The sequence below is a fragment of the Halichoerus grypus genome, chromosome 4 (genome assembly GCF_964656455.1).
Source record: "Halichoerus grypus chromosome 4, mHalGry1.hap1.1, whole genome shotgun sequence".
Taxonomy (NCBI): domain Eukaryota; kingdom Metazoa; phylum Chordata; class Mammalia; order Carnivora; family Phocidae; genus Halichoerus; species Halichoerus grypus.
Window position 1 is genome coordinate 148,083,059 of NC_135715.1, and position 122,328 is coordinate 148,205,386.

Below are 122,328 nucleotides of genomic sequence, written 5' to 3' on the forward strand. Positions count from 1 at the left end.
GCTCACAACCCTGAGATTATGACCTGACCCGAAACCAACAGTCAGAGGCTTAACCAACTGAACCACCCAGACGCCCCTAACTATTAATCTTTAAAAATGAATGACACATCCAATTGTAAACAGTATAAAACTCTGGACCCAGATATAATCCTTCACTTTTCCACTTACAGACAAATGGCTCTTAGACAAATGCATTAATTGCTTTTCAGTTCCATAGTAGACAAACCAGGAATTACAATACCTGCCTTGCAGAGTTATGAATTAAGAGGGAATGAACAAATATGAAATAAATAATTAAAAAAGAGTTTGGCAAATGGAATTTTGATAAATAGCAATTATTAATTTAATAAGGTATCTAGCGAAATATGTAATACATAGTAGCTGTTTAAAAACATAATCCTGAAACTATGTTAATCAAAATGTCTTCCATTTCTTAGTATCCTACTAGACATTATAAATATCTTAACTAATTTAATTCATACAAAAGTAGTCCTGAAAGTTGTCATTTTTGCCTTCTTGCTGAGGAGCAAAAGAAACAAAGACATAGCAATTTAAGCAACTTGGCTAAGGTAGAAAATGACAGAACTTGCATTGGCACATTGGCCTTTATAACTCAGAATCCTATGAAATTAAACATTATATGACCCAGCCTGATTCTCCTTTAAAACTTATCCTCACTATTTCCTCCATCTTCTGATTTTATTATTTTTCTTTATGTTTTTCATTTCCCAAAAATTGTTACTAGGCATTCAGAAAAGCAGTTGATTTTCTGAAACTCCTTAAGTATGTGCTTGCTCCCAAGATCAGTCACTTGGGAGCCTCAGCTTACAATTTGACATAGGGCTACTAGTAATATAAAATCCCTCTAGGGGTATCAATAATTTTTATTAGATTTATTAAAATTGTATATCTCTATCAGTTGAAAATATTTTCACCAAGACCAAAATTTTCTCCCTTCCTGATAGACACATTGAGTTCTCTGTTTAATGTAAGGCAATGACTCTAAAAAGCTGATGTCATGAACAAGAAAATGGGAAATAGGGAATTACAATTACAGCAGCAGTTAGTAGTGTAAGTTTCAGTGCTATGCCATTTTTTTTTTACTTTTGTCATGATAGAGAACAATATCAAATTAATCAAGTGATTGGCTGTTATCATTTACTACTTAATAAGTGTTCTTTCTTTCTTGTACTTGAAAAGATTAGAGATGATAATGCTTCTACTAACACTTTCTCAGCTGCTTCTTCTCTGAACTAGAATAAATCTTGGAATGTCTTAAGAGATCTTGGGTACTTATGAAAGCTTTTGCTTATTTTGATAAAAAAAGAAACTAAGATATCTTTTTCTTTTATGGGTTAGCATCTGTATTTCTTTTTTTTTTTTCATTTTTTATTGTTATGTTAATCACCATACATTACATCATTAGTTTTTGATGCAGTGTTCCTTGATTCATTGTTTGTGTATAACACCCAGTGCTCCATGCAGAACGTGCCTTCCCCAATACCCATCACCAGGCTAACCCATCCTCCCACCCCCTCCCCTCTAGAACCCTCAGTTTGTTTTTCAGAGTCCATCGTCTCTCATGGTTTGCCCACCCCTCTGATTTCCCCCCCTTCATTCTTCCCCTCCTGCTATCTTCTTCTTTTTTTTTTTTTCTTAACATATATTGCATTATTTGTTTCAGAGGTACAGATGTGTGATTCAACAGTCTTGCACAATTCACAGCGCTCACAATAGCACATACCCTCCCCAGTGTCTATCACTCAGCCACCCCATCCCTCCCACGCCCCACCACTCCAGCAACCCTCAGTTTGTTTCCTGAGATTAAGAATTCCTCATATCAATGAGGTCATATGATACATGTCTTTCTCTGATTGACTTATTTCGCTCAGCATAACACCCTCCAGTTCCATCCACATCGTTGCAAATGGCAAGATCTCATTCCTTTTGATGGCTGCATAATATTCCATTGTATATATATACACCACATCTTCTTTATCCATTCATCTGTTGATGGACATCTTGGCTCTTTCCACAGTTTGGCTATTGTGGACATTGCTGCTATAAACATCGGGGTGCACATACCCCTTCGGATCACTACATTTGTATCTTTGGGGTAAATGCCCAGTAGTGCAATTGCTGGGTCGTATGGTAGCTCTATTTTCAACTTTTTGAGGAACCTCCATACTGTTTTCCAGAGTGGTTGTACCAGCTTGCATTCCCACCAGCAGTGTAGGAGGGTTCCCCTTTCTCCGCATCCCCGCCAACATCTGTCGTTTCCTGACTTGTTAACTTTAGCCATTCTGACTGGTGTGAGGTTCTATCTCATTGAGGTTTTGATTTGGATTTCCCTGATGCCAAGCGATGTTGAGCACTTTTTCATGTGCTGTTGGCCATTTGGATGTCTTCTTTGGAAAAATGTCTGTTCATGTCTTCTGCCCATTTCTTGATTGGATTATTTGTTCTTTGCATGTTGAGTTTGATAAGTTCTTTATAGATTTTGGATACTAGCCCTTTATCTGATATGTCATTGGCAAATATCTTCTCCCATTCTGTCGGTTGTCTTTTGGTTTTGTTGACTGTTTCTTTTGCTGTGCAAAAGCTTTTTATCTTGATGAAGTCCAAATAGTTCATTTTTGCCCTTGCTTTCCCTTGCCTTTGGTGATGTTTCTAGGAAGAAGTTGCTGCGGCTGAGGTCGAAGAGGTTGCTGCCTGTGTTCTCCTTTAGGATTTTGATGGACTCCTGTCTCACATTGAGGTCTTTCAACCATTTTGAGTGTATTTTTGTGTGTGGTGTAAGGAAATGGTCCAGTTTCATTCTTCTGCATGTGGCTGTCCAATTTTCCCAACACCATTTGTTGAAGAGACCGTCCTTTTTCCATTGGACATTCTTTCCTGCTTTGTCAAAGATTAGTTGACCATAGAGTTGAGGGTCCATTTCTAGGCTCTCTATTCTGTTCCACTGACCTATGTGTCTGTTTTTGTACCAGTACTGTACTGTCTTGATGATGACAGCTTTGTAATAGAGCTGGAAGTCTGGAATTGTGATGCCGCCAGCTTTGCTTTTCTTTTTCAACATTCCTCTGGCTATTCGGGGTCTTTTCTGGTTCCATACAAATTTTAGGATTATTTGTTCCATTTCTTTGAAAAAAGTGGATGGTATTTTGATGGGGATTGCATTGAATGTGTAGATTGCTCTAGGTAGCATTGACATCTTCACAATATTTGTTCTTCTAATCCATGAGCATGGACTGTTTTTCCATTTCTTTGTGTCTTCCTCAATTTCTTTCATGAGTATTTTATAGTTTTCTGAGTACAGATCCTTTGCCTCTTTGGTTAGGTTTATTCCTAGGTATCTTATGGTTTTGGGTGCAATTGTCAATGGGATCAACTCCTTAATTTCTCTTTCTTCTGTCTTGTTGTTGGTGTATAGGAATGCCACTGATATCTGTGCATTGATTTTATATCCTGCCACTTTACTGAATTCCTGTATGAGTTCTAGCAGTTTTGGGGTAGAGTCTTTTGGGTTTTCCACGTAAAGTATCATATCATCTGCAAAGAGTGAGAGTTTGACTTCTTTGCTGATTCAGATGCCTTTTATTTCTTTTTGTTGTCTGATTGCTGTGGCTAGGACTTCTAATACTATGTTGAATAGCAGTGGTGATAGTGGACATCCCTTCCGCGTTCCTGACCTTAGGGGGAAAGCTCTCAGTTTTTCCCCATTGAGAATGATATTTGCTATGGGTTTTTCATAGATGGCTTTTATGATCTTGAGGTATGTACCCTTTATCCCTATACTCTGAAGAGTTTCGATCAAGAAAGGATGCTGTAGTTTGTCAAATGCTTTTTCTGCATCTATTGAGAGGATCATATGATTCCTGTTCTTTCTTTTGTTAATGTATTGTATCACGTTGATTGATTTGCGGATGTTGAACCAACCTTGCAGCCCAGGGATAAATCCCACTTGGTCATAGTGAATAATCCTTTTAATGTACTGTTGGATCCTATTGGCTAGTATTTTGGTGAGAATTTTTGCATCCATGTTCATCAAGGATATTGGCCTGTACTTCTCCTTTTTGATGGGGTCTTTGTCTGGTTTTGGGATCAAGGTAATGCTGGCCTCATAAAATGAGTTTGGAAGTTTTCCTTCCATTTCTATTTTTTGGAACAGTTTCAGAAGAATAAGTATTAATTCTTCTTTAAATGTTTGGTAGAATTCCCCAGGGAAGCCATCTGGCCCTGGGCTTCTGTTTGTTGGGAGATTTTTGATGACTGCTTCAATTTCCTTAGTGGGTATAGGTCTGTTCAGGTTTTCTATTTCTTCCTGGTTCAGTTTTGGTAGTTGATACATCTCTAGGATTGCATCCATTTCTTCCAGGTTATCTAATTTGCTGGCATAGAGTTGCTCATAATATGTTCTATAATTGTTTGTATTTCTTTGGTGTTGGTTGTGATCTCTCCTCTTTCATTCATGATTTTGTTGATTTGGGTCATTTCTCTTTTCTTTTTGATAAGTCTGGCCAGGGGTTTATCAATCTTGTTAATTCTTTCAAAGAACCAGCTCCTAGTTTCGTTGATCTGTTCTACTGTTCTTTTGGTTTCTATTTCATTGATTTCTGCTCTGATCTTTATTAGTTCTTTTCTCCTGCTGCGTTTAGGCTTTATTTGCTGTTCTTTCTCCAACTCCTTTAGGTGTAGGGTTAGGTTGTGTACTTGAGACCTTTCTTGTTTCTTGAGAAAGGCTTGTATTGCTATATACTTTCCTCTTAGGACTGCCTTTGCTGCATCCCAAAGATTTTGAATAGTTGTGTTTTCATTTTCATTTGTTTCCATGAATTTTTTTAATGCTTCTTTAATTTCTTGGTTGACCCATTCATTCTTTAGTAGGATGCTCTTTAGCCTCCATGTATTTGAGTTCTTTCCAACTTTCCTCTTGTGATTGAGTTCTAGTTTCAAAGCATTGTGGTCTGAAAATATGCAGGGAATAATCCCAATCTTTTGGTATTGGTTGAGACCTTATTTGTGACCTAGGATGTGATTATTCTGGAGAATGTTCCATGGGCACTGGAGAAGAATGTGTATTCCATTGCTTTGGGATGGAATGTTCTGAATATGTCTGTGAAGTCCATTTGGTCCAGTGTGTCATTCAAAGTCTTTATTTCCTTGTTGATCTTTTGCTTAGATGATCTGTCCATTTCAGTGAGGGCGGTGTTAAAGTCCCCCACTATTATTGTATTGTTGTCGATGTGTTTCTTTGCTTTTGTTATTAATTGGCTTATATAATTGGCTGCTCCCATGTTAGGGGCATAGATATTTACAATTGTTAGATCTTCTTGTTGGATAGACCCTTTAAGTATGATATAGTGTCCTTCCTCATCTCTTATTATAGTCTTTGGTTTAAAATCTAATTTGTCTGATACAAGGATTGCCACCCCAGCTTTCTTTTGGAGTTCATTAGCATGGTAAATGGTTTTCCACCCCCTCACTTTCAAACTGGGGGTGTCTTTGGGTCTAAAATGAGTCTCTTGCAGATAGCATATCGATGGGTCTTGTTTTTTAATCCAGTCTGATAGCCTGTGACTTTTGATTGGGGCATTTAGCCCATTTACATTCAGGGTAACTATTGAAAGATAGGAATTTAGCACCATTGTATTGCCTGTAAGGTGACTGTTACTGTATATTGTCTGTGTTCCTTTCTGGTCTATGTTGCTTTTAGGCTCTCTCTTTGCTTAGAGGACCCCTTTCAATATTTCTTGTAGGGCTGGTTTCGTGTTTGCAAATTCCTTTAGTTTTTGTTTGTACTGGAAGCTTTTTATCTCTCCTTCTATTTTCAATGACAGCCTAGCTGGATCTAGTATTCTTGGCTGCATATTTTTCTCATTTAGTGCTCTGAATATATCATGACAGTCCTTTCTGGCCTGCCAGGTCTCTGTGGATAGGTCTGTTGCCAATCTAATGTTTCTACCATTGTAGGTTAAATATCTCTTCTCCCGAGCTGCTTTCAGGATTTTCTCTTTGTCTCTGAGACTCGTAAGTTTTACTATTAGATGTCAGGCTGTTGACCTATTTTTATTGATTTTGAGAGGGGTTCTCTGTGCCTCCTGGATTTTGATGCCTGTTTCCTTCCCCAAATTAGGGAAGTTCTCTGCTATAATTTGCTCCAATATACCTTCTGCCCCTCTCTCTCTTTCTTCTTCTTCTGGGATCCCAATTATTCTAATATTGTTTTGTCTTATGGTATCACTTATCTCTCAAATTCTGCCCTCATGATCCAGTAGTGGTTTATCTCTCTTTTTCTCAGCTTCTTTATTTTCCATCATTTGGTCTTCTATATCACTGATTCTCTCTTCTGCCTCATTTATCCTAGCAGTTAGTGCCCCCATAGCATCTGTATTTCACTCATTCTCCTTGCTGCCTCTTTTGTCAGTAAAAAAAAAAAAAATAATAATAATATTTAACAGTGAAATGATCCAGGCCTTATCCTTTAGAAATCTAAGTGCGTTTTTACTTGGGATTCTCAAATTCTAAATGCCTGCAGCCAAATTTGGGTGACTTATTTAAATTTACTAAGCCTGTTTGGCTGCTTATTTTCCCACATATTTAGCAATGTAGCTCCACTGTAAGGCCTAGCAGCTGCCCACCATATTATTTGAGTGTACACATTTCCTTTTACCTAAGAAACATTAATGCTGGTCCACCATACTTTTTGTCATTTGGGCTCCCTCTGTGCTCAAAATTACCTCTTCAAAATTACCTAAGCTTAAATGGAATGGTTGTATAAGCAAGGAACTTGTATATACTGACTGGGTTCAGGAGAATGGGATGATGTTAGAATTCTGAGCTGGACATCAATTTCTAGAACATAGTGAGTAGAGAATACCACGTAGGTTGATTCACAGTTACATTACCTTTTTTCCTTTCAACTGTTGTCTGTGCATCTCTTTCTTCCTTCTGCTAGGAAGGGTTGCTAAATGTATAATCTAATCCATTAACACAAATATAACTCAGGAGCTAATGTTAATTAAAAATGCACAGTCACAAGGAGGAGAGGCTGTGAAACAAGAGAGTTTATCACCACACAATCTTTTTAATGCTTTTGACTGAGAAGAAATACACATGCTCAAGAGAAAATGAAAGGTTCCAGAGGCAACTATTCTAATTTGGAGCAAGACTAACTGAATTATAAATGCAAAATCAACCTTCAGAATTTAAATCAATTGTAGATGGAAAGATCCCTTCACTATTCATCAGTTCATATTAACATCTACACAATTGATTTGAAAATGTCCTATCTTGGACAGGTTTCTGAAAAGTGACCTGAGGAGGAATAAGAGAAATAGAATGAGTTTTTTACTGTTACAATGAATCATTCATCACATGCATGGTGCACTATGAAACTTAGAGACACTAAGTTTTAAGGAATGTACATTTGAGAATATCAAAACTAGACACATTTACTCTGGTTTGGTTTCTTGAATACATCATCCTGACTACTTGCAGATTTCTTTCCTAAAGGTAAAAATGTGTTCATCTTTGCTAATGATGTTGATTTTTCTATTGATTTATATCATTATTGTTATGAGTGGGGACCAACTGTTTAAGGTATAAATCTTCATACAGTGGATTTGCTATGCTCTGATAGCAAAAAGTCATTTGAGCATTTCTTTTTAATGTGTATGAATTTCAAGTTCTTCTGAACTATTATTTGCCAACATCTATCTGATTTTTTAAAACAATTCTAGGCTTTGATTTTAAGAGCTGCCCATTCTTTCTTCCAAGCAATGCTGTTGCAGTCATTTACAAAGCGTGGTCCCTGAACCAGTTGCATCAACTTCACTTGGGAACCTATTCTAAATGCAAGTTCTCAGGTCCCCCCCAGAATGGCTGAATCAGAAACTCTGGGGCTGGGCCTCAGTCATTAGCATTTTAACAAGCTCTACGGGGAATTCTGATGCATGCTTAGCTTTGAGAACCACTGCTCTTCTAAACTACAGCTTGTCACTACCTTGTGTATAATTCACCCCTTTGGCAGTAATGGTGAAGCTTATGGATCTTTTTGTCAGAATGATATTTTTAAATATCCAAAACAAAATACATAGATTACTAAGGAAATAGGTTATATTGAAATTCCATTATCCAAATATTAAAAACAAATTTGTGACACAATAATACATGCACTTCTTTACTAACACATTTAACTAACAAGATTCATGAGTGAGTCTAATAACTATCATAGTTTTAAAATATTGGTGATCAGGGGCGCTTGAGTGGCTCAGCCGTTAAGCGTCTGCCTTCGGCTCAGGTCATGATCCCAGGGTCCTGGGATCGAGCCCCACATCGGGCTCCCTGCTCGGTGGGAAGCCTGCTTCTCCCTCTCCCACTCCCCCTGCTTGTGTTCCCTCTCTCGCTGTGTCTCTCTCTGTCAAATAAATAAATAAAATCTTTAAAAAAAAATAAAATAAAATAAAATAAAAAAATAAAAAATAAAATATTGGTGATCAAAAAAGTTATTTCCAGATATCTGCAACAATCATGATATGGTATAACTATATCTATGATTTATATTGGTGACAAAGTCATAGATATTGCTGATACTATTGCAGTTTATTCCTATATTCATAATTGAAGGAGATACTGCATTTCAGCCAGCAGTTAATGAAAATACAAATATAAGTTTTCTATGCATCTAAATTCATGGGTTCCCTTGGATTCTATCCACAATCCCCTAGGAGAAAAGAAGTCTTGCACGATGGGTGATTTGCAGCCTGCCTAAAAAAAATGCTCATCTCGTCAAATGATAAATATGATACATTTTAAAACAACATAGGAGACAGGATGTGAATCAAATGTGTTCTGAAAGCCATAGAATAAATTGTTCTCCCCCTCGTGGTCTAACACCTGTGACAGTGAAAGCATAGCTGATCTAATAGTTTACTGGAAATTACCAACAGTGTTACATATTTTCCTGCTTAATCATACAAAACCTTTGTATTCATTATAATTTTAATTTTTTCCCACATGTTCTTTGCAGATCTTTACCTGTCACTGTATGTATTAATTGACACCTCCTGCGATTCCTTAGAACCTCTTAGAAACAGTGAATTTTCAACTCTTGGTGTTGTCATTGCTAGCCCCATTTGAGGAAATGGATAATCAAAGAGCACATAAACAAGTCAAGGTCATGGACACAATTCGGGGCCCTGACTTCCACTGAGTTCCACGTTTCTGGTTCTGGATTCTGGCCTGGCTGCAGAGGGGCAGGGAGCCAATGGGACCTGGCCTGGCCACCATTTGAGATAGCCGAGTGGTGGTATCAGTTGAATAAAAAGAACAAAAAGGGATTCTTTCTATTCCAGCCGTTGATGACAGACTACTCAAACAGGAAATAATCAGAGCATAAAAGGATAAATCTACTTTCATCATGAGACAGAGGAGACAATAGGCTGTCAGGAAAGGAACATGCCCCTATTTTGCAGATGGGACATCGTACAATAGGACTTCTTGCCAATTCTTTATTTCAGAAGCCATTATTTTAAAGTCTTGTCTTTGCATTTCAGCTCATTTTATTTGACAGATTCTTCCCCCCACACCCTGATTATTAAAGGACATTTAAAAGGTCTTCTGAAGGGCTTTCTTATAATGTATTTTCTTCTGTGTTGTTTCTTGTTGATTTGAATAGTTTGATACTATTTCTAGTATCAAATACTGACACTGATTTCTAGTCTTAACTTTATAATTTGGAAACAGAGTGACATTAACACAAATTTTTGAAGGCTCAGTTTTATTAATTATCTGAGGATTACATTTGCCCTACTGATTCAAATACAGTTTTTAATAGATGAATGAAAAAGAATGAATATTTATTGAGTGCCTGCCATGTGCCAAGCCCTCACAGTATAGAAGAAATGATGTCATACAGGGAAGGGGGTAACACATCCAGTTGGGCAGGTGGAGGAAAGGAAAAGAAAGAGAAAAGAAACATCTGCAGATGTTATAGCTATTCAGGAAGCCAGAGGCTGGCAGGGAGAAGGCACAGAACAGAGGACAGTATAGGAAGAACCCATGAGCATCTGAGTGAGGTAGAAGTGTCTGCAAAAAATCAGTAGTAGCAGGAACCAACCAAAGTATTTTGGTTATGTAGAGTGCTGAGTTTTCTTCTTCAGCTTTTGCTATGGGTATAGAAATGTCTGTAGGCAGCTGCAGATGGAAAATTTAAGAAAGATGGACGACAGGACAAATCTGTCTAATGTGGAACAAAACGAACTGCATTTTTAAAGGAGAAAGAGGGGGGACACCAGTGTTTTCTGTTAGTTGCTATTTATCATACATAAGGTCTACATTTGGAGAGTTGAATAAAAGCAGCGAGGAGAAAAAGTGACAGAGCTTCTGTGCAGGAGGGAGTGAGAGGATCCTTTCAGTAAGGGGCTTCTCTCCAGAGAAAGAACAACTGGCCCACAGCTCTGACGCTTAATTCAGGGTTTGGGAATGCAGTCGATATTTATTATGTTAATGCCAGGAAAAAAATAATTAAAGTGATCTGTAGAACAACAGTGAAGCTGCTTTCAAAAATGTGTCAGTGGAAGAAGCTTATGACTTCCAAAGGAATCCTATTGCAATTCCACTTAGCAAGTCAAAGATAAAGATTGTTAGTTCCTTTCAGGAGTGGCCCATGCTTGACAGGACCATGAGGCATAATATTTGATTGATAGAGTTATTAAAATAGCACTAGTAAAACTAACTGTTTTCATGGTTATTGCCAAGAATTATTGAATTGTGACTGATTGAAAATAGCAGATAAGTGTGAGGTTTAGTACACATAATAAAAGCGTGAACTAGATCTCTGGGAAAAACGAAAATGGTCTTAACCATTTAATAAGTATGTTTCAGTGGGGGTCAGGGAAGGTTTAGAGTAGAAGTGAATTAGGGAACATATAATTCATTATCCAAACCAAGAAATGTTTATCTAAGAAAATTGCTCAGGCTCTTCCCTAATATCTGTGGAGCCTGAGGCAAGAGTACAAATTGAAGCCCATATACTTGACATATCTCAAGTATTTAAAGGAAGCCAGAAAAATATTAAGTAGCTTTCTCTTCTATTTTGACAAACAAATATTGAAAACACTCAAGATTAGTTTCAAATTTAGATTTCTCAGAAATCTTAGAGCTTTGTGCAGGGACATGTTGGTATTGGGTGAACTGGTCCCTGGCCTCAGAAAACCCTTTCTGTCCATCCTCAGCTTCTCCTTGCACTGGTGGGGCCTCCCATACAGATCTAAGTGCACCCTTCAGCCTGCATATCTGAATCTATCCACTTCTCCGTATAAACAACGATCCCACAGCTACTCCTTGAGACTAGGGGTGGACACAGAAGAGGCAAGGTCCATCATCAGAAAGGGAAATACAGCCAAAAGACTTGTATAGTTCCTGGGTATGAGCATAAGCCATTATATGCAAAATCTTCTTATGTTTATGCTTGTGTGCTTATACTTGTAACTTGAAACAGACAATTGGCCAATTGGCATCCCCACTCCTTTCCCAGGCAAAAATTAATGAGGAGCATCCTCCTCCTTTTTTCTACAGACTTCTATACTTACCAGGTGATCATTTCAACACATTTACTCTTTTAAAGCCAAGACAGCAGCCATACCAGTCATGTGACTTGTTAATAAGCTCATTTCTTATACCTGGTATTCCAGGGATGGCATGTTTTTCAAGAAGAGAAAGTGAGAAAAGGAAAGAATGAATGATTCCCTGGGTGATAATGTCATTTCACTCCCTATTTGGATTACCATCTTTGGCTCTGTCTCCAGCAAAATATTCTAAAAAGTGGTCTACACACTTCTCCCCCATTCTGTCTGTCCTTTTTTCATGTGCTACTACCACTGTTTTAACTGTTAGGTTGCAAAATATGTCAAGGCTTATCTCCTCTCCTTGTTTAGAGCTTTCATGACTATGAAATTTAGAATCATCATGTCTGGTTTCAAAATAATTATCTACCATTATGTTTATTTGGATCATAGGTACTATACAATTTATTTAGGGGCAAATTGACATCTTTATGGTGATCTTCCTATTCAAGAACATCAGGTGTCTTTCCATGATCTGATTGATGTCTTCTGTTGCGATTGTTCATAGTGTTGAAATGTATTTCACTCATTTCTTATTTAATTTATTCCTATATATTTTACCTTTTCTTGATGTTGCTATAAATTTGCTCTTTTTTACCCCACTGCAGCCCCTACCTGGTTGTTAAAGGTATATATGGGACATATTGATCTGTATACATTTACTCTGTGGATTGCGAGATTTCTGAATTCTCCTACTGCTTAGGTTAGCATTTCAGGTGTGTCCATATCTATCATCTGTATATATAAGAACATATGTACCAATATTTATTGTACTTACTGCATATGCATCATATTGTTCTCTCATTGTATCGGCAAAATATATGTTAGAGTCATTAAAGTGTCCTTTCTAGTGCTTTCTAGTATGTTCTTCAGGGTTATCTCTACCTTTCATTATTTTGAGCTATTTTATAGATATATTAGTTGCAGAAAACTGATCATGATGTACATTATTCTTGATCATAGAAATACACATTAGTTATTCAATAGGATGCAACTGATTATTGCCCTATGAGTAGACCATTTATTTATAAATTCATTTCAGCATTTCTTATATTCTTCTATATGTGTGATATTTTACATTCTTCCATGAATTGTTGTAACATCTTGTCCCCCTGTTAATGAATGAACTAAACAAATTCTTTGACATGTTTTCATTTTATATTTGTGAGTCATGATTATGTTCTTTTTTAAAAAATTATCTTTAAATAGTTCCTTTCCTTCTTTTTCTTTCTGCTATTCAAAACAAAACTACACAATGGAATATAATGGAAAGAGGAGAGAAATCCCTGTACATTTTCCTATTTCTGGGCATCCTTTCCCTTCTTTCAGCCTAGGAAGGAATTTTGGTATATTGCTGTTTATTTGGAGTTTTCTAGCTTGAAAAACAAATTCATAATCTTTTTTCAAATTCATAATTTTAAAAAAAATTGGTTTTGGGGATGTTTTACTGGTTTATTGAAGATTTTAAAGAGAGTAGTAGAGATAGAGTTATTGATTTTCAGTATTCCACTGACCACTGTAAACAATTATGTTTATAAATTATTCAGCACTTCAGTACATGAGTGAAAATCAACTTTAACTCACATCTTTAATATTTTCATACAACCAAAAAATAGAGATATACATTAAGTAGACATAACATGACTTATTTTAATTGATCAGAATATCTTGTTTATGACTTACAGGTAAAAGAAATGGTGGTTTCTCTTAGCCAATTAAAACCAAAAGAAAATTAAAATAAATTCACATTTAAAAAAATTATAAGCAATTAATTACAGCACTACACCTACCACTAATTCTATGTACACTGGATTACATTTGAGCAAACACCAAATTCCAGAATTGGTGTTTTACAAATAAATGCACTGGAAAATAACTTTAGAAAACTCAAAAAGGACAGATTAGAATTTTTTTTAATTAAAATGTAACTTTCACAAGTACTCACAGAAAAATAGCAGATCTCCATTTTGAAAGTTAGAAATTCCCCCAATTAGTTTTCAGTAGATACCAAAAAAGTTTCCTTTTAAAAACTATTGATTTTATCTTTTCTTCATAAGTAAGACATAAAGGAGACCTTAATTAACACTTCAGCTTTAGAGAAGTCTAATATTTAAAAACATTACTCATAAAAAAATATGGGTACAAAACTAACACTAAGTAATTATTGGATTCTTTCACCTGAAGATTGTGCAATAGATGATTCTTGGCCAGAAGGGAAATCTGATCTGAACTTAATATGATAAAAGCACAATAAAAAATAATGGAAAATTACAGTATAATTTTAATAGAATGCTCATGGAGAGTTTGACATTTTCTACTGTCATTTATGGTTGAGACTTGACAGTTTGTCTGGAGGAATGAAGAAATATGTGAATAGTGTCAAACAAAGGATTTGAATCTGTGTCTTTGAATAATAAGTAGCTAAAAAGTGAGTTTATTTAAAGGAATTTTTGTAAAATTTAAACAGTAGCAAATCCAGAACAGCCTGCATTCCTTCTTAAGATAGCTTGCTATAAAATCCATAAATTTGAAACTAACAGTAAAACCTTTGCATGTATACAGATAAACTATAAATCTATTGACCAGACTATTTAATATGTTAATTCTTACTAATTTAGATAATTTTCCTGGACAATTTCAAATGACTTCTGAACTCCCAATCTACTGACAGCTTAAGAAAGAAGCTATGATTACTAAGTCATTAGTTTAATCCATTTTAAACAAATTAACACACTAGGAAAACACGTACACATAGTGATTTCTCCTCCTCAAATTGACTTTTACTAATTGAAGGCATTTTCGTTTTTCAGAAATTTGAGTGGAAAATAACATTAGGGAAACTGAATCCCATTTAAGTGTCACTTTAATTCATTAGTAAGGCTTTCTTCCATCTTAATTGAATTACTCCCTAAACATTCTGACAATTCTTCTTCACTGATATATTCAAGTCTTTCACTGATTTTTAGTATTGCATTATCATAGTAGCTCTATTAAAGCATTTTATATGAGATATATATGTATATATATATAGTATTCTTCTAGTTTTTTTTTTAATAGTCTGGAACATTTCCAAAGCCATATATATTTATACAGTAAGAGTCAGAAAAGTAATATTTTTACTGGTGTAAAAACCATAAGAATGGCAGACTGACATTTATTACTGTAGGAATCCTTTAAAATTTCTGGATTAGAATGAAAGTTCATCGTCAAAATAAAAGGAGAAATATGTCAAACATACGTATTACTAAGTTATGAAAGAATCACCTAAGCTAATGTAATAAAACAGTGGCCTTGAGTTTTTTTTAATAAATATTTTATATCATTTCATAGATATTTCTGTTCTCTTGGTTCTCAAACAAACTTCTGATGCTGGCATCTGGTTGTCTTTAAAATATTTACCAAATATAGAATTCCAGACTCTATTTTATTATAAAATCAGCCCAGACACAGTATCAGATATTAACAAGCATACATTGTTACATTATGTATTTGTTTTTTAAAAAAACCTATCTAGATTATATGCATTTGATTTGAGACTATAAAATAGATAAGAGTATTTACAAGCTTATTTTCACAACAATTTTTTTTACAAACTTCCAAGAAAATAAGAAATCCTTCACTGATTTCCTTCATGTAAAATAATTGTGAATTTGTCTACACAGTAGAAACGGAAGGGCCAAAGTTTCTATTTACAGATACAGGGAAACTGATTCCCTCCCACTTGTGTAGTAAGATAGGAAAGTAGCTGACAAGGTGTGATATCAACCAAGATGTCTCCCTAATGATAGCAAAGTAGGATTGCATGTCCTACATACTGTTCATCAAATTTCAAAAACAGATATAATATTGGATATGACTATGATGTATCAGCCAAAGAGTAGACAATAGCAGTTCTGCTCAGTCACTTTTCTTGGAAAATAATTACTTCTTTATCCAGTCCATTTGAAAGGGTAAATACAAAAAGGGCTAGAAGATTTACTGGGTTAAAAAAAAAAAAAATCAACTGCACCAATGAATATGGGATAAAAATTTTAAAAACAAACAAATGAAAAGCTAATTTTCCCTCTGAGTCTGGAGGTCTTACCTAGCTCTCTTTAGTCAGTAAGAGTAGAATTGTGCCCAGTGTGTATATGAACTTTTACAGTCTTACTCATTTGTGAATTCATGCAGTGGTGTCCTAGAGCTGGTACATGCCAGCCTGTAAGAGTTGATTGTACTGACACTTTCCCAATTTCACATTCAGCAATGTCAAATTGGTAGCCTAAAATCAGCCATGGTGGGAATACACCGCAGAAACTGGAAAACATTACAAATCAGTGTTTTTTTTTTCTCCCAAAGAGCTAGTTATTAAACATTTAACAACACACTACTGAATTGATGTGAAGGTTTTCTTTGTGGCATTCAAGAAATTCATTGAATATTGAAGTCTTCTGGTTGTAAAGCCATAGATCAAAGTCCTTTAGTTAGGAGTGGCACAAAATAGTTAAGCAGTACTCCCTCAATTATCAATCATATAACTTTTCTGGTTTTAAGACAACATTTTCAATATCATGGATGCTTTTTCCATTTAAGTGTTCACTAGGACAGTCATGACTATAACCTGTACCATCGCTGATTGTTGACACTGTGTAAGATGCGCTTCGAAGGGCATCTGTATGGGAAAAGCTGTTTCCAAATTGGATTTTATATTGATTCCAATTTCTTTTTAGAATTGCTTGAACCTGTCAATCAAAAAGAAACAGAAAGGACAAGAACAATTCATTATCTGAAATAAAGATATTGTATTTAAAAGTACAATAAAATAATTTATGTAAAACTTAAAAAAAAGCATTGATGTTAATTAGTGAATAATACTGCTTTATTTTCTTAAAAGAATTAAATTGGGAACATTAAGAAATTTATATTTAGGAAATTCATTGCATTACTCTTTACTCTTAGATCCCATTAATATTTTATGCCTTATCTTTGAAGCTTTAATAATGCATATGAATGTATTATTGTCAAATAAGTAGTTAACCCAGACCCCCATTTGCAAGCTTGCATGTGTAACATTTAGTTTTATATCAGTATCTTAATAATAGAATGAGAAGACAATTAGTGAGAGTACAAAAGGAGAGAGAAAAGAGGTAAAAGAAAAAGAAGTTAGGGATACAAGGACTATAAATATTCATCATCATCATTAACAGCAGCAACTACTTTTTACTGAGTGATTATCATGTGCCAGGTATTGTGCTACATTCTGGAAAAAAGTTAGGGTTTTTGTCCTCCTGAACCTTACTACCCAGAGGGAAGAAAGTGTTGAACAGGTAATTACAAATGGGATAAGCCTGTGAAAAAGTTTAGGGATGTCACCACTCCACTTCTTTGTGTTTGGATCCCCCTCTGACTGGGTGAATTTGATATTTAATGACTTCCTTCTTCTCTAGGGCTAGAGATCAGGACCGGTAGGCCATATATAGTGACTTTGGTTTTAACTGAACATGAGACACTAAGGGGATTTTATTCATATTGATTCAGTAAGTGGAAATGAGAATATTCAAATACATCTCCCACTTGGTAACCTGGATATTTCCAGGTGTCTGATGATTGGGCAGACCAGTGTGGGGCTATCTCCTACTTTACGAGTGTATTAGCCACATGCCTGTGACATAAGTTAGGTCTGTCCAAGACATGTCTAGCTTTGAATTGTCTTCCCCAAGCTCTCAACTGCTCTTTGACATTTTGATTGCTTCCTCAGGGGCAATCTGAGCATCACTAAAAGCAATTTTCCAATAATCCATGTACTAGAAATATACTCATGCAATAATTGTCTACCTTGCTACTAATTATATAGAATTCCTCAACTCTTCATTCACTGTATTCATGTGTAAAAATTAATATTAAATATTAAATATAAATATTAAAATAGGGCTGGTTTATTTAAGTCTACATTCTTTTGTCTAATAGATCTAGAAAACTTCTCCAAATTATGAACAATCTATTACTAATAGGTATTCCCAGGAGCTCTTTTAATGAGAGGACTCTGTGGGATACTTCAAAGTCCTTTTAGAGTCTCCTGTACTCTGTCACTTAAAATGAACACAAAGTTTTACTGTCTCACTTTATATTTTAACATGTAGAAAAATGGAAGACACAAATACAAAGTCAATGGGTTTCTTTAGTTAGAATTCAAAATGAGTTATTAGAATTTCAAGTATTAATTATGTAATTAGAAATGCAATAAATGTGTTTTAAATGTATTTTTATGAAATTCAGAACTTCAGGACTTTCAAGTTTATATATATATATACACACACATATATATAAACTGTATCTGAAGGGAATAATTTATATTCTTTTAAATTTTCTTTGAAATAAAAGCATTTATAGGACAATAAATACATTTATCTTGCAAAAAAGTATATACTACTGCTTCCCTCTTGATTTAGTAATGTCTTTCTTAATTCTCCAAATAGCATGTTTAAATTAAAGTAATTTAAAATAATGTCTGCATATGTAATATCTTCATGAGCATAAGCAAATAACAAATGGAATGGCTTTAGAGTGTGCTTTTTAAATAAATATTCAAAGATTTACAACAAAAATGACTTTTGGCCAATTATCTAGATATTTCTGATGGGAATTGTTTTTGATCCTGATTTTCTGCTAAATTCATTTCTCTTCACTTTGTTACTAAATGATGGACTGACTGAATACATTTACTATATAGTTTCTGTTTGAAAGAAAATAGAATGTAACTTTATACAAAAGATTCTACATAAATGTTGGGAAGCAGATGACAAGAAGTATCTTAGCTGTGAATGTAATAATTATGTTCTTGAAAATGAAAGCTTAAATTCAATTCCAACAGTCAAAATGACTTTTGAAATATCTGACTGCTCTTGAAATATCTGCTTTGATTACAATCATCACCCTATTTCTTCCTTACAACCAAATCATCAGAAAAACCATGGAAGTTCAATTTCCTGAACTATGGGGACTTACTGAAGTTAAAAATGAACCTAATTAAAGATCCATTGGCCTTGTAGGCATCTGTTTGTTTATATTATTCTCTATAAGGATTTGTTTTTCATCTGCTTCCTCTAATACATATCATACTGTTCAACAGAACATTAAAGTGGCCACTCTTAATACACCTTTAATGAGAAAACTGTAATGGGGAAAGATAACAAGGAAAATTGCAATTGGAAGGGAAGATAGCCTGATGTTATTAAAGATATGAAAATGTAAATGTTATACAAATAGTAAGGCCAACTGTTTTTACAATGTAACATTACAACTTTATATGCCCATTAGCACTTGATAAGGAATCAATTCTATATTCCTTAACCTAAATTAGTTAAAAAATAGTTAATAGAGCTTCATATAAAAATGCTACCTAGTTCTCATTATAAAATATAGGTTTGGTTATTCTCAATAAATCTTTTTGTTCGCTTTATAAAAGTATCTCTCTCAAGTGTTGTTAGATTTACCCCTGAGGCTAGGGAGGGCACTTCTAATAACTAAATCTCTAGTTTATGCTAACAGTCCATATTTGGCTGAGTGGGCTAGAGATGAGATGAATGTGTCCTGAGCACTTGTCATGCCACAATTATTTAACTAGTGAGAAATGCAAATAGGAATATTTTGGCTTAAAAAATAAACAAAATGTGAGAGTAAAAAAAAAAAAAAAGTAGAGACTATGCTAAAGGGAAGCTACTTGACCTCCTGTGGAAAGCAAGAAGGGAACGTAAGCCTGAGAAAATGATTTTAAGAACTACATGACATAGTTGGAACCACACAAAATGAATCTGGCAGTTGTGCCTTCATGTTATGAGAGTGGGAAAAACTAAGAGGCAAAGAGACAAAAAAGGAGGGATTATAGTATTTCTTAAGATGAGAAATGAGTCATCCACAAATAGGGATTGTATCTTGAGAGATGAAGAAAAGGGGACACATATTGGAGATGTTGTAAAGAACCAAAGGATTTGGCAACAACTAGGCTCAAAAGATTTTGTATTATTGTAATTTTTTACTGCCCAAATTTTCTCAATTTTAGGACATGGCAGAAGATCAAGGTCTGGGTCTCTTTTGGTTACACAGAGAGTGCAATCGGAGTATTAGGCATTAGTTTAGATATTCCCTGGGCAACCCTTCCAAATAAAAAGTCCAATTTGAGATTGACTCCAGTATGACTAATGCTCCCATTTGTGCATGTATTTTTGAAAATGAACGAGTTGACAGATCTAGTAAGGAATCTGTAATGTACTGGTAATCTACTAAGGGTGGGGCATGGTGCTAAAAGCTTTAGATTCCTAGCTTACACTAATCTTTGTGAGACTTGTGTAAGGAACTTGCTTTTATTTCCTTTTAATAAAAGTAGACACTGAGACTCTAGGAGGCTCAGAATATTGCCCGAAGTATTACATCCAGGAACAAAGTGGCATCTTTGGGGTAAAAACACATTGCTGTATCTGTGCTTTTATTCTACATTGCTTCCTATCACAAAATATTTTACTAGTGATTATGATTAATACATTTAGAAATTACCTTTTATTAAAATGAAATCTGTTTCTGCAAGTGGAGAGGTATATTGTTCATATTGTATGCCTGTTCTTTGGCATGTTGTCCATTTCTCTCTCATCTATTTTAATTGTAAAATCCTATATAGGCAGCAAATAGGATTGTCTAATTCAGCTCATGCAATCATAAATTTATAGAAGTACATAATAAATGCTATTTGGATTTTATTATCAAAACAAATGATTTATCTATTCTTCCTCATTGCATTTTACATCTGTACTTCTCATTGACTTCAGAAAAAGTCACTGTCGTCCACTGTATAACAGAAAAATCATGGAAGCACCACTTAAAGATACGAAATATAGCCTACTATGTTTGACAGTTCTACACTCCATTATAAATAATAAATAAATGAAATAAAAATTTTAAAAAATCAATTTAATAAAATCAAACCTGAAATTTCATCATGTGCTAAGAGAAAGAAGGAAACGATTATTAAGCAAAGGAGAGCAATATTTTATAGTTTTTCATGACATGTACATGATTTCCAATGTTGACTTATTTTTTAGGAATAGTTCTCATAATGTTACACCTACTGGTCCGTATGTTTCCCACCTGAAGCTTTGTGATAAGCTTCACAGTTACCAAGTATTTGAGTCTCACTCAGTTGCTGTCTGGATTTCTAAACTTTGTTGAATTTTACAAAATCCTCCAAAAGGTTAAAATTTGTCAAATAGATTAAAAACAGATAAAGAGCTAAATCCGTATAGCTCAAACCACTGAGCTATAACACTATTCATATGCATAAGAACCTTGGTACCAGTTTCTAAAACACCTGAAGCTTTCTTATTCGGAAAGCCTTGGATAAAAATCTTGAAATATCCAAGAGCACATTGCCATGTTACAAATTACAGCATTCTGTTCTCCTCAGTTTTCTAACTTACTGCATGCCCTCCCTGTATAACTGAGAGTTTAATTCTTTAAAATCTTTTTGTAACCACCATAAAACTGTTTTTCAAACCACATTGTGAGCCAGGCAAAACAAAAAACAGAGAAAGGGGGAAAATGAAAATGAGTCAATTCTATTTCCTATTAGAGTGTATGTTTTATGAGGTTAAGGATTCCTAGCATTGTACCTATGACAAAGGCCAGACTTACTAGGATTAGTGCAAAAGGTAGGTCAAAGGCTACATGACTAAAAGTCACTGATGGACTATTTTAAAGTGAGGCTGGATTTGCCCTACTCTTGAACTCCAGTATGACCCAAGCTTTTGGGAAGAAGAGTTGCATCCATGAAAAGAGATTCGTTTTTTTCCTGATCAAAATGGAATTTGAAGTAGTTGTTCCTAGGGAATGTATAATTGTCTTTATTTTTAAGAAAAAGATATATTGCAAATATGAAATGATAAAAGGAATAAAAATAATCACCATACCTCTCCATTAAAGAAACAGAAAATTGTAGAAACCAAAAGACCCTGTAAAAGAAAAACAGAATTTTCTGATTCCAAATGGAAAAGATACATTATTTGTAACCAACTTGCGACATACATAGTCAAAACTAAACCAAAGCTATATGCAATTTAATACCAAACTTCACAAGGTGCCTTCCTGATTCAAGAACACCATACCTGATAGTGCATAAGGATGTGCATAATGTAGTCATATATCTCCTCTGCAATCCTTCCTTCAGGTCGCCACGGAATCAGCACAAATTCAATGCCAAGTAATGGCACCAGGATAAGTGTAGCTCTCACAGCTTTCATGTAGAGATTGGATTCTGCTTGGTGAGTAACTTTTAACTTGGTAATGAGAACACGTACAATATTTAATAGAAAAAAAAGATTCACCTAAAAAAATAAAATGGCATATTGAAAACTGTTTAATATTTAATATTAAGAAGCATTACTGAATATTAAGAAGCATTACAAATCTTTGATTTTATAAGTCATAGATAATTTTTAATGTACAAGAATATGTTCTACTGCAGAGAATATATGCCTAATATATTAATTTGTATTTCTAGAGTTGTGATTTATTAATTTAACAAGCGCATCAATGTTAGTGGACTTAGTTTTAGAAAAATAGAATTATGGTGGAATTATTGTGGAACACATTCAGTTAAGGAATATCTGAATGTTTTTCTCAGCTCATTTTCTTATGCAGTTTTTTTGAATTTTGCGATGGTCCAAAAACAAAGTCTTTTGAACATTTTCAGCTCAAACAAAGGAAAGAATTGTTTATAACAAATGCTAATTTTTTTAAGTGTCTCCTCTTTATCACTGTCCATACTAGTACTTTCCAAATACATATTATACCATAATAACCATTTTCATCTTTTTGGTTTCTCTTTCCTGTGTTTCCTTTTCTAACAGTAATCCTCACAACTCCTGAGATAGTACTGTAAGCTTCTTTATCATTCTAAGGAAGCTGATCACACACTAAAACCAGCTGATGTTCAACCTAGATCACCCTAGAGTTAAAACAATTTTGGCATCCCACAGGGCCGTCTGTTAATTACTTTCTGTAATTACATATTTACTGTGTGTTAAAAACTTTTCCCAAGAGAAATCATTCTTTTTGAAAGGGAGCTATAAAACTTCAAAAATTTAGTGTGGATAAGTAAGTCACTCAGGAAACAGAGTTCTGCTTTAATATATCTCTCTCGCTCTCTCTCTCACTTTGAATACCACTTTCTTATCTTCATCCAAGTCGATATCTTTTGTGCTTGTCTATTTTTTCTGTGCCCATATTTTGCGCCTTCCATAAGATTATGGATATTAACTCCAGAAGAGCCCCTTAGGGCTCTTATGTCATTACACTATATTCTCTTTACTTTTTCTTCACCCTGACTTCTAGCATCTGTGCTTTAATAATCTAAAGCTTTTAAACTACATCCTGATAAGTAATTTATATCTGCTTACCTTAATAAATTGGAATAATAATGATAGCCCCTCATTTAATATAGAAAACAATGAACAAATAACATACATATGCTGATTTAAGACATGTGTTATGAAAATAACTGGGCATAAAAATAGGCCACTACTATTCTTAGAGAATCTAATGGGACATATGCTCCGAAGTTCACCACAATACCGATGGAAACACATCTATGAAAAGTAACATGGTTACAGACACAGGAATGTCTCTGCTAAAGACAAAAGCAGAATAAGCCATTTCAACAGGTGTAAGAATGAAACATGACAAATCAACACATCAGCTGTTTTTCCACCCATCCTATTATGTTCCCTTCCTAAGCACTCATGGCTATTGTAAAGTTTTGGCTAAATGGAAATTACTACCAGCCCATGAAAGAAAATATAATAATGCCCTTTTATCTGCTTATAAATTTAGAATATAAAATATTTTATAATCCTTACATGCAAAAATCGTAAATTATAAAATCAGTAGAAATGTTGCAATTTAGATGCTCATTATATGAAAATCTCTAAATGCAAAGTGCTTTTCCAAAATGGCAAATCTGATTTAAAATGTGAAACTAGAAACTAGAAAGTCATCCTACTTTATTTTCTGCAAATACTTCCATTTATTTTGAATAGGAATTGAATAAGAATTTTAAATTTCAGATGACCTATATCTGAATCTCATCTATCTTTGAGCAAAACTAGTTAAGGGGAAGAAAAGAAATCTGTTTTTATTCCAATACTCATAAAGATCATGTAACTGGTAGGCACAACAGGACATTTTCATATCATGATCCCACACTCGGGTCATGAAAGGAAGCAGTGTACCTCAGCACAGTGAGGGCAGGAGGATTCCTAGAAGCCATTCCCAGACTAGAACAGCCCGCAATCACTTAACTATACACTGAACTGACTTAAAAATCTCTCACTAAACACAAATTAAATGTATCCTCTCTCAACTTCCCTTTGGCAAGATCTCAAAAGTGCTGTAGCCACTCAAATACCATCCTGCTCAAGAGGAAATGTGACAGGGGAAGTCTGAGTGGAAATAAACTGATTGAGGTTGAAATATTTTATTTATAAAAGTTGTACTTAAGCATGTGACCATATAAACAATTGCTAAGGCCCCTCCCAAGACCTTGGAATCGGCCAGAACCAGTGAGGAGCCCTAGAACTCAAACAAAGACAGAACAATTTATCGTGTTAGAAAAATAGGCTCCTGCTCTTTTTTCAGCCAAGAAAATGGAAAATGTTTTAGGCAAATAATGTGGATTTTCACTTTCTTTCTTTTAGAGTAGCTTTATGGGTTATATTTCTATGTGATATTCTACCCTTAACTGCACCATCTACTCTTCCCTCCCAAAATTGACGTGGAGGGGCTTTTCAAGGATTGTGTTAGTTGCAATTACATTTTTTATTTGCTAGGTGCTTTTACTTAATTTCCTGAACCTCTCTGATTTAAGCATTTGAATTATCCCTCTGAAGAATCAGTCAGATCTCTTGTAATAAAATTTTGCCTTATATTTGTTCTGTAAGCTCCTAGGTGGCCCAAAAAACATATCTTATTTCTTTGAACACTCCTCAGAACAAAATCATGGTATCATGTAGAAATTACAAGAAAGTTTTTAGAGCGTTTTTTGGGAGAGCTTATTGTATTCTAGGCACTGTGCTGACAAGATGCATCTCATTTAATCCTTGCAATACCTTATGAGGTATCTATTATTATTCCCTAATCACAGAAGAGACAACAAAAGTACTGAGAGGTTAAATACAACAAAACAAAACACCCCCCCGGAAAAACAGAACTTGCCCTGATACACACAGCCAGATGTGGTAGAACTAGATTTCAATGTTGGCTCTAAGATTACAAAGCTAGGACATCTCAAGGTGTAACTTAAGTCCGGTGTATCACGCATGACCCTAGTACGTGCAGGGCAGAAAGGAAGGAAATGCTTCTGCCTATGAAATTCTCACTAGAGTCTACATTAAGCTATATTAAACTTTCCATAATCGCTGTAATAACTTCCATGGGTTAATTTTTGAGCTTATGTGGTCAGGCACAAATCAGAAGTTTGACACTTGCTACATGCTTTATACATGCCAGGTTAAGTCCTTTATAGGTGTTAACTCATTGGACTCCTTGTTTAAAAGATTAAAAATCACTATTATTATATTCTTTATCTTACCAATGAGGCACTTGAAATGTAGAGTGATTAGTTTAATTGCCTAAGGTCATACAGCAAGTAAAAGGTGGAAGAAGTGTTCAAGCCCAGGCCTTCAGCCTCCAGAAGTTTCTCTTAATTGTGACATGCTTTTGAGAATGGCTCAAACAATATTCTAACATGATCGTATGCTAAACTGCAATTAGCAAATATAGTAAAATAATAGAAGAATCCTTGTCTAAAAAAAGAATTTGAAAACAAGGATTAGGAAGCTCTGAATTTTGACCGAGAAACGTAGCCCCCTTTATCTTTTTCTGTATAATTGAATATCACCTGTAATTATAATCTCAGACATTAATCGCATTCTAGTGTCTAATGCTCTATGAAAACAACCCTGTTAATGTGGATGAATTTATTTCCCCATTGAAACAATGTAATAAAAGCACTGAATGTGACTTCTGTTTCCCTGTAACCACACTTAAAAATGTCCAATTGGTGTATTTGTGTTAAGTGATGATCCTTATGACAGTAAAACAACAGTTTAACCAATACTCTCTTTTTCCAAATTAAAGTCTTTTCTTTATTGGAATATTACTCTTATTACCAACATAGGTGTGTAGTTTTCCCCATTTGCCGTTCCCTCTCACTAGATCTATCCTCTGCTCTTCTCTGTTCTGCTCTGCGTCCCAGGAAACTCTGAGGCACCTTGAAGGACTGCATCCTTGCCCAGGCTTCTTGCTCTCTGCCGTTTGCTGCATTTGGCCAAAAGGAAGAACCAAGTAATCAGGGCATAGGAAGAGAGAAGTTTGAGTATTTCTTCCTCATTCTTCTTCCCTGCCAGGCTGTGGTTTGGGCAGTGGCTGTGTTCCTCTACTCAGGGCCATGCCTCCCAGCACTGGCCCAAATCCTGAAACACTGTTCTGTCCCCTCTTTAGGTCTAAAGCCATTAACAGTTTCCCGCTGCAGGTTCCTGGTGCCTGGCCATTCCTTATGAATTAGCTCCTTTTCTCTTCCTGCAAATACCTCAAATTAACACCTTTATTAAACTCTCTTCAGTTAAACACTGTGAACATGTCATTTATGTACACCAGGATCCTGAAAGATACCATAGGCCGGATGATTCAGGAAATAAAGTTGAAATATGAACAATGATGAAACAAGGAAAATTTTCATTACGTACCAGTAAAGCAGCACAAATTGGACCATGGATAATGTAGAGGAGATGGGTATCAGAACTGATCCAGCAGCTTGGGGAAAAAAACAGCAAAATTATGTTGGATATTTTCATTTATGTAGTTCCAATAGAAATCAGAAAGAGAGATGATCTTACTTGTCATTGTAATATAAGCTTCTTGCCACAGCATGTATACAAGCAGGGATCAGTGGAAATCCTGCAAATATCAAACAAAAAGAAAATTAACAGGCAACTTTCTCTGTAGATGGAATTCCTAAAATGTGGTCATAAAATATGAAACTCAGAGGTACCCTGGGAGCAAAAATAACTGGTCACTATATGTTTAATGAGTAAATATTTTCTGTATAGTCAAGCAATAAATATGGTAAATATTAGGTATTTATATGTCCAGGTTTGTGTGTCTGTGTGAAGTCATTTTGAATCAGTGGACTTCAGAGCCTAAGTCCATAAATGTGCTGCCTAAGCCCCAAGGCTTAGAAGAATTCATATATATTTTCTATGATATGGAATCAGCCAATATTTATTTAGTAGGATGTGGGAAGAAGTTGAGACTGATCAAGTGAAGAAAAAGAGAGGAAGAGAGAGATGGTTTATATATTAGATATTTTGCATGTTTTTAGCATTCTAAATGAGATCTTTCCAACGTGAAATGAAGACATGTTTTATAAAGGTAACCTATACTAAATATACTGAATATACTAAAGAGTGTGTGTGTATGTGTGTGTGTGTGTGTACATACCTTTATATATCTGTATCTATTGTCTGACTAGATAGATAGGTAGATTGATATATGATAGATAAGTATAATTTCGGTTATGTTTCTAGAAACTAGTCCAATTGAACTCATTTTCAGAATTTTATATTTTGAATTATTCTAGTTGTTTTTAAAAATACACTAGAGGCACAAATCAAGAAACAGACTCTTAGTTACAGAGAACAAACTGATGATGACTAGAGGGGGAGGTGGATGGGGGATGGGTGAAATAGGTGATGGGGACTAAGGAGTGCAGTGCTGTGATGAGCACAGGGTGGTGTACGGAAGTGCTGAATTACTATATTGTACACCTGAAACTAATATAATACTGTATGTTAACTAACTGGAATTAAAATTAAAACTGAAAAAAACAGAAAAAAAGAAAAGGAAATATGCTAGAAGTGTATCATTATTTGCACTGTGAATAATACCATGTCAGGAGATTGTGTGGAAAAAAATAGATCTTTTGTGTGCCTTTATTCAATTACTGGCCCCTCTATTCTTAAGATAAAATGATATTTTTTTAAAAACAAACTTTTTTTGAGTGGAATTTCAAAGCTGGCTAAGCCCAATGCCCTCATTTTGCACAAAGGAAAAGGAGATTCGAACAATATGAAGACTAGTTCCCTAATTCATGATTCTAATTCTGTCGTGTTAACCACTGCATACTTAGCCAAGATACACACTGAAATATTAAATAGAAAAAAACCCAACCACATTGTATTATTGACCTGTGACTACTGAAAACCATGAGTCAGTGGTTCTTGTTTAAATATTTCAATTTACAGCAATAAGCAAAGGTTGATCACCTGCTGTTGTTTGAGAATGATTAATAGTAAGTATATTTTTATTACAAAGGAGCTCTGCATCCTCTAAGAGCTTTCCTAAAAGGTGAGTCAGCAGACACGTGTAATGGCACTTACCCCAGCCAAGAAAATAATACCATATCAAATGTTGCTTTTCCGCAAACACAGCCACCACAATGAGTGTGTGTAGGTAAATGCCTTCACAAAGCATCCAAAAGTAGTTACAGCCCATCAGGTAAAGATGAATGAACTGAGACACTTTACAACTAACCTGTGAGAAAAAAAAAGAAAGTCATCAATATTTAGTTGTTTATGAATTCAATAGTCTAGTTTAGGTTAGTTATATAGAGACCTGGAATTTTCTCTCCTCTACACAAAATCTTATATACTGATGATTCAGATTTGTAAAATGCCAGTCTTCATCCTGATCTAATGGTGCCTATAAAGTTTTTAAGCACTGACTCTAAAGATTTATAATGGTATACCTTCCAGGAAATGTGTAAATTCCAAATTTATTACAGTTAGTGGATGTGTTTTTTCCAGATACATTTTTTCATGAAAAGTGGCCAAAATTGAAAGTCTTGCATATTACTGCTACCAATGCAATTACTTAGTAAATAATAATCTAATGGGCCCATATTTTATATGGGGTTGAGGATTTCATGTAAGTAAAAAGAAGAAAAAGTTATGGTTTCCTTCCTCTTTTTCTGAGATCCCCACTTTCTCTTCTCTATTCTTAAAGAGATCAGAAAAGGAAGGTTCAAATACAGGGTAAAGTAAACATGAAGGAGTAAGAGATATATTTTGCTCCCTTAGAAAGGAGAATAAATTTAAAACTCTCCCAGAAATATATGGCCATTTACTCTCCACAGCTCCCAATTTCTAGTCTGGTCAATAAATATTTAGTGGCAATTATCATTATTTTTGAAATAAATTTTTTTTCACTAAAAAGAAAATTGGAAGGGAGATACACTAGAAAATAGATATTGGGGTTCTCATAGAACAGTAATGATGACATGTGCATATTAGTTAGCTTAAAATATTTTCAATATGTTATTTTATTTAATCTTTAATTCTGTGTGACATAATTTATCACTAGTCACATATTTTACAGATAGAAAACTGAGTACTGGAGAAGTTAAGTAATTTGCTAATATTCATACAACATCAATCTAAGCTATACCCTGAACACAAGTCTTGTAATTCCAATTTTGTTTTCATGATTATACACAATGCCTTCTGCCCGTAGGACATTTATAAAACCTATTCTTCCATTAAATACATTGGCAGAATGCATAACATTAAACTTTAAAATAAAGTATCTTGATGTCAAACATCACGTTATATTAACAAAGTCTTCTCAAGGGTAAAGTGAGTTAGTTAACTATATTTATATAGAAATAACAGACTTCAGCTTCAAATTTTTATCTGGTATAGTTTTTAGACGTGCATATCCAATTGGACTTCTTACTCCTGATTTCACTTAAAAAACTCATCTATAAGCCACTATGATAAAAAGAACTTAAAACATGCTTCAGGAAAGCATTTTTATGAAGGGCATTGCTGATATAAACAAACAATAAATTTTCCAAGAATATATTAAAAATATATTACAGCCTGCAATTTGTACATTAAACACAATATCCTTATATCTAAATGTAAGCTTTAGAATCTCTTGCTCTGTAGCTTCATGATGAAACTTCTCATCTCTTTGCTCTAGAGAAAGTCACTCTAAAGTGGTAGGCCATTGGCCAGTTTTTTTATGTTGCTAAATCTATCCCAGTGTGTTTCCTCACCTAGTGACATTAGAGTGGAACATACACAAGATTAAGCAATCCGGATACACATGTGCAAACAATGCAGGGAATTTTAGGATTTTGGAAATTACCCTAAAACACACACGTAAAACACATAGGAGAGTGTTGTTTATTGGCCCACTGAGTGAAAATTCCTTCCCTTCCGTGATTTCTACTGAAATCTAGTTACTAATCTATCTAGTTACTACTAGATAACTTAATCTTTAAAAAACCACTTTATGTACACCATATATATATATATATATACCCCTCCACAAATCCATATCCAAAACTGTAGTATGGATACTATAAACATTATGAAAGCAGATAATTTTAAATACTTGAAAATATGCTTTTATTTATGCAGATACTTTAAATATAGCTCACATATGCATATAATTTGCATAAAATATATACACTTATATAAGTAAATTTTAGTTTGTGTTTTAAAATATGGCTTTTATATTATGACAGTCTCTGCGCTTATTTTTATGTAGCTTTTGATACTCATCCTAAAAATTGTGCTTCCAGAAACAGACCCCAAAATACAGAGAACAAACTATGTATGGTTACCAGGGATGGAGGGTAGAGGAGCGAGAGATGGGCAAATTGGGTAAAGGGGAGTGGGAGATACAGACTTCCAGTTATGGAATGAATAAGTCATGGGAATGAAAGGTACAGCATAAGAAAATATAGTCAATGGTATTATAATAGGGATGTATGGTGATGGATAGTAGCTACACTCGTGGTAAGCATAGCATATAGAGTTGTCGAATCACTATGTTGTACATCTGAAACTAATGTAACATTTTGTGTCACCTACACTTCAGTAAAAAAAACTTAAAAGAGAAACAAATTGTGCTTCCAAAGGGATTATAAGGAAACAACTTATAAATATTTGCTGAGATACTGAGGACCTGGTAGAGTCCTTTAAAAAAAAAAAAGTCTCATGTTAAGAAACTTTAACATTACATAGGGGATGTACAATTCATTTTCCCCGGTTTAATTAACTATTTAAAGTCACCTGATCCCAAATATATAATTTAATTAAAATTTTTCTGTTTTCATGCCTTGTGTTTCTAACTACATCTGTAGTTAGTTGCTTTGATTGATTTTTTAAATTTGATTGAGTAAATGTCACATGGTCATAAACCCTTAAGTCCCACCAGCAGGAGGACTCTAGCCATAAAATGAGGTGAAGATATGTATAACATATATAAATAATTGAAGCAAAGACATGTATTCCTCCTTTATAACTTGGGAAAGATTGAGATGTATTTACCTTTATAGATTGGAATATAGATACATATACTCTCTAGATGCCAGACCTTAAAATATATATATGAGTATTTATACACATTTACATATATCAGGACCCCCCACCCCCTACCTCCCACCACCACCTTTCACTCACATTTCTTTCCCTCTAACCTCTTGAACCTAAGGGCACAACCTCATTTTACTTACAGGATTTGTGGCCACTAAAGCCTGGTTGTTGGCCACTGCAGTGAGATGAATGATTGTTACAATAGAGTTACAAACAAAAGAGAAAAATAGATTTTTGTGCAAGGTAATCCTTTGGCAACTTAGGCTCCTAAAAGGCAAGAGAAACCAAATATTTTATTTTTATTAATAATCATTCAAATAAGATACATTCACAATTCATAATAGCTGCTTCAAATCTGGAAGAATTATTTTTTCTCCCCAAGATTGACTCATGATAAAATCTTAATTAGGGAAAACCTATAATTCCTTAAAAGAGAGCAAGTGAGTTGCTTCAGGACAGGTAGACATTCGTAGGAATAGAAATTTGCCCATACAAGGCTTCTAAATAAATTTCTTCTGTGAATGTCTCAACATGAGTAATATTTTAATTTATTTTGAAAATGTAGAAACTGAGATTCAGTGAAGTTAATTGATCAAAAAATCCTACAGCTAATTAATTTTGAAAACTTTAGATTTGTCTGTCAGAATCTTACACAGATAATGCTCTTTTCATTATACCACAAAGGTTGTTCTGTTTATATAGCCTGTTTATGATTGTCTATGGTTGTTCTATTTATAGAGCCTCTGTGTGGTAGTGATTATGCAGACCAACCATGAGAAAGATAACATTGTATTCAGAATAGATAAATTTATAAAAATATAGACTTAGCAACCAATGATGTTTGTTTGTTCAGCTTTACTGAATTTTCTTTCTAATTGGCCCAGCCATATGTAAGGTATAAAAATATTACCACTTGTGACTGGAGGTCCTCCTATATAAAACAAAATTAAAGAACTGGCTCATATAGAAATAATTATATATTTTTTATATAAATATATATTATATATAATATATATTCATATAGAAATAAATTTTAGGAAAAGTCATTATTAATGACAAGTAACGCCATTCCTCGGATTGAATCCACATCTACTCTACCAGATTGTCTGCATATGACTCTATGCTCAAAGACCAACTCAAGTTCTACCTCTTTCATGAAGCATTTATTTGAACACTTATGGGCAAAGTTTTAAACTAATAGAAAGGAATCCATTTCAAACTGAATACTTAATATCAAAACAAAACACGTATGTAGGGAGACAGGAATGATTTCATTACAGAGACTTAAAAGTTCATTTTGTATTTTTACAAAATTATGCAATTAATATGGGTAACCTAGATAACCCACCCTATTTAACACAAACTAATGACTTCTACTTTGGGAACTTCAAGGAGATTTTAACTTAATTTTATCACTGTATCACCTTATCCTAAATAAACCATGTGCCCAAGATATTATAGTTAGGCTGGGATGCCAAGGTTTTCTATATTTAAAAATGCAAAGTTTAAGCTATATTGTCTCTGAAATTTCTTCCAGCTATAGATCTGTGATTTTATATATAGCTTTAGTATTTTAAAGGGTCTAGAAGTGAATTCAGTCCAAACCAGTATTTACTGATTTTTCAATACATGCCTTCCACAGAAGTGGGTGCTATGAGGGAAACGATGAAAGACTTCATGACTGAGATGGCTCTGGGGCAATCAACTGAGCATAAGACAGTCGTATACGACAAGTATGTGAAGTGCAGCTGGAGTCCTTCAAAATAGGAACAGCTCTGAGAGCTGCTCATATTTTCGTATTAGAGAGTCTTTGATTTGACTTTGCAGTGTATGAGAGGTGTGAGAGGCAGGGATCAAACAAAGTTAATGAATGTGAGAAGAGGTTCAGTAAAGAATATTCTTTTCAGATCATTTGTATCATGAATGGTTTGTTTTTTTATAATTGGTCACTCTTCACATTATGAACATATAAAATTCGTCTATGTGGTCTTAGTTTTAAATGCCTTCCTTGAGCTTACTCTGTGTCTGTGGAGTGCCAACTATTGTCTAGGGGAAAACTGCCAACCCATGCAAATATGTACTTTTTTCATAACAGTATTTGAATAACTCAGCTACCACCATGGGAAAAATAAAATAAAAAATGTTTTCCTTAGCTGGGATATTTTGCCCTTTTCTGCTGAACACACTTATATTTAGGTTCATTGGTTAAGACATAATATATAAACAATAATATTTCATAGTTTTAAAATTATGACCAAAACACTGGGAGAGTTTGCTCAAACAGCAAATAAGAAATGTTTGTAAAGAGTAAATTGGAATGAAGGAAAACAAACACTGAATAAGGCTTTTAAAAATAGCAATTCATGATAGAAGAGCCTAAAGATGAGCTAAGGAATGCAAAATGAGTAGCATTTATATTATGACTATTGGTGTTTGTAATATTCACATGTGCAAAGATTAAAAATAAGTAAAATGAAATGCTAACTGTAGTTAGTTGAAAACAATTTTAATTTTCTTTGTGTGCACTTAAACTTCCTTTTCTCCTCTATGATAGTGTATATTTCTGTTCCTCTCAGAATTCCCACTTTTTCTGGTGACTGCTCACACCTCAATCTGGTTTGAAAGTTAAGGACCTAAAAATGAGCTTCTGGCATCTATGCTCTTCTAAAGATGTAGTTATTGTGAGTCCACCAGCAAAAAAGAAATTGCTTCTTACTCTCTTACTCTGTGATAAATGGATATATTGCATTTTCCCCTTTGAGAACCAAAATAATGCCATATTATGGGCAAACTTTTGAAATAATAAAATGAAATCCTATTACAAATAAAATATTTAATATAAAAACCAAACAAATACTTAAGAGGATACATGAAATCATTTCAAAACAGAGACATAAAGCTTATTTTGAGTGTTTTACAAAATATGGTCAACATAGATAATCCACCCTATATAATTCAAACCAAAGACTTCTGCTTTGGAAACCCTGATATCCAGTTTAGCTGTTCGTATTGTTCTGTTGAACTGAACCATTGCAAAATAAATTCACTTTGTGTTGTGTAAATATGTCCAACTATCTATAATATTAGCCTATGGGGGGAGTTTCTTCCATTTCTTCCTCCACATTCTGTGCAACTTAAATGCAGACAGATGCTATCTGACATACGTTTTCTATCAATGTCTAGTGGTAAAGATGCTTAAATTTTTCTAGTGAAGCATAATGTTTTCTCTAAACATATTAACACATGTAAGTTCATCAGTATGAATAAAATCAATTGGTAAATGGAAACCAAAATATGTACTTGGTAAACACATTGGTTTGTTTAAATAAAACCCTAAAAATATCCAGGTATTTTTTCAAATGTTAACCTGAAACCAGTTTCACCTACTCTAAGTTTTAAAATGTGCTTATTTTACTCAAAATACTAAAACAATTGTTTTATACTCTTAGAGAATGTTTTACAAAAAACTCTCTGCTTTCTTTATAAGTTATAATATCCCTTTCTATCTGAGCATAACCACAGAATAGAAAATGTGGTTTGTGGGTTTAGATTGTTTCCATTTCATATTTTTACATATAATTATTTTAGGATACTTTTTCAGTATGCAATTTGACAAGCAGAGTAGTAGAGGCAGTTAATGTAAGCATGTCAACAAACCATTATTCTTCATGTATAAGGTACCTATGTCTTTCAGTTATCTTTTGGAACAATTAGGAGTAGGTAGCATCCAGTCTATACACATACTTGAAAGTGGGTTTTGAAACCTGGCCTGAGAGTGAATCTGGACTCTGTTACCTCCTGACACTATGACTTTGGGCAAGTTATTTAAGAACTCTGATCCTTAGTTTCTGCATCTGTAAAATAGGAATAACAATAGTACTTCATAGGATTGGCTGTAAGGTGAAGTGAGATTAATCAGGTCTAGTGCTTAACATAATATCTCACCCATGTTAAGTTAGCTCTTATTTTTTTAACCTAGTTATCATATGGCTGATTTTAATCAAGTTCTCTAAGGATTTTCTCCCACAAATAATAAGATAGCATCAAGGTTCACCTTAGTAATCTAAAACTGCCCATATTTTAAGTAGTACAATGAAACACTGAATTGCCATCTTTTTGCTACAAAGCAAAAGAATTTAGCATTAGAAAGACAATTTTCTCTGATGGAGAGCAATAGATCAAGCCACCTGAATTATCTCCCAAGGACTTTCATCCTTCCCAGAGTTGTCTCCAAATTACCACTTTCATTATCATACAGGCCCCAAATATTAAAGATTTATTTATTTATTTGAGAGAGACCAGGTAAGCACATGGGGGGGGGGGGAGAGACAGAGAGAGACAATCTCAAGCAGACTCCCCACTGAGCATGGAGCCCAACACAGCGCTCAGACTCACCACCCTGAGATCATGCCCCGAGTCAAAATCAAGAGTAAGATGCTTAACCGACTGCCACCCAGGTGCCCCATACCGGCCCCAAGTATTATGCTGCTCCATAGTCAAAGTTCTGCCACAGTATGAACAAAATACTTGCCTTTGTTACCCATTTGGTTTTGACTGGAGATAGAAATTTCCAAACTACTTTCACTCAATACTAATCCTGAACAAAACTAGTAACAAAAAGAGGAAATACAAGCAATATAAGAACTGCACAGGCTACAAAGTACTGCTTTCTTATGCTAGTGTATTTAATTTAATTTCTTAATGCTTAGCTCTTTTCCCAAGAAAACACTAACCATGTATCTGGGAGGAAAGCTCATGCCAGTTGGAACACTGCCAAAAAAAGTAGGCCGAAAGCAATAAATATATTAAAAGGAAAAGCAGTATGGCTATCTTTTGTCTACTGAAGGGAGCACTGAGTTGATGGATTCACCTGGTTAGGTATGACACAAGGCGGATATAACCTCTATCAACAGCTCTCTTTGAAGGCTGATGGTGATCCATTTGGTCAGATTAGAAAGAGTACAAGAGTGTTTCAAGCAAGGTGATCAATGAATGTCCTTCTGAAGGGAAATGGTTGCTTTTACTCCATCATGCTCCCTTCTCCCTTGTCCCTGCCTTTCACGGCTCCTCATTTAAGGTAACATATGAATATGGGCTGCATAAGGAATAGATGGGCACATTTTGTGTGGCCAAATGGCTTTCTGTCATGTGTGAGCTGCCCCATGCAAGAGCTCTTCCTGGTCTACTAATGGGCAGGAAACCAAGAGAAGAAATAGTCAGGTTTTCTGAATGCCTGTGATTCTTACACTCCCCAAAATTTTAGAGGTAAAATTCATAATAGTAGCTGCCACCATATATTGAGCTTTTAGAATATCGCAGACACAGAGATAAGTACTTCACATTCATTATGTCTTATAATAACCCCTTGAAGTGTCATTATCCTTTAATAAAATGGAATTTAAGTTGCTCGAGATTACAAACCTATTAAGTGATCTGTTGAATTTGCATGTTGCATTTTAAGAAAATGTAAGGCTTTTGTCTCTTAATATTTATTTAATCACATAACTATTTACTGATGCATAAGTAATATATTGTGCACTATTTCTAGATTTTGAGGAAACACTTCTGAATAATATAGATGTCATTCACGTAACAATAGAGGGTAAATACATAAATTACATCACATAATTCCTGATAGTGTTATATGCTTTTTAGAGATGAAAATAGGATTAAGAAATAGATAAAGACTGTGGCCAGAGTGAGGGGAGACTCAAGATAGAACTGAAACAGGAGCAGATAGGGGAGAAAAGCATTTCAAGCAGATTAAGAAGTTACCCTGAGTCAGAGTTCCCCCCCCCCAAAAAAAAATTAAGCTTAGAGTTTTTACAGGGCACGAAGAACAATGTGAATAAATGCATAAGGCAAGACTCCACATTGGTTTTTTTTTTCCTATTCTAAGATGAAGAAAATTAAAGAGCATAATTTACTAAAAGACTTTTTGATTCTGAAGCTCATACTCATTTGTGTTACATTTTAATGTTCTATTAGCTAACGTTAGCAGCATACTATCCAGTCATGTCTGGTTTTTGTTTTTCCTAACTACTAAAAAGATGCTACACTTTGGAGAGTTTACTTGGCTTTCTCCTATTATATAGTCATATCTGTGGGTACAGTCTAACCCAATAAACTGTGCCCATAATAGTAGAAAACCAAATTGCAAAATATATTATGACTTTGAGGAGGGAAATGTTATATTATTTATGTTCTCTATTTCAAATCATGAAATTTTAATCCATTCAAATGACTATCGTTTTAACCTCAAGCAATGGATCATTTGTTTTCTTAAAATGATTTGTCATTCTATTCCCATGAAAATTTAGTTATGCTTAAATAGCACTTATGTTTCAACCTGCTCAAGCAAAATAGATTACACTTATAAAGAAGTTGCATATTTATCAAAAATATTAACAGAAATATGTGATCTTTAACATTCCGTTATAGCTTTAAATAATAAATTTTCTGTTTAAAATAAGTCCAAAATCTTTAATTCAGTTATTTACTTTATAATTCCATACCTGGGACTCTTCTCCATAAACCAGTAATAGCAATTATATTATAGTGGAACTGGTTTTTGTTAGAGTAAATCCATTAATTCTTGTACTACTCTGTTCTTATCCAAAGCTTTCCAACCAAGACTTTTCAGTTCTCACCGTGTTTAGTTTATGGGGGATGGATTTTTCAGCACATTGATCAAAATTCATTAATTTGGAAATAGACTGAGTATGATCTAATAAAATATTACATGAAAAACTATGGTTAATTAACCAATATTCAATGTTAAGCTGAAGGAACCCTGGGATGCATAAAGCAGAATAAAATATGTCTTAAAACCATACTGCATAACAAACTTACAATGAGTGAAATGTACCAAAGAGTTGAGAAAACCAGGATGATCCTGGTAGACACTGAGAGCTATGCTATTCAGGGACCACTTGATGACTATTTCTGAACTCAGCCATTGTCAAACCTCTGATGGGGCATATTTACCAGGTGTTAAACAACTTATATAAGTGAAAGTTCTAATGTGCCAAAACAAAAACATCAGGATATGGTTTGTAGAGTAAGGCTTTTTGTTCTCCATATTCCTATGTAGGATTTCTTTAAATAGTTAGCTTTGTTTAAAATTGATTTGAAGATTGAATCATGAACAGTTTTCAGGAGAAAATTCATAGCTTAAAGAAGAAAAACTATACTTTGTTCTAGTTCAAGAGATATATGAAGAAACTGGAATTGAGATAAGTGTTCATAATATTGATTGAATATATTCATATATGATCTAAGAAAAAAGGTGAGATTTGGATCACTTGTCCTGAAAAGTAGAAATACACGCATTAAAGGATTATTTTATTAAGAAAGTTTATCCTATCAACTGGATAGATTTTTTGCTGGATTTTATTTAGGACTTTATCTCAACTACCTAGAAATTACATCATTGTCTATATAGTTGCAAATGTGCAACTTGGCTTTGAAATTACTTGGAATCAGTGTCTGAAAGATCAGCAAAATTAAGTTGTCAAAAAATAAAAAGAACCATTTTTTTCCCCATACAAGTCAGATGTTATATGTGCTCTTTTATGTGCAAGAAGATAGAGCCCTTTATCTGGGTTGAAAGTAAAAACAAGATTTGCTATGCTCTCAAACTTTAAACAGTAATTAAAATATAATTTATAACTAATTCTGGTAAAGTTTATTTATTTTTTTTATCTAAAGGGTTGTGCTTTGTTTTTCTAAGGATCATTATGAGTAAGAGTCACTGCCTCTTAGGGCTTGGCAAATCCCAAAGCTCTCTCTGTTCCCCTCCCTTTTGGTTCCCTTTCTTTTTATCTCCCACTCTGATTCTTTCCTTTAATTGGCTCTAATATAAAACTGAAGTATATCTGGTAAATAGTGTTTTGAGTTCTCTGTTTCTAATTTAAAGCATGGATGAGTAGGAGACTTTTTCTTTTCTCTCTCTAAATAAAAATAACAAACAGCACCCTAAATCAACTTTTTTGTTTGGTTCTTGGCTTTTATTAGGATGGGTCAGTAACCCTGAATTAACAGAAAACAAAAAATGTTACCTCTACCGAAGACTAAGCAAGAGAGACTACAGTATGGGGAACTGGGGTAAGAAGCAGGAAAAAGATATTGGTAGCTTTTCAGTACACAATGATTTCATGTAAAACATCAACTCCTATAGGATGTTTCCAGGTTGGTGGGAAGAAAGCTAAAATTTCTAGTGCTCTTGATTATTTGAACGTGCTTTATTAACCATTCAATTCACTATTTTCTGAGGTGGTCTTGGTCTACCCTCAATCTACCTACAGAGTAACCTATATTGTTTTACACAGATTCTCCTACTAATTAGAATTTTAAGGAGTCTTACTCTAATGCCTTTCTTTGTTAATGGAGACAACAAAGAACAGACAAACTCAAGGGACTTGTCCAAGGTCATAGATAAGTCATGGGAAAGTCAGTCTTAGAAATAAGCTTCCAAATCACTTCATGTCTTCCATTCCTCAAAAATATATTAAGTGCCTACTATGAGCAAGGCCTTATAAGCCCTGGAATGTGTTTAAAAAAAAAGAGAGATGATTTGTGCTCTCACGGAACTAACTTTGTGATGTTCTTTCCATTACTTGCTGTTCAGTGGGTGGTTGTTTTTAGGAGATGGTGGTTTTACTGTTTTGGTAGATAGTTTTGAGGAGTATATAGTAGAAGTGTCTTAAAATCAAAGGCTACAAATTCTTTAATATGGTTTCAAGTACTGAGTAAGCTAGATGGTATCTTGTGGGCATAAAAAGTTTCATTTTTTTTTTTTTTAAAGATTTTATTTATTTATTTGACAGAGAGAGAGACAGCAAGAGCAGGAACACAAGCAGGGGGAGTGGGAGAGGGAGAAGCAGGCTTCCCGCCGAGCAGGGAGCCCAATGTGGGACTCGATCCCAGGACCCTGGGATCATGACCTGAGCCGAAGGCAGACGCTTAACGACTGAGCCACCCAGGCGCCCAAAAGTTTCATTATTTTTGACTAATTTACTTAAGCATAATTTTTTTCTGATATAATTATACTACTAATTTGTTTATAAAATTTTTCATTCACTGTTTACTTATTTTTCTACCTGAACATTAAAACAATTTCTTTATAAATTTGATACATACAATACTAAAAATTATGTTCTTTAATTTTGTTTTAAAAAATATTTTTTAAGATTTTATTTATTTATTTGACAGAGAGAGACACAGCGAGAGAGGGAACACAAGCAGGGGGAGGGGCAGAGGGAGAAGCAGGCTTCCTGCTGAGCAGGGAGCCCGATGCGGGGCTCGATGCGGGGCTCGATGCGGGGCTCGATCCCAGGACCCTGGGATCATGACCTGAGCCAAAGGCAGATGCTTAACGACTGAGCCACCCAGGTGCCCCTCTTTAATTTTGTTTTTAAAGTGCCTACTGATATAGTGTGCCTATCAGAGCTAAATGTTTATGTAAAAATATTTTAATGGACTAATAAGAAAAAGTGATAACTATGCCAATAATAGACAACATTTCCAAATTAGACATTCCACTTAACACTGAATATATACTATGTTAGTCCTTATGCCAAATCTATGATATAGATATCGATAGACTAAGATGTGAAATTGAGGTTTACAGAAACGAAAGAAGTTGCCTCAGAGCAGGCGAATGACAGAGGTGGTACCTGAGACCAAAGGTGCCTGTCTAGAAAACATACTCTTAAGCACTCTCTGTGAGTCAGGATGTCTAGACATATAAAAAAGGATTTCGAATGCTATACCTGGGTCTTAACTTGAAGAGGGTTTTTCATGTTTTACGTAAAGCCTGAGAATGTATAATTTAAAAAAATTAATTTGTAGTTTTACTTCTTTCTGTTCAAGTGCTCCATTTTTTTTTTTTTTTCAAAAGATTTCATTGAGAGAGAGAACAAGCGTATGGGAGAGGCAGAGCGAGACAGAGAAGCAGGATCCCTGCTGAGCAGGGAGCCCGATGCGGGGCTCTATCCCAGGACCCTGGGATCATGACCTGAGCCGAAGGCAGATGCTTAACGACTGAGCCACCCAGGTGCCCCTCAAGTGCTCCATTTTTAAATGACAATTAAAGTCAAATAAAATTACTAAACCAAGCAGAAAGAACACAGATTGAGAGGAAGTGTGGATAACTTGGTTAATTACTTAGAACATAAAGAGAATTAGGTGTTGGACTAGGTAATCTCTTCATTGGTTGTGGCTTACGATTTTTACCTATTGAAATTTTACACATTATTTAACCCCTATTTCAGTGAGATTATCGCTTTAGGAATCTTCTGATTCTGAGTCAGAATGAGTCTTTCCTTCCTCTGTCTTCCTGTAGCTCTTTGTACCGCCACAGCTTTTTTTTTTTTTTTTTCCTCCACTTTGTATTACTCTTAGATAGGGGTAACGTTAGATGACGAGATAGTGGGCGCGGTCTCTGTGCCTACATGCTGGATACAGTCCAATGACACAAGTAGAACCTCTTTCTTACCCTTTATTGAGAGATTGCTATACGCCAGATACTATGTAAGTCTTCTTTGCCCAGTATTTTAAACAACATTATGACTCGTTATAAGGAAACTGAGGCTTATTGAAAAGCAGAATCAAGCTAAATCCACACTATTAGTAAGTGGTGATGGCAAAATTTGAATATATCCCACAGTTTTAATTACTGTATGACACTATCCACTAACGTTTCTCATGGTAAACCACCATTAAAGATTTTTTTAAGTTCACTAGAGACTGAACAGTTAATTGTACTTTCTGCATAAAGTTTAAGCAATGTAATTAATTGAAAACCTTAATTTTTCTTTAACGTAGAGGCCAAATTCCATATATCGGCAAGACACTCATTTGCTTTAACAAGGTTTTGCCCATGTAGCATGCTAGATATCATTTATAAAAGCACGGAAATTTTAGCAAATAATAGATACACGGATTTATTGCATATAGTAATCTCAATTAAAAAACTAGCTTTCTTTCTGAAAAAGATAAGGCCTATTTATATTGAAATATGAGGACAATATTTGGGGCAACAAGAAATTTCTAGCTTCTCTTTTAAAATGAGGTATGTGGGGGGCCTGGGTGGCTCAGTCAGTTGAGCACCTGACTGGGTGTTGACTCATGTCATGATTTGGGGTTGTGGAATGGAGCCCAGTGGAGGGCTTTGCACTCAGCATAGAGTCTGCTTGAGATTCTTTCCCCAACCCACTCCCTCCCCTTCCACTCCTCTCCCCACTCACACTGTCTCTCTCTAAAATAAATAAATAAAAATATTTTTAGAAAATTAAAAATAATAAAATAAAATAAAATGAGGTATGAGTCTATAGATTCTATCTTTAAAGCTAAAGTACTTTGCATATATATACATAATTCCAATTTAAAAAAATGGTTTTTCATTGAGGAAATAGATTCTAAAGTTTTAAATTTTAAGACTTCAAGCAAAAATTAAAATTACTTGTATTGATTGAATAGTGTTTGCATTTTTAAATAAAACATACCTAAATACAGATATAAAAATACTGAACCAGATATTCTTGAAATACCTAATCAATAATAAAGTTTTTCTGTGTAGATTGCTCTTAGCTTGCAAAATACTTCCACAAATGCTAACTTCCCTGATACTGAAATTATGTATTTTGATGTAAAAAATATTAATTCTTTCATTCTAATCCTCTTTACTAAATTACTGCGCATTCATAGACTTGGATTTGGAAATAGCATTACAGAACATTAGGACTAGCTATGAACTAACCCAGTATGGGAATCCCCCCTTTTAAAATTCCTGATAAATTGACATCTAATTTCTTTCTTGAGTGACAGGAAGGTCAGTTGGTCAATTGCTGGTTCATTCTGTTTTGTTTAGCTGTCAGAATTGTTTATATTTTTTTAATAGAGCCAATTTTTTTATGTTATTATATAAATTCTATTCCCAATTACAGTCATTTGGATTTGAAGTCATCTATTATGCCCCTATATTTTGTCTTTTTCTGGCTTAACATTTTTGGTACCTTGACTCTGTGATCAGTGGACATTATTTTCTTCAATTGCTTCACTGTTGTGATAAGCCAAATCTTTTAACATCCCCTTTTCCTCTTACAAAGTCAGTCCATAGTGCCAGAGTAAAGGACTGGTCTGATTAGAGATTTGGAACTTAATACTTTGCATTTACTGGTATATTCTGGCTTGTAGCATTGTTTTCACTAGGCAGTCCCACTGCTGCCTCATTAGTTCACAGCAAGCATTTGCTCAGTTAAGTCACAGATTCTTTCACGAAGAAGCTTTGTTAATTTTACATCTGACTTTATAGAATTAGTGCGGGACTTTATTTACATCCTTGCTAAATTCAAACTTGTTTGGAACCCTAGGACTTTGTATACGACGGGACTATTATTCTCTTTTTGACTTCTGATTTTGGCATGCAATGTAATTGCTATGCTGCTTAACTTCATGTCATTCAGATATTTAATGTGCTTGTAAATTTTGACTTGTTACGTGGAAAATAAAGAGATTATTTAATCTAAAGGGTCTCAGTTGTATTAGTCTTAAATCTACAGTGATAGGTGGTCGGCCTCCTAAAATGGTAATTAAAAATTTACTCCATGTCCACTGTAACTAGTTGCGTTTTAGTAATGTTACAATAAGGAATTCGGGAAGATTTCACTGAGGAACTGATGCTACAGTTTAGATCTGAAAGTTGAATACATTTAAGTAGGCTGGGGTGGGAGGATAAGCAAGATATTCAATTATAGGATACATTAATGATTTTGATTTTATATAAATTACAGTAGAAAGTTTAAGATTTTTAAAGCAAAGGATGACAAAATCATATCTGTATTTGATCTAAAGCTTTGAAAATATTCTGGCTGCATTGTTTAGAATTGAATGAAGGTGGTGAAGGGGATTTATTGAGGCTAGATAACACTAGGGTGATGGTGGTGGCAGTAGAAATGAAAAAAAATTGCATAGATTGGAGGGCTGTTGCAAGGCTAAATCCGCAGAGTCTGAGGAAGAAGGACAAGGAAGAAAATTGAGAAGATGCCACAGATTGCTCCTAATTCAACTAGATGGCTGGTAGTAGTATTCTCAAAGATGGGTCACTCTGGAAGAAAAACTGCTTTGCTTAGGAGGAGGTACATGCTATGGATTTGTTTCAGACATGTTGACTTTGAGACATTTTTAAGATGATGTACTTCATGGCTGCATAATATTCCATTGTATATAAATAACACATCTTCTTTATCCATTCATCTGTTGATGGACATCTTGGCTCTCTCCATAATTTGGCTATTGTGGACATCGTGCAGCCATCAAAAGGAATGAAATCTTGCCGTTTGCAATGACGTGGATGGAACTGGAGGGTGTTATGCTGAGCGAAATAAGTCAGTCAGAGAAAGACATGTATCATATGACCTCACTGATATGAGGAATTCTTAATATCAGGAAACAAACTGAGGGTAGCTGGAGTGGTGGGGTGTGGGAGGGATGGGGCGGCTGTGTGATAGACATTGGGGAGGGTATGTGCTATGGTGAGCGCTGTGAATTGTGCAAGACTGTTGAATCACAGATATGTACCTCTGAAACAAATAATGCAATATATGTTAAGAAAAAAAAAAGAAGAAGAAGAAGATAGCAGGAGGGGAAGAATGAAGGGGGGAAATCGGAGGGGGAGACGAACCATGAGAGACTGTGGACTCTGAGAAACAAACTGAGGATTCTAGAGGGGAGGGGGATGGGGAGATGGGTTAGCCTGGTGATGGGTACTAAAGAGGGCACGTACTGTGTAGAGCACTGGGTGTTATACGCAAACAATGAAGCATGGAACGCTACATCAAAAACTAATGATGTAATGTATGGTGATTAACATAACATAATAATAAAAAAAAAGATAATGTATTTCAAGAGCCATAAAAAGACATATACCCTTTGACCAAGAAATCCCAAGTCTCTGGGAATGTAGCCTAAAAAAATAGTGTGAAATATGGGAAAAGTTATGTCTGAAAATGTCCATTGCAGTGTTTTTTATTAATAGGAAAAATTGGAAGTAATATTAGTGCTCAAAAATAGAGGAATAATTTAATAAACCTTTGTCGACTTACTAAATGAAATATTATTTAGCAAATTAAATGACTAAATAATAAACTAAAGAGTTTTAAAAACTCTTTAGGTACATGGAAAGAATTATATAATACTAAATTATAAAAATAGTTAACACACTTTGTATATAACAAAACAGTAAAAACAAATGAATATGAAATAAACTGCAAAAATGTAAGAAATTGCTCAATAGGATATTAAAGTTACAGGTGCTCAATAGAATCTTAAAATTACAAGTGTATATATTTCTTTCCTTTATTTAAGTAACATGCTTAAATTGTTTTTGAATTTTTAAAAAAGTATTGCAAATTTAAGGGCAAGTCTTGTTTCTCAAGATTATAGTTTGTTTTTAATTAAGTCTTTTTCCTGAGGTTAGAAATAGTTAAAACTTGTAACTTTTCCCCAAGATTTGTGAAATAGTATTAAACAACTCTTATTATTTCTATTTTATGCCTTTAGGATAGAGGCTGATCTTTATAGTCAGTCATAGTTGTAAGAATTTTCATGTTAAGAAAAAGAAACTTAGCTAATATTAGTTACATTTAAATTAATTCTCTCTGTGTTTTTGTATGGTATGTACAGTGCGGTAGATATGTAATTTTCTTAAACTAAAAATCTGAGTTCTAGGAGTACTGCATAAATTTAATGGCAATTAATTGCATTATTTAGTTCTAAGAGCCAAGAGAGTTCTATTTTCAAATTTAGACAATTTGTATTTTTAAATTGTAAAGATTCTGTCTTCATGAATAAGAAATGAACTATATCCTTGTGAAACTGTTTAGTCATTTTATTATACTAAATCAGACTTGAAATTTTAATTTCATTTTGTGTTTTTAAAGTCACTAAACATTAACTAATTTTCATTACCCTATTTTACCAATAAGTTTGTTAGCATCAGCAACATTGCTTCACTTTGTCAATTAGCATAAATTATATATCACTATGGACCAGCAGACTTTATTTAAAAATTTTCACTTTGGGTGCCTGAGTTGCTCAGTCGGTTAAGCATCTGCCTTCAGCTCAGGTCATGATCCCAGAGTCCTGTGGGCTCCCTGCTCAGCTGGGAGTCTGCTTCTCCCTCTCCCTCTCCCTCTGCCCCTCCCCCTGCTCATGCTTTCTTTCTCTCTCTCTCTCTCTCTCACTCTCTCTCTCAAAAAAATAATTGAAATCTTTAAAAAAATTAAGAAATAAATAAATAAAAATTATTACTTTGGAAAATGGTTTATTTTCTATTTTTTAGAACAGATATTTTTAATCTATTATACGATCATAATAAAGTTTTTCCTACTCCAGAGACAGTATTTATTCAAAAATCTTGTGTAAGGAGAGAATATATTTAAGAGTAAAGTCATGAAGTTTTATTAAGTTATATATAAGCAACTGATATGACATAACTAATTATAAAGGCATTGACTGAGAACTGGCAACTTGTTTTGAGCAAGAAACTTTTGATAACTTGTTGCAAAATATAGTATAGTAAATTTAATTCCTTAAGAAATGTTTTCCATATTTTAGGATAAAAATTCTTTTCAACTGACTTTGATACATTTTTACATAATTTACTAAAGAAAACATGTCAAATATAAAAATGTATACAAATGCTTAATTAGCTTTATTCAGAGGGGAGTTTTTTAAAGTCACTTTCTAATGGTGCCTAGATAATGTTATAAATCAAAAGTGCCATTAAAAAGTACTTATGTGGATTCCTCAAAGTAACTCATCTTGAAGTTGTTTAAAAAGGCACAGGTTTCCAAAAACAGCAATTCTGATGCAATCTCTCGATCCTGTGATTTTGAAGCCATGAGAGACAATGGTTGGTTGGTTCATATATTATTCAATATACTCTGAATATTTGATGGACTGTGGGCCAAAGCTGGTGCTCTAGTTACATATGTATCTATCATCCAGCTGCCTGATAATTTCTGGGTTTGGATTATTGTGATGTACTACTACTCTAGCTGATTCTGAAGCTGCTAATGTTCCAAGACAATTGTTGAAGAAGAAAGAGGAAGAGGAGGAAGAGGAGGAAGATAATGACAATCGTAATGAAGATACAATGAAATACAGCTACTCACTCTTCACACTGCATTCTGTAATTATTGGTGGTGATCAAAATTATGAAAACCATGTTAATGAGTAAAATATTGTATGCACGTTTTGGAATTTCCTTCCCATTAATTTAAAACATCACTTGTTGATTGGTTAAATCAAGAAATTGGAGTTGACTCTCCCTCCCAAAAAAAGGAAGTAAATTTCTAGTAAAATTCAAAATATAAGTTAACTATATTAATGATGACCTCCCAAACAAGAAAAGTAATCTAACCATAATATATTTAGATTATTAGATTTAATAATATATATTAAATTCCATTGCCATTATTCACACAAAATACCAGTTTCTGTAATGTACCATGTATACTGACACAAAAATTGACCTAAAAGTTGAAAATTCAATTAAGAAGGCCTATAATATTTGACAGTTTCTAAAACAAATACAGATGGATTTACATAATGATTTTGGCTCTCTTCTCACTACATGACTTCGTTTTTATATGTCTACTAATTTTGTAAAGTTGGGTTTCAGATTTTCACAAATCTCTGCTCTATATATTTTACAAAGTCAAGATAAGTTCAATATATTTCAAATTATTTTAAACATTCAATTTATTTTAAATGTTATGTCATCTATATTTCATATATTTTATCAGCACATGACATAAACATGCACATGGCACTGCATTCACCAATGACAACTTGTAAATTAAAAAATATTTTACATGTACTTACTTGAAATAAAAGAATATGCCAAGCGAGATAAGCAGTGAAGCAATAGATAATCCATGTCCAATTATAGTCAGGTAGAACAAATTCAGTGCAGTCTACAATTTGTGTGGATAAAAAAACAAGTAAGCTCATATCAGTAATATAATCCTCCATGTGTATAAGCTCAAATCAATAGAATAAATTGTATTTTTAAAAATATGTGCTCTGATAGCCTTACCATTTAGCTTGCATTAGATATTTGAATACATCTGGAATGAAGAGTGTATGCAAATTTATCAAGTGACATCAAAATTTATAAATTATATGCCCTTTTTATTTAAGAAATTAGAAGTCAGGGCGCCTGGGTGGCTCAGTTGGTTAAGCAACTGCCTTCAGCTCAGGTCATGATCCTGGAGTCTAGGGATCCAGTCCCGCATCAGGCTCCCTGCTAAGCAGGGAGCCTGCTTCTCCCTCTGACCCTCCCCCCTCTCAGGTGCTCTCTCACGCTCTCTCATTCTCTCTCTCAAATAAATAAATAAAATCTTTAAAAAAAAAAGAAATTAGAAGTCATATGATAGGAAGGAATAATTTTATTGATCTAGGTTGTGTAATATATGAAATTAGCATTTTATATTTTGAAAGATATTGACAATTTTCACTCTGTCACTTTGTGCACATTAAATCAAATGCTATGTAATTATTTTTGTGTGTTTTCTTTAGGTAAGGCTTTCTTTCCTACTGGGTTTTTCTTTTTCCTTTGACAATTTGAAACTCGAAGACAAATCTCAATATAGTAATTATAGGAGCCTCTGATCTGCTTTGATTTTTTTATTTTTCTGTATTCCATCTATTTGTAACTTACCATTTTATTGTGTATTTTTATAATTCTCTTTAAACCCTTCTCTGAATAAGCAAAGAATACATGATTTATAATTATAATGATAGCTGACAGTTATCAAGTGCTTATTCTATGCCTGTAGTTTTCTAAAGTTTTTTCTTGTATTAAGTCAATCCTTATGAAAACCTTGAGGGTGGGTTTATTGTTATCTTCATTTTATACACAAGGGAACTGAGGCAGAGAGGGGTTATAGCTTGCCTGAGGGCATCTAGCTGGTAAAGAGCAGGAAGTGGAAGTCAGATTTCAGGACTCAGTTTCAATCACTGACAAACTTCCTCTGTGCTCCCCCATGTGCAAATATATGCAGGCACTTTCTATAAAAGCTTAATTGTTGTGACAAACTGTGACTAACCTTGACTTTAACGTATGGTGCTAAAAGTGGGAATGTGAGCGAGAATAACCTAGCAACCAGTCGGAAGGACAGCCTTCTGTTGAGGGACAGAGAGAGCTGTTTAAACCCTGCTGGGCTTCCCTTGTTTACTTGAGCACAATTCCTGAACTTAGTTCTCAAAATTCCAGTACCAATGAAATGTTCCCTTTTCTTATACTTTTAAAGTATGTTTTCTTTGGGAAGTCTGAAACTCCAATACTGACACATTGACTTGTAAATACAGTATTATCTAACAGGATTGCTTCCTCAACGTCATGACAGAATGAATGATTATTTCCACAAAGATTTTTCTCCGTTGTTTTTCTCAAAGTATATTATGAAAAGACTTTACAATAGAATAGAACACAAAGCAAATTTTCTCCAATACTGTATCAGCAACTGACTTTTTAAACAGTATCAATTACATTTCCGTTTATATGTATTCCATACCTTCACTTTCTCCTGTGTGTTAACATTACACTGGGTATAATTTGTCCATGTTCGGTTGCTTTCTGGATGTCTAAACCAGTTTCCATCTTGGTCACAGATCTTTGTAACTTTTTCTTTAAAATTAAAAAGGAAAAGGAAAGAAGAAAATGGTAATTTAGTTAACTTAGGATTTATTTAATATCAAGCAGATCTGTATATACATTTCTGCTTTTACCTGATGGGTCAAAGTCCTGAAAGTAATCAGGGCAGTGCTGTATTGACTCGGTTCCGGCGGCAACATCATTCCAGCATAACCACCCATCCCAGGTTCTGTTGCAGTAAATGCCTGAAGGGGAGAGTAAAGATCAGTGATTACTAGTCCCTCTAGTTATACCTGAAGATGTAAAGTCTTACTGGTGGGTTCATACTGACGTGAAATACAGACCACCGACTGAAAATGAAGACATCTTATAAAAGCTATAGCTATTACTTAAATTTTTCACCAAGTAATTATTGGAATAACTGCAAAATTCAATTTAGAAATATCTATAAGAGTATATTTAAAAGTTTAACTTTAATTTCAATTCTCAAAGGTAGCCATTCATTCAATAAATTAAATGGTCTTTGCTGGTTGTCCTTAACCATAAAGGTAGTAGTTACTTAGTGTCCCTACGCTTAAAATTTAAAAAAAATATGGGAATATAGAAAATGTGTTATCTTAGAAATTGTGTTCTTAGGGCAAGGTGTTAGTATTTTCTGGAAAAAAAATGGACACTCCAACATTTCCCATTTCACTACATTGACCCTAACAGATATTTAAACCCCTCTACCAAATTCTAGCTCTCACTTGCCTTCCTTTACTTTTCAAACGAAGTAGAGTGTTTAACATTCTCACAGTTTCCTTTTACCAACCTGAAGAGAAAGTACCTCTTACATGAAAAAATGTTTTTATAAAGGCATAGAGAAATAAAATGACCAGTGTTCCAATGTTGTAACAGTCTATAATCAAAGAAAATAATTTTCCACCTTGTCAGGCAAGCACTCATAGATAGAAGCCCGACTGTTGAATGAGATGTTTATTATTTATAACAGATTTGTGCCACAATCTCAGAATCAATCTAACCTTCACGGGAGTAGGAAAATTCTGGCCTGAAAGTATAAATAATTCTCATTAAAAAAAGAACTCAGGTCATCTCAGTTTTTTCCTCCTGTGATTTTTCAAACACTTATTTAAATAGTCTGCATTCATATATTACTAAATAAAATGTATTTTGTGGCCTATCAGAGAATTCCCTGATAGAAAGCATCTCAAACAAGTCCTTATCACTGGTCCAAAAGATTCTATCTAATTAATGACAACACTGGCAGTATGATAGATTAGAAGGTCAGAAACTTTCAAACTGTGTTGTATGGCATTTGAGCGAGACAGGAATAGGTATTCCATTAAAAGAGTTTTTATGGTCAAAAGATTTGCGGGGCGCCTGGGTGGCTCAGTCGGTTAAGCATCTGCCTTCGGCTCAGGTCATTATCCCAGGGTCCTGGGATCGAGCTCCGCATCGGGCTCCCTGCTCGGCGGGAAGCCTGCTTCTCCCTCTCCCACTCCCCCTGCTTGTGTTCCCTCTCTCGCTATGTCTCTCTGTCAAATAAATAAATAAAATCTTAAAAAAAAAAAAAAATGGGGGAAGCACAAAGTTAAAATAACGACAGTTCTTTATTGCAAGACTTTCTAGAGTATTTAAAATTACAAAGTCTGTTATGAAGCTTCAACAGGAAGATTGATTATGCAGTGATTCTAAAATTATTTTATCACAAAATTATCTCATAAAGATATTCCTGTTGTTTGACAATTAGATTTGAAGCCTATTTTTACATATATCTACATGATCTGGAAGGGGTTAATTCAATCATTTTAAGCTCATAACACTTAGATTTTAATGGAATAAAGTGAGAAGCCAGATGGATTAACACAGAATTTGTATACAATTCATGTACTTGATAATTTAGCCCCTATTGACATAATATCAGATAGTTTGTCATTGTCTGTATATTTCAAAGATATTTTTAACTGAATAAATTCCTCATAATAAAAATGTTTGGATAGATATATCTAAATACTTCTCAAAAGATAAGCAAATTATATTGTTCAGTAGATTCTTCATTAAGAAGAATTGTTCATTAAGATTCTAAAAGTTGCCCAGCATGGGAAGATCACTTTTTTCCTCACAAGCAAGTTCATTTTGTCCGTTATAAATATTAATAATACCCTACTTTTAACATTTTGTTTATATAAGAAGCATTATATATTATACCATCCAATATTTTTCCAAAAAATTTAGGATCTTTGTTTCCATTGATAATTCAGAAATATCAAAAGTCTTTACATTTTGCTATGTTTTGTTGTGAGTTTTGCATTTTCTATTTTGAAGATATACCCTGTCTTTAGTGTTGCCAGATAAAATACAGGGCCTGGTTTTGGTTTTGATTTTTGATTTTGTTTTTTTTTAATCTGGCAACTCTAATTGTGCTACTCATCTGTGTATCTTCAGAATTAAGGCAGACATCTGGCATTTAGCAGTCCCTCAGTAATGTTACGAAAATATCTGAAGAATATCTTAATAGAAACAGAAGCACTTAGACTTCATTAGCATTGCTACTAAATGTATTATGCAAAGCACATTATACAAAAAAAATTATAATTTTATTGTGCAAACTCCTATCAAGCAGCTTGTGAAAAAAAGAAATACAAATTACATGAACTGAAGATCAACAGCCACCAATTTAATTCAAGACACACATTTGATATTTTAAATATCTTTGTACCATAAAAAATGTTACTAAAAATATTCCTGTTACACATACTTTTATTAGAATTTTTTAAAAGAAGCAAGATAAGTTATGTCATAAAATGCTCAAATATAATTAAGAATGCACACATGTCAGGAAAGCTAACAACTAACCCATTTTTAGTAATGGGCCTAAGGAACCCATAAATGATGTAGTGGAGTCGTTTTCTTTTAAAAATATATCAAATGCATTTAAAATTAAAAAGTCATGTTTACCTTCTGTTTGTTGAATAGGATCTTGCATAATTTTTTGGTAACATTCATATTGAGCCGTCATAATTTTATTTCTAGTATAGACACCCAACTGACTTAAGCCTTCAGTGTTCTCTTCTGATTCTGCTATGTCAAGAATCTAAGGGATTAAAAAAAAAAAACAACTTCAGAATTGTGAGAATGTCTGTCAGAGGCAGTCTGTCCCAGTGGGAAACAGTCACTGCAATGATATGCTACATGGTCATCTGGCTCGGGTGGGGGGGGAATCCCTGATCTGAAGTGTTTGCCAATTTTCATAGTTTAAATATCCCCACCATGTTTAATTTCAACTGCCCCCAAACAGCTGCCAGTGGTAGCTCTGGGAAGCGTAGTCTATAGACAGTTCTCAGAAGCCTGTGGGAGCTGGCTCTAGGACATGCGTTCTGGAATACAAACAGGCAAGATATTTAATCCTCTGCTTTCTTATTGTAAAATGGGGTAAAATAGTATCGAGATAACAGAGGGGAAGTATCTGACGCATGGCAAATATTCAAAATTGTCGTCATTTTTATCATCATATTTTGATAATCACAATATTGAGAATATTCATTTATGGTGTGGGTAAATGGAATTTTCATTGAACACACATCAATAAATGTTTTTGGACAAGCTATATATTTATGATCTTCCAGTTTAGTAGCACTATTTTAACTTTACTTCAGTTTTAATATCTACATGACTTTCTGTTCCTGTTTTGTAACATGAAGCCTGTATAACCTCTCTTCAACCTTATTTCTTCTTCACTTTTCCATTATTTCTATTATTTTCCATAAGCAGTAATTTTCTACTTTTATTTTGTCCCCTTATTCTTTTTTTAAAATTTAAATTCAATTAGCCAACATATAAGTACATCTTTAGTTTTTGATGTAGTGTTCATTGATTCATTAGTTGCATACAACACCCAGTGCTCATCATATCACATGCCCTCCTTAATGACCATCACCCAGTTGCCCTATCTCCCCGACCCACCTCCCCTCCAGCAACCCTCAGTTTTTTCCCCCAAAGTCAAAAGTCTCTCATGGTTTGTCTCCCTCTCTGATTTCTTCCCATTCAGTTTTCCCTCCATTCCCCTATGATCCTCTGTGTTATTTCTTATATTCCACATATGAGTGAAACCATATGATAATTGTCTTTCTCTGATTGACTTATTTCACTTAGCATAATACCCTCGCGTTCCACCCACATTGATGTAAATGGTGGGTATTCATCCTTTCTGATGACTGAGTAATATTCCATTGTATATATGAACCATATCTTCTTTATCCATTCTTCTGTTGAAGGACATCTCAGCTCCTTCTACAGTTTGGCTATTGTGGACATTGCTGCTATGAACATTGGGGTGCAGGTGCCCCTTCTTTTCACTACATCTGTATCTTTGGGGTGAATGCCCAGTAGTGCAATTGCTTGGTCGTAGGGTAGCTATATTTTTAACTTCTTTAGGAACCTCCATACAGTTTTCCAGAGTGGCTTTACCAGTTCGCATTCCCACCAACAGTGTAAGAGGGTTCCCCTTTCTCCACATCCTCGCCAACATTTGTTATTTCCTGTCTTGTTCATTTTAGCCATTCTAACTGTTATAAGGTGGTATCTCATTGTGGTTTTGATTTGTATTTCCCTTGTCCCCTTATTCTTGATTCTCTGTTCTCTAGCCCAAATTTGTATTTAATAAAGTCTAAATAGTAATATTCCCTCAGTGTGTGGCACCACTCAATTTCACTATAGCCTGCCCACCATTTAACATTTACCCTCTCTCTCATTCTTTGATTAGTTTTAATTTCCTAATAAAGATTTATGAAGCAGTTGTGCTGCAATAAATGTAAATTTACAGCATCAACAAAATTAGGATTTTTCTCCTGTTCTCAGGAAGTTTATAGAATTGCATAAAACCAATATCATTTTTATTCTTAAAAACTCAGATTTGCACACTGAATGAATTCAAGAAAAATGGTCACAATCCTTAAATTACAATAATCAGATTGGTAATCTGATACAGAATTACCTGCAGGCAACCAAAGTTGGCAGCTGCAGCTCATTGGCACACTCAGTGGAGGAAGCGAGCTGTAGAAACAGGAGTCCTGCTTCTTGAATTCTAGTCTATTTACCTAAGATAACATCTAAGAAGTTCAGGATTTGGACTGCTCCTAGACTGGAGAATGTTTTCAAATACAAATGCTGACGGGAATGTAGTCTTGCTTTTTTTCCATTTAGGTTTTCTATATTTTTCTTGAGTTTCTTTGTTTGAATCTTTTTATGGGGTTTGCTTGAAAACACCACAGGAAAATTATTTGCTGGCACAGAATTAGATGAGATTACATCTCTGTTTCTAATACATATAATGAGATCAGAGTACCGTCACTCTTGTCATGTGGGACAGAGAAAAATGTGAACAAGATATATCTGTAAATAAAGATAACATGATATGTATAAGGAATATGACCCCTCCAGTACAGCAATAGGCTTGTACTCATCCTTAGTCTACCCTCCACCTCCAGCCTCACATTCCCCGCAGATGGATGCAGGAGCATGCATGAGTGCACACACTCACAGACACACCTGCCCCAAGCTTAGTATCAATGCCTGTCAGAAAACAGACACTTAATACTTACTTGAATGAAGTAAGGAAATTAATTCAAAACAGTGCTTGGTTTCAATTAATACAAACCAATCAGTTGGCAGAATGAGTGAAAAACCAACAGGTTGGAATCTGCTTTTTAAATAGATCTAACTCAGAATCAACAGGTCTGGCTGAAAATATTTTATCTACTAGGTATGACTACAATATAGAGCCATTTCATTTTTCTTTCAAACTCTGATAATTACCTTTCTGTGGTGTCTTTTACATTTTATCATTGACCTTCCTCACTTTGCCATCCCACCCCCACTGCCACTGCTTCACCATCCTATAGTGCCTCCCATTGAATAAAACCTGAAAGTGCACACTGAAAGGTAATAAAATATTGCTTTGTTGATTAAAAATGTACTTAATTTATGCATCAAATAACTATATGTCATTCTGTTGTTATTAACCCTTATTAATTATAGGTTTATTGGAAGTTAAAACAAATAATCATAAATAGGGAGTTTTATTAGAGGAATTTATGCTTACCATAAAAAAAGGCAAGATTAGCAGTAAATACAGGATACACTTTTTCTCCATCATTGAACCCAAAATGAAATATGCTATACAATATAAATCAAACTGCAGAGAAAATGAAATAAATATAAGTAATCAATATTTATGAAATATAGATGGTACTCAATGGTAAATTTTTTAAAACTATACAATAATTTTGCTTTAAGGATTTGATTAATAGTTTTACATATTGCAAATGTTAAGAACATTGGATGCTTGGGTGGCTCAGTCAGTTAAGCATCTGCCTTTGGCTCAGGTCTCACGTCATGATCCCAGGGTCCTGGGATCCAGCCTCTCAGCGGGTGTCTGCTTCTCCCTCTCCTTTTGCCCCTCCCCCTGCTTGTGCTCTCTCTCTCTCTCTCAAATAAATAAATAAAATCTTAAAAAAAAATCTTAAGAGCATTATGGCTTAAAGTACTAAAGAGCCTAAATACATGTTAGTCTTACAAACAGGAAAGCTTCTTACATATATATTTTTAAGTAATAAGAAAACATCTTGTTTTCTTTGCCTTTACCAAAATTGGAATAAAATGATTAAAGTATCAAAATAAAGAGCTTCACAAGAACATACAAGCACAAATTTTGATAGTGTATTTTCCTATAAAGCTCACCTTTATTTCCTATAAACATGAATCTCATTTTTAATTTTCTGACTCTTCAATAATTTAAGGGGGAAAATTGTTCTCAGGCCAATTTCTTGAGAATCAACAACCATATGTCATAAAAATGGCCTTATAATTTAATAGAAATTCATCATTTAATCAGGAAATAAGAGATTCCCTAAGTCATCTGTTATTAAAATAAGGTTACAGGAAATGGACAATACCACATAAAGTATTTCTGTTAAATATTTCTGAAGGTAGATACAATTCTGAGCTAATGAAAATGGCCTCTAAAACAATGCCCCTAACTTCTTAATTCTTAGAGACAAACATTGCTGGACTGGCTTACTCACTATAAGGCCCATGAGCAACCTACTCTGACAGTATTTTTATGAGATATAAATTATCATGGTATAGTCATAATGTATTTATTTAACTGAATGTGTAAGAAGTATTTTTCAAGGCAAGGGAGATTTTAAAAATCCGATCAATAGATATTTGCCAGAAAACTATGAACTTAGATTTAACTTTGTTAAGAAAGTTGTCATGATTTTTATTATAGTGCCAATATTAGGGCCAAAGAATTATAAAAGCCATTTCCACATATTATACTTATTATTTTTATTATCACATGCAACGAGAGCACACCAATTTCTAGAACATAGAATCTATATCATTGCTTGCCCTCACCAATGACTCACCCAGACACAGCTTTTCTTTTTAACTGTAGCAATCTTCCAAATACTGTTTTCTCTTCTATCAGCTATACTGAGTTTTTATTATTAGTTGATCTAAAAAAATATATAACCAAAAAATCAGGAGGCATTGTATTAATTTTAGATATTAAAAAACATGTAACAGAATGAAAACAATGAATCAGAATTTTTGCAGTTTAGTAATTAATGCATTGATATTTTAGTTTTTATTACATTTTACCATGAGAAAATCTAATTTTCCAATACTTACATACACAATTGTCTCCAGACTCAATCACATTTTCCCTCGGATCATATTGGATGTTGTCTCGAAGAATTTCTTAAATCCAAGGGTCATGACCTGAAATATTGATTGAGGTAATAATTTAATGTTATCTCAATGAGCCAACAAAATTTCCATGGTAAATTGAAATTTTCAAAGAAAATACCACTATTAAAATATTTTTATTAAGCTATTCCAATCTTTAAAAATCTCTTTTGCTTACAATATACTTGAATTTTTTCACAAATATTTGTTGTTTTCCATTATTTGGAGAAACTTAAATTAATTTCCATTCATCCAAGTAGTAGTTAAGATATTGAAATTTTAAACTACAGTTTAATTTTCCTTTGAATGACTTTCTTTAATAACGTCTTGGAGTGTGTTAATAGTCTTAGTTACATATATCCATTCTCAAAGCCAGAAACCATATCTGATTGATCCATGTATCTTTGGTGACTGGCAGTTAACTTACCTTGGCTGTATAAATGAATGAGTAAATGAATGAAAAAAATAAACCAATAAACTACTTTAGGATTTTAAACTTACAATCAAGAAAAAATAATCATAACTATTAAATAACTGCCTTTTCTTCTATTTGAAGGCTTTGATAGTGTTGGAATCTATACTATACTGACAATGAAAATTGGAAAAGAAAAGTTCTTATACCAGCAATTTTACTTTCTTAAAAAAATAATGTCCTGAAAAATATTTATTTTTCAAGTTCTGTGTTGTTTGGGTATTGAATAAACAATAGTTTACTGACTTTGGAAGTCTTTATAAAGGTTAAGCCAAACTTAAAGCATTGGTAGTTCACATTTCTCTGTATAAATACACAAATAAGAATGTAAAGAAATATTATTCTATTTGGAAATCAGATAGATTTTTTTTTATGAAACAATGCTTTGATGATTTACACATGAGTCAGGATTAAACTAACTATAATATGTACCTGGGCTCAAAAACTGAAGGGAAAAGTCCTTCAAAAACATGTTTGGAGTTTTGCCAAACCCAGTATATTTGAAAAACATCTCACCCAACACTAGCAGTTATTTGTGTTGCTTATCTAATCAGAGGCTTTAAAATCAGAGTTCCAAAAAGTATGTTAGTGAAATACCTTTTAGTGTTTACTAGATTATTCTGGCACTTGTAATTTAAGAAGACTTTATCCATTTCACGAAATATTTACCAATGCAAATAATTCCACTTTTATAACTTCCTTCTTTACCCTATTCCTTAGTGATCTGGAAAATGTGTTACTAGTAACAAGGTTGTTTTTTGCACTGTGTAAACTTGTAGCACTCCTAATCAAGGGGCGGGTCTATAGCCCTGGTTTTATCAAGGATGCAGCAGCAAGTTTGGGTGGCAGTTTTTCAAACACCTGGTGGACACCTGTACTCTCCATGAAGTCTAACAATGACCATTTCAGGTGATGATCTAAGTCATTTGAGTCATCCACCTGGAAAAGGACCTATCAAATTTTCTTGCCAGCAGACACGTGTGGTGAGTGGTAGGTAGCTAGGAATCGCCACTTTCACCGAATGTTCTGAAGTTCAATAATGCAGGGCTCATGACTGGGCATGTAGATAACACCACTGAAGACATATCTGAAGGTCACTTTAGACGGACTTGGTAGATGTAATGGCATGATTGTTATCAGAGGTAGGTTTAAGTGTATTCCTCAGTTTAGCTCAGTGGTTCTTTGCATGCTCCCTCTAATATGTTCATTCAGCAAGTGGTTCTCTTTTCTATATTTAGCTTATTCCAAATTTATCTTTGCTAAAATACATTTGATATTAACTGACTAAAGCTGTTAGGCAAATCATTGTAAATCTGTTTCAGGTCTTGTTAAATTATTTACTGACAAATGAGTTGCATGGTGCCTTGTGAGATACGGTAGTTTCCATAATTCTAAAGAGAGATAAAATACGCAATGCAGGGGCGCCTGGGTGGCTCAGTTGGTTAAGCGACTGCCTTCGGCTCAGGTCATGATCCCAGGATCCTGGGATCGAGTCCCACATCAGGCTCCCCCTGCTCTGCAGGGAGCCTGCTTCTCTCTCTGCCTCTGCCTGCCACTCCCCCTGCTCGTGCTCTCTCTCTCTCTCTCTCTCTCTCTCTCTGTCTAATAAATAAATAAAATCTTTAAAAAAAAAAAAAATACGCAATGCAGAGTCAAGTTAAATGACTAAATCTGCCAGTGGGTTTTTTCGAGTGTCCTTAGGTTTGTCTAGTAGGAAAAGGGCTTATTCAAAACTAAGAAAGCTCTAATTTAAACTCTTAAGTGAGTTTGTAATCATAATGGTACTAATAGTAGTTACTGGCATTTTCTCTAACTGCTAGCCTCATGGATCCTATCAGTACTGTTTTATTCTCACTTTTCAAAATTATACAAAGTGGAAGATTTGGTTCTACTACTAGAAACAAAATAATTTTCTTTACTGTACACATGGAATAAAAAAAGTAGTTTATTTCTAAATAGTCTTCATTCTTCTTGTCCAAAGAATCACCAACATAAGGTAAAAATGATTTATTTCATCACAGAAAGAACTTTGAAGATGAATGTTGTAAAACCTCAAAGAACTTTGGAAATATAGCTTCCTAGTCACTTAGGACTTTATGTAATCTCATTCTGGTTTCATTTCCTAAAATTACCATTGATCTCTACCACAAAACACTTTTCATAGAGCTACATTTCCAAGTCCAAAACTTTTAACCAATCTTTTTTGCTTTCTTCAGTGTAAAAGCATGATTTATTCTGCATTAAAAAATTATAAATCAGTGTGACCTAATCAATACTAAGTTATCAGAACACAAAAACCTAAATCCTGTAAATGCATAGCAGTGCCTTGCAAACTTGCTTCTTATTTTCTCAAAATTTTATTATTCCTGTACACACTTTTCATTAATGTGTTTTTCTTTATAACAGTTCTTAGTTTTAGTTGAGTTACCTAACCCTGATACTAAAAGTATATGTTTGTGCCAAGATTAAGGAAAAAAAAACTTTTAACTTCTACTCCTCCATTTCCAAAATATCTTGGATTTCTATGGGCCCTATGCCATATTCTCTTCTCCCCTTACTTATCCAGTCACTATAAAGTGGGCTAACAGAAGCATTTCCCATACATACCTCATTTACCATGAAGTGTCCTGAACCTTTGTATGAGCAAAGTGAGGATTTTCTATTTAGTACATGCCTTTCCCTTGTGGCAAATTCAACATGCTACATTTCTTTTTTTGTAATTTGAATTCAGTTAATTAACATATAATGTATCACCCAGTGACCCCATCCCCTCCAACAACCCTCAGTTTGTTTCCTATGATTAAGAGTCTCTTACGGTTTATCTCATGCTACATTTCTCAATCAAAATAGGGAATAAGCACTCTTCTCCAAACCCAGTTTTTCACACTTGGATGGCAAATGGAAACTTCTTTCTGTCATTCTACTGTGTAGAAGAGATTGTGCCACTGAGTAAAAATGTCAAAGTACAAGATCCCGGTTACCTCTTATTTTCTCCTCACTGCTTTTCTTTCTTTCTTTCTTTTTTTTTTTTTTTGTCAAAATCCTAAGTCTTTCTGCTAGAATTATTCTTGCAAATTATTGTCTTTACTTCCAATAAAATCTTTAAGAAATACATGCCAGGTGGGGTGCCTGGGTGGTTCAGTCAGTTGGGTGTCTGCCTTCGGCTCAGGTTATGAGCCCAGGGTCCTGGGATTGAGCCCCACATGGGGCTTTCTGCCCAGAGGGGAGTCTGCTTCTCCCTCTCCCTCTGCCCCTCACCTCCCCACTCGTTCTCTCTCAAATAAATAAATAAAATCTTAAAAAAAAAAAAAAATACATACCAGGTTAAGGTTTTAACTCCCTACCCCCATCCTGGCCTGGAATGTCCTTAACACTTTTAATACATGAAGCAGTAAAAAAAATTAAAATATAAGGACCTCTTCTTCCTAAATATCTGTTACTGATGTAAGAAACTCAAATATAAGTTTTTTTTTTAAATAACATCACTTGGGGCTTCCATAATTTTTTAGACTATTGAATGAACAGGTACCAAATCTCTGATGTGGCATAAACCAGTGTTCCTCAAATTGTGGGTTCATGGATCACTGGCTTCAGAATCACTACTAGAACTTGCTGAACATGTTAGAATGTCTAGGCCCCACCACAGACCCTCTGAATCATAATCTTTGGGAGAAGAACTGGGAATCTGACTTCAAGGAAATTCTTGGCCTATTAAATTTTGTGAAACACGACATAAATACAACAGCCTAACTGGACCATGCTGAAACCTGGACACACTTCCTCTGTCTCTAGGTACTGCCAGACTATTTTATTTTATACTTTTAAAGATTTATTTATTTATTTGAGAGAGGTGGGGAGGGGCAGAGGGAGAGGGAGAGAGAGAATCCTTAAGCAGACTCCCGGCTGAGTGCAGATCCTGAACACAGGGCTAGATCCCAGGACCTTGATGTGAAATCAGGAGCTGGTTGCTTAACCGACTGAGCCAGCCAGTGCCCCTTGCCAGACTATTTTAAAAATAACAACTAAGGGGGAACCTGGCTGGCTCAGTCGGAGGAGCCTGTGATTCTTGATCTCGAAGTCATAAGTTCAATCCCCATGGGGCGCCTGGGTAGCTCAGTCTGTTAAGCGGCTGCCTTCAGCTTGGGTCCTGATCCCTCTGATCGAGGCCTGTGTCAGGCTCCCTGCTCAGTGGAGAGTCTGCTTCTCCCTCTCCCTCTGCCTGCCTCTCTGCCTACTTGTGCTCTCTCTCTATCTCTCTGTCAAATAAATAAAATCTTTAAAAAAAAAAAAAAGTAAGTTCAAGCCCCACGTTGGAAGTAGAGGTTACTTCAAAAAATAAATAAATAAATAATAATGACTATCAAGTATAAATCAAGCAAAATATTCTACCGTGTTCCCAGGCATAAGAAATGTCTCAGAACTCCCAGAGCAAATTATTCAAATATCTATTTTAAAATGTATCCTGTAATGTTGCAATTATTTTTGTGTGTGTCTGTTTATGCCACTAGATTGTGAGCACAGTAAAAATAGGACATGCATTGTAGCTACCTCTATAACTCCAAACCCTAGGCATAAAGAGAATAAATAGAAAGTGTGTTTTGAATGGATTACTTACAAAATGAATTTAATTAAGTTGAAGAAACTGGTGTTTGAGGGTGCTCTTAGCCCTATGAAGCACATTATAATTTCTGACACCTTAAAAAAAAAATCATTGACTAGATTCTACTCTAGGAAATTTGGATTCAGTTTATCATTTGCGGCCTAGGGATAAGCATTTTTTCCAAGTTTCTAAGGTGATTCTAGTATACAGCTAAAGTTGAGAACCAGTGGTACAGATAAAAGAATTCTGTGGTAGGTGGAATAATAAGCCCCCAAGTATTTCCATGCCCTAATCCCCAGAATCTGTCATTTCAAGATTATGGACCTTAAAATAGGAAGAGTATCCTAGATTACCATGAAGTATTCTGGTAGGCTAAACTAATCATTTGAGCCCTTCAAAGTAGAAGAGGAAGGTTGAATAGTCAGCCACAGAGGTGCAACAGAAGAAAAGGAAGCAGAAGAGATACGGCACAGTTGACAGCTTTATGAGGGAGCCCACGTACAAGGACTGGAAAGAAGCCTCTAGGAGATAAAGGTGGCTCTCAAATTAATAGCCAGCAAAGAAATGGGGACCCCAGCTCTACAATCTCAAGGAATTGAATTCTGCCAACAACCTGAATGAATCAGGAAGTAGATCTCTCCTAGAGCCTCCAGGACAGAATTCCTTGATTTTGGCCTTGTAAGACTTGAAATAGAGAAACTAGCCAAGCCCGTAGGACTCCTGACCCATAGAGCTGTGACACGATAAATGTGTGGTTTTTTTTGAAGCTACTACATTTGTGGCAGTTTGTTACAGCCATAATAGAAAATTAACTGCAAATCTTCACCTGATCAAAAATTACATCTTCCCATCAAATATAAGTGGTAACTTTTGGCTTCACAACTGGCCAGTCATTCCTCCTAACTTTAGAACACATTTATCATAGTGCAAGGCAATCACATTAGCTGAATTTCTTCCAGATGTTCCTAAATTGTTAGGTGATTTTAAGAAAATCATTTCAACTCTTTTCTGCTTGGCTTACCCAACTAGAAAATGCGCACTTAATCTTTAGCTCCCTTTTCTATATTGCAGACTTATTGAAAGATATGTGCTGGAGTCAGAGAGGCATAGCTTCAAACTCCAGTTCTTACAACACTTAAACTCACTATTTCCTGACAAGGGAAGGAGTACGCAAATAGTGGCTTGATCAATGTCGCTTAGAATTTTTATCATAATTAATCTTGTCAGGTTCTTTTAAGTGTTAAATTACATGATAGATATAAAGAACTTATAATAAACACCCAATAAGCATTAGCTATTGCTATGATCTTTATTGTTCTATAATTTTAATTAGTTATGGCAATGTTAATCTCATATCTCATGTCTCATACCTATCTTAGTGACTTGGCCAAGGGCATACAGATGCTTAGGCTGACCCTAAGCTAAGAACTCGGATTCTCCAACTCTAAATCTGAAGCCCTTTGCCCAAACTATACTGACTCAGAGAATTGAGCCATTTTTTTGGGTAATTAGGACTTAGAAAGTGGTGCAGGATACATTTCTGTTTTGCTTATTCAGTTATTTTGCTTAACCATCCAATTTTCACATTTCATTTCACTTTCATTTATCAAACACATTTTTATTTTTTCTCACGCAATTTCTTCTTTTGATTCCTTTTCTTAGTAAAGTCAGGATATTTTACTTTTTTTAAACTTACATTAGTAAGTTTCACAACTCAGACTTGCCATTCTGGTAAGGTACCAAGATAAAAATCACATGCATTTTAATTTAAGAAATACTTCTGGAAACTCAATTAGTCATCTTACCCTATTTATTGAGCATCTACTTTCACCTAGTTGTGTAGGGAGATAGAAGTGAATATAAGTTAAGATTCCTCAACAAAAATATTTATCAAGTTAGAGAACAGTAATCTTATTTTAGTGGTTTAGTTCATTACTTTTAAGCAGAGTCCGTAGGACTCATTCATAAGGTTCTAAAGAGGGATGATTTCACCAACATTTAAGATAGGAAGTTAGTCCCCGTGCTCAGTCAATATGTTGTCATTCAGTGAGCTTGAGCAAGTTACATACCTTCCCAGGTATCTCATTTGTAAAATGAAAGAGTAGAATAAGATTATTTAAGCCTTGGGTAAGTGTTCAAAATTTATGTAAAAGGCAGGATTAACAGTTTTGTTCAAACTAACTCAAATCTAAAATATCCTTGAAACCAAGCCTCTCTGACACAGTTTTTTCTGGTTCAGGAAGACTTTCCCTAGGTTTCTTCCTTCTAATTGCCCAAAGGAGTTTGAGTTTGAATCTAAGACAGTGGAATGTAGACCCATGATTTTTTTCTTTTGCTACATGAGAATTCAGGGAAAATGTATCTAGATCAAAAGAAATCACATCTTGATTTTACCTCTTCATATACTGCCTCTTTTTAGAGCTATTCTTACTTTTGAAAAGCTGTTTGGGGTAAGTCTAGTTCTCTCTTCTCCACTGCAGAAAACTGAAATTAGAAAAGCAAACATATTTCTTCATAAGCCCGCTTGCCAGACTTCTTCAGAATGGGATCTGATTAATTCATCTAAGCCAAGGTATACTTATTGTCATCAATAAGCCTAAATGCTCCTGGGACTGGAAGCCAACAATTTATGAATTTGGGATACATTGGGTTTTTATCTCTTGCATTTAACAAGAAATTACATAGGTAAAAAAATTTTAAATTATACAGCTCAGAAATGACAGGACATGTTAAGGAATGATTCAACAATGCATAAACTCAACAAGGTAATCAATGAAATAGCAAGAAAGATTATTACATTTAATTCATCAAAATCTTATGAATGACCTAGTATATAAAAGCACTCTAATAGCCAATTTTAAAAAGTCAATAAAAACCTCCAGAAAGTATTTTATTTTGAAGAGACATCAGAGTTTAACTATAACTAAATTCCACGTGCTAAGAAAATATATATTATAAATATTGCCCTACTGAACAATGATACAATTTTCCCTTTTCTAGGGAGATTATAAAATGAATAAAGTAACATCCACCTGATATTTAATAATTAGCCTAATAGAGGGACATCTGTGATAAGTAGAGGCAGGAGTTGTACTGGTTACAAATTCTGATTTGAAAACCCAACTCAACCTCATACTTCCAAGTTAAACAACTTCTGTAAGAATACCTTTCTCATTTGCAAAATAGCTCCTACACTAAAAGGCTATTGTGAAAATAAAATGAGATAATGTACATAGACTTTTTAGAACTCAGTAAAGTTAGCTATTGTTATTACTGTTATTTTTATTATATCACATTAAAATTTTTAGAAACATAAACAAGATTATACATGTTTTTAAATTATTTGCCACAATTTCTATAGCATTATACATGAAAATTTACCCAATATTTCAAGGGGTGGTCATATGCATTGTGAGTTTATCTTCTTTAGAAATAATGTGTTTGGTTTTTATTCTGTCATTTAAGCCAGTCATGAAAATATCAAATAAAGTGAATGGTAACAAGTATATTCCCAAATCTGATGTCCATTTAATTAACATAATTGCATATTTCCTAATATTGAACTTATATAAAGCTCTAGCAAATTGTTTGTATACATTGTAATCAAATAGTCACATCTTAAAGAATATAACATGCTACTCCAATTAAAAACAAGATATAAAATCTCCCAAATTTGAGTTTAATTTTAGGTTGACTATAATAGCCTTTACTGATACTGTATTGGTACCAAAAAAAAAAATATTGACTCTCTGCTTACTTGCTTATCTAACGAACATTCCAGGTTGAATAGCTGTATAGCCATTAAAGACAGATAAAATTGTGATTAAATTTGGGCTTCATTTTACACTCTGAAGTATGTACTCATGGGAATAACTTTCCCATTGTGGGCATGATTAGCCATTTTCCGGTGATTTTGGTCACCTTCTTTTTATTTGAAAGAGGCAAGTGGCCAAATCTCAGCCCAATTAGTAAAAGGTGGGAGGGAGACTGAAAAAAATGCTTTGTACTTGATGAAAAAACTCTCCCTCCAGAGATCTAATGTGGAAAGAATTGCTTGCTCAACGAGCATAGAAACAAAACATATCTTTCCAGCTCTTTGGACTAAGAGCTTTACACCTATTTCCCTTTCACAAAGTCAAGAGTCAAATTCTATGTGAAAACATGTTTTCTCCAAAGGCAATAAAATCAGAAAATATATAATTCCCCTGGAATTTTAATTTAACGTAATAGCTCATCATCAATACTGTATTTCTGTTATTTGGGGCTTTCAATTTTTCTAAAAAAATCAAATTTATACAGTACCTCCTAGCATGTCTCAGCATTTGGGAAGCTGATGATACTGTCGATCCAGCACAATTTCCTTTTTTCCCTGATAAAATGAACCCCTCTTTCCAGCAGAGAATCTGTCCCCTCTGGTTCAAGTGAGTCTGTCCTCCTGGTCACAGAGGTAGGAAGTCACTAAAATCTGGTCAGATTAGCATAATCTTCTGATTTTGGTTTGTTTAGGCATGGAAACATGGTCAAGCTACATCATTGGTGTTCTCCCTAGGACTTCTCTATTAGTGTTATCAGGGAAGGTTTTCTCTTTCTGGGGGGTTGCAAACCAAGTAGGAGAAGGTATATCCTAATGCATCCTGCTTACCATATGGGAAAAAAATATTTTAAAATATGAAGTCAATCAGCTGAGAGCTAGGTGGAGATTGGTGGAGAATCCGATGACATTATTAGAGCCTTTGAATCTCGCCACATCCAAAATAAGCTATAATAATGGACTTCCTCACCAATGTAGCCAGTAAGTTATATTTTATGCCTAAACAGGATTGATTTGGAATTTTGTCTCCAAAACATATGCAACCAAAACATTTCTAACATTTTTAGAAATGCTGGTGGAGTGGAATGATTAATAAGAAGGTTCCATTTTGCATTTTGCCTAGCTTACAGAGCCTGAATGTTTTCAGGTTAGTGACTTTGCTAGGCCTTAGTTTCCTGACCTGTAAAATAAGATGACTTAAAGCTTTTCTCCATTTTGTAATCTAAATATCTACAGATTATTTTCCTTTTCACCAATTTTTTTTTTAAATCTGAAATAGACTTGGAAATATATGTTCTTGGATAGTCCACAACTAGTATGTGCCTATAGCAAGATATTTATAGCTTGCTCAAAAAATAATGGGACACCTGGGTGGCTCAGTCAGTTAAGTGTCTGACTTCAGCTCAGGTCCTGATCCCAGGGTCCTGGGATCGAGTCCCACATCAGGCTCCTAGCTCAGCAAGGAGCCTGCTTCTCCCTCAGCCTGCCACTCCCCCTGCTTGTGCTCTCACTCACTCTCTGACAAATAAATAAATAAAATCTTTATTAAAAATAAAAAATAAATGCAACTCTTACATGAAAATGTATGAATAAATTTTTGTGACCTTGGGTTATGCAATGTGTTTTTAGATATGATACCAAAAGCACAAGTAACAAAGAAATAGATGTTGGACTACATCAATATTAGAAACTTTTGTGATATAAATGATACCATCAAAAAAATGAAGAGGCAAATCACAGATTAGGAGAAAATATTTAAAAGTCACGTATTTGATAAAGGACTAATATCTAGAATATACAAATAACTTTTATTATTCAATAATAAAAAGATGAACAACCCAATTAAAAAATGGGCAAAGGATCTGAATAGACATTTCTCTACATAAGACATACAAATGACCAACAAGTATGTGAAAAAACATGTTCAACATCATTAGTTATAGGGAAGTGCAATTCAAAACCACAATGATACCATTTCATACCCACTAGGGTAGCTATGATAAAAAGGTGACAATTATAAGTATAGGAAAGATGTGGAGAAATTGTAACTTTTACATTGTTGGTGGGATTGTAAAATGATGTAGCCACTTTGGAAAATAGTTTAACAGTTCTTCAAAATGTTAAACATAGAATTACCATATATGTATATATATATCTGACAGAAATGAAAACATATGTCCAAAAAAAACTTGTACATGAATATTCATAGCAGTATTATTTTTAATAGCTGAAAAGTGGTAACAACTCAAATATCCATCAAAAAAATGTGATATATCCATACTATAGAATATTATTTGGCAATAAAAAGAAAGGAGTAGTAATACAACGTGGATAAACCTTGTAGACATTACACTAAGTAAACAAAGCCAATCACAAAAGACACATATTGTATGATTCTATTTATATGAAATGTCCAGCGTAGGCAAATTTATAGAGGCAGAGACCAGATTAGTGGTTTCATGGGGCTGAGGGAGAGTGATGATGGGGACTGATTGCTAATGAGTACAGGAATCCTTTCTAGGGTGATAAAAATGTTCTAAAATTAAATTGTGATGATAGTTGCACAATCCTGTGAGTATACTAAAATCATTGAACTATACACTAAATCAGTGGATTATCTAGCATGTGATTTGTAAGTTAATAAAGCTGTTTTTTAAAAAGTAAATGCAAGAAAAAAGGTATGTGTATATAAGGGAAGATTTGTGCTGAGCAGAACATCTAGTTTCCTCTCTCTCCTTTGTCAAGAGATAATATTCACACTGTAAAACAAAACACAATGAACAAAAACCTGCCTAATTTACAGTGTATCCCATGGATGTAAACTCTGAATTGTTCCTTCAATTTGATGCATCAACTCTATTTTACATGTTTAGAACTGTTTTATTTGTAAGGAAAAGTACATTCTCCTTGAAATTTACTTTTCAGCTCATACACAAAAATATTATATTTCCTTTGAGATAAAAATTTTAGTTTATAAAAAATAACCATTATACATAATTGAGGCAAAAGCTATTGTGATAAACTTAGAAAATATTCCTTAGGTTTAAAGAATTTATAATTGTTTATCTCTTTTCTCCTGTCAGTAATTTCTTTTCTTTACATTTCTACAGTCTTATTTTATTTTTCTTACAGGGGTGGAAAACTGACAATTTATGTACAAAAAAAAATTGTAGATATTTGTATTCCACTTGTGACATATTTAAATTGTATTATTATAAACAATAACAAAGAAACAACAAATGGGAGTATTAGCAAGAAAAATTAAGGAACTTTAGTACATTCTTAGAAATTAACCCAAGTTAAAAAGCTTACATCCCAACTATTTCCCTTCTATGAAGTTATTACTAGGTAAAAGAAAAGTGAAAGAAGGATGGAAAAGAGAGAGGGAGGAATGAAAGGAGAAGGTAGAGGTAGGGAGGAAAGAGAAAGCTCAATGGGTGTGTCTCAGGTAAATGCACACTTTATTTAAAATTAACCACATTTTTCCATTATTTTTGTAAAGAAGCAAACAGTGTTGATAATACTGAAAAAAATTTTTAAAGATTTTGTTTATTTGAGAGAGAGTGTGTCTGCGTGCAGGAGGCGGGGGAGGGGCAGAAAGAAAGGGAGAAGCCGACTCCCCACTGAGCAGGGAGCCCGACAGGGGGGCTGGATTCCAGGACCCTGTGATTATGACCTGAGCCCAAGGCAGACACTTAACCAACTGAGCCACCCGGGCACCCTGGTAATCCTGAAATTTGTTCCTTTACAGGATCTCTATTTCTTACAACCATTAAACATAGTTTCATCTTCGTATTTTTTAATATATTCATTTATTTATTCATTCATTCAAACATTTATTTAGAACCCAATATATTCCAAAAGCAATGTTAAGTGCTGAGGATCCAGAAATGATACAGTTTTTGCTCTTAGAGTTGGTTGAAACTTTGTAAGTGAAGAAAGGCATGTACAAATATGGATAATGAAGTGTTATAGGTAGTCAATAAATATTTTTTAGTGTTTAATCAGAGGGAATGATGCATTTTACATGGGAGTGGTTTATGTGTGAGGGTGAGTGTGTGCACGCACACACATGTGGAGAGAGCGAGAGAGACATAGAGAATATGACACTTCAGTGTAGTTTTAAAAAATCAGTAATTTGAAGTGCCAGGTACTTGAAAGACGTAGGTACATAAAAGATGAGGCTTTCCAGGGAAACAGGCAAATTAGAGACGGTATTTTCTGTCATATTGAGGAGTTTTTGTTTAATGCTCCAGACTAGAGATTTTCATCTAGAATGCCTGCTCTGACGTGCTGTGGCTGTGATTAACAGGACTGTGATTAGCAGCGATGAGCTTGAGTCTGGACTCAGTGAGAGGCACTGATCCATCGGTGATGTCTGCCATGGGCACCATCCTAAGGAATAACATGTATCCCAAAGATTTGCTAACTCCACTACAAATAATAATAATAATAGTAGTAGTAGTAGAGAGCTATGACAAGTTTCTTGTTTTAGGAAGCAGGAGGATTGGGTGCCTGGGTGGCTCAGTTGGTTAAGAGTCTGCCTTCAGCTCAGGTCATGATCTCAGGGTCCTGGGATCAAGTCCCACATCGGGCTCCTTGCTCAGCAGGGAGCCTGCTTCTCCTTCTTCCACTCCCCCTGCTTGTGTTCTCTCTCTCTCTGTGTCTGTCAAATAAATAAATAAAATCTTAAAAAAAAGAAAGAAAGCAGGAGGATTAATTCAAAGATGGCAACAAGGGTAGTTGTAGAGAGACAAATTAGAATACTGTAGTGACTTTTAAGTAAGTGAAGCAAGAAAATAATCATGAAGGCTAGAATTAAGAATAATAATAATGGGGACAGAAAGGAATATTTAACAGAGATATTAAAAATATTTAATGTGTGAGAATAGGAGAATTTAGGGAGTATAAGAAACCTAAACAGAGTCCCCCAAATTCTACCATGAGTATCTGAATGAGGTCCAATCACTAGTATAGGGGGTACAGCAGAGGAAAAGGGGTGGTAGGAAAATATCTGAGTATAGATCAGACATTTTGAAGAAGAAAGTGTCTGGGAGTTTGTCTAAATGGTTCTGGAAATCCGTTAAGGGAGGGCTTTGAAATGGAAAGTTCACACCCATCATCATATAATAGAATAGTAAATGGTGAAGTTTCATCCAGAAGGACTGTCGTAATGGGAAGGGAGTAAACAGTGCATTCTGAGATGTGCATATGAATGGAATGAGAGCACAGTTCAAAACATTAGTGTTGAAGAAATTCAGCGTAAGAATGTGTGTTGATAGAGGACAGAGGTAGAGTGTCTAGGGACAAGGAACTAGAAAAACAAAGGCATAGGTCCAGAATGAGCAAGGATTGTGTGAATGAAGGTAAAGGTGCAGGCCTGCGAGGAAATTGAGATTCTTTGGGGAAATAATGAGTGGAAACCTGGCTATGTCATTTGGACCTTTGCTAGGCACAGAGTCCCATGATGCACTCTATAAACTGCTGTAATTTTGCACATACCAAGCACGGCTTATTTTTAATTATTTACTCCTGTGACTAAGTCTGGGTTGCAATTTAAAAATAGGTTTTCCAATGCAAAAGCAGTTGCACAGGAAGAAGCTCCTTGCTGAATTAAGCCTTGCTTAAGTGAGAACTGCTGCTTAAGAAGAACGCGTTCCCTGTGAAAAAAGATGGCAAATCCATTTCAGTGAGTCTAACCTTTACGGGGTGCTATTATCAACTCAATTGTATGTTTTTTCCTGTTTCACAAACATGTTCCCAAAAGACTTTTAAAATAGCTTTCTTTCCTGCTAAATTGTTGTGTCAAGCACTTTTTCTGAATCTCAGCCTTCACTGGACCAGGATGTGTTAAAGAAAAAAATGCCCTGTCACGCTTGACATGGTGTAGGAGGGCTTAACAACAATAGTAAAACATTTTCTTAACCTGACTGCCCCCTCTCTCACTGCATCTTAAGACAATGTATTTTCATGAAAATGCAAAATACCCTGAAGAAACAAGAGATGATTTTCCGAAAACTCAAATCTGTATAAAATCTGTCCACTAAACTAGGATTTTTTCCTAATAAAGAGAAAAAAATCACTATAGAGAATTAATGTTTTTTTTTTAATAAAAGTTAAGATAACCTAAAATAAAACCGATTCATCATATGGAATGGTTCCCTAGGTACCTCAAAGTTGATCTTTTATTTTTTTTCTTTTTTTGGAGGAAAAGAAAAGATCCACAACATTCTGAGGTCTGACTTGGTCACTTCAAATGAATCTCATGCATTGTTGGGGCCAGTTTCTCAAACTGCAACTTGGGTGGTAGTACTACATGTGTTTGTCTTCCTAGTAAGGAGTGTTTCCCCACCAGAAGTCTTTCTGAGCAGTAATAACCCTGGAAATCTCAGGGGAAATAAAAGAAGGTGATGACGAAAGTCAGTGAAAGATAAAAGTCCAACAGCCATCTTGATAGAGGCTATGGCTGGAAAACTCACATGTGCCCTTCTGGGGCAAGAGTCAGTCCACCTAGCTTTTGGCAGCAGATAACAACAATTAAAAAAAAAAAAAAACTAGGGACTTGAATTGGGAAAAAAAAGAAAGACAGGAAAACGGTAGAAAGTAAGATGCAGGGCAGGGAGCACAGCTTTTTGCATCTCTGGTTTTGGATACTAGCTGTCATATATAGTAACTGGGAATCTAAGCAGAAATTTAACCTGCAAACTCTCCCTGGGTTTCTTTCTTTCTTTTTTTTTTTAAGATTTTATTTATTTAAGAGAGAGAGAGCACAAGCAGGGAGAGGGAGAAGCTGGCTTCCCGCTGAGCAGGGAGCCTGATGCGGAGCTCAATCCCAGGACCCCGAGATCATGACCTGAGCTGAAGGCAGACTCTTAACCAACTGAGCCAGCCAGGCGTCCCCCTCCCTGGGTTTCTTTAGCATGATACAATGTCTCTTAAATACATACATAATCACCTATCACATTCTGGGACATGACAAGTGCTTAAGAAGTAATCTCTCTCCCCTGCAGCAGAGAGGGAATGCCTTGGTTTGCTTTAATTGGTCCCAGTGACAAGATTTGTAATTTTAAGTAAAATTATATATGGATATTTAACAAAGCCAACTCTTAGCTTTCTTTACAGAAGGGCTTTATCAGCCATCATAGGCATGGGATTGCCATATTCCAGGGAGTGTGGACAAAAGGCATTGTTTCCAAAAGCACTTGTCTTCTTATCAAAACTACTTCACTCAGTACATAACACTGCTGACCATTGCTCTGTTAGGAGGGGCCTTTTCCTATATATGTTAGGACTTTCCTCTAAAAATGGTAATAAACACCTTAGGTTAAATCTCTCACATCATTTCTTTAGATCCCCAGGACAACACTATTGAAGTGAAGTCTTTTATGCTTTTTCACAAACACATACCCTAAGAAGACTTGTTTTGCATTATCAACTGTTGGTTTTTATGTAAGCAAATAAAATCAATTCCTGGATGAAGAAACAAATGAAACTGAAGGTACCAGAGGCATCACCTGGAAATAGCAGGGGGTAATTAGTTGGAGATAAAATTGTGCACGTGCAAAATGTAAATGATTCAAGGAGAAGGAAAGCAAAGCCTGCAGCAGCTCTTGATTAAGCTTATTTTGTTGTCCAAAATAATCAAAACATAATAATATACACACAAAGCACTTAAAATAATTAAGTTAATAATTTGTTATTAATAAATGAAATAAAATTTACGTTTTGTGTTTTAAAACATAATGTAGTCTTTTAATATAAAATAGTGCCAATATGGGGTTGTGGTGCAGTTGGGCTTTATCACTTCATTCTTATTGCCAAAGCGTGAGTCTGGACCACCCACCCCATCCCAGGGAAAAAAAAGTTGATATGTCTGTGTGTGGCAAAGAAATGATAAAAACAAAATGATTTTTAAACTAAAAAATACTTTCTTGTTCTGTAAAATTGCATATATTTTGATTTAGTTCTTAGTATTTTATAAAAATTACTTGTAAGAAGACATGTGCTTTTAAAAATTGGGAATAAATTCTCTAACTAGTAAAGATGTACAGAATATTCAATTTACAAATGAAACTGAAATTTTCTGCTATACATCTTCATCATGAAGAAAATCTTAGGAGGATGCTGCCTCTATATAAGAGAGGGTCCCAGTTGGTAAGAAAAAAGAGAAAAAAAGAGGAAGTATAGGAGAACCTAATATTGTTGGTTGGTTGGTTGGTTGGTTGGTTGGTTGGTTGGTTTCTGTGGATTTTTAACTAATCATTGTTTGTAATGCTATGGTTAGTACTTAAAATAAGCAACTGAAGGGGCGCCTGGGTGGCTCAGTTGGTTAAGCGACTGCCTTCGGCTCAGGTCATGATCCTGGAGTCCCAGGATCGAGTCCCACATCGGGCTCCCTGCTCAGCAGGGAGTCTGCTTCTCCCTCTCACCCTCCTCCCTCTCATGCTCTCTCTCTATCATTCTCTCTCTCTCTCAATAAATAAATAAAAATCTTTAAAAAAAAAATAAGCAACTGAATATGTCTCTGAAAAAAATGTGGTTTAGTCCCCTTCTGCTGTGTGTGTGTGTGTGTGTGTGTGTGTGTGTGTGTGTGTAAGAGAGATTGAGAGAGAGAAAGAAAGGGAGCTAAAACTAGAAGATAGGACCTGTTTTCCTGTTTTATTTCCTATTTATTTCCTACTCAGGGAAGGAGTGATAGAATCAACGTCCTTAAAAACACATGTTAACTAATGAACTGGAAAATCTTTTAGTCTGATGTAAGAAGAGTAGAATTTTGGAAAAAAATAAACTGTTTTATACAATAAGGCTAATATTGCTTTATGAAGGATCTCATTACTGTCTTTTCAGGACTTAATTTTAACTTGACCATCCTTAAGAACTCTGAACTTATTCCAGTAGTCTCCCCTCCCCGCCCACATTGTGCCACCACCACACATGGCTTTGTGGTCCTTCTTTGTGCATCCTCTAAATGGCACGTTGTAACACTGGACTCGGTGAGGTCTGATCTTTTATCTTCCCCACTAAATATAAGTGCTATTTGAGGGCATTGCCTTCCTAATCTTTAAGTCTCCAGGGCATTGGCTGGCGTGTGGCATCCTTTACTTAATGAGTAAGTAAATATTACCCATTACCAAATATGTGTCCATAGTCATAAAGATTAAATTGTTTTAATGATTTACAAAACCTGATCACAGTAAAATTCATGTGTATTTAGGAAGCATAAAAGAAAAGTTAAAATGGTTTGTCCCATCCATTTGTTTGTTTGTTTGTTTGTTTGTTTTTGTATTTTTTTCATAAACATATGTAGAGCTCGAACCCACAACCTGGAGATCAAGAGTTGCACACTCTTCTGACTGATAGCCAGGCGCCCGTCCCACCCATTTGTAAAATAAAGACAAACACTATTAAACTAGTCATAAAAGTGTTCTTTCATAATTCTGAAAAAAATTTTAAAAATTGGTAGGTGAATATATTATGGCAATCAAAATGGAGAAGATAGCAACAGTTTCGAATGAACTATTACTTCTAATTCCTAAATAGTGCATATTCAAAAGTTTAGTAGTATATTTTCGCCTGTTAATCCTAGAAATTTGTGACAATATTGACTTTTATATTCTAAGAGAAAAAAAATCCAAATTTAAAAATAAAAGAATGAGAAGTCTTTGGGCATAAGGTGAGGACTGAGGTACAGTGAGATATAAAAATACATTGATTGATATTAAAGCTTTCCTTGGCAATAAGCATATATTTAGATAAAATATAGCTTTAAAAAATTCAAATAGCCTCTAGTTGAATATGAATAAACCCAGGGTTCGAATTTTAACCAAACCTGGGGATCACAGAGGGAAGGGAGTGAGGGCTGGTTCTAGCAACAACTTTGACCTATGGCTTCCTGTGCATGGTGCATTAAGGTTACTAATATTCTCACCTCTATATGTTGTCTTGGCTTCTGTTAATAAACAAGCTGTATATAATTTGAGCAAACCCATTTATCTTTGGTGGTCTCAGCTTTGTTTTGTTTTTTTATTTGTAAAATAAGGGTATTGGACTAGATTCTTAAGGTTCTTTTTTGTTCTTTAATTCTGTTGTTCTGAGTGGAAAATACTGTTACTACATTCAAGATATATATATTAATGCAAATACATTAAGTATCAAAGGCCAAACTGGAAAAAAAGGAACTTTTCCCCACTAATTTATGTCAGATATACAGGCACAAAATATTACAGTTTGCAAAATAATGCTATTTTGATATTTATTGATATACTTAGAAAACTTAATTTTGGATTTTGTTTTAGCTATAGGGAGCTTCCCCCCCCCTTTTCTCCTCAAGGCCTTAATTAATAAATGAGTTGTGAGCACTCCTAAGAAACACTATTTAGAAATCGGGAATCTAGAAATAAACCCCAAAGATGCCTAATATGATGCTCATAAAATTCTATCATGTGCTGTGTACCTTCCTTTGGAAAAGTTAGGATGATACAGAAGCCCAAAGGCCTACTGCAGAAATAAAGAAATGAATTCACTATAATCTTGGACTGGAGTACTTTGTCCTGTACAAATGAAAATTTAAAAACTCTCCTCTGCACCTAGTTCTATTTTTTTGCTCTTTTGATAATCCAGAACAACTTTTGGATTTTATTGTAATTCATCTACAAATTCTCCCATCTCAGAAAAGTTACCAATAAAATTTTAGGAAAGAAATTAAGTATTTTAATCACTGTATAGTGGATGAAGTGATTATACACCAGTGATAGCTAAAGAATAACAATAGCTAGACCAAGAAAAAAAGATTAAAAATGCAGTGTTTTCTTTAACATTTTTATGCTAGTCTCTCATTTTCCATGCTCTATACAGTTTATAATTAAAATGTTTCATGGAGATATATAATTTGGTTTTTCCTAAATTCTTTCCTAAAAATTAAGTAGCAATTACAATTTAAAGAGAGTACAAATAAATTAATTCAGATCATATAAAGTGTTTACAATTAATCTTGGTTAAAAGCCTATCCTTTTCCCCTCTTTTTCTTCCTCCCCCTGTTCTGCCCCAAGACTTGTAACAGTCACTGTGAGCTCTTTGTAAAGGAATGTTTTACATGTGAGTGCCTTTAATTGACTCAGTTTACCAAACAATGATGGATAATAGCCCTGAAATCCCTAGGAAAATGTTTTAAACATCAAAGTTTTTCCCCTCTTCCACTGGATCAGCTTTTCAAACTCATTTGTTTTGATTCAGGAATCAATTTTAGTTAAGATCAGGATTTTCCTCTGGACGATAGAGAAGATATTATTGTGATCTAAGCAACTGTAAGAGAGAGGGAGGGAGGGATGGAGAGGGAGAGAGAGCCTGAGAGGCTATTCCAGAAGGGAAGTAACATGGGCAAAAAAAAGTAACAAAAGACAGGGAGAAAAGCATGAACATCAGATAGGCATAATACTTACATACCAGAATTTCAAATTTCAGAGATTAAAACATTCATTCTGTTTTCCTTGACAACTATTATATGTGATTATTGTCAGCTGTTATATTTTAAATCTTATAAGGTAATTCCTCTATCTGATGACTGCTCTACCTATAACTGTTAAATTTTTTACAAGTTCAGTAAGTTCCATCTGCCCCCCTGCCATAAGAGGAAAGCAAGAGGATGTTATAGGACTATAATATTACTTAACACACTGTTACTCACACACCAAAAGGACAAAAGCAGGTTTGGGGCAGACAGTTTCCAGCAAATAAGGAAATTATTCTTCTCTTTAGCAATTCTGATACAAAACTATGCAAAGTAGTTGTCATTGGCCTTATCTTGAAATAGTTGTTTTTATTGAAGGTATAACTTGTGTGCTGACACACCCAAAAACCTTTGATTCATGTCTCAATAGATATAAAGTACCCAAAGGGCAACCCAGAGTTTGCTTTGTTCACATTTACATCTTGGGAGAAGTGAGAAAGATTATTTTTTTGGAGTTAGTCATTGATTGAGTCCGTATTTTGTTGCACTCTGATATACACTGATACTATGTATGTATCCAATTTAGGCACATTCTTTCACCCCTATAACCTTGATCTCTACATAAAATGGGGATAATGATATTATATCCTATTTAGAGCTGATGTATGTAAAAATGAAAAATTTGTATGTGGTAAGTTAAGAACACTTTCTGGCACATTAGTAAGCACTTAATAAATGTTAGTTATTATTATGGATCATTATAATGCAAATTTAATATTATCATTAGTTGTCACACAGCAGGAGGAATGGAAATCTAAATTGGGACATCAGTAAGCAAATATTTTATTTATACAAAAATTTCACTTTTGGGAGGAACGTTCCTTTTTCCATTATGTTTTATTAGAGTGTGAGTATGGGAAAGTTGTATAATTGTAGTTGCCTAAGAAAGTCAATTAGTGTATTTTATCCAAGGAAGTTTTTTAATTCCTCACTATTGGTCAACAATATTTCATTTATAAATATAAAAGTTACTTTAAATAATAAAGTTATAAGTAGATGACCACATTTTAAACTCACTGCTCACGTATTAATGTAGACAGCAGCATATCATAATGGACTCATTTAAATCCACTTTTATTAAGAAAGATCATAATTATTAGCTGCCAAATCGGTAGGAGATTGAAAACACGATCTTTCTTTTATCATAATACAACAAATCTACCTAAAATCAAAGTACATATGTGAATCCTCGCTAAAAATAGCAACTGACTGGCAACCTCTGAACTATATGCCATCTGCTATCTTTATGCCCACCACACATTGAATACGCAAAAGTTGAAGAAAAACCCATGGAAACACTGACATTTAAGACAGATTTTTCCAGGACCATGGAGGTATTCTAATTAACATAGAACTGGATTCAGAAACAATCAGCCCCTACCCAAGGGACAAAAAGTCGACAAACACATCATCCCCAAATTACTGTCTTTTCTGAAGCTCATAGGATTGAGAGTTGTGCTTATCAGGAAATTAATAAGTATAGGTGGTTTTGTTTTTTTAAGGCAGCCAGAGAAATGAGTTTATTCTTTTTGTACACACCCCCTACTCCCACACCCCCTCACTCCCCATCCCCACCTCTATTCATTCTGGAATTGCACTTTCTGGAAAATAAAATACATTTTGTTTGTTGACTGATTGATTTGGTTAGGAGTAGACACTGGTGTTGTCTCAATAATCTCTGTGGTTAAGAGTTAATCTAACAAATCAAGCCCTATAGGGAAGGAAGGAAGTAGCAAGAGCCCTAGTAGCAATATATTGAAGTTCCTAGAGAAGAGGTTTTTATGCATTCTATTGGTCAAAGTGTACGAGCTCTAGATGACAGGATATGAGATATATATGTAGGATATGAGACAATTCCACATTAGAAAAATCTAGATAAATGTTTAGATAAATGCTTCCTAAGTGTTGGGAATTTGGCTAAAATCAGTACTTAACATTCTTGCCTTTGAATTTCTGAACAGAAAAGAGGTTTTGGGAACCCCTAGAGAACAGTGAGAGCCAAGGTCATTTCTCAAAATGTGTATGTCAGCAAGTGGGTCTCTCTTCAGGCCGTGATCAGCAAACAAAATAAAATAAATTTGTTCTTTAAAGGGGCATGCTTGAAAAATACTGAAGAATAGGGAAAGAGAAATCTTTTTGAAGAATCTGAGGAAGAGTATAGATCTGAAAAGTATGCTTACTAATATATAGAAAATTTTTCATAAACCATTGTGGCGTTTAATAGTGTCTCTGGGAGGGAACTATTAGTATCTCTGCTATCAATTTGACATTCAGTCATAAAAGGTTTTTTAATTATGTATAGTTCATGAGATATTTGGCTGAAAAATTCTTTTTGAAGGATTGATATGTAAGAAGTTCTTACACAACAATTTAAATTGGGGAGTTATTGGCATATAGAGGACATGATGATTATTTTCTACTTAGAGATTCAACTCAGTTATTATCTGGGATAACTTTAAATTTTCAAAGTAACTCTTACCTATTTACATCTACTCCTTTGAAATAAAGTCTTAGAAATTGTTGGCATTATGGACTAAATTGTTTCTTCCAAAAACTTACATGTTGAAGCCCTACACCACAATGTGACTATATTTGGAGATAGGGTCCTTAAGGAGGTAATTAAGGTTAAATGAGGTCATAAGTGTGGAACTGGAAGAAACATCAGGTATGCACACACACAGAGAAAAGTCCATGTGAGGACACAGTCAGAAGGTAGATATCTATAAGCCAAAAAGGGAGGCCTAAAGAGAAACCAAACGAGCCAACACCTTGATCTTGAACTTCCAGCATCCAGAACTGTGAGAAAATTAATTTATTTATTTAAGCCTCCCAGTCTGTGATATTTTTTATAGCAACTCTTGCAGACTAATACAGTTAGGTTTTAACTTTATAAATGGTATCATTATAAATTATCTCATTTTAAACACTTTCTTATTGATGAATAGGCCATTTCATTTATTCAAAATTTAGAACAAAGAAATATACTTTAATTTGCAAAAGAACAATTTGTGTTAACTAAAGAAAATACTACACGTGAGGCTAAATTAAAATGCATTGAAAAGGCCTTCCTTAGATTAGTTTAACTAGTGGCATAAATCTATTTCTAAAGGATCTATGGTATCTGCCTGAAGGCATTAGAAAGATGAATAGCATAATATTAAGCCATTAAATATAGCAGTTTAAAAAATGCTATGATTAATAACTCTTAGTTCTGGAGTCACATGCTCACCTTTTTGGAAGCAGAGACTGGCTCAAATGCCAACTTATCCTCTGTTTGCCCTACTAATCATTGAACCTTCAGTTGTGATTCCAAAATCTATAAAATGTAATAGATGCTAACATTTCTAAGAGAGCTTTCAGAGTAAGAATATTGAAAATCATTTTCATGGAGTAGTTGAAGTTAATCAAATCTGTTATTTCATGTTTTTAAAAGATCATATCTTTCCAAGATAGCAAATATAAGATAGAAGTTTGTCATTTGTATCAAAAATCAGTTTGATTAAAATAATCATTTATTTTTTTAAGATTTTATTTATTTGAGAGAAAGAACGAGAGAGATTGAGAGAATGAGTGGGGGGAGGGACAGAGGCAGTAATAGACTCCCCGCTGAATAGGGAGCCCAACATGGGGCTCTACCCTAGGACCCTGGATCATGACCTGAGCCTAAGGCAGATGCTTAACTGACTGAGCCACCCAGGCGTCCCTAAAAGAATAATTTAAATAACTAGTTCTGGATGAGATCAAAGTTCTTTCATGACATTATGACTTAGTGTTCATAATGCATATCTTGGAAAAATCTCTTATTTATTGAACTACTGTTTTTTTCAAAGTGTAAAGATAACATTATAATGAAACTGGCTGAAAGTATAGCTCAAATAGACTAATACTCATAATTATTTTTCTTCTTCTTTTGATAATTTTTTAAAAGAAAAGAAGTAGACCAGTAGGGAGAGGCAGCTGTCTCTGTGGCGAAGAGCATACATGATGCCTTTGCCAAGTTTCACGTATTTGCTTACAGCTACAAAGAGCTCAGCAAGCCAAAATCTATTAAAAGAATACATTGAAACTGAGTATGAATTCTTGTCAGCTACTTCCAGGAGGAAAATAAATCATTAAGGGCTTCATAAGACTGAATTGGGAGTCCAAACTCAACAGGAGATAATATGAATTTACTTTTCAAGAGTATATATGTTTCAGTGGTATCTGCAGGAAAAGTGAAAGCATTTTGAAATATACATGAAAGGGATACAAGACAGTAGAGTGTGGGGGAAGGCTAGTGTTCAGACAAGAAATGAAAGAAAATTTCTAATATCTAGTCTTAAATTATTTGCACATAAATATATCAATCATACATGTCTAGGAGTTTATCTTTAAGTAAACTTATATCAAGTATTGAATGCTTTGCATGGTTTTTTAGAAATAATTGAGTTAAGGGTTTCAAAGCCATTGGAGAGTTTCCTCTGAACACACTAAATGCTGACTTATGAATGCTGACTTACAAGAATTTACATGTTGCCTCAGGTAGAACTATCTAAGCCATGAATAGATTAATCCTTGGGGTTACATAGAGCAGTAGCAAGACCTCCCATGTGGATGTAGCTATCCTCATTTTTTCCTATCTGAAAATAACTTTATTAGGAAATATCACACACTTTCTTTATTGGCAGGTGACTCATGTAAAACCACAAGATACTTTGAATCAAGCGGATAATATCATAGTTCACTTACTATATCCATAAATCCAAACCCTTTGAAACCTACTCTTGGTTCCATACTATCAAAATATCTTAATTATCAGTAAGACTAACTAAGGACTAAAACTAAAAAAACTCTTTTTTGTGTGACTGAAATCTTGTTTTGACCCAGAAGCCTATGGATATCAAGTCGTGTTATCAATAACCCACAAATTTCTGATTTTGTCGCTCCTTAGAACATAGGACCTCCTAAGTTTCAAGTGTCTCTTGAAATCTCTAAAGAGATGGTTTACAAGCCAGTCTCTTTCATAGGACCAACCAACACCATTCTTTCTCTAGCATTCTGACTTCCTTTGTCTATGCCCTCTGCCCTCAGAATCACTGTAAGTGACCTTAATCTTGCCATGTCTTACTACTTCAACTTGACAATGATATCACAAAGACTATACCCTAATCCTCTCAGAGTCTTCAAATCTACAGGTGCCAGAGTCCTTCTGTGTTCTGTGCAGAAAAAGGTAGAAAATGGCCTCTAAAAAAAAAAAAAAAGGCCTCTAACTTTACCCTCTGCCACCTGGGCCCTAAGACAGCCCTCTTCCTCACCAGAGTTTTGCTAATTTTCTCATGAAAGTGTTGCCTCCCTCTTCAGGTCCTTAGAATCTCCAAACCAGTTCAAATGTCCAGTAAAGTATAGGCACCATGCCACACTCTGAATCTTTATGTCTTCCTCATCATAAGTTAGGTCTTGACAAAATAAAACAAAACAACCTCCTATTTCCTTCTTCAGCAACATTCAAAGTTCCTCTGAATATTTTTCAAGCATATAGATGTTGGTGGAGGGTAGTAGGAAGTGGACAAAAGTAGGGTGTTTGGACCAGACATCTCATCCTGGTTCCTCTAATTAGTAAAAGGAAAGCAGAAATTGTCAGGAATTCTTTCAATAATCTATTATCAAAATATCAAAAAATAGATATACTATCTAAATGTCTAAATACTGGGGTGCCTGGGTGGCTCAGTCATTAAGCATCTGCCTTTGGCTCAGGTCATGATTCCTGGGTCCTGGGATGGAGTCCTGCATCAGGCTCCCTGCTCTGCGGGAAGCCTGCTTCTCCCTCTCCCACTCCTGCTGCTTGTGTTCCCTCTCTCGCTGTGTCTCTGTCTGTCAAATAAATAAATAAAATCTTAAAAAAATATATCTAAATGTTATCTAAAATAAATTACTATAAACCAAGGTTTAATTTGATGTTATTTATAACAATTCCAATCAGGATTTTTAGGATAATTTACGTAGTAATAACTACCATTTATTGTTTACTGTATGCTAAGCATTGTCTTAGGCACTGTATACTATCATATTCAATTCTTTTTTTTTCTTTTTAAAGATTTTATTTATTTGACAGAGAGAGACACAGTGAGAGAGGGAACACAAGCAGGGGGAGTGGGAGTGGGAGAAGCAGGCTTCCCGCGGAGCAGGGAGCCCAATGCGGGGCTTGATCCCAGGACCCTGAGATCATGACCTGAGCCGAAGGCAGACGCTTAACGACTGAGCCACCCAGGCGCCCCTATCATATTCAATTCTGAGGGTAACAAATCATTACATTCTTTCTCTTATTTTTTCCAGATAAGGAAATTAAAGCTCAAGTTCATCTCACTAGTGAAGTGAGCAAGCTAAGATTCCAACCTGAGACTCCCTGACTCCTAAACATACACTCTTTTTTTAAAAATTTTATTTTATTATGTTATGTTAATCACCGTACATTACATCATTAGTTTTTGATGTAGTGTTCCATGGTTCATTGTTTGCGTATAACACCCAGTGCTACATTCAGTACGTGCCCTCTTTAATACCCATCACCAGGCTAACCCATCCTCCAACCCCCTCTCCTCTAGAACCCTCAGTTTGTTTCTCAGAGTCCATAGTCTCTCATGGTTCATCTCCCCCTCTGATTTCCCCCCCTTCATTTTGCCCTTCCTACTATCTTCTTTTTTTTTTTTTTTAACATATAATGTATTATTTGTTTCAGAGGTACAGGTCTGTTATTCATCAGTCTTACACAATTCACAGAGCTCACCATAGCACATACCCTCCCTGATGTCCATCACCCAGCCACCCCATCCCTCCCACTCCCCACTACTCTAGCAACCCTCAGTTTGTTTCCTGAGAATAAGAATTCCTCTTATCAGTGAGATCATATGATACATGTCTTTCTCTGATTGACTTATTTCGCTTAGCATAATACACTCTTAACCAGAACTACTTCTGGACCCTGTTATATTTCACTTCCCCAAATAGTCACTGGCTATATAGATATTTATCAGTACTATTTTGAAGTTTATATGAAGCATATGCTTCTCCCCCCATAGAACCATTACTAAAAGATCCATGTTTGTGGAGCATTTGCTTACTATGTGCCCACCACCATGGTAGATCCTGTAGAGAGAAGATATGAAAATAAATATTCCTTACTGTTCTTTTACATTCAACTTGGTTTCTTTGCTTATAGTAGGAGAATAAAAATATACTTCAAGAAAAAAATGGACCATATTAAATGATACTATGCAACTTCTGCCTTGAAATTATTCATTTTAGCAATAACATACAATTTGAAATTTTTCTGACTCCAGAAAGTATCTTTTTTTTTTTTTTTTTTTTCAGAATTAGTAAAACAGTATGTAACATGATTTTGGAAGATTATGTAGTGAGGTATCTTTCAGATAAGCCATCCATGTGTGACCAGTTAACAGTTGAGGAGAATTAATCATAGAAGACACTTTTACCTCAGTATTTTATCTTGATACTAGCGATACACAGGAAGGACCCATATTTTTACATACAATTCTAGTGAAACACAGACTGTTGAAATGATTCAAAACAGAACACTGTCAGACAAAACTGAACTCAATGCCATTCATAGAAATTAAAGTTAGAAGGACCTAATGGAGGGGCGCCTGGGTGGCTCAGCCATTAAGCGTCTGCCTTCGGCTCAGGTCATGATCCCAGGGTCCTGGGATCGAGCCCCACATAGGGCTCCCTGCTCAGCGGGAAGTCTGCTTCTCCCTCTCCCACTCCCCCTGCTTGTGTTCCTTCTCTCGCTATCTCTCTCTGTCAAATAAATAAATCTTTAAAAAAAAAAAAGGACCTAATGGTTTTATTAACAATAATAGTAATAATAGTAATAAAAGCTTTTATTTGATGAGAACCGATTATATACATTTTATGTTTATTATCTTGTTTAAATATCATCATTTCACAATATAAACAAGATCAAATAGGTACAAAACCTTTACTTTATAGATGAGGACACTCAGGACCGGGGATGTGAAATGTCCTGACCACGTTAATGCAACTGGTCAGAGGCAGAGGAGAGACTAGAAACATGTCCCCTAACTCAAATCCCTATTTGTTATCCTATGCTGTCTCAGGGAAATCATCCCAAATATACAAAAGCCTGTGAACTGAGCTAACAGCATTTTTAGTATATATATTTTTTTAAGATTTTATTTATTTATTTGACAGAGAGAGACACAGCGAGAGAGGGAACACAAGCAGGGGGAGTGGCAGAGGGAGAAGCAGGCTCTCTACCAAGCAGGGAGCCTGATGTGGGGCTCGATCCCAGGACCCTGGGATCATGACCTGAGCCGAAGGCAGATGCTTAATGACTGAGCCACCCAGGCGCCCCGAGCTAACAACATTTTTAAGATAAAATGTGAACAACCAATTATATCCACAAATGGTCACGTGTTCTTTATTACTGAGATTTCAGTAGAAAATATATATTTACATATGGGTTCAGGCAGATTTAAAAATTGATGACTTCAAAGAGTTATATTTAATGAATAGAGTCTGTGCTTTGTCTTTATTTTTGTCTATTTCACCAATGTTTGAAGTCAGTTTGATACCCCTGCTAAGTCTGGCTTTATCTTCTGTAATAAAATAAATTTTATCTCAAACCTTTTTCAATATAAAAACTTAATGCCTAGTGGGTTTCTTAAGGCCCTGGTGCTAAGTAGGTTGCTACATAAAGAGAGAAAAATACAATTAAATGGCAATTGAAAGACCTGGAATAGACACAGTGGCCACGGTCTCTATGCACATGTGTGTGCTGTCTGTTAATTGGTAGCATTTTCATGTCAGGTTATGGAGAGCAATTTCAAAAATTTGATAGGTCAGATTTTTTCAACAGAGATACAATCACAGTGCTTATTTGAACAGAGTTTGCACTAAAACTGCATGAGAGATCTTGAGGCAACAACTATCCTGAAGTTTAAGATACATCAGCACAGGATGTGAGCCCAGTTAGAAAATAACTTGACAAATTCAGTGGACACTGGATTGGACATGAACCCAAAACAGGGTGATTTCTTGAAGTACAGATTGAACAGGATGTGACTATTTGGGGGCATCGTGAAAGGGATTTATCAACTCTAACACTAGTGATATCCTAAGGATAACAATATCCTTAATCAGAGAATGCTTGAAGTTCCAAGTTCACCGTATAAGAGAACATCCAGAAGAACATGGAGAAAGATTAAGTTTATGTGAAGAATGGAGTATTGCTTATAGATAATTTCTAAAAGGCATGATTATGTAGTTTGTTGTCATTGTATAGAATAGTCAATACAAGTATATTGAAAAGAAACATACTAATTTTGGTTGTGACACCAGGTTACTATTTTCTTTCTTTTAACCATTTTTTTATTTGCCTGTTTCTCTGTTTTTCATTTCAAAAATGTAGGGGGTTGTATCAAAAATCTGTAAGGATACTTCTGGTCCTACAAAGCTATAAAGCTAATATATTAGAATGTTGAATATAAGGCTTTTTAAAGCTCTGTGCCCAGAAATGGCATCAGAGACTTCCAAGTTATAGAATTGTAATAGAGAGAATAGAATTTACAATTTACATTATAATATTTAGGTAGATAAGGCTTATCAGAGAAAACATGGCTATTCCGTGTTCACTACTAAAATTTTGCAAAGATTAATTTGACCTTCAAAGATTGTAATAGAAAATAATAATAGAATGTAATAGAAGAATTTTTCTTTCCTTTTTTTTTTTTAAAGATTTATTTATTTATTTATTTATTTATTTGGAGAGTGTGTGCATGTCTGCAAGCAGGGGAAGGGCAGAGGGACCCACAGAGGGAGGGGCAGAGGGAGAGGGAGAGAATCCTTAAGCAGACTCCCCGCTGAGTGGGGAGCCCCACACAGGGCTCGATTCCAGGATCCTGAGATCATGATCTAAGCCAAAATCAAGAGTCAGATGCTTAATTGACTGAGTCACCCAGGTGTCCGTAGAAGAATTTTTCTGGCTACAAAGATATGTAGACTTTTCCAAACCAGGCATTACAAACTGTAAATCAAAAAAATAGTCTTATGCTTTTTAACGTAATATATCTGTGTGAACACACTTCTTTCTCTTCATTTTTATTGCATGAATTTTTTTTCTCACAATGCATCTGAAGTTCAGCTAATGTTCTTCAAAGTTATATATATGTATATATGTATGTTTGTATATAATATTCCACCAAATATTCTAGCAAATGTAATGCAGAATCTGAGATGTTATAGAAGTATTTAAGATTATTTTTCCCTTGTAAAGAAAACACAAAATTTAACTTGATACTGTTGAGGAATATTTTTATGATATGGATATAATCATAAATTCTAAGGTCTGCTATGATTCAGAAAATTTACACTTATGATGGGAAAATTCATTCTAAAGTATTTTATGATTTTATATGTGTGTGTGTATTAGTGTTTCCAGTGATGTGGCAGCCTATGTGTCCTAGCACTGTTTTCTGGATCCTTTATTGAGTCTACGGCCATACCACCCTGAACGCGCCCGATCTCGTCTGGATCCTTTATTGAATGTCCAAAGACTTCAGAAGAAATTGAGAGTAAATAGGGAATAATAAACTTTTTCTGGAAATAAGTAACTAAGATTAGCACACTCTATAAAGTGGAATTCCAAATGATTTAAAGTTGGAGTTTGTTACTAATTATGCAGCAAACGTGAAAAACAAGTTGACTCTATTTTGAAATAATAAAATATAATAAATTCAGGTTGGCATAATTTTTTCCTTATAGATAGGAGCTATCCAGCTTAAAGCCTCGTTAACAGTAGCCAACTTTTATTTTTATAATGTGGATAATCTTTCAATGAAGTAATTCTTTACAATGGGAATTGATAGTTATTGGTTACTTAAATTTCTCTTACTTTTTGGTGTCATGTAGACAAAACATTTGACAGAAGTGTTGAATTTTCATCTGGTGGTTTTGGGGTCATATAAAACAGCCTAAAACAAATAAAAGTAGGTTTAAAGGCTGGCTTGAGTTAACTAATTGTCACCAGTCTATTTGCCAGGTTTATTGAATCATAGCTTTAGTTTTCTTTAAATCCAGTCTGTTTCTCATGGCAGGCAAACTTTAGATTCAGCCTATTAAAAGCTACAACAGTTTGTGTTGGTTTTCCTTTGTCTTATATCTACAGCAGTCTGAGAGAGCAACGAACTTTTAGCCACAGCAGGAATTTCCTGTAAAATACAATAAATGACTGTGCTTTCCTCATATTCCACATCCTTTTTTTAATTCCTAGGTCCTAGGCATTTTTCCACTATTTTAGGTAGAAATTTGCTCGCTTTTACAGGAAGCAATACATGTAAATGTTTTTCAGTTTTTTAATAACTCATAGACTTATAAATAATATATGATTAAATATATTAGCAGGACAATGTACATTAATGGACCAAGCCACAAAGTAGAAGGCTTGCCCAGCTGGCACTTATTTTTTTATTTTTAAATGTCTTATTTATTTATTTGAGAGAGAGAGAGAGAGAGTGAGAGCATGAGCTGAGGGGAGGGGCAGAAGGAGAAGGAGAAGCAGGCTCCCTGTTCAGCAGGGAGCCTGATGCTGGGCTAATCCCAGGACCCCAGGATCATGATCTGAGCAGAAGGCAGATGCTTAACCAAATGGGCCACCCAGGCACCCCCCATCTGGCATTTATAAGTATATTGTGACTGATGGAATAACATAAACAGAAAATGAGATCATCTCAGAAAGATATAAATATGGGCAGTTTAGGAAGAGCGGGCTGGAAGCTAAGAACTAGCTCCTGATAGGTATAAATAAAGCGGCATAATCCAACTGATAATTTTATTTTGTCCCATTCAGGCTAAGGTCTGTATATTTTGGGACAAGGAAAGATTTTGTCAAAATCGATATATTCCATAAAAAGATAACTAGGTTGCTTTGAAAGGAAGCTTAAGGAAGGCCTGGGAGATAGGATGGAAGACAAATGAAACAATAATAAAATATCTAAGCAAAACAAACAATGTTTTTTTGTGGGGGGTGGGGAGGTGCTTTCTTTTTATGTGGGGTTTTCCTACATAGGGGAAATCCACATCACATCAACTGTTAGAATTCATCTGGAGTCTGATGGACTCTGGCTGAGATTTGGCCCGAAGGGTCTAATTCTTAATCATAAGTATGGATCTATCCCACTGAACAACCTTTTCAAATATAAAAATCCCTTCAATATAGGTACTCTCTGTTCAACTGACTGCTAATTTTCTGAATCAGTGCATCTTGGTAAAAGGTTAGGGAGTTTTCCCACATCTAATGGCAACCTCTTATGTTTTTGCAAATGTATAATGTTCTTCATTATCAAAAATAAAACTTCATTATCAAAAAATAGAAGTAAGCTATTTGTTAATGATCATAAATTACAAATATAAGTTATTACACATAGAATTATAAGCCCCAGGTTCAAAGGAACTTTCTTAACCCCCTTATAATTTATTATCTTTAATAACAAAAGATAAGCCTTTTTGGTATGTTCCAGCCCATTGCTTATAAAGCCTTGTATTTATTTGCTTACTAGTGGCACCAACAGCTCACTTCCATATGATATATGTAGTATCTAGTCACATTATTCCAGATCCAATTAATCTTATTGTAATTAAGCCAGAAAGATAAAGGTGGAAAATAAATCACTGAATGAGCAGGACATTTAAAAAACTGCAATGTTTGTTGTCTTCCCTTTCCTTTGAAGTGATTGCCTGGCTACTATGCAAACCTCTTCTAATCTTTTCATAGGAAAATTTTCAATGAAGTCTTCCTTGTTCAAAATCTTCTATGCAACAAAATATGCACCTTGGTGAAATTTTGTTAAAAAAATTTCCTGTACAAATGACTGTCAATGAATGTTTTTAAAAATCCTACTTGATTGCATTACTATTACAATTTCTGTAGGTAGAGCCATTTTGAAAATATATATAATTATCTTATCGGCATAAAATAATTTTTAATAAATAGACACTGTATTAGTAGATGAAAAACTAAAATGTATGAAGATGCTTAATTATCTCCCCGATAATCTATAAATGTAATGCAATCAAGGTAATGAATGATTCTAAAGTTTAACTGAACAAATAGCAAAAGACAAATGGACCTTAGAATCCAAAATAATTTTTTTAAGATTTTATTTATTTATTTGACAGAGAGAGAGAGAGCACAAGCAGAGGGAGTGGCAGAGGGAGATGGGGAAGCAGGCTCCCCGCTGAGAAGGGAGCCAGACATAGGGCTCGATCCCAGGACCCGGGGATCATGACCTGAGCCAAGGGCAGAAGCCCAACCAACTGAGCCACCCAGGCACCCCTTCAAAATAATTTTGTTAACAGAATTTAGTAAATATAACAATTTAGTTAAATTTCAAATCAGTAATAGAAAAGATTAACTACTTAATGAAAAGTATTGATAAACCTATCAATTTGGAGGAAAAATGTATATCTGAGATACAATTTCAGTTGGATTAAGATTTAAATGTGAAAGTGGACTATCAAATTATTAGAAATTTAAAAATTAATATTGTTGCTATGTTGGGACATAAAAGGATTTTTAGTAAGATTATTAAACAGTAGTGGTAACTAGAAACAGATCCTTCTGTTGCCAAAGTTCAATCTAGCCAGAGATATTCTCCTTATTTTTTTCTTTCCCACCTCTTAACCATTGGTTATGTTTTTGAGTCTAATTGATGATTAAATAAAGCAGTGCAAAAATATTCAAAGTTGGAATTGAACTATTACAAATCACTTTGTTACAAAGAACTTCAGATAATATTTTATCTCATTCCTATCTTTAATTCAACATAGTTACATTCAGAGGTTGTAGAATCTCAGAGCTGAATGGACCTGAGAAGTCTTATAGTGAAACCTGCTCATTTTACAGATTTGGAAAGTAGGAGTTTAGGAGACTTTTTGCCTTCTATCCCACAGCCACGGTAGATGAGCTAAGACTAGGAGTTCTCTAAGTTTCAGTTCTGAGCCTCTTTCATTAGGTTAAAATTAAACCATAGATGAGTCAAACTAATATGATAGCAAACTGCAATCCTGGTTCTCATTTATATTTTTTAATCTCCCCAGAGACAATTCTTCAACATCTTTCCTGCTGGAATTTAAATACATATTCACTTTAAACAGTGCTTGTTAAAAATAAAATTTTAAATACTACAGAAGAGTAGTATTTAAACTTTTATTAAACTTCTCCCAAAAAATCTTAGCAATACTCCTCAAGTCAGAGATCAATCTAATGAAGAGAAAACAGTTTAAATTTGTACCTTTCATTTTCAAGCCACTTCCAATTTATCTCCTTCACAGTATCCAATAGATGTTAAAATTTATAAGTTGGAAAGACACTTCGAAAAAATATTGTATAATCCTCCTAGTTTCCACATAAAGATGACTGGTACACATAGACAGTGGAGGTGAAAATCAGTTTTTGCCTGGTAAGTGAGTTTTCTTCCATTTTATGCTCTTTCCTATATGTCTTCATTAAGAAAAATTGGGGCTGATAAAAATTGATCTGTCTCCACTTCACATAAAAAAGCTCAGGAAGAAAAATCCAGCTGTGAGATATAAGTAGGCATTTTGAGCATTCAAACCTTGCTCTAAGGAACAGTGAGTCATATAAAATGTAATGTGCAAAGGAAGCTGACACATAAAAGGATAGAACAACAATGATGAGTTCCCAAAGACAAGCTGTGGGAAAAAGAATAATTATAGAGGGTCTATTTTTGGGTCCAGCAGAATGACTTGGGAATTTAAAAATCAGAAGAAGGAATTATGTCACTTAGCTTTGAATTTAAGATAAAATTATTTAGGAGCCTTTTTTCATTAATGCTATTATAGTTTATCAGGATGATACATGATTGAATTGTTAAATACTTTGCAGTCTAAAAATAAGTTAGGACAGGAAAAGTACTTTAATTTTGTCAGGAAGGGGGCTGTGAGGTGTAATAATAATTGTATAATTAATATGTTATTGACATGGAAGTATAATGCTAAATATAAATTAAAAGACATATCCGTCTACAACAGTAATCTTTTTGGAAGCACCAGTGCCCCTGAAGCTTGTAATTAATGCCCAGGATTGAAATGGAAACTGTTTGGCCAGGGAGTTCTAAAAATAGTCTCTAGAACAACTTAAATCTTTAAAACAGCTTACCCCCCATTTTCCTGTTCCCTTATTTATAAGTGATATCCTCTTATGTTCCAATTATGGGAAAGTTTTACAATCATTTATAGGAATAGAACAGTGACTATATGATTCAGAAAAGAAAGAATTCTACAGAGGAAAGTTATTTAGTTCAAATGAGCAACCTAGCTCTATTATTTAATAATGTTAAACGTAATTTGTTTTCTATGTAATCCATATAGAAATATATATAGTTATAATAAGGTTACCTACAGACGTTGTATATGTGCATGTATGTACATACATGTATGTTTGTGCGTGTGTGATGTTTGTGGCAAATATTACCAAATTACTAATATTAATAAATCTGATTGGACCCATTCAAATTAATTAAACACTCCTAGTTCTCTGGCCAAGAGAACAAGAATTTAGGGACTAAATGCTTACCCTGAGGTCCAGGAAATAACTTCATAAGGTTGCCAGATGTCCATATGTCCATCTCTACCAGCATTTTGTTAGACTACCTTTCAAAGTTTTCCTTTATTCGGGAGTTATTTGACATTAAGTTATAAATTAATGTGAAATTCTGTGAAATCTTTCTTACTATTGTTAACATGTTCATATTATTCTCAACTTCATTGGCAATCCAACATGTTCCTTTATTTAGGTCCTGAATGTTGTTTTGTAATGTATGCAATACCTGAAAGTAGGGCCATCCAAAGTTTTGACAGGTGGCAGCACAAGTGGTTGGTGTATCATCGTAGAACCCTGGATGACAAGAGAACATTCCTGTGAATTTGGTAATATTAGTAGTGAATAATGGGACTTTACAGAATTTAACTTAGTTATATACTAGTGTGGGTTTTTTGTTCAAACCATAAACCCCTGTATTTTAAATGTTGAATTTTAATGGGAAGTTGGGAGATGTGTCAGGAACTTTTAGGTTGCCAGGTTGCCATCACGCTAACCTGGAAGTAATCAAGAACTTTGTTCTTGGCACCTTATTTTTTAATAATGAAGATTTTAAGGGGTGCAAACATGAAGGATGGTCCCTGTTCAAGATCTTAGCAGTTGGAAGAGGTGGATGCCCTGAAATGTTCAGGAGAAAGGTTGTTCCTGGAAGTATGGAAGGATTGGTCAGTGGTTCTGAGGGTGGAATGACATAGCCAGTTCAAAGTACAGAAAGAAGGTCAATGTGATCAAACTGGAATGAGTGAGAGGCAAAGAGTGTCACAGGCCTTGTCAAAAAAGGAGGCAGAAGTTAGATCATGGCAGGTTGGCATTTAACTTTCTTTAATTATAGGACATTACCAAAAAGTGAGATTCACCCACCGCTGAACAAAGACTTAATGTATATAAATGGGGTTTATGCCTCTTTTCAGACTCAAACTAATGTTGAAGGCAAGATATAGCTATAATTGAATTTAATCCAGCTTTGCACTTACATGGTATTTGGACTTACTGAACTTCAAAAATGTGAAATTTGTGTTCACAGATTATTTATCTCCATTAGTTTATATTGTGATATGAGAGGTTTTTATTGAACTTACTTTTATGGATCATCAATTTGTAGCTACTTCTAACAACAACCTTTGAATTATTGCCAAGGATTTCTATGAAGTCAATAGAGATATTTACATGAAAACTCGAAAGTTAAGAAAGCTATGTTAAAAGCAATCTCTGTAATAAGATTTTTGTGACTCAAAAAACATTTTGGATTACTTTGTAAAGTTGTACACCTTCACATATTTTTAATAATTTATTATATATTATTTTAAATTGTATAGTATATGTTACAATTAGGATCATGATCTAGTCTTAGTGAGGAGATGTGTATTTTTACACCAACAAACACTGCACATTTTTAGCATCTGGATTTTCTACAAGCTATTTTGGAAAAAATAAAAACTCTTGTCAGTCTCAGGCTTTACTGGCATATATATAGAATTCAGAAGGTTCAAAGTTGAAGTTTATTTTGAGTGTTTTCCCAACTTGTTAGAAAATAGCATATGAAGTAGAAAGGACCATGAAGTGTTACTGGTTTTCTTCTGCATGGCTCTAGAGATTTTATTTTCACTCCAGCTGAAAATGCTTCTTTCCACCATTTTGGTGATTTGGGATAAGTAAAAAACAAATATGTCAGTAGTTTCTTCTGGCTATCAGAAAATTTACTGATGAGGGGAGGGGGTGGGAGGATGGGTTAGCCTGGTGATGGGTATTGAGGAGGGCACGTTCTGCATGGAGCACTGGGTGTTGTGCACAGACAATGAATCATGGAACACTATATCTAAAACTAATGATGTAATGTATGGGGATTAACATAACAATAAAAAAATTTAAAAAAAAGAAAATTTACTGATGAGGTAATTTTGATAAGTAAACACATTGTACATTTTTTTTAAGATTTATTTATTTATTTGAGAGCAAGAGAGAAAGCTCGAGAAAGAGCAGGGGGAGGGGCAGAGGGAAAGAATCTCAAGCAGACTCCCCACAGAGTGTGGAGCCCTTTGCGGGGCTCGATTTCACAATCTTGAGACCTTGACCTGAGCCAAAATCAACAGTTGGGCACTTAACCAACTGAGCCACCCAGACACCCCAATGTGTTGTACATTTTAATAAAATAATGCATATGTCAGCATGGTCTGACTTCCACTTTTCTCTGAAAAATATCTGTGTCTGTAGTACCAAAGGTTAATTAACATCTAAGAAGAAAAGATGCAAAGAAAACATAAAGCCTCTAGATAGATCTATCTAGAGAAACCCCATGAGAAAGCTGTTTTTGTTCAAGCAGTGCCATTGGCTGAACTGATTAGACAATGAAATCAAAATCAACTAAACCCTAAAAACAAAAGAAATATAACAAATAAGAATAATAGATAAACCTTATTAATGTAATGTCATGGTGAAGCACAACAATTGAGCTAAAAAGATGTAAATCTAAGTATATTTAGTAAGAAGAAACAAAACATTGAAAAAATATGTGGGTTAGATTCAGCTAATATTTATAAGGACAATCAAGTGGTTTCCAAAATGAGTGGTTTCCAATATGTGAAAGACACAAACTCTAATGCCTTCTATAGTGTTTTTTTCTGTATAAGAAATAATTTTTACCACAGTAGAGAGACACTATCTCTTTCAAGAGATTTGTAAGCTCCATAAATGATTTTAACTATTCGAAAAATTATAAAAAGCATACAACACATGTCATTATGCGTTTGTTCAAAGTCATAGACTTAAACACCAAGAATGAACCCTAATGTAAACTGTGGATTTGGGGTGATCGTGCTGTGTCAACTGTAGGTTCCTCAATTGTAACAAATATGCTACTCTAGTGGCAGATGTTGATAGTGAGGGAAACTGCATGAATGGGGACAGAGCCGTATGGGTAATCTTTGTTCCTTCCAATTAATTTTGCTGTGAACCTGTAACTGCTTTAAAAAATAAAGTCTATTAAAAAAAGTGCACATGCATCTGAATGGAATTATTCATTTTCTTCCTCTCTTTATTTTTAAGAGGTTTTGATGTGTGTTTGATGGGGTGTTTGAATAAAGGAAATGGGAAGTTAGAGATATGATTCTAGGCATTATCAGTTTGTGTTCTTGTCATGCTGAGAAATGCTATTTATACCTTCCCAGTTTTAAAAGTAATAAAATACACTTTCTCCTTTTCCTGGACCACCTAACCAAAACAAGATAGTCCTTCTCTTAAATAATTATGAGCAAAAGTGGCTTACCCATAATTCTACAACATCAAGTCACTGCTACCTAATTAAAAACAAATGTTTCAGAGAAAAATTTTAATTCTTTCTACATACAAATTTGCTGTGATTCATAATCAGGGCAATGCAAATTAAAATCACAATGATTTTACACTGAATCACAATGAAAATACTATATTACTCCCACCAGTCTGGCAGAAATTTAAAAGTTTAACAATAATAGAAAGTGTTGGAAAGGATGTGGTGCAGTGGAAACTTCATACCCTGTTGATGAGAGGATAAATTGGTACAAGCACTTTGAATTGCTAAACTCCTGAAATCCCACTCGAAACTATATTCCCTGAAGAAACTCAGGCATATGTGTACCAGGAGATTTGTAAAAATACGTTCACTGCTTCATTGTTTGTAATAGTAAAATGGTGGAAGTAATCCAAATGAAATACACTATGGTATACTCATACCATAGAACACTCCAACAGTGAAAAGAAAGAAACAGCTACATACATTAATAGGGCTGCATCTCCAAAATGCTAAATGAAAGAAGCAATCTCCGAAGACTATATTCAGAGTGATTGCACTTTCATAAAAATAAAAATAAAAACAGCAAAACTAAATAACACATTGCTTAAAAGCATGTATGTATGTGATAATGCCATAAAGTAAAGCAAAGGAATAGTAAGTACAAGTTTGGGTAATGGCTTACTTCTGGGGCCATGTGTGTGACTTAACTAAGAGGAACATGATGGACAAGCTGGGTTCCATAAACAGGCATTTATTTATTTAAACAGTATATTTATGCTATGTATAATCTTCTGTATGTACAAGATTTTTAAAATTAGAAAACATTTTTGTAGAACAGTATGAAGAGTATAATTCCTTAATCTGGGATTATGTATTTGTTGTGGATTTATGGATCAAAATATCAAAATGCAGTGTATTTGGGATAGGTCACAGCACTGGGGTGGGGGAAATGCAGCTGCCTCACACATCACCAATCCAAGTTGAACGTTTACTTACTTTTGTCAGGATATTGTTAAGATTAGACCTCCTTTGAATATTTCACAGTTAAATCACAGTCAATGCACAATTTAAACACTTAGAATTTTATAAATATGATTTAGGTGTATGAATTCTATTTGACTTTAGGTTACTTTCTTAGTTGTATGGAAGAAATTTTGGAACACCAATGATGAACAGCCCATGAATCAATTATGTGTGTGTGTGTGTGTGTGTATTTACCCCTGAGTCCAGTGAAAGAGGAAAGGGTCAGTAAAGTTATATTTTGGATTATTACCAGGTTCTCAAGACTTTTAGGATGATTCAGACAGGGAAAATGCACCCCCAAATCACAAAACTAATAATTCTCAAAGCCAAAATTAGAAGAGAAAGTAATATATATGTCTTGTTATTTATATGTAGTTCATGTGAATTAATGCTTGTTATTTTATTATTTAGAAAGAGAATCACTTGGTTTAAACATGTGTCTTGTTCATGCTTTTATTTTGTTATTATACATTTGAACCTAACTGTGCTTTTATGTCTTAAGTCTCACCACATCCAGAGTTTAGTAGAGAGAAAACTATTTTCAGGGCACACAGGGATCATTTAAGCATTCCTCCCTCTGTATGCTGAGTGATCTCAGCCTGATTTGGTAGATTTGGAATTAGCCAAGGGATTTGTATTTTACCAAACAGTTCTGCTGCTTTAGATGTGGTATCATGAATATAGCCCAATATCTGTGCTGCCTTTTGAAAAAGTGTCCTAGACAGACTAAGACTTGCCAGTAGGTCAGACCCTATGAACTCTTACAAGTACAGTCATTATCTTGACTAATAGGGCCCAAGCCTTAGAACATGATTATCATCTGGGAGGTGGTGTTTGCCTCTTGCAAATTCTTCATAAACACTCTTCACCTCTTATCAGAAGGAATAATTTCTAGGCTTAACCCTCAACCCAATTTCCCAAACAAAAGGGTAGATAAAGTTTTCCTATCTGAATTGTTGGGCCAAGCAGTTGGGAGGCATTTGCATACTAACTTTTTGTCCATGGCCATGTATTCCAAGTGTCTCCACATCTTAATTTATGCAGTTCAGTGCTGGATTTGTACTTTCTAACCTTTCTGGCAAATAAAATATATCTTATTGAACCAATTTATCTTCTTTTATTGCCTCCCCTTTTATCTTCTCTCTTTTCCTCTCTATTTTGTTCACTCCCTTTTCTTGATCTAATTTCTTTTACTTTCAAAACCCATCTCTCACTCTGGTTTTATGTCAGTCTGTTTACTCAGTGAGCAATAATTGCTAAGTTAATTGTATTCTTACAGTCATATATATATCTGTTCTCTAGAAGAAAAATTTTCTGAATCTTCTCATTTCTCTGTTCTCCAGATTGGCCCTTCACTCCCTAACTTGTTCCTTTCATGTCTTGTTTTATCAATTTCTGGTGAATCTTCAAACCCTTCATCTTGTCATTTACCAAAGGTACTGTCACCAGACCTGTAACAAAATGCAGTGTTCTGGATTTACTCCAGGATACAATGCATGTAAACATGGACAGCACATTTGTTCCTTTAGAGATGTCTGAGGTGAGGACAGCTAGAAAGAGGAATTAGTTAAAATAGGACTAATTAGAGAATTGTTAATAACATTGGTTTGGGCAACATCATGAACTACAAAATTGATTTAAGGTCCTATTCTGTGCTCTAGGCTAGCTAGGTATGTCTCTGGTGTTACTATCAACCTCCTGGAACAGAGATACTTAACACAGTCAAGGTGATCTAGCAGATATAAAAGCTGAAAAATTACTAAAATATATATATGTATATTAGGATATATCTTTAAATCCACTATGCAACAGAGAGCCAATTGTAATATTTAGTGAAACTATTTTAAATTGACAGCAATTTTTTATATCAGGCAATTATTCAAACCTCAAAACAGCCTTTTTCATCCTACAAGTAGCACTATTAGAAAAGGCTCTCGAGAATATGTGGTGTCTCCCCTGAATCTTGATGAGAGAGAACAAATATTTTGGCACTGCCGTTTTCTGAATCAGACTACTGTGAGTATCTATTTGTCACTGTAAGGACTGATACTAGCTTGAGGAAAGTATAAAGTATGTCTGCTCACTGTAAGAAATTAGTCCTTTTTGCATTCTATTTTTAAATTAATTATTTTTTAAGATTTTATTTTATTTTTTTAAGATTTTTTTTTATTTATTTGAGAGAGAGTGAGAGAGAGATATCACATAGGCAAAGGGAGAAGAAGAAGCAGACTTGTCGCTGAGCAGGGAGCCCGATGTGGGGCTCGATCCCAGGACCCTGAGATCATGACCTGAGCTGAAGGCAGATGCTTAACCAACTGAGCCATCCAGGCGCCCCTATTTTAAAAGATTTTATTTTTAAGGAATCTCTATACCCAACGTGGGGCTTGAACTCACAACCCTGAGATCAAGAGTCACGTGCTCTTCTGACTGAGCCAGCCAGGTCCCCCTGTAAAGTAATTTAAACGAAGTACTTGAATTGAAACTTCTATTGGGGCTTTTATTGATGTAAAGGTTATTTTTAAGTGCTTTTTTTCAGCATTTTGCCAAGCTCATCTAGATTAAAATTTGTCAGTTGTCTGTTGGTCTCAACTTTATTTTATTATTATTAATTTTGTCTATTTTAAGCTACGTGGGACAAAGAAAACGTGTTGTAGAATATTGGGTTGTGATGCTATCTATAAACATACCAGAAATAAATTGAATGTAGACTAATCCTTAAAACAAAATACAGTTTTTGTAAGGGCATTGTTATCATTTATGTTTTGTAATCAAAAATTTATTATAAGTACATTATCTGATAATGACCATATCCAATAAAGTCAGGCAAGAAGAGTTAAAGAATAGGAAAGGATGGTGGGAAGAAGAAGCTATTTGACAGTTTGCTTTTACGTTTTGAGCAATACTTCATTCAGGATGGAGATTTGTTTAATTCAAGCTGGTTTTGTTGCTTGTGGTTTAAAATTTGGCCAGTGTGTTATTAGATGATATGTTGAAATAAACAGCAAACTAACTTGAACACATTTTATATACATATTTTCTCTGAATATTATGAGCATAATTTAAGAAGCAGTCTTTTTCGGTGGCGCCTGGGTGGCTCAGTCGTTAAGCGTCTGCCTTCGGCTCAGGTCATGATCCCAGGGTCCTGGGATCGAGCCCCACATCAGGCTCCCTGCTCTGCAGGAAGTCTGCTTCTCCCTCTCCCACTCCCCCTGCTTGTGTTCTCTCTCTCGCTGTGTATCTCTCTCTGTCAAATAAATAAACAAAATCTTTAAAAAAAAAAAAAAAGAAGCAGTCTTTTTCTCAAAAGAAAATTACTGTTTCATAACATTTATGGTTTCATAACAATTATTATTGTTACACACAAGTGACATGCATATCTGGGCTCAGAAGAAAAAAACCCACTTATGATATTTCTAGGTAAATGAATGATTAGCACTCTGTTTTAAAAGAAAATAAAGTTAGCTATATGAATCTCAACACATAGAGAATCTAAATTTAAAAAAACAAGTATCATCATAACTTGTGAGATGAGTCAATTCAGAAGATATATTTTGTGAAAATCCATCATGAAGCCCTCAAACAAATCATGACTTTATGTAATGACAAATATATATTTCAGTTTATAAAAAAAATTATTTGCCTTAATGTTTGGAAAATGTCCAAAACTATACAAGGATGAAAGGGCATTGACAGTTGGTTTTCTTTTTAGAATTATCTTTAAACATTTATAAATCAACACTTAGAAGCTTGATAAATAATAGATTTTCAAGCACTTAACACATCACTTATCACACAGTTGTATAATTTTTTGGGAATTAAACAAGCTTGTATTCTACATATATATATATTTTTTTTTTTTTTTAAATGATTGCTTTACTTTTTTTCAACTTCACCGCTAAGTTTTTTCTCCTTCTATAGACTTTTTAGTGTTACTGTCCAGAAAGGCAATAAGTAATGGAGTAAGACTTTTGTTGGGAGACAACAGTTGGCAGGTCTGCCAGGTTCAACAAGAAATTCTGCCAAGTTCAGCCATTGTTTGGCCATTTGGGGAAATGCTTCAACTTTTGTGTTAAAATACCAAGCAACCTTCTCATTTACCCTAGTTTGAAAGGTCACGCCTTGGAATTCAGTGAAACCTGAACACTAACGACGTTACAGAAAGCATCTTTACTAATTTATTTCCCTTTATAAGAGCAGTGGAGGGATAAATATTAGGTTGACCTAAGAATAATAAAATGATAATTAGTTTCTGAATATTTTCTCTTTGGCGATGGGTCATGTTTCTAACACCTTCAAAATTTCAGCTCTAGCATCTATTGTATACTGGATACAAAATCACATAGAGTCACCATCTAGTTTTCTGTGGAGACTGATACAAAGAAACATATTCATTCATTTAATCATTTATTGAGCAGTATTTAAGCACTATTAGGTGCAGGCACTTATCTAGATGCTTAGGATATATTAGTGAAAAAAAAAGCAGACAGAAGTGCTTGTACTTGTAGAGTTTTTATGTGTTAAAGATATGGACAGAAAATAAACAATAAGATAGAATATATGTAAATTATAGTTGATGGTTTGTTGCAATGGGATTGATGTTACAGGAAAAAGCTCGCACAAGCTAAAATAGATAAAGATGAGCAAAAGGGTTATGGTGGTGTAGGTGCAGCTGACTTTAAATAGTGTCTAGGTTAGGTCCCCAAAAAAGGTTTGTATCTGAGCAAGACTCCAGGGAGGAGAGGAAGGTGGCATATGAATTTCTGAGAGAAGAGCATCCTATGCTCTTTAAAAGAAACCCACAGATAATTTTTAATCTTGTTTCAGATAATGTGTTTACCTTTCTTCAATTTTATGCCAGTTGATATCAGAAGTACTAACAAGAAGTATATTTGTCTAAAGGAAGAAGAAATACTGAAGTCTGGAATCCAGGAACTACAGGCCCACAAATAAGGAAGATTAGCATTTTTTCTATATTCAGGTGCTGTAATGACGGATATATGATGAAGAGTAAAGGAGACATAATAAACTTAAAAAGTTAGTTAATTCATTCAAATAGGTATTCCTTCATTAATTTCTATTATAATCTTATATCAATAAATATGATGCACAATGACCTTTGTTGTTTATTATAAATTTAATTCTAAAGCGTTATCCAAGTTAGAATTGATAGAAAGGCTAGAAAAGCTCATATGTTTTATTTACAGTCTGTGTCCTTCCCTGATTATAAAATTATGCAGTTATATCTGGAAGTAAAATCATAGGCCAGAATGTAGAACAATCCTTGAAGTCTATATGAGTTTGAGTAATTAGGAGTGGAATGTTGTCTAAATGTAGAAATCTAACTTTTTTTTTTTTTAAAGCAGATGTTACTTCAAGATCTACATCATAGTTATACTTAACGAAACCCTCTGAGGACATATAGAGCTAGAGTCTCCTACTTCTGTTAGAAACCCATTAACTAGATTTATTTACCTTATTCAGGACTCTAGCTTCAGAAACTATATGTAACATGAAAAGTTTTGAACATGTAGTCCTTTATGGTACAGATAGTACTAGAACTGATATAGTTGAGAGCTTGCAACCTTAAATGTGTAGTTTTTTATGATGTTGAGAATTTAGTGAATAATCAGCTTTCAGGATTAATCTGAAAAATCACACAATTAGTGAATTTTTAAAGGATGTTTGAGTTATACAATGACTCAAACATAAACTCTTTGTTAATTTTGGTGTATTTATTTTGAAGGAAGTAGGCTGGAATCTGGCTCATTAAATATGGACATACATTAATTTTATGATCAAAAAGATTCAGTAAGTGTTTTCTAATAATTTTGAACTGATAACATGGAACACAACACAGGAAATCCTTTTGGAAAGTGTATAATTAAGGAAGTTAACTCATGTGAGGAATTCAATTAATTAAAATATTGAACAGTATTTAGGAAAATCATTTTACGGGCTTCACCCCTGCCAGTTTGTTCTAGACCTTAATACTTGCTCATATCTCATTTGAAGGCCTTCCTGTTCAAATTAATGAAACCAAGCATTCTTCAAAGCTTTATTCTTAAAATATCTTTCTTTAACCACATTCTGTCTTTAAAATGAACAGTTTCTGATACCCAACCATGATGTTTGCAATTAATTTAGATACGAGGAAATCTTTCTGTTAAAGTATGAAAAGTCAAAGTTATATTAGAAGCAGTTGAAAATAAGATATTTCAGAATATCTTAACCAAAGCACATACAATTGTGAACTAGGTAGAGTCCATTAGACTGTTCTTTATTTCAGGGTTGGTTTTTTTTTTTCTTTTTTTTATGTTTCATCTATAATCCAGGGTTTCCCAAATATAATAAATATGTACAGAAAATATCTGATTTATCAAGTTTTGTCATTTTAAAAAACATCCTGCTTCAGGCATTCAGTCCTGACCTTGGGACAAGATGAAAAGTCGAGTGGAGGCCAGCAGAATAAATGAAGAGTTCATACTTTAATCGGGACTGAGCACTGAGGTGGAGCTGATATTGTCCAGAGCAGGGGTCCTGTCTTGTTTATCTTTAACATCTAGCACTGGGCCTGGCACATTGTGAGTGCTTGCTAGACTGAGGATCATTCTGTTTAACCCTAGCGCCCCTCCATAGCAATAAGTCATATAACTGTTCTCTGATAGGATTAAATTCTGGTGTGAACAGAAAGTTCCCCAAATAAGATATGCAAGGAGAACAGACTTTAATTTCCTAAAAGAAAGAACAATTCTGGAAGGTCTTATGTGAATCATGTAGAGGAAAAACAAGCTACCTTTTTTGGGGGGAGTGTAGAAACCTTATATCTTTCAGCCTCCCTCATTTATAATGTTATTGTTTTAAATATTTCTTCTACCTATATTTAGAACCAAATCAGACTCCACCCCCTCAAAAAAAAAAAAAAAAAAAGCACTGAGTAACTGGAGAATATATACCGTGCTCATAATTAGATGACTTAACATTATTAAGATGTTAATCATTTTCAATCTAACTAATGAATTCACTGCAATTCCAATTATTGTTCCAGCAGGAATTTTTAAAGAATTTCCAAAATCTAAAAACCTAAATAATTTTGGGGAAAAAAGAGCAAGTATGGACAAATACCCCTAACTAGTTGTAACAGTTAATTTTATGTGTTAACTTGGCCAGGCTGTGGTGCCCTGTTTGATCAAACACTAGTCTGGATGTTGCTGTAAAGGTATTTTGTAGATGTGATTGACATCTAACATCAGTTGACTTCAAGTAAAGGAGATTATCTGTATAATGTGTCTGGGTCACATCCAATTAGTTGAAGGCTTTAAGAGCAACAGTGAGGTTTTCTGAAGAAGACAGAGTTCTTCAAAACTTTTGTTTTCCAAGCTACTCTTAACTACCAGAGGATAGAGAGTAACTACTGGGAGTTTGGTTTGGAGGAAGGTGAGGGTTAAACAGGTATAGATGAAGGAACTTAGTGGAAGAAAGTGCATACACAAAGAAAGATGGGAAATTACCTTGCAGATTCTACCTACCATATACAGGCATGTCTCATTTTCTTGGGCTTCTCGGCTATTGTATTTTTCACAAATTGAAGATTTTGGTAACCCTGCATTTAATAAGCTTATCAGTACCATTTGTACAATAGCATTTGCTAACTTCATGTCTCTGTGTCACATTTTAGTAACTCTCTCAATCTTTCAAACTTTTTCATTATTATTATATTGTTATGGTGATCTGGGATCAGTGTTCTTTCATCTTACCATAGTAATTGTTTTGGGCATCACTGACCATCCCAATATAAGATGGCAAACTTAATAAATGTGTGTATTCTGACTGCTCACGCATCTCTGTCCCTTTCCATGGGCCTCCCTATTCCCTAAGATACAACCATATTGAAATTAGGCCAGTTAATAACCCTACAATGGCCCCTAAATGTTGAAGTTGAAGAGTTGCATATTTCCCATTTAAAATCAAAAGCTAGAAAAAGCTAGAAATGATTAAGCTTAGTGAGGAAGATATGTTGAAAGCTGAGATAGGTCAAAAGCTAGCTTTCTTGTACCAGTTAGCCAAGTTGTTAATGCAAAGGAAAAGTTCTTGAAGGAAATTAAAAGTGCTACTCCAGTGAACACACAAATAATGAGAGAACTATAGAGTCTTATTGATGATATGGAGAAGGCTTCAGGATGGGTTAGCCCGGTGATGGGTACTAAGGAGGGCATGTATTGCATGGAGCACTGGGTGTTATACACAAACAATGAATCATGGAACACTACATAAAAATAAATAATTAATTTAAAAAATATAAATAAATAAATAAATAAAGAAGATCAAACCAGCCATAACATTCCCTTAAGCCAAAGCCTAATCCAGAGCATGGCCCTGACTCTCTTCAATTCTATGAAGGCTGAGAGAGGTGAGGAAGCTGAATAAGAAGTTTGAAGCTAGCTCAGGTTTGTTCATGAGGTTTAAGGAAAGAAGCCATCTCTATAACATAAAAGTGCAAGATGAAGTAGCAAGTGCTGATGTAGAAGCTGCAGCAAATTATTCAGAAGATCTTCCTAAGATCATTAATGAAGGTGGCCACACTAAACAACAGATTTTCAATGTAGACAAAACAGCCTCCTACAGGAAGAAGATGTCCTCTAGGACTTGCGTAGCTAGAGAGGAAAAGTCAATGCCTTTTCAAAGCTTCAAAGGACAGGCTGACTCTCTTGTCAGGGGCTAATGCAGCTGGTGACTTCAAGTTGAAGCCAGTGTTCATTTACCATTTTAAAAATCCTAGAGCCCTAAGGATTATGCTAAATCTACTCTTCCTGTGATCTATAAAATAGAACAACAAAGATTGGAGGATGGCACATCTGTTTACAACATGGTTTACTGAATATTTTAAGCCCACTGTCAAGAACTACTGCTCAGAAAAAAAGTGATTCCTTTCAAAAGATTACTGCTCATTGAAGATGCACCCGGTCACCCAAGAGGTCTGATGTACAATGAGATTGTACAATGAGATTAATGTACAATGAAATTAATGTTGATTAATGTTGTTCTCATGCCTGCTTAGACAGCATCCGTTCTGCAGTCCATGAATGAAGGAGTAGTTTCAACTTTCAAGTCTTATTATTTAAGAAGCACATTTTCTAAGGTTAAAACTGCCATAGATAGTGATTCCTCTGATGGATCTGGACAAAATAAATTGAAAACCTTCTGGAAAGGATTCACCATTTTAGATGCCATTAAAAACATACATGATTCATGGGAAAAGATCAAAATATCAACATTCACAGGAGTTTGGGAGAAGCTGATTCCAACCCTCAAGGCTGACTTTGAGGGGTTCAAGATTTCAGTGAAGGAAATAACTGAAGATGTGGTAGAAATAGCAAGAGAACTAGAATTAGAAGGAGAGACTGAGGATGTGACTGAATTGCTGTAATCTCATGATAAAACTTTAACAGATGAGCAGTTGCTATTTGTGGGTGAGCAAAGATAGTGGTTTGAAATGGAATCTATTCTTGGGAAAGATACTGTGAAGATTGTTGAAATGACAACAAAGGATTTAGAATACTCCATAAACTTAGTTGATAAAGCAGCAGCAAGGTTTGAGAAGACGGACCAATTTTGAAAGTTCTACTGTGATACAATGCTATCAAACAGCATCTCACGAAAGGTGTCAGTGGATGCAGCACTTCATTATTGACTTATTTTAAGAAATAGTCACAGCCACCCCAACTTCAGCTACCACCACCCTGATTAGTCAGCAACCATCAACATCAAGGCAAGACCCTCCACCAGCAAAACATTACAACTCACTCAAAGCTCCAGATGATGGTTAGCATATTTTAGCAGTATTTTTTAATTAAGGTATATGTGTTGTTCTTTAAACATAATGCTATTGTACTATACTATTTACATAACTTTTATATGTACTGGGAAACCAAAAAATTCATTCAACTGGCTTTATTTTTTTTTTTTTTTTAGAGAGACTTTTTTTTTTTTAAAGATTTTATTTATTTATTTGAGAGAGAGGATGAGAGGAGAGAGAGAGCACATGAGAGGGGGGAGGGTCAGAGGGAGAAGCAGACTCCCTCCTGAGCAGGGAGCCTGATGTGGGACTCGATCCCAGGACTCCAGGATCATGACCTGAGCTGAAGGCAGTTGCTCAACCAACTGAGCCACCCAGGCACCCTCAACTGGCTTTATTAATTACGATGTCACTTTACTGAGATGATCTAGAACCAAACCCTCAATATATCTGAGGTCTGCCTTCACTTTAACCTAAGGTTTTGGGACCAGCATCCATTCACACTAGGGGTGACTAGATACCAGCCACCAATTGGAAAGGGAAGCAGAGTGGTTAAGAGCATGAGCTCTGGAGTCTGGATTCCCAGGATTCAGTTCTTGATACCTCCACTTGAATTGCTATCTGATTTGGGCACATTACTTAGAAGCTCTGTGCCTTGATTTTGGAGTTTCTTATAGGCAAGCAACAATAAACAACAACAATAATAATAATTCCTGAGGCTTTGGGGAAAGTTAAATGAGTTTATACATGAGTAATTAATAATGTACACGGCAGAAGGCAAATCCTCAAAGAAATCAGCTAAATAATCTCAATAGGGCAAGCCACCCTTTGAAAAGGGGTTCTCCTGTATTAGTGCAGTATGGAAAAATTCATCCACTGCTAACTTTGGGAGGGAGAACTGCAGCTGGGAAGGCAGACTCTCCTGTTTGAGGCAAAAATAAAATTTATTTGTCCCTCAGGAGTATGAAGATATGTGCACTCATCTAATAATGTCAAGGACCAGAGGATTAAGCTGACAATAAATATATATATTTACCCAAATAAACCTGACAAGTTCAAAGATATTTTAGTTAGTGAACTGGGAAATTAAACTCCCAGTTAACTAACTAAAATATCTAATAAAATTTAAAATGTAGCAGCGTCCTCACTACATATGACATGGATGCTGTCTGAAGTGTACTCCATTCTAGGCAGTTGTTTCAAACAGGGACAGTTTTATTGAAAATAACTTTTTGAAGAAGACATATGTAGACTGATTAATAAAATATTTAAACATGTTAGTCTAATATTAGGTTTCCATTATTTAAGTAAAAGTGAGTCTGCTCTTTTGCCTCACATTTGAAAACTACAGAGTTAGGCAAAAAAAGCACGTACACACACACACACACATTTTGTTTGACAACATGCTTTTTGCATAGTTTTAATCCTCCTTATTTTCAGTTATAACATGCTTTATTCTTCTCCAGTACTTACCAAAGTTCCGATTTTCCCTTCAAATTATCCTTGGAAAGAAGGCAAAATTGAAGTTTATGCCCAAAATATCTAAACAACAATTGGTATCATGTTAATGAAGATGGATTCGATTAATACTCATTTGCAGAATTTATGAAATTGATACTTGGATATTAGACAAATTTATCTTAGTTTGATTGCTAAAACCAAGCCTGTGTGCTCATGAATATGCTAATGAACCTCCATGTGACTAAGCTGTGAGGAGAGGGGCACTCTTATAAACCAGAGAGTTGCCATTTACTGTATCACTGTTATTTAATATACCAAATGACATGCTCAGGAGTCACTGTGGTTTTATAAGAAACACAGCTGAGCTCAGGTTAACCTAAACACGAATAGAAAAATAATGACAGATTTATACAAAAGTTTATGCCATATTAACATTTTCTAATTAAAAAATACATTCCATGTTAAGGGGAATAAGATTTCTCTGAAAATTGGGCTCCATCCAACAAACTCAATAAAGTATAGAGCTATGGCCTTAATACTATAGGGGTAGGTTGGTTATTTATTTATTTATTTATTTATTTATTTATTTATATTTATGTTGGGTTGAGCTGAGTTGAGATTTTTGACCTTTTAGTTGGTAGTAAGGTAAAAAACATACATTTAATTCAAAGCACAAAGGAATAAAAAGATAAAACTTGTTTTACGTTTAAAAAATAAATTCACTATTTTGATCACTTTTGCAAACGATAATATATTAGTGTGTTAGTTTTGTAGAATACCAACTCTTTTAAGTAAACAAACTAAAGGAAAAAAAGGAAGAAACATGTTCTAGGAAAATATTTGCAATTATCATCTGATAATTAATACTAGTAATCTCATAAACATACACTCTAACTCAGTTCACAGCCAGTGATTCTCTTTTATTTTTAAATAATAATAAGACTTTTATTGTGTTGTTAAAAATTAAATTCATTTCTTCATTTTTTTGTAAAATAATTTATTAAATTAAAAACTAATTTGCTTTCAAGATTACACAAGTATTGGAAAATGCAAAAATTATTGATTTAATGCACAATAAAATTATAATACTAATTAGACATGAAAAAATAATAATCTAGATTTATTGAGGACTTTTCTGTTTAAATTGAGATGACAATATAATGTATAAAAATATATTTCCTATTATTTAAATGGTTTGCTTACTTAATTTATCTAATTATATGTTCTTTTATCCTAAGTAACACTAGCTCAAAATTTACATTCCAAATTTTACAATTAAAGGTATTCCACCTATTACTGCTTCAAATTTTATACTAATTAAGACTCTATTTCTTCAAAATTATAAGCCAAATTGTAGGTAGGTAAACCAAAATTAAGATGTGAAAACTATCTGGATCCTTTGAGTTGTGTAACTGCTATTGATGAAGGAATTTGGGCAGGAATTCCTATGGGAATTCTATGGGAATAAATGGGAAAATGATTGAAATATCTGGTTAGTATGTAGCCCTGATCTTCTGTTTCTTGTAAATTTTTATTTTCCTTCTAATTTCATCAAAACATTTTCTTATATTAAATGAGAGGATTTTTTGAAATAATGTAATAGTGCTGCATGGTAGAAGTACTTTGGTAAAAAAAGAGAGCTTTCCTGAGAAATTATAAATGTTTATAGTTCATGCATGGACTTCAAACCCAGATACAGACAAATGTTTTAAATAGTTACGTACTGACTTTTCATCTTATGAGTATTCTGATAGTCTGATTGAGTCAAGGATTCAGAGGTGCTACACATTTGACACTGAGTGTCTTTCATTAACACCATTGCAATGATACAGCTTATGTTTTGGGGTTAATGCCATCTCTGAATCCTAAGTAAAGATAAGATAGAGAATAAAGCCAATGATTTCAAATAATGTCCTTTGAATATATTTGTTTTTTGAAAAGTTGATACCATATTCCTGATATCTCTAAAATAAGAATTACTTTTTCAAGCTGTGTAGATAGTCATACAACAGAGTATAAAATCAGTTTTGTTTTGTGAATGTATATTTTGATCCTTTAAAAAATGTTTTGTTAATTTTTGTATAAATATCTCTAAGACAATTCTTAAAAATTAAGTTACTATCAAATTTTAACCATGGAGCTAAAAATTGAAAGCAAATAGTGTTATAATGGTCACAAAAATGATGTAAGTTAAAAATATGTAATAATACTATTAACTGAAGTTTGATTAGTTTTATGTGTTATCAAAGAATTTATCCACATTAACATAAAGCATATAAGGTCATCTTACTTTGTGTTAATATTATTTTGAATTTCTTACTGAAATAAATTCATTATGCATAAAATAATGGTAAAATACATACAGTGAATGTGAAGGTTCTCCTAAATATGCTAGCATTTTGGTTCCATTTAAACTTACGCTAGGCATCACCAGTGAGTAAAGGATATACACCTTGGTCACTCATTTAACACAATTTTTAAAATTACGGAACCAATTCTAATTTCTTTTTGTTTTCCTGTTTTTTCCAATCTTTGTTTTTTAGAGTGAATGAAGTTTTATATATTCTAAAAGTTTACATTTTTAACTAACAAAACAATATTTTAGAAAGTGCTAAGATATGTTAGAAAAAAAGACCTTGTAGTAATAACTAAAGCACATTTCTTAAAGATAACTGAATATTGCAGGTAAAACATACTCCAGCTCACATTATTCTTATGATTTCTGAATCCTATGTTTCATACTTAGAACTGGCCTTAGACTCTGCATTAATTTTATGATCCTATAGCATCTTAAAAAGAAGTTAATTCTTTATGGCTGAAAGCATGCATTGATCCTCTGATATTCTCTTATCATTAAGGAAAGCGAACTTTAAAATATAATGAGTTCTTATTTGTAACTTTCAGTTAGTTATTTTCTCAAATAACAAGTCTTTGCCTAATAACCTTTGAAATTCAGTTCCTAGTGGTTTTCAACAGTAGTTTCTGAAAAAAAAAAAAACAAAAACAAAAACAAAAAACAAAAAAAACTGTAAGTCATACTATTAGTACACTTTAAAAAATTTAATTAAATTATGGAAGAAAATTATGGGGAGTTCCTTTTTATAAAATACGATATTAATATAATACCTCCTTCTAAGAAAATAATCTAAATTAAAAATAATGCTATTTTAATTTTTGTTATTAATCGATGGCATTGGGTTAGGCATTTAATGTGTTCTTTTCATTTCCTTCCCTAATTATCTAATGGCTATTTACAAAGTCACCTTCTAAAAACACGCTTTCCATTTCTACCCATGTGTCAGGGAATTCAATACAATTGATGATGGAAAGGAAATAGGAAATCAGCCATAATATTTTTAAGAATCACAAAAATAAGACTCAATTGAAATTTCCATTATTTGGAGAAATTTGTGGAAAAAATGCATAGAAAATTATGAGGGAGTTACTCAGAATGAGTTTGTAGTCCACTGTTGATGTGCCAGATTATGGATGATTAAGTACAGGATTTCTCCACTGAAGGACATTTTGCAGGGTATAATTATATAGGTGAGAAAGAATATATATATGTGTGTGTGTGTGTGTGTGTGTGTGTGTGTGTATTCTTATGTCAAATTATGTCAATCCGTATAATTTGAACCCAAATCCGATATCTAATTTTTATATAAATAAATTGTATCAGTCAATATAATTTGAACCCAAATCTGCCAGCTAATTTTTCTTAGCAACAGATTTGTGACAGCTCTATACCAACACCCGAGTAGACAATGGTTTCCTAACAGTCCAGCACAGTCTGCCCTGGTGAAGGAAGCATTAACAGATGTTTCATCTCAACAGTACTGTAAGTTTTTTTCTGGACATTCGTTTTTTTTAACACACTTTAATTTCTGTTTAATAACCTGACATACATATTGATATCTGTATGTTTAATAACCTGACATACATACTTGGGAAAACTTTGTTACTTTTCTTTATTCACAGTTATCTCTATTTCAATCCTCCCCCCAAAAGCCTGCAGAGGGATACCAGACAAATTGAAGTAATACGCTGTTAGCTAAAGAGTTGTAAAATTACAGCTAATGGACAAATAACATTTTCTCAATCCTAGCTGGGTTTTTTTTTTTTTTTCTTTTTCTTTTGTAGCCCACCCCATGATCCAATACAGCGGAAACAATTCAGGGTTAGCAAGAGAGAGACTTAACCACATCTGGCAACAATGAACAATGAAAATTCTATTAGTTCAATAGTTGGAGATATATGTGTAAATAAAGGTGAAAGGCAAATAGAAGACACATAATAAATTCAAAGTGATTACTTTTCTTTGAATTCTCCATTTTGTTCAACTACAGAGTGACTGAGACTCCAGGACCCCGTAAGTAGTTACTCTTTCCCCCCTTTCTCAGAGTACTAACTATATAAAAAGTTTAAAGACCCTTCCTGGGGGGGAAATGTTTTCCAGCTGTCAAAATTTAAGCTGAGCTAATAGTAGAGCAAATTTTAAAAGGCATTGTTCCCTGATTAAGTTACTTGTTTGAAGTATGTCTTTTAATCCATTTCGATTTTTATTACTTGCTAAATTTATCTTCTAGAATATCACTGTACATAATAATATCCAGTAGTAATAGATTTTGTATACATTTTGGAGTAATACACTGGAGTTTCTTTAACATATGAAATAAATGAGAATATGTTTCAATATTATTTCAATATCACTAAATTCTACAGTAGAAACACTGCCAAACTAAAGGAGAATACTATTCAGAATACATAGATTTATTCTGAATAATGTACTTACCCAGCACAGCTTCTAAAGAAATTCTTGGTGAAATATTCTTAGGATGGAATTTGATTTTCTGAGATTCCGCAGAAGAGATTTACCCCCGGGGCAAGGTGAGGAAGAGGGAAAGCCTTGTAATGTAATCCCGCCGGCAGGCTGAGGTCCAGTTAGCAGAGCTTGATGATCCCAAATCAGGAGGTGATACTCTCTGCTGGAGAGAGAGGGTTGTTCTGAGTAGATTGGAAGTGTTGTCACATTGTATGTGCTCAGCAGCAGAAGGGAAACATCAGAGCTTCCTGTTACATCACTCTGACCCCGCCTGCAGTTAGTGTTAGGTTACTTTCTTTCTCAAATAGCATACCCCAGGAAAGCAGCACTCCTTTCTTATTCTGAGACATGAGCAAGAAGCAGCCTGAACAGACAGAGATCATATGCTGTATGAATACATTGTTAGCAGCAAAGCTGGCTGGATTTCACCTTGACGGAGTTCTGTTAGAACTTGCCACACGGAGCTGCCTGTGATTTGAAGGAAATCTGAATATAATATCCTGCTCCAACAATTAAAGGAGTTAGGGGAGTGTGAGTGTGGTGTGTGCGTGTGTGTGTGTTGAATTATACTTTACAAAGCATTGAGGAACTATTATCTAACATGTCTTTCTTCATAAGTAAACACAAAAATAATACCTGCATCCATCATAATTAACTCTGTGATCCAACTCTTACTGAGTTCTAATAACCAGAGCCATTACCCGATCAGTTTTTCACAATTAAATGATGAAACTTTATCCTGTTTTTAACATTTTTAACTTTTTTTACTTTGTCCATGACGTAACTATGTGTGTATATGTCATAAACAAAACCACTGTGTGTGTATGTGTTGTGTGTGTGTACATATACACAGGATTTTTTGTCATTATATATAGGAATATATATTAGGGAAAATGATCTTTTGACAACATATGTATAAGTTTAAAATAATTGCAAATATTTTAATATATTTAACTTATTATCTTATCACCTATGAAATAAAAAAGTAATTTATATTACGTTTATCCCTCAAAATAACCTTACCAAAAATGCAGATCACTTATAATGATTATGTAAAATATGTAACATACTCTAATTTTTTAGAAAAAGTTTTCCCTCAAAACATAATTTTATTCCAAATGTGTTTAATAAATCATTGGACATTATCTGGGAAGAATGCCTTAAATTTGAAATGCACGTGTTTTTAGATAATATGATAAGTGTTTGAGGTACAACAATGATCGTAACTGCTGAAGCCTAAACAGCACTGGGCATCAATTTCTTCCTCTGTAAACTAGAAGAGATGAATTAAATAATATATAAAATCGCTTATATCTCTAAGATTTTGAATCAACAAATTATGTAACATTTAGAAATAGGTAAGATACTGGAATAATTATTCAACTCTTAGTAAATTTGAGATCAGAGGCACTGGAAATATTAGTAAATTACTGCAAAATTCAGGAATAACAATTTTTGTTAACTAATAAAGGAAGACAAGGCAACATAAATTAAAAGGATACCATGCTCTGAAGCAGTACGCTCCTGTTGACATTTTTATTATCTGGATCCATGGAAGAAACTTATTACACATCTTTGATTTTAAGATCAATAGGATCAAGGTGAATAAAAATAAATAGACTTAAAAATAGGATATATACTAATCTCTGTCAGTAATAGTTAAAAGACTTGTAAGAAACTGAGTGTTACAACTTTGGTTATTGAGAGTTAGAAATAACCAGAGGGGTTAAATTGCCAGGTTATAGAATATTGTATTTTCAGTTACAGTTTGGTTAGCTTTGCTTTGGGAGGCTGCTGAGACATACTTCATTTTGAGCTATTTCCTTCAGCTCATTAGAGGAAAAGTCAATGTTGCAGACAATGTCTGGCTCCACAAACAAGGGTTCTTTAGTCAGAATACTGCTGGAGATAATCCCAAGTGAAAGCTTGAATGAATTCTGCTACGAGGGAGGACACTGCTCAGGGAACTACTAAGAAAGAAGTCGAAAGCACTGCGGTTGGACCCAGAGACATGAAATTCCAGTCCTGGTTCTGACACTCTCTAGTGTGACTTTTGACAAAACTTTTTAGGTCTTAGGGTTCCCATCTGAAAATTCAGAGTGGAATCAAGTACTAGATTTTAATATCTGAATGATCACTGTCCATGTCTTCCCATCTTCCATGTTTTATATAATATCCGACCCCTAGAAAGAGATTAATATAGCTTTTGAACTTAAGTTATGAAAAACTAAAACTTTTCCCAGTAAGTTCTCAAAAGCATTAATTTTTTTTCAAAGATTCTTTTATTTCATTTGCCCAATACTAGTAAATTCTGGTGAATAAAAAGTCTATGCTTGGAACTTATGTCTTAAGACTCTTACAACAATGCTCTTTCCCCTCTACTTTACATCAAGTGATATACTAAAGGCTAATAGAGATATCATATTCCTATTTAAATGATTGATCAGGCATATGGTTATAGTCCATGAAGATTCTTGGATAATTCTTACGGGTATCATCTATAAGCCTTACTTAGAGGTAATAGGCAAACTGCATCCCACTAGTCAGATCCTTAAGAGTTGCCATTTTATAAACTCCAGGTGAAATAAATGGCATGAAGACTTCCAGGGAGCCCCTCTGGGTATGGAGGGGCAAGACAAAAGATGGATGATGCAAATTTCTCAAGTACACACTGAAATATGATGACAAATATTTAAGAAAATGCAGTCGAACAAAATGAAAATATTTCAGTAATCAATGAGGTGATTCTTAGGCAATGTGGCATTAATCAATAAATTAATTCAGCATTATGTATTTCATATAGATATAAAATCATCTTTTTCCATACAGATTGAAGACACTGGCGACCATTTAATAATTAGTGATCCAGCTTATTTCTTGAGCTATGTACTGTAAGAGTTGTGTTGGGGAGTTAAGGAAAAAAAGGATGTGTCCTGCTATATAGTTATTTGTAGCACAAATTGACGACACATGAGGATTCAAGCACCAGATTCTCTGCAGTTAGCAACTAATGCTACAGAGTCTAGATGTAGCCACACAGAGCTGTCAATAGGGTTTTCTATAGAACTGAGGAATAATGTATAATTGAAAAATGACATACATAATGAAAATAGTTGTCCACATTAGAGTCCTACACACAGGACTGTACCTGCGTTTGTGGTCGCATGTAAGTCTCACAGGTGCCACAGTCCCACAATAATGAATACCAAGGGCCATGTGCAATGCACTTTGACTCATACTCAGGAGGAAGCTAACTCAAAATCTCTGCATTACTGTTTATATTATTTTACTAAGTTAGTCAAATGGACCAAAAAATATGATTTGACAAATTTAGTTCTCTACAGGCTGCACTGATCACTTATTTTGAATTTGTGTAGCTACAGCCTTGGAGGATGGTTCTGCCACAAAAATAAACAAGACAAAACAAAACGAAACACTTTTACATAAAATATATTATGGACAGACTACCTCTGAGGAGAATGGGGAAAGATCTTTACAAATGATATCCATGATTATGCTGTGAATTAATATGTTTCAGGTATTATGTTGTACGTTAATAATTCCTCTGTGTTCTCAGTTGTCTGAAAGTCGTTACTTATACTCAGAGATAATTTATGCAGTCAACGAAACTAGGTATATGATGCTTTATTAAAAATACACCAATTATTTAAGGAGAACCCCATAATTTTTATAATCTTTGCATCAAAAAATTCTATTAAGGTAATAAGTTGACCTGACCTTTTATTTTTTTACCTAGCAATTGCTTAGTATATTTAAAGTTATTTCATTATGAAATGAACTGTATTCAGTAAAAGGACCCAGATCCAATGGCTGGGCCATTAAGAGTGAAAATGCTGTTTTCTGTTATTAAAACCAAAGAGCTGATCTTTAAATCTAATTGTGCACATAATTTATCATCTTGAAGGAAATTATAATGTTATTTTTAAAATATCTACTATGACTACAAATTTGAAAAGAGCAGAAAACATTATATCCATATGTAGGTAAATAAAACTATTTTACTAATTTATAGCTTGTATTTCTTCTAGTATTTTATAATGGGTTTCCCCAAGAGAGTCAAACAACATATCAAAAACAAGTGGCTAAAAATCTGCCTATTCTTTTCATTATTCTCATTCATTGTTCTTACTAAGTTCTGATGAATTTGGATCTCCCAAGAAAATCAATATGTTTTATAGATATTCATGATCGTTTGAGCCTCTCCTCCTCCAAAAGGAATAACCCTAGCTAGAATAAAGGGCTAACACTGGCAAGTGAGATAATCATGGACAAAATCAAAATGAACGCTTCAATACAACAAAATTATAAATGCTCACTTAAATGAAGGTACAAAATGAACTTTCTGAGAGTGAACATTGTCAATTAGGGTGATCATATGTCCCAGTTTGCTAGGGCAGTCCCAGTTTATATTTCCACACTCAAAAATGTCATGATTTGAATGGGAAAAAAATACATGATCACCCTAGCCATGCTTATCCATGTTGAACTGACAAGTGGTAACATAAATATTGACAGTGAGTAATGTCTTTGGGAAACTTGAGTCTCTGTTTCCCAGAAGAGTTTAAAATAGGTCTTCCTATTTCTAGGATAGTTTTAGTTGGCATTGAAAAAGATGCCCTTTTCGTCTCTGGATATGTATTTATTGTGAATTTATGCTGAATTGCTTCTTATTTGCAGAATATCAATCTTGATTACGAGAATAAATGATTTATTTAACTTTGAGTTTATGCGTGTTGACTTAAGTAACATATGATTAAAGTCCCATGTCTTAAGTTCTAAAGATGCCAAATAGCATGAATGTTTTCCCACCAAAGACTTTTTTGTTCAACTATTGTCATATTGGTATAACTTGTAAAGTTATTAATAATTTATATTTTTCTCTTTAATAATTTACTCATATTTAACATAACTCTATTATATACAGTGAAAGTTTTTAAACAAAAAGGAATGTGGAACTATATGTAGTGCATATATTAAAGAATAATACAATAAGAAAAGTAGCAGATCCTTTTTATAAGCTTAGCTTTGAGGAATTAGGTATCTACAGTCTCATCCTGCCATCTAGTGTTAAATATTCTCAAATTGCAAAAAGTTGCTCTCTAACTGAATAATGAAATTCTTCTTTTCTCTGATTAAAAAAAAATCCCAACAGCTAGGGAAGATTACAAAGAAAATATTCTGATGCACATGATAACTAGAGTTACAATGGGCAAGTACTTACTGTAGACTATACAATTAAAGTATCAACTTATGTACAGTGAAAAAATACATCATAAAATATTTAGATGCAAAGGCAAAATAATTAAATGTTAAAACATAATATAAGTAAAAAAATAAATTAAAAAGACCTACCATCTTTTGTCTTCCAATAAATATATATATTACATACATACATATATAATATGTATATTTAAATATTTGAAGCGATCTAAAGCTGGACAGCTCTGAAGCCCATGGCTAGGCTAGAATGGATTAACTCCTATGTATCTGACCAGGAATACAAATCAAATCTTCAAAAGCTTACAACAAAGTGAAAGTGTCTCTGACGTCTGTTAAATCAGTCCCTCACTATATCCAAGCATAAAAAATATATATTCTATCACTATGTGTCAGAAAAAATCAGTCACTAATTGGCTATACTCCCGTTCTGGCTAAATACAGCTGACATTTGAGAGAGACATTATTTGGGGGCATACTTATTACCTCCAAGATCTCTCTCTACAAACATTTGTATCATAAGAAATCAAGGTTTCTGAACAACAGCCTCCCATTAAACACATATTAATTGATCACCTACCATGTGCCAAACATTTGGCCAGATACTGGAAGTACAAAGTGGTCCTTTGTACATTGTCATGTACAAAAGACATGGTCCTTGATCTCAAGGAATTTATTTTCTATCCTCAGGTAGACATTTAGAAAAATACACTTATTTTTGCTTATATTGCTTAAATAACTCAGATTGTTAAAAACAGTATGTTCAATGACTGGAACAAATCAGGCTGAATAGATAGGAAGGTAGGATGGAGGGAGAACATATTTCCTGTAGAAAAGCACTTTCTCTGAAGATAATAATTACTCTGGAACCTAGAAGGGAAGAAATATGAGGCATTCCATAGATTAGAAAGAAGTATTTGGATGCCAGTAATTTACTGAAAGAGTGCTCTTAAAAATTAGGCAAAAGCATTAAGATAATGAAGCAGGTTTGGAAAAAGGATGAGGTGAGCAAACATGTGGATTTGACCTAAGCAATCAATTGCTTGATCAGGGTAGGGCTTTGGAATGTAATTTGCACGACAGAGTTGGCCTCCCTTGATGCAAGGAAATCTGTCTTTACTGGCTCCTTATTAGTCAGTCATTGTGTGAGCCACTCTGGGAGTGGGGCACATAATTTCTAGAGAAAGAACTACTATCAGCTGAGGACAGTTTGGAGAAGGATGCAGCTGAGGGCTATGAGCGGCCAATTCTCCCAGCAACTGCGAGATGAGTGCACTGGCTCAATAAAACGCATATGGGAGGGGGCACCAAAATAGAATTTGCTGGAAAACTGTGACAAGCAAACAAAACCTGTCCAAATGCTGCACCTAGAATATTTGTAGAGTCTGGAGACCAGTCAGTAAGAGGAGAGTCCCACATGAATACATCAGGACATAAGTTGTAGGACCTTGTAGACTATGGTAAGGAATTTGTATTTTATTCTATGTGGGACGGGTCATAAAATCCAAATCCAGTTTTATGCTTTGTTTGGGTGTGGTTGCGTCTGGCTGGGGTGGGGGGGCTAGTGTGAGGAGGCAAGTACCAAAACTTTTCCTGTGAAATGTTTCCATGTCTTTCTGCAGTTATTAATGAAGTTAATGTCCACAGCGTTCACCAGGGTTCCTTACATAGGGTATCCTTAAAATTCCCTTCTCGTGGTATTTGTGGATATTCAGAAAATAAAAACACTACAATTGGAGGAATCTCTCTTTTTAAAATTAATTGTAAAGCATAAAAACAAATTCAATAATGATTTGTAGTGATTAGTAGTACATCTTTAAGTACTTAACATCTAGTAGTGCTGCTGGGTCTCTGTTTTGTTTTAGGAGAGGTTGAGGAAGAAAAGTAACATTGATAACTGGCATTTTTCCAGATATCTGCTATATGCTTTAGATATTTAACTCCGTGAGGATTTTATTCTCACTCTTCAGATGAGGGAATGGAAACTTAGTAAGTTTATACAACTGGAAATTGGTAGAACTGGAGCTTGAAACCTAAGTGGTTTAGTTTTTAAACCCGTCCTCCTTTACAACATTATTGGCAAAATATTTAATCTGGCAAACTACTTCAGTTACTTTTGGAAGAAAATTGTATGGACTATAAGTAAAGTGATGTTGGTTACTGAGGCTTCAGTGAGATAATTCTACATAGAAAAAAAAAATGAGTATTAGCAAGATAGGAAAACATAGCACAGTGTTTAGCAAATTTACATTAGAACTTCCCCACTAGCTTAGCTATATTTCTATTTAAAATATTTGTATTTTTGATTTCTATCCAGATCATGCATTTTTCAATATTATTTATATATGAATGCTAGTATAAGTTTTTGAATATTTGAGAGGATGACACAAGGAATAAGGGTGGTCATTTTTTAAACTCAAAATTTCCTAGAAACAAGACATTTAAACTTTGTAAGGTAAATTTTACCTCTGTAAAAGGTAAATTTTACAGAGAAATAAAAAAGAACATTCACTGATTTTAATCCCCTTTTTACCCATGTTATGGAACTTTCCATATTAAAAATATTTGTAGCACCTCTTAGGCAATTAGTTCAAAAACAAGTTACTAAAATTAAAAAAAATTCTCATATACATAATTTTTACATTTTTCTCAGTTAATCTTAAAACCACTTATGTCAATTCCATCTCATTTTATAAAATTGTTACTTTAGCAAACAAAATTTACCTAAAAGTTCCTAATTTAACTTTTATTGCCTCACTTAATTTGAGTAATTGTTAGAGCTCAGAGACTATATTCTGAAGCCTTAAAATATTAAATATTTAACAAATTGTAGTATGAGTAGTTAACCATTTATTAAAGGCTTATGATGTAGCAAACACTATGCTGAGTACTTTACATGTGCTCTCATTTACCCTCATGATCATTTCACAATAAAGAGACCATGAGAGATACCAAGGCTTAACAAGCTCAAATCCAGGTTGATTTGAATCCAAATTCTATGCTCTTCATTATTTTATTTGATTTGGTTTTTTCTTCCACAGCCTTTAAAATATTACTCATTTGTGTCTGACAGTTTATTGAAGCTGTGAGATTTACTACATTTTGAAGATTTTCCTCCCTGATTGACTGTGTATGTATGTAATTTGGGAGGGAGAAAAAGAGAATGTGCAGAGTTAAATAAAAAGTTTCCT

General features: G+C 34.3%; 1 protein-coding gene across 4 annotated transcripts; it reads right to left on the minus strand.

The window, feature by feature from the left end:
• Nucleotides 1-13,196: 13,196 nt before the first annotated feature.
• Nucleotides 13,197-114,126, minus strand: CALCRL (calcitonin receptor like receptor). Of its 4 annotated transcripts, none has more exons than XM_078071080.1 (17): nucleotides 113,870-114,126; nucleotides 93,762-93,829; nucleotides 88,808-88,886; nucleotides 57,453-57,542; nucleotides 57,188-57,277; nucleotides 55,858-55,950; nucleotides 52,716-52,851; nucleotides 49,892-50,002; nucleotides 49,678-49,790; nucleotides 47,984-48,075; nucleotides 31,234-31,360; nucleotides 28,088-28,241; nucleotides 26,546-26,606; nucleotides 26,396-26,462; nucleotides 21,758-21,976; nucleotides 21,563-21,604; nucleotides 13,197-16,348 (listed from the first exon to the last, which is right to left on the minus strand). In XM_078071080.1, exons 6-17 carry the CDS (start codon nucleotides 55,909-55,911, stop codon nucleotides 16,133-16,135), a joined length of 1,392 nt encoding a protein of 463 aa, XP_077927206.1. In that variant the 5' UTR covers nucleotides 55,912-55,950; nucleotides 57,188-57,277; nucleotides 57,453-57,542; nucleotides 88,808-88,886; nucleotides 93,762-93,829; nucleotides 113,870-114,126; the 3' UTR covers nucleotides 13,197-16,132. The 4 variants fall into 4 exon arrangements, with proteins under 4 accessions (XP_077927206.1, XP_035929727.1, XP_035929726.1 ...); XM_078071081.1 differs by lacking the exon at nucleotides 88,808-88,886 and adding an exon at nucleotides 20,157-20,269 and having other exon boundaries at nucleotides 16,222-16,348; XM_036073834.2 differs by lacking the exon at nucleotides 88,808-88,886.
• Nucleotides 114,127-122,328: the final 8,202 nt, after the last annotated feature.

Bases quoted from the DNA above. Each gene is read 5' to 3' on its own strand.
- CALCRL (XM_036073833.2), bottom strand. From the start codon at position 55,911: ATGATGGAGAAAAAGTGTATCCTGTATTTACTGCTAATCTTGCCTTTT. The intron at 26,607-28,087 runs GTAAGTGCCATT...TGATATTTGCAG, and splicing joins GTATTATTTTCTTGGCTGGG to GATTTCCACTGATCCCTGCT. The intron at 26,463-26,545 runs GTAAGATCATCT...TTTTTCCCCAAG, and splicing joins AGCTTATATTACAATGACAA to CTGCTGGATCAGTTCTGATA.